Below are 144,179 nucleotides of genomic sequence, written 5' to 3' on the forward strand. Positions count from 1 at the left end.
GATGGTTACATTTAGCCACCAATAAGCAAGCATAACCCAGGTTCTGAACCAGAAATGGTCCGGCTCCTAAGCTTTACATTCCTGCTTTTTTAAAAAAGACAGCAAGAGAACAAAGAAAAATTCATAATAGGAGTAAATTAGAAAGTTGCTTAAAATTGCATGTTCTATCTGAATCATAAAAGTTTAGTGTCCCTTCAAGGCACCCGTGCTAATGTTTTCTCTCTTTTATTTCCCATTTGTCTTATGTGACACAGCACTAACCAATATGCCCACCTGTGTTATCTTTGTCTAAGTGTCTCAATAAGTGCACAACACTTATTTGTGAGTGAAAGACCACATTAGTAAACACTTCTCAGAAAATGGTCATAGCTGTGAGGAGAAATTGAGGCCATAGCTGTGAGGAGAAATTGAAGCCCATATCTGTGGGAGAAATTGAAGCCTTAGAGTGCATCTGAGAGCAGTTTCTTTTTTTGTCTCTCTGTGGATGTGAAAGTGAATATGTTTTTCTCAATGTATTTGAGCAAATTTGAGTGTGAATGAACATTTGTGTTTGTGATAATTCACAAGCGTTTCTAAAGTTAGTGACTGTGATTAAGCATCTCTGAATGAGACTGTGAAAATGAGTGTGAGTGAGCAATTCTGAGTGTTATTATGTCTAAATCAGTATAAGTGTATCTGAATATCTGTATCTAAGTGAGCGTGGGTGACTAAACATGTCTGAATATTTTATTGAACCTTTCCAAATAGTATGACTGAGAAAGCCTATGTGCCCTGAGCATTTGAACATACCTGAATATTTGTACTAACAGCCTACATAAGTAAGGAAATATGTTTGAGTGTAACTGAGGTAACATTGTGTATTTAGAATGTATGATTAAAAATGTCTATATGTGTATATGTCTGAGTGGGCATACTTTAATGTGAATGAAAATTGTGTGTGTAATAATGTGAGGATAACTGAGTATGCAAGTCTGTTTCTGCCTGGTAACTAAATTATCATGTCTGAGTGAGAGAATGTGTTTATACAAATGAATCAGAAAGAACCTGACTGACAGAACTTGTGTTTCTATATTGTAAGTAAGCTAGTGTGAGTGCATGTTATTTGAAATGATGTGTGTGAGTATATCTAAGTAAGCACTCCTGAGTATGAATGTGGTAAGAACATGATTCACATATATGAGTGCTCAAGTGGGTACATAAGTGTGTATGACCAGACCAGCAGTATAAAGTGAGCTGAGTACAACGTTATTAAAGCTCTTGGCTGCTACAGTGCTGCAGTGCTTTACAGTGTAATTACAGCACTCTCCAATGTGTTGGTTACTGTGCAACATGCTGCGGACAAGGACAGTCCACTTTGTGTTACAGCCTCGAAAATCAATGGGTTAATTGTTGAGCAGGGTGTTGTAGCTCTGGCAGCCAAATGGTCCATTGTTGTTCCATACGAAGCAGTCAATACCTGGGCTTAATCTGCCACTCTTCATGCGCTGCCATTCTTTATGCCAGCAAAGAATGTTAAACCTCTGCAAGTCCTTGTTATTAAATGTAGTATTTTTTATTTCACAAATAAATATATGTTTATGTAAACTGTTGTGTATTGCCAGTTCTACGGACAGGTATTGTGAAATGTATTTGCAATAGTAGAGTGCTGATTTAGCAAAGCTAAGCAATCACCAGAAAACTTCAGTCCTACAATATTGCTTCCCAGTCATGTTGTGCGTGCATGCAGCTCCATGTCAGATTTCCATATTAATGTGATGGTGCTGCATGGCCAAGTAAATCATTTTAAATGTAAAATACAAAACACTCCTGTTAACCTCACGTACAGAACAGTATAGCGATTGGATATACTCGGGGCTACTTACGGTTGCTCTTCTACCGAACCTTCCTCGGCAAGGTAATTATGTGGCACATATCCTGGTTTACCGATTTGGTTCCCACTGGCATCTAGCTTAGTCGCCAGCCACCATTCTCCTGTCCTCTCCAAAATCTGGAAGCGCTCTCCTGGTTTAAAACTGATCTCATCAGGAGCTCTAGCATTGAACTCCCATTGACTGATGAACCTCTGTGCCCTGTGATCCATAACAACGTAGCCGTCCATGTTGATAGGAGATTGCTAGGCTGTTCAACACACCTTACACAGAAGTAATTTAATTAACTCATGGAACGAGTGTTTTGCCCATCAGGCTTTTCCAGTTTAGGAGGTAAGACATAGCTGCTGCTAGGAGGGTGTGGGAGTCGAATGTCAGGCATTTAGGTCACGTGGACTGTGAAACTTCACCCCAGTTTAGTCCAAGTGCATAGTTGCCAACAGTCCCTGATTTCCAGGGACAGTCCCTGGATTTTGTTGTATGTCCCTGGATTTTTTTTGTCCCTGGAAATGTCCCTGAAAATCTCCTTTGCACAACATTTGTTGTTTGCATATATATACACACACATACACACATACAGATAGATAGATGATTAATATATATAGTGTATTATTTAAATATAATTCATTCCTAATGGAATATTGTTATTATTATTGAATGGGTTCACATAGTATTTGTCTTTCTAATTTTGATGCTGTGTTGTAAAAATAACCATATGCCCAGAATGTGTTCCAGAGACTGGGTAGGTGTAAGAGCTTGGTGCTGTAATCTGTATAATAAACTATGGATAAGTCTAAATTATACTATTACTTTCAAATGGGTGTGTTTTGATTGCAGAACTGAGTGGGCGGAGCAGTTGAACAGTAGGTCATCAATACTCCAGTAACCCGCTTGCTTGCTCTGCTGCAAAGTGTCCCTGGAAATTTTTTTTAAATGTTGGCAACTATGCAAGTGGTTAGTGTAAATCTGTACACTGCCTGAAATCCTCAGAACTTCCTCATTACTACTATAATAGTATTTTACACCTCACCTTGGAAGAAGGGTCTGTATAAAGATCAAGGGCAGTGGAATACTGGGAGAAAACTTATTAGGCAGAGGGTCTAGGTGAGAGAAGGGGCTGCACAGTAATGTGGACAGGCTGTTAATACTGTATATCACAAATTACTATGGGCCAGATTACAAGTGGCGCATTAACAGTTACGCGCAAGTGAAAAGGGGTTTATCATGGGTGTTTGCGTGTCGGGTTTAGATCTCGTATTACAAGTAGAAAGTAAACACAATCGCTTGAGCGCAATCGTGATTTACGCTAGAATGATTACCGCAAACCTCAGAGCTCTGGTTAGCTGTTTCGTGAAACAAAAAAGTATCACAAAACATATCAAAATATATTTAAAAGTGCAGTTGCAATCATAATAACACAATCTAATAAAAATGATTTTAAAAATATTGCACTAAAAAGTTATAAGGGCTCAAAGATATATCTCAGGTGTCTATATGTGTGTATATACATATTTATATGTGTATATATGTATTCACAGACATAAACACATAAATACATATGTACACATACATATATATATATACACATACATACATACAAAGCAAGATCCACACTCACTGGACTTGTATTAATAATATACCCTCATAAACCCCGCCCCCAACATACAAAATTGCGCCAAAAAGAGTTACCATTTTTGGTGCAGTTTTGTATGTTGGGGCAGGGCTTATGAGGGTATATTATGTTTGTTTTTTCACTTGATATGGTTGGTTAAATAACGCTCCACTTGTAATCTGCCCTATATTAGAAAACAGCACTGGGATAAGTTAGCTAGGAGAAGAAAACTAGGTTAGGGAGAGGAGTGGCAAGGAAAGGAAAGGAAGAAACTGCCTGGGTGAAATCTCTACAGGTTTTAGAAGAAAAAAGTAGAAGACTACTGGAAACATACAATACTTTGATTTTCATCTAAAAGAGAATATATCATTATGTATTGAAGTGAATTTTTCTTTTTAATGGATGTATATTCCTGTGGGAGATGTACCTATCAGACATTGAACAGTATTCCATCAATCAGTTGCACACAAAATCAGGCACTTCCTGTTCCCTTCACTTTAAACAGAGGGATATGAAACCCAAAAAAATGTTTTGTTATTCAGACAAAGCAGACATCCCAACTCTCCCAGAAGTTCAGGGAGTCTCCCTCATTGTAATAGCGGGTCCCTGATGCTCGCAAATGAAATGCAATCTCCCTGAAACCACAAGTACTATGATCCAACGTGGCCCAAATCTGCAAACAGTGTTTCTTTAAGGAATGCCTCTAGTTGCGGTGACGTCATCGAGCAGGAAGGTGTTGTCACAGCAAGTCTGTCTTTACTTTCAGCGTATTGCTTGTCTGCCACCCTCCCTCTTGCTGTTTGGAGGTGGCGATAAGGCTCTTGCGAAAGGAGGAGAATCAGCAGCAGGCAACATCAGCTGCAGCATAGTCTGAGTGAGAACTGAGAAAGTGGGCAAAGAGAGTGCGCCCCTGTAAGGGAGGAGATAGACACCCCTTCTGTCAGGTCCTTATCAAACTGACTGTACTGTAACCAAAAAGCCCCCACTGCCTAGCGTTGCCAGTTGCCACCCACTTGGTATTTTACTAACACAGACAGTTTTTTTATGGTTAAGGTCAATGTAGAAAATAAAGAATAACTATAGAAATAAAGGCCCTATCATGGTGGAACTTCTTTAACGTGTCATGGAATCTAATTATAAACAAATGATCATTTAACATCAGTCCTACTAGCTTTAGTTCCTGAGTTATGCTATATATTTTTTGATGCGTATTTGTGCTAATGTGCACAGCCAGTATTTTTTTTACAAAAAAGGTTGCAACCCTACTGCTGCCATATAATGCTTCAGGCATAAACACTTTCATAAGCTTACAGATTTTCTTTTCAACAAAAGATATCAAGAGAATAAAGAACATTTGATAACATAAGTATATATAAACAAAAAAAAACATTTTATTTGTATTTATTATTTTTTTTTGCCTGAAAAAGGGTTAACTGTTGCTCTTTAATATACCTGATTTTGAGCACCATGTCCCTTTAAGGCCCTATTTGCAAACCCTAAATAGCAATGTTATCTGCTCTTAAACACTTTATTGTGTTAATCTATTTGACCAAGTTGATTAAAGGGGCATGAAACCCACATTTTTTCTTTCATGATTCAGAAAGAGCATGCAATTTTAAACCACTTTCCAATTTACTTATTTTATCTAATTTGCTTCATTCTCTTTATATCCTTTATTGAAAAGTATATATAAATAGTAGCTGCTGATTGGTGGCTGTTCATAGATGCCTTGTGTGATTGGTTTACCCATGTGCATTGCTATTTCTTTAACAAAGGACACTTAAAGAATGAAACAAATTAGATAATAGAAGTAAATTTGAATGTTGTTTAAAATTGTATTCTCTATCTGAATTATGATTTTGGGTTTCATGTCCCTTTAAATCCCCCCTTTTTAACATTCCTTGCAACATACATTACCTAGAAATAAACTGCCTATAATCTACTTTTTCTAGATGCCTCTGCATATTCCCATGGTAAAATGTGTGTAGGAAATGACCTGGCATAACTGTGAAGGGAACAATACCCTATGCTTTCCACTTATATACTGTATAACATACTGTACATACAGTACATACAAAAAGGTGCTAAAGTCTAAGGTCACTATCACAATTCATTTTTATTTCAGCACTTCTAAAAAACTAAATTCACACAATATTCTTTATTTTACAAACCAAAAATGATTTTTCTGCTATTAAATGGACACTAAACCCAATTTTTTTTCTCCATAATTCAGATAGAGCATGCAATTTTAACAACTTTCTAATTTACTCCTATTATCAATTTTTCTTTGTTCTCTTGCTATCTTTATTTAAAAAGCAGGAATGTGATGCATATCAGCCGGCCCATTTTTGGTTGAGAACCTGGGTTATGCTTGCTTATTGGTGGGTCAATGTAAGCCTCCAATAAGCAAGCGCTAAACATGGTGCTGAACCTAAAACGGGCAGGCTGCTAAGATTTACATTTCTGCTTTTAAAATAAAGATAGCAAGAGAACGAAGAAAAATTGATAATAGGAGTAAATTAGAAAGTTGCTTAAAATGTCATGCTCTATTTGAATCTTGAAAGAAAAAAATTGGGTTCAGTGTCTCTTTATAATAATAATAAAAAATTGTTAGCAGATCATTTGCCTTAACCAAAGCTTTAATTCTGCCTCGCTTTGAATTTTCATTTTTTTTTTAGAATTGTGCAATCCACATAATTCCAGCACTCGTTTAGTGAATTCCAGATAATGTTAAGAGCTGTCACAGGTCTTTCACATTTTATCTTTCCAAATGTTCCCAAAGATGGCGAATGGGACTGAGGTCTAATTATTGTGGAGGGAAAGCCATGCAAATGAGTACTCCTTGCTCTTCCTTGGACTTCAGATATGCTTGGTGCAGATAGTGCATGCTTTGTACATCTGAGTCCTGGGACTCTACTGTTCACTGGCTGATAGGAACAACTCCAGGAGCCAGCAGGAGTCTGTAAACGTGTGTATACATCTGACACGTTGGGGCTTGGTTAGGAGTTAGCACAATGTTATTAAAAAATAAGCAAAACTATACATTGTTACAAAAACATTCCCAGATGGGCTATACATTTATGCAAAGAAAAATCTAGTGTATAATGTCCATTTAAAGGGACATAAAAACCCAAATAGTTTTTTTCAGTATTCAGATAAAGAATACAATTGTAAAAAAATATTTCCAATTTACATCTATTATTATTATTATTTGCTTCATTCTTATGTTATGCTTTGTTGAAGAGATACCTAGGTAGGAAGCGTGCACATGTCTGAAGAACTACATGAGAAGAAATAGTGCTGCCATAGGGTGCTGCAGACATGTGCGCACTCCTGATCTTACATCCCTGATTTTCAACAAAAGGATAACAATAAAATGAAGAAAAATTGATAATAGAAGTAAATTGGAAAAGTGTTTAAAATTGTCCCTTACATTCTGATTGCAAGCTCAATCCTATTGGCTGATTGGATCAGCCAATAGGATGAGAGCTCAATCCTATTGGCTGATTGCAACAACCAATAGGATTTTTTACCATTTAATTCCTATTGGTTGATAGAATTCTATCAGCCGATCGGAATGTAAGGAACGCCATCTTGGATGACGTACTTTAAAGGGAAACTTCATTCTTCATTGACCATCAGAAGAAGAGGATGCTCCACGCCAGATGTCTTAAAGATGGACCTGCTCCGCGCCAGATGGATGAAGATAGAAGATTTTGTCTGGATAAAGACTTCTGCCGCCTGGATGAGGATGCATGTCCGGTCTTCGAAAACTAAGTGGATCGTCGGGAGTTAGTGTTAGGTTTTTTTTAAGGGTTTATTGGGTGGGTTTTATTTTTAGCGTAGGGTTTGGGCAGTAAAAGAGCTAAATGCCCTTTTAAGGGCAATGCCCATCCAAATGCCCCAGGGCAATGGTTAACTTAGGTTTATTTAGATAGGTTTTTATTTGGGGGGTTTGGTTGTGTGGGTGGTGGGTTTTACTGTTGGGGGGTGTTTGTATTTTTTTTTTTACAGGTAAAAGATGATTTCTTTGGGGCAATGCCCTGCAAAAGGTCCTTTTAAGGGCCATTGGCAGTTTAGTGTAAGCTAGGGTTTTTTTATTTTGGGGGGCTTTTTTATTTTGATAGGGCTATTAGATTAGAAGTAATTCTTTTTTATTTTTGATAATTTCGTTTTTTTATTTTGTGTAATTTTGTGTTTATTTTTTTGTAATTTAGATAAATGTATTGTATTAATTTAATTTATTTTATTTTATTGTAATGTTAGGTTTTAGTGTAAGGCAAGTTAGGTTTTATTTTACAGGTAAGTTTGTATTTATTTTAGCTAGGTAGTTAGTAAATAGTTAATAACTAGTCTACCTAGTTAAAATAAACACAAACTTACCTGTGAAATAAAACCTAAAATAGATACCATGTAACTAGTAGTTATATTCTAGCAAGCTTAGGTTTTATTTTATAGGTAAGTATGTATTTAGTTTTAAATAGGAATTATTTAGGTAATAATTGTAAGTTTTATTTAGATTTATTTTAATTATATTTAAGATAGGGGGTGTTAGGGTTAGGGTTACGTTAGGGTTAGGTTTAGGGGTTAATAGGTTTTTTATAGCGGCGGTGTGGGCGGACGGCAGATTAGGGGTTAATAATATTTAAATAGTGTTTGTGATGCGGGAGGGCGGCGTTTTAGGGGTTAATAGTGTTATTATAGTGTCGACCATGTCGGGAAGAAGTGGAATAGGGGTTAATACATTTTTTCAGTGGTGGCGATGTCCGGAGTGGCAGATTAGGGGTTAATCATTTTATTATAGTATTTGCTATGCGGGAGGGCCTCGGTTTAGGGGTTAATAGGTAGTTTATGGGTGTTAGTGTACTTTGTAACAGTTTAGTTATGAGTTTTATGTTACAGCTTTGTAGCGCAACACTCATAACTACTGACTTTAGATGGCGGTACAGATCTTGTCATTTTAGGCTGTACCGCTCACTTTTTGGCCTCACAGCAAAACTCGTAATACCGGCGCTATGGAAATCCCATTGAAAAATGGCTTTTCTTAAAGTGCGGTACTGACATTGCGTGACGGCCCAAAAAAGTGTGCGGTACACCTATTCTGACAAGACTTAATAGCGGCATTAGGGAAAAAGCATCGGTATGGGCCATAACGATGCTTTTTCACTCATAACGCCAAACTCGTAATCTAGCTGACTAATATTAATTAACAACTTCACATGCAACATACAGATAATATGTCCTTGGCATAATCAACTATAATTCTCACCAGTCGTAACTGATTTTTTAAAGAATCCATTTATTTATGGCCCTTTTTAAAGGTTTTAGTTCTACCTCACACATTTGTAAAGTATAAATATAATATTCACAACATATATCACTTCACAATAAAATACATTAGTATCGACTGCTGCAGCATGCAGGGAACTGTAGTTCACCAGCTGCAGAGCTGCTTACAGCTACGGATAATGCTTGCCATAGACATAAAAGTAATACCAGCATAAGCGTTGCACATATATATTAAAAAATAAATGAGTAAACCCCTAGTTGCTCATATCAGGCAGAATGCCAATATCAAGGGAGTACCTATTGGAGTTAACAATTATAAGGTAAGTCTATATGCGGACAATGTCCTTCTTTCTCTTATGTCCCTTCCACTTCTCTAGGGCCCCTTGTACAAGAATTTAAAAGATTTGGCAATTGTTCACATTTCCTTATTAATAATCGAAGTCAGTAGTGTTAAATAAACATAAATCCTACCCTATTTAAAGAATTAGCTGCAGTATGTCCCTATAAATTGCAATCTGATTCAATCAAATATTTAGGGACCACCCTCAGCAAATTATTCAATTTAAATTATAAACCCCTCTTATGGAATATACAATCAGATTGTCATAGTTGGTCACATAAGCCTCTCTTATGGTGGGGCCAAATACAAGCAATTAAAATTGTGGTGTTGCCAAGCATTCTTTATGTACGACAAACAATTCCAATAACCCTCCCAACCTTGTACTTACAAAAACTACAATTTACACTAAATTTCTTTATTTGGGGGAAACTAAAACCTAGAATAGCCAGGTCCACTATATACCTCCTGAAGGATATGGGAGGTTTAAGAGTTTCTTCTATCCATAAATATTATCAATCAAACATCTTAAAGAGCGTGTTGGATTGGCATGCTAGGAAAAAAGATAAAGCCTGGGCCTTCCTAGACTCTCAAATTCTCAAAGCCCTCTCATTGGGTCCTCTCTGTTGGCTACCAATATCTCAACCCCCCGAAGCAGCAAGAGCTTCCATGCTCTATAATGATATTTTCTCCACATTCTCCCGGATCTCCCTTGTCACCAGTATACCATAATGCAGTATTCATTGAGTGACTTAATTCTACTGTAAGCTCCCCAAATATCACCGAGCTAGGGTTTTCTACGCCTATGATAGAATTCCTATATCAGGAAAACTAAGACCAAGAATGGAACTTCAAGGTGTTGAAGGCGGATTGTTAACATACTGTTTGAAGTATGCACAACTGCATCTTCATCTCCAAATATCCCCCAACAAACTAGAATTTTTAAGAGACCTCACTCCCTTTAAATGCCTGTGCAGGCTGGATGTCATCTCCAGAGGTACACTAGCGCTGGTTAGAGGGGAAATTAAATGATTGCTTACACAAAACACTACCTAACTACACCCAGAAAAGGAAATAAGAACTGGGCTCTATTATTTCTCCACAAAAATGGGTGAGGTTATTTTATAATACTTGTAAGTCATCTACATCACCACACATATTAGAAATTAATTGGAAAGTACAGTGTATTATCAAGATGGTACTTAACGCCCACATGCCTTAAACTCATGTTTCCCAGATCTTCCCCCTTTTGTTGAAGGAAATGTGGATAAATAGGCATGTCTCATATCTTGTGGTCATGTCCTTCTTTGTGTTGCTTCTGGGATTAATTAAACACAGTCTTAAGGTTCCTCTTTGTAGACTCATTCTCGCTCACACCACTAATTGTGCTGTTCAATGACAAATTTAAACATTCCAGTAAAAAGAGATTGTCCCGCCTCCAAATTGGCTTGAATGGTGCACTCTCTCTGATTGCTAGGGTGCAGCTTAGCAGAATGGAACATGAACTTATTTTACTGATCTAATCAGCAGTACTATTCTAAAGATCAATATTTAATTAGTTGTGCCAGTAAACATCTAGGAGACAAAAAAAAAAACACTAGCAAGAGTTTATAACCATATTTTCCTTTCTTTATATACTTTACTAAATTACTTTTTGTTTCCTTTGTCTCCCAACAGTTCCTTCCTGTTCTGTATATAGCTGGTACAGGTACAAATCCGCTACTCATTTTCCCTTAGGGAAATTCAAAATTAAATTGTTTTTGAGACACATAATATTAATTCTGTATCTGAGAAAAGAATAAGATTTATTTTTTTTCACAAATGGTTACCTACTATTAAAATGTATTCTTCTCAAACCAAAAACAGATTATAGTCTTGTTTCTTAGTTCTAAAAGCTTCTCTGATTTAGCTTTGCTCGGCTGGTTCCCACTTCATTTGATTACAAGTGCCAGAGACTCTAGATATTTAAATAAGGGTTGTTTTTTTTTTTGTTTTGTTTTTTTTGGGGGGGGGGTTGAGGTCATTGCCTCAAGGGTGAAGTTTGAAGGGAGAGACAAGAGGTTTTTCACCCCCCCTTTTTTTTTGGGGGGGGGGGTAGAAAAAGATAAAGTACCCTATTCCCAGTCAGAGTTAATACAGAACATGCGGGATATTTATCAAAGACAGTGCGGATCAGGTCCGCCAGACCTCTCTGAATGTGGAGAGCAAAATGCTCTCCGTATTCAGCATTGGACCAGCAGCTCTTGTGAGCTTCTGGTACAACGGCCGCCCCATGCAGATTCGCGCAGCAAGGGGGTGTCAATCAACCCGATCGTACTCGATTGGGTTGAATTGCGGCTTCATAACTCGATCGGGTTGAGACCGCTGCTTCATAACTGGTGTTTCTGGCGAGCCTGCAGGCTCGCAGAAACAAGGGCCCTCAAGCTCCGTCCGGAGCTTGATAAATGGGCCCCCATGCCTCAAATTAAGGTAATATTTTTAGTTTTGAATTGCAAGAATGTATATTGTTTATACTACGTATGGGAAAATTTGTTGTAGAACTCTGGGATATGATATTTTGCTTCTCACTTTTTTTGTTCTGTTTTATTTTTGAGGATGTATGTTCTTCTTGATTGTTTTTGTTTTTATACCATAAATTAGGTCTGTAAATAAAAAAAAGAACAAAAAAAAAACACAAATCCAAATTTATTCTGAAATCCAAACGTTTTAATTAATATTTTTAAAAAATATATCAAAAATGACTTTTTATTTCCCTGCCTGTAAGTCACAATAGTCTCTGCCTGTCTTTGGTTTGTTTTTTCGTGTTGTAAAATGCAATAGTCTATATTTATTTAAAACAAAAAAATATTACTTTTCTGCTTACAGTACTGTACTATCTTTCTGATGTTACTATTAGGGATGGGTGAATGTGTAAATTTCCGAATTCGAATGTTATTACCGAAATTCGAATTACAAATCCGAATGTTGATATGAACTAATATTCTTAAAAATTCTATAATCGAATGCTATTTACAGTTTTCAAATGTCACTTTCGAATTCGAATGTTTATAATTAGATCAAATGTCCACATTCGAAATTTGGAATATAACATTCTATTTAACAAATACTATTCAGAAGTTCAATAGTTCATGTGGTAGGGAATCTAGTAAATTGATACATTATAGATACAAATATATAAATTTGAATGTTTCTATTTCGATCAAATATTGCATATTTCGAATATTACATTTAAAGAAAGCATTAGAAATACTATTACAAACATATTATTTGAATTTCTCTAATTCGAATATTGCATCATTTTAATATTACATTTAAATAAAGCATTATAGAAATACTATTACAAATATATACATTCTAATTTTTCGAATTCGAATATTGCATAGTTTGAATATTACATTTAAAGAAAGCATTAGCAATACCATTACAAATATATGAATTACATTTTTTCGAAACTAATATTTTTGAATGTAATCATAAAATTCGAAACCGAACATTCAAAAATCAAATGTTAGAATGTTATGTAAACATTCGAAATTTGATTAGAATGAACGAATGTGTTAAAATTAGTTTCATTTTTCGAATGTTGAGAAAAATTCGCCCATCCCTAGTTACTATGTTTACAAAAGTATTACAAATTATATAAAACTACCTTTAGGTTGTATGTATAAGCTGTATCATGACATGTAAATATTGCCTAAATAAAATAAGATATTCTTGTTTACATTTGGTTCCATCCCCTCTCCAAACTGTAACATTTTATAAATGCAAATATTTCAAAATCCAAACTATTCAAAAATCCAAACCTTTTAAAGTCCGAAGTAGCTTGGATAAAACTTTCATAGACCATATCGGGACTGACATCTTCCCTGTGGTTGTATGCATTTAGAAATACAGTAGTCCCTCAACTCTGAAAACCTGTCAGGTTCCTTCCTAGCCAGGAGGGAGTGTGTCCATCTCTGGTCGTCGGGGTGCATGGCTATGCAGGTTCGTGTTAATGTGCAGCGTCTGCGTCAATGTGTTTCCAAGTCTGGCAATGTGGCAGGTGTTCTTTCTTGTTCTCATATTGACTATTCATGTGCATGCGCTTCTCACCTTCCTAGTGATCGCCTAATAGAATACTTTGCGTATGGACTTATACTGGTAACTTTACACCTGTTGTTAGTCATGCCCCTTGGCCCTTATAAGCAGCGTATGTCCATCTTTGCCAGTTTCCAGCAGCCTAGCGCTTATTCCTTTTTCTCCGTCTGTTCGTACCTTTTTTTTTTTCAAAACCCTTACAAAAAATGAGACAGTTTGAAATCCTTATTTAATCCATGGGGGATAAATTAAGTTAAATATCTGACTTGCCCAAAAAATTGACCAAATTCCCACCTCTCCAATGTAGGTCACATGTTTTTATTCCCAGAAATGTAATTATTTCTTTAGGATTCTGATTGTGTCTCCTTTTGAAATGTTGGCGATAGTATTTTTCCTGAAACCAGAAAAAAAATGGTATTCAATATTAGTTCCATACCTCTCAAAATAAATTCTAATTGGACATTAGAAAGGTTTTCATCTTCATCCTGGCAGCAGTCTTCTATCTTTATCCATCTTCTAATCTTTGGATCTACCATCCCTTCGTCCTCTTCATGCGGTCTACCCCATGACACTGAAGTTTGAATGTGAGGTAGCCCCTTTATATAGGAATACCCTTGCATTCAAATGGGCTAATTTTCAAATTTAAATGGCTGATTTTAATTTGAAAATTAAAATCACATTCACATTTCAGTGTGCGGCAAGTGACAGCATAAAGAGGACATCGGGACAGAAGATCTGAAATATGGATGAAGATAGAAGACCACCGCCGGGCTATAAAGGTTCAACTTTAGTGAGTACAATCTTTGGGATTTAGTGATAGAATTTTTTGGGTGTTTTTTTTTTTTTAGGATTGGGTTTTTGTATTTTTTGGATGGCAAAAGAGATAAATGCTGTTCTAAGGGCAATGTTCAACCAATCTTTATATATTTTCTTTTTAGATAGACTTTTTTGGGGGGAGTGGGGGGTTACTTGTAGAATGGGATAGTACTTTTTTTTTTTTTTTTTTTAAAGGGAGCTAAATCACTTTAGGGCAATGCCCTACAAAAAGCCATTAGGGCTATTACTATAGCTTAGTTTAATATTAGTATAGTTTTTCTTATTTTGGGGTAGGTTATTTAAGTGGGGCTTTAGTTTTAGAATAAGCATAACTGTTTTTTAAATTTTGGTAATTTGTTTTTTGTATGTAATGTTAGGAGGCTTTTTTATTTTCAGGTAAGGTTAAAGTTAATGTAAACTTTCATGAATTAGTGCCCGTTTTTTTAAAATACTATTAAAAACAGGGGCCCTTTCATTCATAAAATTTACATTGCAGCGTATTTTTAATAAAACTTACCTTTCTCTTCAGGATCCCCTGCCTGCAGCTCCTCTGTGCCTACATCAGCAATGACGAAACCGGCTTCCTCCAATCATGGTTTCCCCCCCAGAGCGTCCATCTCATGAGGCCATGCCTTGATTGGAGGAAGCCGGTTTCGTCACTGCTGTGTAAGTACAGCATGAGAAGCGGGCGGGGGATCACCGATCCGGCTTTCCTAAAGAGAAAGGTAAGTATTTTTAAAAATATGCTGCAATGTAAACTTTCATGAATGAAAGTGCCCCTGTTTTAATTACTATTTTTAAAAACCGGGCACTAATTCATGAAAGTTTACATTTACTTTAAGTTTGTTTTATTTCAGGTAAGGGTTAGGTTTTTTTTTCAGTTAAGATTAGGGTTTTTTGGGGGCAATTTAGGGATAGTTAGGTTAGGAGTGGTAACTGGTTATGGGGTTTAGATGTTAGTGGTTATTTTGTGGTTGGGGTTGTGGCGGTTTAGGGGTTAATAGTGTAGAGGGGTAGTTTGTGATGTGGGTTCTGGCGGTTTAGGGGTTAATAGTGTAGTGGCGTATTTTGTAATGGGGTTTTGTCGGTTTTGGGATTAATAGTGTAGTGGGTTAGTTTTAGATGGGGTTTGTGGTGGTTTAGTGATTAATAGTAGAGTGGGGTAGTTTGTGATGGTGGTGTGTGATGGTTTAGGGGTTAAATGCAAAAGTTTGAGCGTTAAATGCGATTGCATTTGAAGAAGCATCAAATGGAAGAAGAGGACCACCAGCATGAAGATGAAGAGGTAGGTGTGTGGGTTTTTTGTTTGGGCAAAAGAGCTATGTTCACTTTAGGGTACTACCCTATCAAATGCCTTTCTAAGGGTAATGCCAAACCAAATACCCTTTTATTGCAATCTTTTTTAGGAAAGTTTTTTTTTTAGAATTATTTTAGAATAGTTTTTTTTTTATTTGGACAAAAGTGCTATGTTGACTTTAGGACACGGCCCTACCAAATGCCCTTCTAAGGGCAATGCCCAATCAGATGCACTTTTCAGGACAATTTTTAGAGTAGTTTTTTTTTAGATAGGCCCTACAAAAACCCAAGGGCTATTGCTATAAAATTGTAGTGTTAGTAAAGTTTTTTTTATTTTGGGGTGTTTTTTTTTAAGGGGACTTTAGTTTTAGGATAGGCATAACTGTGGGTTTTTTATTTTTGGTAGTGTTTTTTTTTTTGGCAAAGTATTTTTTTATTTTGTGTAATTTTAGTATTTGTTATTTTGTGTAACTTAGGGGTGTTAAGTTAGGGGTGTTGGGGGGTAGCTGTTAGGTAGTTAAGTAGTGTAGGGCTAGTTTGCGTTGGGGTTGTGGCGGTTAAGAGGTTAATAGGTAAAGGAGTGTTTGCTGTCTGGGGTTGTGGCAGTATATGGGTTAATAGGGGGTGTTTGTGTTTTGGGATTGTGGCGGTATAGGGGTTAATAGGTTAGGGGGTGTTTGCATTGGGGGGTTGTGGTGGTAAAAGGGTTAATAAGTTAGGAAGTTTATTGCAGTGGGCTGTTTGCGGTATAGGGCTTAAGTAGTGTAGGGTTAGCTTGTGGTGGTGGGTTATGTCGGTTTAGGGGTACATAGGTGCCCCAAGGCAGAACATACAGTGATCTGAGATGCCATCGCAGAAAATGCAGCATGTCTGCAGAAAGAACAGAACCCATGCAAGTACTGTTACTGCTTTAAAGTGATGGTAAATTCACTATAATGACAAAGCTATTTTCTAAAGCTTTCATTACAAATATACCTTGTGTACTCTTATTTCTTTACTAAACAATGTTTAAGACAGAGTAAATCAGCTTTTTTATTTGCAGCATTACCTGTCTCTGGCCGCATCCGTGTAAAAAATACTGATTCTGAATTTGATTGACATATGGTGCATCCAATAGCGGATGCACCATACGCCATCTGTATTTGGTCTTCAGCACGCTCTCGCACTGCTCCTTTGAGGACTCTGAATTAACAATGTACACTGCGCAAGTGCAGTTGTCAGACAAGCCGATAGCAGCCTCATGTAAACAGTGAATCTTTTCTTACATTATCGATTCACTGTTTACTGTTGGCGTCTCTGCTGACATGTGCTCATTCTTCTGTTCTTCTGTCATACCCCTAGCCCAAATGAGCATTTGAGGGTGGCTATCGTATATAGTAAGTCAAAAGTAGTACAAAAATCACACTATTTTATTTTCAATAAAACTTGCTCGTTTGGGCTAGGGGTATGACAGAAGATTGAGCACATGTCAGCAGAGACGCCAACAGTAAACAGTGAATCGATAATGTAAGAAAAGATTCACTGTTTACATGAGGCTGCTATCGGCTTGTCTGACAACTGCACTTGCGCAGTGTACATTGTTAATTCAGAGTCCTCAAAGGAGCAGTGCGAGAGCGTGCTGAAGACCAAATACATAGGGCATATGGTGCATCCGCTATTGGATGCGCCATATGTCAATCAAATTCAGAATCAGTATTTTTTACACGGAGGCGGCCAGAGACAGGTAATGCTGCAAATAAAAAAGCTGATTTACTCTGTCTTAAACATTGTTTAGTAAAGAAATAAGAGTACACAAGGTATATTTGTAATGAAAGCTTTAGAAAATAGCTTTGTCATTTATAGTGAATTCACTCTGCTCCACATTAGACAGTTCTCTTCAAACATAGTTGTGCTCTGGTTGAGCTGTGTATGTTTTCCTTAACACAGTGCATCCAAAGCAAAGTGATGTTTGAAGTTAACAGTCATATATTCAGTAGCGCTGCAAAGCGGCAGTGCATTGATTATTTACTGGCTCTTTTTTTCCCCTAGCCTTTCCCAGTCTGCAAAGCTGTTTGTTCTGAATATAAGACGTTCTTATGAGCATTGCACCTTTTTTATAACTACATTTCTATGTTAGACCAAGAGAAAAGGAAACAAATTTATTCAAGAGACATTTTACAGTTTAATTTTTATGTCTGCAGCTAATTTGCAATGTGAAAAAAGGAGAATGATATGGAATCTAAAAAGAAACCATAAAATTCAAACAACACAGGCACTATACAGCTTAAAATAGAAAAATAAAAAATGTGTATGCATATAACGCCAAATATATGTGCGAGTGATACTATTAGGTGCAAACTATATAATCAAAGAAGTGCTAACAACAACAATATTGTAGATAAAATATGTCTTATATTTAATAATAACATTTTAAAACATGTATATAGTGGAATACAAGGTCACAATTGCTCTGATCAGACGCAGGGATAAAGTGTAGTATACAAACAGCAAAAATGTCTCAAAAAATACAACACAAATGTAACAATACAGAGAGCAATAGTGGAATGTGAACGATCTCCTGGTATATCAAGTCATTCGATGTGGCGGTCTTTACTTGAGCCCAGATTGAAGGGGAATTCCAATCTTCAATTGAAGCTGGAACGAGACGAGAAACCGATAAAATGGCAAAAAAGGCAACAGCATAAGGTTATCACTTACACCAAGAGTCGGTGATTCGATCCTTTGAGTTCCTATCAATGGCGTAAATCTCCAAACAGCGGGAAGCAGTAAATTCAGCCCAGCAAGGATATTTGCAAACACCTTTGCATACAGGTAACTGGGAAACTGCACCTACGGAGGCCGAAGAGAGACAAGAAACAAACAAAGCAGACCAACGCGTTTCAACCCGTAAGCAGGGTCTTTTTCAAGCTTGTAACTTCCTAACTTAAAATTTAATTTTACTTAAAATGATCTGCAGAAAAACTTTCACTAAAAAAAATCTCATTGCAGAAAGTGAAAAAAAAGTTCTGCCTCTGGGCATAGGTGTAGTTATTAGGTTGTGTGCTATGCATTTAAAAGGGATCCTTTACATTACCAATGTTGGGGCTGATGCTGTTTGTAATATTTGGCCAGCATCGGCACCCATTGCAATGTTTAGTAAAACGCCCCTCTGCAATGCTACCTTTAAAGAGTAATGTCTGTACTTTTGAATATTTTGTCGCCATTCTCCAGATCAGGTTAGATCCCTTTTACATATATTGCCACCTCGCAGCACTTTTGATCATCAGGGCCTTAGTGTGAATTTTAAATGCGCAGTAATTTTTTTTTTCTGCCATTTTTTTACGTTTTACTTTTTTTACTTTTTGTTATCAATGTGACACCTATCAGCCAATTACAGATGCATATATGTATACACTGCAAACTCTTACACATGCTCAGTAGTAGCTGGCTTCTCAGAAAGTGTGCACATAAAAAGACTGAGCACAATTTGATCATGGAAGTAAATTGGAAAGTATCTTAAATTGGCATGCTCTGTCTGAATCCTAAACGTTTAATTCTGACTTTATTGTCCTTTTAAGGTTTTCTTTTAACTAATAATTGGGTTAATCACAATCTAACTTTTGATAACAATAAGCATGTTAACAGCTGCCAATGAGGGGGATGATAACAATTTTTTAGAAAAGTTTATCTACAAAATTCACTATTAAAGTCTATTGGCTAGATTACGAGATCTGCGTTGTGAGCGGCTCGGTGCTAACTTGCAAGTTATTGTCACTGCTCACCTCCCTATAGCGCTGCTATTACAGGTTTGCAAAAACCCGGCGTTAGCAGGCAATATGTCAGCGTTGAGATTCATTGAGCTCCATACCGCACCCAAATACCAGCTCTGTTACAATTAAACCTAACACTACACTATCAATAAATAAATTAAATAAAATACCTACAATTACCTACAATTAAACCTAACACTACACTATCAATAAATGAATTAAATACAATACCTACAAATAACTACAATTAAATAAACTAACTAAAGTACAAAAAATAAAAAGAACTAAGTTACAAAAAATAAAAAAATATTTACAAACATTAGAAAAATATTACAACAATTTTAAACTAATTACACCTACTCTAAGCCCCCTAATAAAATAACAAAGCCCCCCAAAATAAAAAAATGCCCTACCCTATTCTAAATTAAAAAAGTTCAAAGCTCTTTTACCTTACCAGCCCTGAACAGGGCCCTTTGCGGGGCATGCCCCAAGAAATTCAGCTCTTTTGCCTGTAAAAAAACACATACAATACCCCCCCAACATTACAACCCACCACCCACATACCCCTAATCTAACCCAAACCCCCCTTAAATAAACCTAACACTAAGCCCCTGAAGATCTTCCTACCTTATCTTCACCTCACCAGGTATCACCGATCGGTCCTGGCTCCAAAATCTTCATCCAACCCAAGCGGGGGCTGGCGATCCATAATCCTGCGGCTGAAGAGGTCCAGAAGAGGCTCCAAAGTCTTCATCCTATCCGGGAAGAAGAGGCGATCCAGACCGGCAACCATCTTGATCCAAGCGGCATCTTCTATCTTCATCCAATGAGGAACGGCTCCATCGTGAAGACCTCCAGCGCGGATCAATCTTCTTCCGACGACGTCCAACTGAAGAATGACGGTTCCTTTAAGGGACGTCATCCAAGATGGCGTCCCTCGAATTCCGATTGGCTGATAGGATTCTATCAGCCAATCGGAAATTAAGGTAGGAAAATTCTGATTGGCTGATGGAATCAGCCAATCAGAATCAAGTTCAATCCGATTGGCTGATCCGATCAGCCAATCAGATTGAGCTCGCATTCTATTGGCTGTTCCGATTGGCCAAAAAAGTGTGCAGTACAGATATACCTGCAAAACTCGTAATACCAGCGGTAGTGAAAAAGAGCCATAACGCTGCTTTTTCACTCATAACGCAAAACCCGTGATCTAGCCGTATGAAAATTGTTTTAGATACATTATTTGATAAGCTTTTCTAAAGTCAGCCATTATTATTTATTGGTAGCACTTTGTTTTATTATTAAAACATTACATGGGCCAGTCCTGTTTTTCTGATAATGAGCAACACATTTACGGGACAACTTTTTTTTTTTTTTACTTGACTCCTCCCAAAAATGTGCATATGCAACATACACTGCCATTATGCCATATTAGATGTTAGTAAGCAACTTCACTAATAGATACAAACACTGCCTGCTAAATTAAAGTAAATAAAATAATAAGAACTTTTACATAAAAAAATAGCCATATTGATAACACAACAAGAACACATGCCCACTGTAAACATAATCCCCCTGTTCAAAACTCTTACAGAGATATACACACATATCACTATGGTTTTATAGCACAACAACTTAAAGGGACACTGAACCCAATTTTTGTCTTTCGTGATTCAGATAGAGCATGCAATTTTAAGCAACTTTCTAATTTACTCCTATTATCAAATTTTCTTCATTCTCTTGGTATCTTTATTTGTAAAGCAAGAATGTAAGTTTAGATGCCGGACCATTTTTGGTGAACAACCTGGGTTGTTCTTGCTGATTGGTGGATAAATTCACCTACCAATAAACAAGTGCTGTCTGGTTGAGCTGTGTATGTTTTCCTTAACACAGTGCATCCAAAGCAAAGTGATGTTTGAAGTTAACAGTCATATATTCAGTAGCGCTGCAAAGCGGCAGTGCATTGATTATTTACTGGCTCTTTTTTTCCCCTAGCCTTTCCCAGTCTGCAAAGCTGTTTGTTCTGAATATAAGACGTTCTTATGAGCATTGCACCTTTTTTATAACTACATTTCTATGTTAGACCAAGAGAAAAGGAAACAAATTTATTCAAGAGACATTTTACAGTTTAATTTTTATGTCTGCAGCTAATTTGCAATGTGAAAAAAGGAGAATGATATGGAATCTAAAAAGAAACCATAAAATTCAAACAACACAGGCACTATACAGCTTAAAATAGAAAAATAAAAAATGTGTATGCATATAACGCCAAATATATGTGCGAGTGATACTATTAGGTGCAAACTATATAATCAAAGAAGTGCTAACAACAACAATATTGTAGATAAAATATGTCTTATATTTAATAATAACATTTTAAAACATGTATATAGTGGAATACAAGGTCACAATTGCTCTGATCAGACGCAGGGATAAAGTGTAGTATACAAACAGCAAAAATGTCTCAAAAAATACAACACAAATGTAACAATACAGAGAGCAATAGTGGAATGTGAACGATCTCCTGGTATATCAAGTCATTCGATGTGGCGGTCTTTACTTGAGCCCAGATTGAAGGGGAATTCCAATCTTCAATTGAAGCTGGAACGAGACGAGAAACCGATAAAATGGCAAAAAAGGCAACAGCATAAGGTTATCACTTACACCAAGAGTCGGTGATTCGATCCTTTGAGTTCCTATCAATGGCGTAAATCTCCAAACAGCGGGAAGCAGTAAATTCAGCCCAGCAAGGATATTTGCAAACACCTTTGCATACAGGTAACTGGGAAACTGCACCTACGGAGGCCGAAGAGAGACAAGAAACAAACAAAGCAGACCAACGCGTTTCAACCCGTAAGCAGGATCTTTTTCAAGCTTGTAACTTCCTAACTTAAAATTTAATTTTACTTAAAATGATCTGCAGAAAAACTTTCACTAAAAAAAATCTCATTGCAGAAAGTGAAAAAAAAGTTCTGCCTCTGGGCATAGGTGTAGTTATTAGGTTGTGTGCTATGCATTTAAAAGGGATCCTTTACATTACCAATGTTGGGGCTGATGCTGTTTGTAATATTTGGCCAGCATCGGCACCCATTGCAATGTTTAGTAAAACGCCCCTCTGCAATGCTACCTTTAAAGAGTAATGTCTGTACTTTTGAATATTTTGTCGCCATTCTCCAGATCAGGTTAGATCCCTTTTACATATATTGCCACCTCGCAGCACTTTTGATCATCAGGGCCTTAGTGTGAATTTTAAATGCGCAGTAATTTTTTTTTCTGCCATTTTTTTACGTTTTACTTTTTTTACTTTTTGTTATCAATGTGACACCTATCAGCCAATTACAGATGCATATATGTATACACTGCAAACTCTTACACATGCTCAGTAGTAGCTGGCTTCTCAGAAAGTGTGCACATAAAAAGACTGAGCACAATTTGATCATGGAAGTAAATTGGAAAGTATCTTAAATTGGCATGCTCTGTCTGAATCCTAAACGTTTAATTCTGACTTTATTGTCCTTTTAAGGTTTTCTTTTAACTAATAATTGGGTTAATCACAATCTAACTTTTGATAACAATAAGCATGTTAACAGCTGCCAATGAGGGGGATGATAACAATTTTTTAGAAAAGTTTATCTACAAAATTCACTATTAAAGTCTATTGGCTAGATTACGAGATCTGCGTTATGAGCGGCTCGGTGCTAACTTGCAAGTTATTGTCACTGCTCACCTCCCTATAGCGCTGCTATTACAGGTTTGCAAAAACCCGGCGTTAGCAGGCAATATGTCAGCGTTGAGATTCATTGAGCTCCATACCGCACCCAAATACCAGCTCTGTTACAATTAAACCTAACACTACACTATCAATAAATAAATTAAATAAAATACCTACAATTACCTACAATTAAACCTAACACTACACTATCAATAAATGAATTAAATACAATACCTACAAATAACTACAATTAAATAAACTAACTAAAGTACAAAAAATAAAAAGAACTAAGTTACAAAAAATAAAAAAATATTTACAAACATTAGAAAAATATTACAACAATTTTAAACTAATTACACCTACTCTAAGCCCCCTAATAAAATAACAAAGCCCCCCAAAATAAAAAAATGCCCTACCCTATTCTAAATTAAAAAAGTTCAAAGCTCTTTTACCTTACCAGCCCTGAACAGGGCCCTTTGCGGGGCATGCCCCAAGAAATTCAGCTCTTTTGCCTGTAAAAAAACACATACAATACCCCCCCAACATTACAACCCACCACCCACATACCCCTAATCTAACCCAAACCCCCCTTAAATAAACCTAACACTAAGCCCCTGAAGATCTTCCTACCTTATCTTCACCTCACCAGGTATCACCGATCGGTCCTGGCTCCAAAATCTTCATCCAACCCAAGCGGGGGCTGGCGATCCATAATCCTGTGGCTGAAGAGGTCCAGAAGAGGCTCCAAAGTCTTCATCCTATCCGGGAAGAAGAGGCGATCCAGACCGGCAACCATCTTGATCCAAGCGGCATCTTCTATCTTCATCCAATGAGGAACGGCTCCATCGTGAAGACCTCCAGCGCGGATCAATCTTCTTCCGACGACGTCCAACTGAAGAATGACGGTTCCTTTAAGGGACGTCATCCAAGATGGCGTCCCTCGAATTCCGATTGGCTGATAGGATTCTATCAGCCAATCGGAAATTAAGGTAGGAAAATTCTGATTGGCTGATGGAATCAGCCAATCAGAATCAAGTTCAATCCGATTGGCTGATCCGATCAGCCAATCAGATTGAGCTCGCATTCTATTGGCTGTTCCGATTGGCCAAAAAAGTGTGCAGTACAGATATACCTGCAAAACTCGTAATACCAGCGGTAGTGAAAAAGAGCCATAACGCTGCTTTTTCACTCATAACGCAAAACCCGTGATCTAGCCGTATGAAAATTGTTTTAGATACATTATTTGATAAGCTTTTCTAAAGTCAGCCATTATTATTTATTGGTAGCACTTTGTTTTATTATTAAAACATTACATGGGCCAGTCCTGTTTTTCTGATAATGAGCAACACATTTACGGGACAACTTTTTTTTTTTTTTACTTGACTCCTCCCAAAAATGTGCATATGCAACATACACTGCCATTATGCCATATTAGATGTTAGTAAGCAACTTCACTAATAGATACAAACACTGCCTGCTAAATTAAAGTAAATAAAATAATAAGAACTTTTACATAAAAAAATAGCCATATTGATAACACAACAAGAACACATGCCCACTGTAAACATAATCCCCCTGTTCAAAACTCTTACAGAGATATACACACATATCACTATGGTTTTATAGCACAACAACTTAAAGGGACACTGAACCCAATTTTTGTCTTTCGTGATTCAGATAGAGCATGCAATTTTAAGCAACTTTCTAATTTACTCCTATTATCAAATTTTCTTCATTCTCTTGGTATCTTTATTTGTAAAGCAAGAATGTAAGTTTAGATGCCGGACCATTTTTGGTGAACAACCTGGGTTGTTCTTGCTGATTGGTGGATAAATTCACCTACCAATAAACAAGTGCTGTCAAGGATACCAAAAATTGGCTGGCTCCTTAGCTTAGATGCCTTCTTTCTCCTGTTAAGTGTGGTCAGTCCACGGGTCATCATTACTTCTGGGATATTAACTCCTCCCCAACAGGAAGTGCAAGAGGATTCACCCAGCAGAGCTGCTATATAGCTCCTCCCCTCTACGTCACCCCCAGTCATTCTCTTGCACCCAACGAATTTATCGCTGACATTACAGGAGGTAAAGGCCATGCCCTGCCTCAAGACAGAGCCAAACCTAAGGCTAGACAGTCTAATTTTCGTTCCTTTCGTAATTTCAAAGCAGGAGCAGCATCAACTTCCTCTGCACCAAAACAGGAAGGAGCTGTTGCTCGCTACAGACAAGGCTGGAGACCTAACCAGTCCTGGAACAAGGGCAAGCAGGCCAGGAAACCTGCTGCTGCCCCTAAGACAGCATGAATTGAGGGCCCCCGATCCGGGAACGGATCTAGTGGGGGGCAGACTTTCTCTCTTCGCCCAGGCTTGGGCAAGAGATGTCCAGGATCCCTGGGCGTTAGAGATCATATCTCAGGGATACCTTCTGGACTTCAAATCCTCTCCCCCAAGAGGGAGATTTCATCTGTCAAGGTTGTCAACAAACCAAATAAAGAAAGAGGCGTTTCTACGCTGCGTACAAGATCTTTTATTAATGGGAGTGATCCATCCGGTCGGAACAAGGACAAGGGTTTTACTCAAATCTGTTTGTGGTTCCTAAAAAAGAGGGAACTTTCAGGCCAATCTTGGATTTAAAGATCCTAAACAAATTCCTAAGAGTTCCATCGTTCAAAATGGAAACTATTCGGACAATTTTACCCATGATCCAAAAGGGTCAGTACATGACCACAGTGGATTTAAAGGATGCTTACCTTCACATACCGATTCACAAAGATCATTACCGGTATCTAAGGTTTGCCTTTCTAGACAGGCATTACCAGTTTGTAGCTCTTCCATTCGGATTGGCTACGGCTCCAAGAATCTTCACAAAGGTTCTGGGTGCTCTTCTGGTGGTACTAACACCGCAAGGAATTTCGGTAGCTCTGTACCTAGACGACATTCTGATACAAGCTTCAAGCTTTCAAACTGCCAAGTCTCATACAGAGTTAGTACTGGCATTTCTAAGGTCGCATGGATGGAAGGTGAACGAAAAGAAGAGTTCTCTCTTTCCACTCACAAGAGTTCCCTTCTTGGGGACTCTTATAGATTCTGTAGAAATGAAGATTTACCTGACAGAAGACAGGTTAACAAAGCTTCAAAATGCATGCCGTGTCCTTCATTCCATTCAACACCCGTCAGTAGCTCAATGCATGGAGGTGATCGGCTTAATGGTAGCGGCAATGGACATAGTACCCTTTGCACGCCTACATCTCAGACCGCTGCAATTGTGCATGCTAAGTCAGTGGAATGGGGATTACTCAGACTTGTCCCCTACTCTGAGTCTGGATCAAGAGACCAGAAATTCTCTTCTATGGTGGCTTTCTCGGCCACATCTGTCCAGGGGGATGCCATTCAGCAGGCCGGACTGGACAATTGTAACAACAGACGCCAGCCTACTAGGTTGGGGCGCTGTCTGGAATTCTCTGAAGGCTCAGGGACAATGGAATCAGGAGGAGAGTCTCCTACCAATAAACATTCTGGAATTGAGAGCAGTTCTCAATGCCCTTCTGGCTTGGCCCCAGTTAACAACTCGGGGGTTCATCAGGTTTCAGTCGGACAACATCACGACTGTAGCTTACATCAACCATCAGGGAGGGACAAGAAGCTCCCTAGCAATGATGGAAGTATCAAAGATAATTCGCTGGGCAGAGTCTCACTCTTGCCACCTGTCAGCAATCCACATCCCGGGAGTGGAGAACTGGGAGGCGGATTTCCTAAGTCGTCAGACTTTTCATCCGGGGGAGTGGGAACTTCATCCGGAGGTCTTTGCCCAAATACTTCGACGTTGGGGCAAACCAGAGATAGATCTCATGGCGTCTCGACAGAACGCCAAGCTTCCTCATTACGGGTCCAGATCCAGGGATCCGGGAGCGGTTCTGATAGATGCTTTGACAGCACCTTGGACCTTCGGGATGGCTTATGTGTTTCCACCCTTCCCGATGCTTCCTCGATTGATTGCCAGAATCAAACAGGAGAGAGCATCCGTGATTCTAATAGCGCCTGCATGGCCACGCAGGACTTGGTATGCAGATCTAGTGGACATGTCATCCTGTCCACCTTGGTCTCTACCTCTGAAACAGGATCTTCTGATCCAGGGTCCCTTCAAACATCAAAATCTAATTTCTCTGAAGCTGACTGCTTGGAAATTGAACGCTTGATTTTATCAAAACGTGGTTTTTCTGAGTCAGTTATTGATACCTTAATACAGGCTAGGAAGCCTGTTACCAGAAAGATTTACCATAAGATATGGCGCAAATACTTATATTGGTGCGAATCCAAGAGTTACTCATGGAGTAAGGTTAAGATTCCGAGGATATTGTCTTTTCTACAAGAAGGTTTAGAAAAGGGTTTATCCGCTAGTTCCTTAAAGGGACAGATTTCAGCTCTGTCCATTCTTTTACACAAACGTCTGTCAGAAGTTCCGGACGTTCAAGCTTTTTGTCAGGCTTTAGCTAGGATCAAGCCTGTGTTTAAAACTGTTGCTCCACCATGGAGTTTGAACTTAGTTCTTAATGTTTTACAGGGTGTTCCGTTTGAACCCCTTCATTCCATTGATATCAAGCTGTTATCTTGGAAAGTTCTGTTTTTAATGGCGATTTCCTCGGCTCGAAGAGTCTCTGAGTTATCTGCCTTACATTGTGATTCTCCTTATCTGATTTTTCATTCAGACAAGGTAGTTCTGCGTACTAAACCTGGGTTCCTACCTAAGGTGGTCACTAACAGGAATATCAATCAAGAGATTGTGGTTCCATCTTTGTGTCCTAATCCTTCTTCGAAGAAGGAACGTCTGCTACACAATCTAGATGTAGTCCGTGCCCTGAAATTTTATCTACAGGCAACTAAGGATTTTCGACAAACGTCTTCCCTGTTTGTCGTTTATTCTGGTCAGAGGAGAGGTCAAAAAGCTTCGGCTACCTCTCTCTCTTTTTGGCTTCGTAGCATAATACGGTTAGCCTATGAGACTGCTGGACAGCAGCCTCCTGAAAGAATTACAGCACATTCTACTAGAGCTGTGGCTTCCACTTGGGCCTTTAAGAATGAGGCTTCTGTTGAACAGATTTGCAAGGCTGCAACTTGGTCTTCTCTTCATACTTTTTCCAAATTTTACAAATTTGACACTTTTGCTTCTTCGGAGGCTCTTTTTGGGAGAAAGGTTCTTCAGGCAGTGGTTCCTTCCGTATAAAGAGCCTGCCTGTCCCTCCCGTCATCCGTGTACTTTAGCTTTGGTATTGGTATCCCAGAAGTAATGATGACCCGTGGACTGACCACACTTAACAGGAGAAAACAAAATTTATGCTTACCTGATAAATTCCTTTCTCCTGTAGTGTGGTCAGTCCACGGCCCGCCCTGTTTTTTATGGCAGGTAAAAATTGTTTGAATTATACTCCAGTCACCACTACACCCTTTGGCTTCTCCTTTCTCGTTGGTCCTTGGTCGAATGACTGGAGGTGACGTAGAGGGGAGGAGCTATATAGCAGCTCTGCTGGGTGAATCCTCTTGCACTTCCTGTTGGGGAGGAGTTAATATCCCAGAAGTAATGATGACCCGTGGACTGACCACACTACAGGAGAAAGGAATTTATCAGGTAAGCATAAATTTTGTTTTTTTAAATAAAGATAGCAAGAGAACGAAGAAAAATTGATAATAGGAGTAAATTATAAAGTTGCTTAAAAGTGCATGCTCTATCTGAATCAAGAAAAAAAAAATTGTGTTCAGTGTCCCTGTAATGGCAAATCACCCTTTAATATCACTACACATTATTCAGGGGGATGACTTAACCACTTGACCCAATATGATGTAAATATATACATTGTAGTATGAAGCCCATCATACTGCATAATGTATATATACGTCACAGCTTCAGAAAGCTTCAGCAGCATCGACTGTCAAGTGACAGCCGAGAGCTGATGTTCCTGAGCTGCAGGCACCTGTCTTCATAGGGTAACAGAGCTCAGTAGGAGGGATCAGAGAGGTGGGAGGGTTGAGGAGTGATCACTAGACTGGGAGAAAAAAAACCCTAAGATGGTGGTGACCACCATGTGTGTGTGTGTGTGGGGGGGGGGGGGGTGAGGAAGGGAAGAGAGCTGTTTGGGAGGGATCAGGGAGTGGGAGACTTCAGGTGGGAAGGTAATCTCTACCTTAACCTTACAAGCTTACTGATTAACCCCTTCACTGTAAGGTGCACAGCTGCAATTAGCATCATTCTAATTGCCAAATAGCAATGGGAAAGCCATGCATGTCTGCTATTTCTGGACCTCATATATCACATATGACTGTAGTAGTTGTGTGTAAATAATTTCAGTGAGAAAATTAAAGTTTGCGAAAAAGTTAACATTTTCTTTTTATATGATCGTTTCTGGTGGCCACATATTGGCATCAAACATACCAAAATGAACCTAGATCATTAACTTGGGTTATCTACTTTAAAAATATATATAGCTTTCATAGGTAAATAAATCAAAAGCTATATTTCTGTTTAAACAGAGTTATAGGGAAAAAATGCTTAAAATCCTCCGGTACTTTGGGAAAGTTTCTCTCTGAAATTCCCAGTAGTGAAGGGGTTAACACAGAGACCCTTTAACCTGTGATGTAATTGTAAATAAAAACTAACAAACACAATATTGCCATTTTGTTTGTCTTTAATTATAAGCGTTTGGTTTATGGATTACAAAATAAGGAGATTAATGATGCATATTTCGCTTTGTTTTCTAAAAGTAACAATTCCGAGCTTTATGGTAATAAGAGTTTATGCATTTTACCGTTGTAATCACTGGAAAAAACAGACTGACAAAGTTCTGAACTCCTTTTCTGCTAAAAACAAATGCAGGATGGTGATCAATCAATTTATACTCTCATGCTTTGTTCAATTATCAATGTCATATAATTTGACTCTATTTGAGCGTATTACTGATGATCCGCCTTCATATTCTACTCTATTTGACCCTCTCACCAATTTATCAAACATTCAACATTTACGCTCGCGTCTATTCCGACGTAGCGTACCTATCTTTCAAACTGCCACCTCTGAGGCCACAAATGCCATAGCAATCATTTATAGTCTGAAAAGTTTTTTATGCTGTTTGTCTTTGCAGACATTTAACAATGAACATGCAGAAAAATTCTAGATTTGCAATACTTTTATGACGCGGAAGGAGGATATTAATGAACCATCTGAATCATGAAGTTTAATAAAAATGTCCCTTTTACCTTTTGTGATAACAAAATATATTAAGATCTGCCCTTATTACTAAAAAAATCAAGTAGGGAGATGTTACCCTTATGGGTTATGTTTCATCTCTCTGTCATAAAGTTCATTACAAAGCAAGGGGACAAATTATTTATACAGAAATGAAAGAAAGGAACACAGTCCCTGAGTTTTCAGACGCCGAAGGAGGAGATTAATAAACCAGCAACAGGCTGCACAAGTAGATGTGCGTCAACAAAGACGCATAAGAGTGCCAAGAGTATTTCTCCCAAGAATTGGTCTATATCCTTTGAGTGAAAGGGATGAACTCCTTTCACTAGAAGATGCTGTCAAACATATAGGGATTAAAGAGAACAAAAGAGATATTATATAATATATTTAGATTACCAAAGAGTATAATTAATTTGTTAATACATTTTTTTGTGTTATGTTTAACGCATGGAACAACTACTCCATCGTTGAAAGAACTTTCACAACATTTCTGCTCCTTCTTCCACACAATACTCCAACTTCTAAAAACCATCAAATAAGTCAATTATCAACCATATTTTATTGGGAAATGCATAAACATGTGATAAATTAAATAAACAAATCAAAAGTTAATATACATTTTCTACTCTCTATAACAAATCAAATTGGTCAATACTTGTGGAATTGGTCTTGCTGTAGTAGTTACTGTTAGAGATGACAAAAAAAAGGGATTATAACATCCATGAGATGATGGGACGCACGTACCGCATATCTGGGATAAATATGACACAGGGAATATGTATAAGGCAATATAGTGACCTTTGACTACGCAAAAACTGTCGAAAATTGTAAGTGACATTTTTGAGTATTATAATCAAATAAAATCTGCAAATGATGTTTGATTCAATATACTATTAAGCATAAAGGCATAGGCCCCTACTTATCAAGCCGTCGACTTTCTTGCATTCAACGGCAAGTTCGCCTAAGATCGCTGCCGCGGACCTGAATACGTTCTCCAAAATTATCAAAAAAGCTGTCAAAAAGCTGCGCACCAAGTACGGTGCTATGAGTAGCGGACTGTTGGTAACTAACAGTCATCGATCTCGCTGCTCTTCGGCTTTTTTACAGCTTTCTTGGTACCCTGTCACTAAACACCCACACTATACTATACTGTTTACCCCCTAAACCACCGCTCCCGGACCCCGCCGCACCTAAATAAAAATATTAACCCCTAAACTGCTGCTCCCAGAGCCCACCGCAACTCTAATAAAAGTATTAACCCCTATCCTGCCGCTCCCGGACCCCGCCGCAACTAAATAAAGTGTTTAACCCCTAAACCGCCGCTCCCGGAGCCCGCCACCACCTACATTATATTTATTAACCCCTAATCTGCCCCCCTACACCGCCGCCACCTACATTATATTTATTAACCCCTAATCTGCCCTCCCCTACACCACTGCCACTATATTAAATGTATTAACCCCTAAACCTAAGTCTAACACTAACCCTAACACCCCCTAACTTAAATATAATTTAAATAAATCGAAATAAATTATTCTTTTTTAAAACTAAATACTTACCTATAAAATAAACCCTAAGCTAGCTACAATATAACTAATAGTTACATTATAGCTATCTTAGGATTTATTTTTATTTTACAGGCAACTTTGTATTTATTTTAACTAGGTAGAATAGTTATTAAATAGTTATTAACTATTTAATAACTTCCTAGTTAGAATAAATACAAATATACCTATAAAATAAAACCTAACCTAAGTTACAATTACACCTAACACTACACTATAATTAAATTAATTACCTAAACTAACTACAATTAATTACAATTAAAAACAATTATCTAAAGTACAAAAAAAAACCACTAAATTACAGAAAATAATAAAATAATTACAATTAATCAGCTCTTTTACCTGTAAAAAAAAAGTACAATACCCCCCAACATTAAAACCCACCACCCAAACACCCAACCCTACTCTAAAACCCACCCAATCCCCCCTTAAAAAAAACTAAGTGGTGGAAGTGGTGTTCCAAACTGGCAGAAGTCTTCATCGAAGCCGGGAAGAAGAGGTCTTCCAGACGGGCAGAAGTCTTCATCCAGGCGGCATCTTCTATCTTGATCCATCCACCGCGGAGCATCCTCTTCATCCGGAGTCTTCTTGAACAATGACGGGCCCTTTAAGTGACGTCATCCTAGAATTCTATCAGCCAATCGAAATTAAGGTAGGAAAAATCCTATTGGGTGATGCAATCAGCCAATAGGATTGAACTTCAATCCTATTGGCTGATCCAATCAGCCAATAGGATTGAGCTTGCATTCTATTGGCTGATTGGAACAGCCAATAGAATGCGACCTCAATACTATTGGCTGATTGCATCAGCCAATAGGATTTTTCCTACCTTAATTCAGATTGGCTGATAGAATTCTATCAGCCAATCGGAATTGAAGGGACGCCATCTTGGATGACGTCACTTAAAGGGCCCGTCATTGTTCAATAAGACTCCGGATGAAGAGGATGCTCCGCGTCGGATGTCTTGAAGATGGAGCCGCTCCGTGCTGGATGGATGAAGATAGAAGATGCCGCATGGATGAAGACTTCTGCCAGATGGAGGATCTCTTCTGGCCGGCTTTGTGGAGGACTGCCCAGCTGGGTGAAGACGTCTCAAGGTAGGGTGATCTTCAGGGGGTTAGTGTTAGGTTTTTTTAAAGGGATATTGGGTGGGTTTTAGAGTAGTGTTGGGTGTGTGGGTGGTGGGTTTTAATGTTGGGGGGGGGTATTGTACTTTTTTTTACAGGTAATAGAGCTGATTACTTTTGGGCAATGCCCTGCAAAAGGCCCTTTTAAAGGCTATTTGTAATTTAGTATAGGGTAGGGCTTTTTATTATTTTGGGGGGCTTTTTATTTTATTAGGGGGATTAGATTAGGTGTAATTAGTTTAAAAAAAAATTGTAATTATTGTATTATTTTCTGTAATTTAGTGTTTGTTTTTTTGTACTTTAGATAATTGTTTTTAATTGTATTTAATTGTATTTAGTTTAGGGAATTTATTTAATTATAGTGTAGTGTTAGGTGTAATTGTAACTTAGGTTAGGTTTTATTTTACAGGTAAATTTGTATTTATTTTAACTAGGAAGTTATTAAATAGTTAATAACTATTGTACCTAGTTAAAATATATACAAAGTTGCCTGTAAAATAAAAATAAACCCTAAGCTAGCTAGTTATATTGTAGCTAGCTTATGGTTTATTTTATAGGTAAGTATTTAGTTTTAAATAGGAATAATTTATTTAATGATAGTAATTTTATTTAGATATATTTAAATTATATTTACGTTAGTGGGTGTTAGGGTTAGACTTAGGTTTAGGGGTTAATAAATTTAATATAGTGTCGGCGACGTTGGGGGTGGCAGATTAGGGGTTAATAAATGTAGGTAGGTGGCGGCGGTGTAGGGGGGGGGCAGATTAGGGGTTAAACACTTTATTAGAGTTGTGGTTGGCTCCGGGAGCGGTGGTTTAGGGGTTAATACATTTATTAGAGTTGCGGCTGTATAAGGGGGGGGGGGGCAGATTAACGGTTAATAAGTATAATGTAGGTGACGGTGGGCTCCGGGAGCGGCAGTTTAGGGGTTAAACACTTTATTTAGTTGTGGCGGTGTAGGGGCGGCAGATTAGGGGTTAATAAGTATAATGTAGATGGCGGCGGTGTAGGGGGGGGGCCAGATTAGGGGTGTTTAGACTCGGGGTACATGTTAGGGTGTTAGATGTAGACATTTACCATAGGAATCAATGGGATATCGGGCAGCAGCGAACATGAGCTTTCGCTGCTTTCCAACTTCCATTGATTCCTATGGCATTGAAAACCAGGTACGCAGGGCCGGAAAAGTGCCAAGCGTACCTGGTAGGAATTTGATAACTTCCAAAAGTAGTCAGATTGTGCCGAACTTGCGTTCAGAACATCTGTAGTGATGTAAGCATCGATCTGTGTCGGACTGAGTCCGGCGGATCGTATGTTATGTCACTAAATTCTACTTTTGCCGGTCTGTAGGGTTTGATAACTAAGGCGAATCAGGCTCGCCACAAATACGCTGCGGAATTCCAGCATATTTGCGGTTGACAGCTTGATAAATAGAGGCCATAGGCTACATAAAATTAAACTGGCATGGTTCAGATAAAGCAGTAATGATAATCACTTCTATAATATTTTCCTATTATCATTGTTTGATTCCTTCTCTTGAACTGATTTAGAATTTAAAGGTTTAATCTAAAAGGCCAGCCCATGATTTTAACACACACATATATACACATATATACACACAAGTATGTGCAAAGATAAAGGTACATATTTGAGCATTAAGAATCATAAAATTGAGTATAAAAAGTAAGATAGAAGCTTTTTGCAAAAAATATATATACACGCAGGTACATTTCTATGATATTTATTGTTTGTTAAGGTATAAATATAGCTATTTCAAGGACATAAATAGATGAAAAATAAAAGATTAGCTTTAGAATAATTTGCTTGTTCATGGACAGGAATGAAGTTGAAAGAAGAAGATAAAACTATCTTTATTTCATGGAGGGTAGATCATTTGATACATAAGGATATCCACGACATCAATGACTCTTATTTATCAACAGTCTGTTGCTAATTGCACCGGACTTGCCACGCATATTTTTGACAGACTTGTTGATAAATAAGGCCGTCGAATGTAGATTTGCGCCAGCGATGTATGGCGAGCGTATAGCCCATAGCAAATATGTTGAGATTCACGCCTTGATAAATCGTCCCCTAAAAGTTTATATAAAATCCTAGTAGCAGCAATGAAATATTCAAGTGCCCAAACAATATCCAAAGTAATGCAAAGATCTCTCAGAAGCATACCTAGAAAAAGGACACAAAGAAGGAACAACAATCTCACATCTGAAGTTGTCTGAAGAAATTACCTTTAAAAAGAAATCACAATGAAGACTGAAAAAACAGCCTTATCTTGATGAAACAAGAAACTCTTTGATCAGAAGAAATAGCCAAAAGAAATAACACTTTCCAAGAAAAATTACCAGTCTATGCATAGATTCAGAAAGTAGGAGCCTGAAATACCCTTAACACCAGAAAATGATTCTATGAAGGAGAAATGAGCTTGATAACAGATTAATATGAACCAGAGCCTAAACAAAACATTTAACATCAGGAAGATTAGTACGCTTTCTGTGGAACAAAACTGAAAAAGCAGAAAAACAGCCCCTTAGAATATTGGCAGTTAGAACCTTATCTAGACCATCCTGCCAAAAAAAAAACCTGTAGAATCCTATGAATTCTGAAAGAATGCCATAAAAACCCATGATTAAAACATTGTGAAATAAAAAACCTTCCAGATGTTCTTTGTTACAGGCTTACAAGGCTGAATCAGGGTTTTAATCACAAAATCAGAAAAACCCCTATGCCTAAAGCTCAAGCGACCAAATTTCATGCCATCAAGTTCCAGACTTGAGATCCAGATGGAAAAAACAGACCTTAAGTGGTCTGACCACAGATGATAAGGAGAGTAAGGGAAAGGAAATAGGAGGATTATGGAGGGGGTATAAAGCACTCTTACACCTATTGTTTGTGATAAGCTGTAAAGTTACAGCAAAAATTACCTGCTAGCGAATAATAAGTGGTGATATAAGTAGATTAAAAACTATAATCTTTAATGAATAATTTAAAATAAGTTAGTGACTAAGGTGATAAACATCACCTATCATTACCCACACAAGTAATTTACCAAGAAATATACTACAAATCCTGCACTGCCGCTATCATGACACCCCCCTGTGTTCCTGGCCGATATCAGAAACCGTCGGCTTCAGGTGTCAGGGGTAGCATGAGGCAACAGTTAATGCAGTCAAAAATGGTAGTATAAGCTTAGTAATCAAAATGATATAAAAACAAGTAGAACTACACAAACATGTTTCGGCTGTTACACAGCCTTTCTCAATGTGATTCTGTATGTGAACTGACAAGCCAATTCACTGCCGGATGCTGCCTTTTAAACCCACAGTGAGGAGATGCTAAACCAATCAGCAGAGGACTATTGTGCACACCTCTAGGATAACCTATCTGTGTCCTTTGTTGATCTAAATCCTTATTACCATTTGTAGTAGGCTCTTAATTGGATGAAAGCGTTACAATCTTTTACCTATCACAAATTGCTTTACAGTGCACAACTCCTAGGCGAAAACGGACTGTTAATATATCAGTCTTGACTAGGTTATATGTACATCTGTACAATCTAAACGGTTTTATAACACACAATACAGGGCATCTGAAAAATGGTTATTATTGTAAAATGTACCGTGTCTGCTACTAATGCCAACAGACACTCAGTGGATGTATTACCGTTACTTTTGTGTATGCAAGTTATTAAAATCATGGATTAGTTCCTGATTGGATGGAAACGTTCTTTCAGATGCCTTGTATTGTGTGTTATAAAACCGCAAGTGTTTAGATCGTACAGATTGTCAGTTCACATACAGAATCACATTGAGAAAGGCTATGTAACAGCCGAAACATGTTTGTGTAGTTCTACTTGTTTTTATATCATTTTGATTACTAAGCTTATACTACCATTTTTGACTGCATTAACTGTTGCCTCATGCTACCCCTAACACCTGAAGCCGACGGTTCCTGATATCGGCCAGGAACACAGGGGGGTGTCATGATAGCGGCAGTGCAGGATTTGTAGTATATTTCTTGGTAAATTACTTGTGTGGGTAATGATAGGTGATGTTTATCACCTTAGTCACTAACTTATTTTAAATTATTCATTAAAGATTATAGTTTTTAATCTACTTATATCACCACTTATTATTCGCTAGCAGGTAATTTTTGCTGTAACTTTACAGCTTATCACAAACGATAGGTGTAAGAGTGCTTTATACCCCCTCCATAATCCTCCTATTTCCTTTCCCTTACTCTTGATATCATTTTAAAGGGGCAGCACCGAGGTTACACACATTACCTCCTTAATCCTATCTTAACTCCATGATACTGTGCCTATATTTGACCTTCATCACAGATGATAAGGCCAATGAGGCCTACAAAAAAACACAAAGATAAAACTTTTAAGATGGACAATGATTAAAAAAGCTTGTAGAATCGCACAGTTTCAAACAAAAACTGTTAACTTAGCCTCTAAAGGATACCAGACTCCTTACGCTCTATGAGGAAAAATACAGACAAATAAAGAGAAAACTGCTAAACCAGTTGCAGAAAACCTCTAACCACTGATTGTGCCAAAACAGAAAAATAAGGGTTGCAAATGCAGTGAGCTACTGATGGAAAAGAAGCAGAATTCTAGGACAGACACCCTCTGAAGTATAATTCTGCATGAATCCACCAGGAATAAGCACATTAGGATAGAATCTTAATGTCTCTTAGAAAAGACACCCTCTAAGCTGGATATGGGCATAGTTTTAAGACCATAAATAAAAAAGCCTGATACGGGACAAATAAGAACCCATAAACACTGATTACCGTCAACAATATCCCTAGAACCTTATCAAAAAGAGAAGGAGCCGCATCCAAATGAAACAGAAAGACGACAACAAACAGTGAACGTCTAAGAATGCCAACCAGAGCAAGCATAGGAAATCCTAGTGGATAAGGATCTGGTATAGATCCTAATTCAAAATGCTTACAAATTGAGACCAAGTACCCTTATAATACAGTCTAGAATTCTTAAGCCTAAAATAATAAAGAAAATACCCTTATTTCTTGGCATAAAGATCTGGTTCAGTGTTGAGACAAAAACAGGGACAACCAAAGCAATGTCCTACAGCCCTGGAGACAAACATAAAACCAGTCACTGTAACAGGCGTCTCCTCTCTTTTAAAACAAGCAGCCATAGTTGGATTAAAACGTACAACCTTCAGCTTCCACGCTTACTTAGATAATTCCTGCATCATGGGACTCTTCCCAAAGAGGTTCAGGTTAGCTGATCAATTAGGAGGTATCTGTTTCTTATGAAAAGAAAAACTCCCAATCTCCTGAAAGACAAAGGAATGAATCCGGAAGTCCGGTTTTAATTCATACTGAAATATATAAACTTATGCAAAAAATTATATCAAGTTTATAAAACAAGAATCCATATACACAAAACACCTGTATATTCTATACAATATGTACACATTCAGTATGTTATTTTGGCCTGACTGTTAAACAAGCACTATATAATTAGATATACTGCAGATACGGATAAAAACATGATCAGAAAAGCAGAGACTGCATTTACAAAAACACTTACATAGTGAAAAAACTTATGGCTAGATTACAATTAGAGTGCTAATTTATTGTGCGCCCGCAATCAAAAGGGCAAATTCGCAATAAATAACCAGCCATTACAAGTGGCTGGTTATTGCTACCGCAAGCTTGTGGTAGCAATTAGTGCTCCAAAAATTTAACCAGAGGTCAAACCTCTGGTTAATTTTTTAAATGTCCCCCAATTGCCCCCCAAAAAATGTGTGATGTCCCTAAGTATGTTGCTATTAAAAAAAAACTGCACTAAGCAGTTTTGGGGGGCTAAAGTTGGTGGGAGTGGGGTGTTAGAAAAAAAAACAGCAATGAAAAGGGCCTTTATATTGCGGTCTATGGGAACTGTGTGTTGACAATAAATATATGTATATGTATAAATACATATATATTTATGTGATAATATATGTATATACATATTAACACATAAATATATATGTATATATTCCTATACATATGTGTTTATATTTGCCCCTTCGCTGCGCAAGTTCTGAAGCTTCCATTGGAGCCTATGGAAGTGCACTTTTGTGAGCGCAATGCTTCCGTGCAATGCGAACGTGAGGTTGTGTTCACATTGCACCTCACTTGTAATACCAGCACACATTTGCATGCACTTGTATTACTAAGTTGAGCGCAAATATCGCTTTCGCGGAAGTGATATTGTGCGCTCAACTTCTAAGCGTTGTATGTTACAAAGTGTCCCCTGTCACTGAGGAAGAAGTTTCGGCACTTATACTGCGCTCTCACCTCACTACCTGTCCCCTTGACCCTATCCCCTCACAGCTAGTCCCCTCTCTCTCTGCTACCCTCACCCCTATACTCACACACACTTTCAACCTCTCCCTCAGCACCGGTATATTTCCCTCATTGCTGAAACATGCACTGGTCACACCTATCCTCGAAAAACCTTCCCTTGATCCTACCTCCCCATCCAACTACCGCCCTATTTCCCTCCTCCCTCTTGCATCAAAGCTTCTCGAAAAACTAGTTTATGCACGCCTATCCCATTTCCTTACAATAAACTCCCTCCTTGACCCACTGCAATCTGGATTTCGTCCCCATCACTCCACAGAGCAATTGTTAAGGTTACCAATGACCTACTTACAGCAAAATCAAAAGGCCACTTCTCTCTGTTTATCCTCCTTGATCTGTCCGCAGCCTTTGACACTGTTGACCACCCTCTTTTGCTCCAAACCCTCCAATCCTTCAGCATCTGTGACACAGCCCTCTCGTGGCTCTCTTCCTACCTGTCAATCCGTAACTTTAGTGTAGCCTTCTTTGGGGCCTCCTCTGCCCCCTCACCACTTTCTGTCGGAGTACCGCAAGGCTCTGTCCTCGGTCCACTTCTCTTCTAAATCTACACGTCATCACTAGGTTCCCTAATAAAGTCCCACGGTTTACAATATCATTTGTATGCCAATGACACCCAAATCTACTTCTCTGCACCAGACCTATCTCCTTCCTTGCTAACCCATGTCACTAACTGTCTTTCTCACATCTCTAACTGGATGTCCTCTCACTACCTCAAGCTAAATCTCTCCAAAACTGAGCTCCTTATTTTCCCCCCTTCCTCAAAACTCTCCACCCCCAATCTCTCTATAACTGTCGACAACTCCATCATTACCCCTACCCCGCATGCCCGATGTCTCGGGGTCACATTTGACTCAGATCTTTCTTTCACTCCTCACATTTAGTCCTTGGCTAAAGCTTGCTGCATCCACCTTAAAAACATCTCTAAAATTAGACACTTCCTTACACAAGACACAACTTAGATTTTAATCAACTCTCTCATTCTTTCCCGCCTTGATTACTGCAACTCTGTCCTCTCTGGTCTCCCCACCTGCCGCCTAGCTCCTTTACAATTCATAATGAATGCCTCTGCCAGACTCATCTTCCTTACACGGTGCTCTTCATCTGCTGCGCCTCTCTGCCAATCCCTTCACTGGCTTCCTCTTGCCTCTAGGATCAAACACAAAATTCTCATTCTGACATACAAAGCCCTCAACTGCACTGCTCCCCCCTATATCTCAGACCTTGTCTCCAGATACTCTCCCTCCCGTCCCCTTCACTCTGCTCATGACCTCCTACTCTCCTCCTCTCTTGTCACCTCATCACTCTCCCGTTTACAGGACTTCTCCAGACTGGCTCCCATCTTGTGGAACTCTCTGCCTCGCTCCACAAGACTCTCTTCTAGTTTTAAAAGCTTCAAGTGCTCCCTAAAGACTCTACTGTTCAGGGATGCATACAACCTACGCTAACCTTTCTTTATACCAGTTCCTCTCCTCCATTCCTATCCCCTGAACCCCCTTAGCATGTAAGCCTAAGAGTCCAGCTGTTTGTTGATCACCTTCTCAAGAGCTGACTACAACAGTGCAACTCTTGGCAGGGCCCTCTACCCATTTGATCCCTATAATTGTTTTATTGTACTCCCCCTTTGTTTATAGCGCTGCGGAATCTGTTGGCGCTCTACAAATAACCGATAATAATAATAATAATAATAATGTTACTCTTAAAAATATACATGATAAAAATTCAGTATCTACAAAGAGATTTTCTCTAAAGGATCTTCCTGCTACACTGAGAACTGTAAAATCCTGTAAGAGGTGGTGTAAACATTTCATGATCCCACGCACACATACTTAATCAAACAGTTAATGTATTAGCACTTCATATTAACATTTTGCTTTTAGAGAACACAAATAATTGCAGGCCAGCTAATGCATTGGAAATAAGGCTTTGTTTACATTCCTGCTCAGTGCACACCAGAAACAATATAGGCTTTCAGTATTGCATAGCGCTATGAGAAACTACCTTTATAATGACTAACTAAATAAAGTAGCAATGTCACTGCTTGTTAATATATTGTTTATAGTTCTGTAATAAAAAGTTAATTCTGTGATTCTATGGAAGGGGGGCAGATTGCTTCGGGCAGGTCACAACTGTTTCTCGGACACCATACAAGCAGAGAGATATGTAGAATGAAATTCTGATTCAGTATTACTTTTGGGTATCATCACAGTGTTGAACCTGGACTGTTTCTGTTGAAATGAGACTAGGGAGGCTGATCATCTTCTACAAAGTGTTTGTCCCCTGATGTGATGGAGTTTGTTTGTCCTGTGTGTGATGACTGATATCTTCTTCTCTGCCAGTGTATGATATATTTAGCAACTAACAAGTCATTAACAATGGAAGCTAAATATTTCCTAATGTATAATCAGTGCTTTGTTTAGCATAAGTAGTGTCCTCCCTTTATTCAGTGCTAAGTGTTACCTTTGTGCTATCCCTGGTTAAAACAGGTGCTCACAAAAGTAAAGAAAATAGCACAACAAAATTAAAGTAGAAATACATTTACTTGTTTCAAATAAACAATCAAAAAAGTAACAGAATCCTTGCTAAAATGCAACGATAGACAGAGAAAACACTCAGGGCTAGATTACATGTGGAGTGGTAATTACTGCTCCCCCTTGCACACTAACTCCGCTCCACTTTTGCTCTTTGCGTGCCTTGGGTATTGCACGTATTAAGGTGAAAGTAAATTTATTTTGCTTATGTACTAACCCGATGAGCACCTAACAACCATAATTGCGCTAACGCTAATCGCCATAAATCCCCTACTCTAATAATCCCTAAATCACCACATAGCCCACCACAAAGTCCCTGCTACACTATTAACCCTTAAACCGCCACAATCCCATTGCAAACTACCCTTCTACACTTTTAACCCATAAACTGCCACAACCCCATCACAAACTACCCTGCTACACAATTAAACCCTAAACGGCCACAAAGCCCACTGCAAAGTCCCCGCTACACTATTAACCCATAAGGGCACTTGGTTGGGCATTGCCCTTAGACGGGAATTTAGCTATTTCTTTGCCCCCTCCTCCAACAAAACCCTATTGTAAAAAGAAGTTTGAGCTTTTAATGCAATTGATTGCATGCAAGTAATCTCATTTACTTTTAACTTATAATACAAGCAGACATTGGGGCATATTTATTAAAGGTCGTGCGGATCAGGTCCGCAAGACCTCGCTGAATGCGGAGAGCAATACGCTGCCCCCTGCTGACTCACGGCCAATGGGCCGCCAGCAGGGAGCTGTCAATCAACCCGATCGTACTACCCTTTCTACCCTAACCACTTCACATGCAGTTCCCCGCGGCACAGCTATTTCTCCGTCTGGAGGGGGCCATTTTGCTGTGGACTTTACCGCGCAGTTACAATAGCAAGAGGTATATGCCACAATCACCAGCTAGCCCCTAGAAGTGCATTGCTGCTCTTGAGCCTACCTATGTATGCTTTTCAACAAATTATACCTATAGAACAAAGTAAATTTGATAACAGTAATATATTGAAAAGTATCATGGAGTCATGGAAGTTCAATTTTAACTTTCATGTCCTTTTTAATGAGAGGTCTCAATATACAAGTTTGTTTTGTGTTGCAAAGTAAAGAAAAAATATAAGAAGTGAATTCTAAAGAACTGGGATCACAATGAATCCGTAAAACTTATGTGAACTGCTTCTTGCAGCTCTAACTGGAATGTAATCCAAAGATTGGTTACTAATGATTTGAGTGCAGAATCTTAAGTTTCTTTATTATTTGACCACTATTTTTATTATTTTACCTTGTACAGGGCCTAGTATGACCACTGGTATTACTTGATCCATCTGTGCTTATGTTGCTTTTATTTTAACAGATTTCTGAAACATACCAGTGCTCATCCTTGAAGAATTAAGCATGTGCGCTCACAGTCCTGCTGCCTATAATTTGAGCTTTGTTGTTGGTCGGCACAAGTGACCTCATCTTTTACAGTGTATTGTCACCCTTTCAGCCTCCACTTCTTTTGCCTTTGTACACTGGTCATAATCTGCACATCCTGTGTGTTATATCTAAATCATAATAGTTACATAGGGGCCGATTTATTAAAGTGCGAGCGGACATGATCCACTGTAGCGAATCATGTCCGCAGCACATCAATAAATGCCGTCAGCATGCGCTGGTGAACTGCTTGTGCAATGCCGCTCCCTGCAGATTGGCCGCTAGCAGGTGGATTGCTGTCCGCCGCCTCAGAGCAGGCGGACGAGTTAAGGAATAGCGGTCAAGCTAGCTATTGATCACAAAATCAAAGTTCATATTCATGGTTTCTCACAATTTTCACCACTGGAGCTTTAAGTAAAAAGTAATTAGACATGACAATTAGGCAAAATAATGACTTTTTAACCTTATGCCAACTGATTTGATCACTCACTAACCTGCACACACATTATATACAGTCCAAAATACATTACTTCTTAAGAAGGGTCTATACATACCTTAGTAAAATTACTCATTCGCTGCACAGAATGTAATGTTGTAGGAAGTTTATTTTAACTATTGCACCAAGGAATGTGCCCATCTGAGAAAATACCTCTTGTTGTACAATTACCTTTAATGTGATTGGTCAGTTCCGCATATGTAGTGATGTATAACTCACTTTATGCAGCTTTTATCTTATAGGTACTTACAATAGGTTAAAATAGAGAACCACTGCAAAATAAGATACTTTTCTATAACATAAAATACAAACAATAGACTTTGAATATTTATTTAGTTCACATATTATTTGACAGTTTCTATTGGGCACATCCTTTGTATATGACAGTTTGTTGGTACATGTTTTTAGAAGGCTTTGTCTAGACAGCCTTGTGTTAATTTAATAACAACATGCATAATCATGCACAAGTCAATAAAATTAATAAAAATATGTAGTCAAAACCAATAGCTGTGGGAGGAATGAGGTCCATATTGAAGAAGTACAGTCATTAACACAAATGACCTGATAATCAAAAGGTCACCGGCATGGAGAGAAATTACTCAAAATATTTGGGAATTTTTTTTAGCATTATATTGTAATGTATGTGTGTCTCCTTCAGATCCAGAATCCTGCATATCCAGATAAACAGATCTCAAGCTAGTATTTTCCATTATAAATGTATTAAAGGGACCACATAGTACTTATTAGATAATCTCACCAGAACGGAGAGCTTTAGATCATCATCAGGCCCATTTATTTATTATGGTGCGAGCGGACATGATCCTTCAGATTTTTGGCCAATATGCCACCAGCAGGGGGTGTCAATCAACCCAATGGTATTGAATCGGGTTGATTTTCGGCGATGTCTGTCCACCGCCTCAGAGCAGGCAGACAGGTTATGAAGCAGCGGTCTTCAGACCGCTGCTTCATAACGTGTGTTTCTGCCGAGCCTTAAGGCTCACCAGAAACACGGGGCAATATGTAGCATCTAAATCCATACACTGTTAATGTTCACTTAACGTATTGGACATACATTAAGATTTGTGATAAAATAAATATTAAATAGTGTACTTTAAACTTCCAATTCAAATACAATATGATTATTTTTAATGGAAACCTTAGATGAGAAAATGCATTTAATTATTGCCAGGTCTATACACCATACACTTATTACAGATAATCAAAGTTTTGGTAATGAAAAAGATGCTCTTCTCCAATAGCAACTTATTTATTTATTTTTAAATAGCAATTGCTATTAAAGTTCACTGAAATTTCAACAATCCTCACATTGTTTTGAGGTATAAGAGGGTCTTTAAAATGTATCTTAGGCCTTCCTTCCAATATGAAATACCGAGGCCTTGTACAGGTACAAAAAGTGCATTGTCTTAATTTCAGTTATGTAGTTGAATGGAGACTGCAGAACGCTGTAAATTCCTGTTGAATTTACAAGATAGGTGATCACCGGGTTGACTGTTGAATAATGGAGATCTTCTTCACAAGCTCTTGAAAACTAGGCCTATGTTGAGGTTCATCCAACCAGCAGGATGACATCACGTTGTAAACATCCTTGCTGCAAATTGGGGGACGAGGAAGTCTATACCCACTTGAGATATTTTCTACAGCTTCACGATTAGTCATTCCTGAAAAGAAAAAAGGAAAAGAAAAAATGTAACAATATAAAGCAGGTTCATATTTCATTTTGTCTTACTGGAAGTCACACAAATCCAGAAAAATCTTATTTTAATTAATTTTAAACCTATGCTCACATGCACACACATCCAAAAATGCTCATAGTAAGGATGACATCACACACAGGGCTAGATTACAAGAGGAGCGCTATTTTAAGGTGCGCCCGTAAAAGGGCAAATTACAAGTGGCTGGTTAATGCTCCAACGAGCTCGCTGGAGCATTTTGTGTTTTGCGCACTTAACCAGAGGTCAGACCTCTGGTTAATTAAAAAAAATGTCCCCTAATTGCCCTTAAAATAAAGTGCACAGTTGCTTTTATAAAATAAAAAATAGTAGCATCCATATTTTTCAAAACTGTACAAAGCAGTTATAAGGGGATAAAGTGAGGGCATGTGGGTGTTTTTACTTTAAATATATATGTATCTGCTTATATACATATATATTTATGTGTTAATATGTTTATATACACATCTAAAAACATATGTACATATTCCTATACATATATATTTTTAATTGGCTGCCCAACACTGTGCGACTTACGCCCTGCGTTGCACTAGGTTCTTTGTTGTGTCTGACAGCATGAGAACGAGGCTCTCATTGAAACCTATGAAAGTGCTCTCTCGTGAGCTTAACTTGTAATACCAGTGCACATTTACCCTGGAGCACAAATATTGTGCTTGTGAAAGCGCAATTTTGTGCTCCACTCGTAATCTAGGCCACAATGGGAAAATTAATGACATGTTCTGTGATAACTTTTTTTTTCTATATATCCACTAGTATGCCAGATTACCTGCCTATGCCAGGAAAGCAGTGTGTAAAAAAAAACATTTTGAGAGAACATGATGGTGTTTTTTAATTAAATATTTTTGCAGAGGGCCATAGCAAGAAAATATTTAAGGCAATTTTGAATTGTATGCTACTTTAAATATTCAACATTTTAATCCTATGTGTTTAACCCACAGAACACAAATATTTAGATTGTACGTTAAACTATAAGGGGCCCATTTATCAAGTTATAAATGAGCTCTGAGCAGGTGGACAGGAATCACCAGAATTCAACCCGACACCCCCTGCTGGCGGTGAATCTAAAAAAAAAAGTATGATCTATTGTGAAGTACGGTTACACTTAAATATCAACTAAGTATCAAACAAAGTTGGAGTCAGGGTCTCATTTTCCAGTGTATATAGCAGCAGACAAATAATGCAAATGTTAAACAACGGACACCGGGGAAGAGAGTTTGCTCCCAAACATCCGAGAAAGTAACTAGAAGACCTTTGAAGGGGTACAGTCTTCTTGCAATCCGGGCTCAAGGACGTGCCACAACCAATTCAAAGCTAACAGCGGAAGGGTGTCTCTGCTTGTCTAAAGCTTTTACCGGTAATCGCTAGAAAGTTATAAAGGCTGCATCCTCCTACGGATGCTTTCTCCTTTTGCCTGAAGGTCCTATTTTTACTTATAACTAAGTCTGGGGCATTTTTTTATTGATTATTCCTGTTACTGGCCAGTTAATAAGGAATTATACGTTTTTACTATAAGTTTTACTATATATTACCTGTCTTTTGCTTATAAACATTTGCATTATTTGTCTGCTGCTATATACACTGGAAAATGATACCCTGACTCCAACTTTGTTTGATAGTTGATATTTTAGTGTAACCGTACTTCCCAATAGATCATACTTTTTCTTTATAAGATTTTCTTAGAAGGTTTTTTTATTAATGAAACTTATGTACTTTGTAGCTTTTTAACTATTCAGTTGTTGTGAAAACGAATAAACCCGTTAAGATTTTTTATCTAAATCTTTGTGTGGGATATTTGTTTCAGGTTGTTCCCTATTTATTTATATTTATTTTTTATCTTTTGCTCCCTTGGTGGTGCTATCCATTTTTACAGTTAATCACCCCTGAGGTGGTAGTATAGGCGCATCCAAACATCTTGTGTTTTTAAAGGGATACTAAACCCAAATGTTTTATTTCATGATTCAGATAGATCATGCAATTTTAAGCAACTTTCTAATTTACTCCTATTATCATTTTTTATTTGTTCTCTTTGTATCTTTATTTGAAAAGCAGGAATGAAAGCTTAGGAGCCAGCCCATTTTAGTTTCAGCACCTGGGTAGCGCTTGCTGATTGGTAGCTAAATGTAGCCACCAATCAGCCTGTGCTATCCAGGGTACTGAACAAAAAATGGGCCGCCTCCTATCTTGGAAGTTTGTCATTCGGACAATAGGCCATAAGGTCTATTTCTGGAGTATCCCACAGATTCACAATCTGAAAACCTCCTGATGAAGAGACCATTCCCCTCCCCTCCAATAATCTGCCTCCTAATTGTATACTCCTGGAATGTGGATTGCAGAAATTGTAACAGTAACTTTGCTCTGCCCAAGGTAAAATCTGTGAGTTTCCCCCTTATGATTGATGTACACCACAGCTGTGACATTACCTGATTAAAAAAACGAAGATATTGTCATCTTTTGAGGAGGCCAAGCCTGAAGAGCCAAGAAAATCACATTGAGTTCAAAGACATTGATGAGTAACCTCACCTCCTGAGAGACCAAAGCCCTTGTGCTCTTTGACACTCTCAGACTGTAGCCCAACCCAGTAAAAAGGAAGAGAAAAGCAACACCTCGTAGAGATCATGTCTGCAGACCAAGACTTTAACCATAAAGCTCTTCTGGTCATAACAGTAAGGGGCCGAATCTTGATGCCTCTGTTTCCACGTGAGCCTTCAGGCTAGTCAGAAACAGTAGTTATAAAGCAGCGGTCTAAAGACTGCTGCTCCATAACTTGTCCACTGCATCTGAGGCTGCAGTCTTCAATCTGCCCGATCCTATACGATCGGGCTGATTGACAACCCCTGTTATCGGCCGCAAATCTGCAGGGGGCAGCATTGCACAAGCAGTTCCCCAGAACTGCTTGTGCATTGATAAATGCCGACAGAGTATGCATGCTACATCGTATCATGTCCGTCCGTACTTTGGTAAATTGGCCCCTAAGAGTCAAATTTTTAGCATTGACACAGCTGATATCTACCACAGCATCACAAATAAAGAAATTAGCCATTCTTAATCTTTAACAGTAGATTCCTCAGAATGTTTTTTCTGACACAGACTGGCACCAGAGAGTAGCTGTCTGAAAATGTGCTATTCTCTAAGGCAGGGGTAGCCAACTCCAGTCCGAATGCACCAACAACAGTCCTGGTTTCATGAACCAAACTAGAAATTGTACCATCTATTTCAGGTATTAAATCCCAAAATTCCACAGCAGATTTGGTGTCCTGATCAGAATTAGAATTGTGATCATCAAAAATTAAGTCACCTTCAGAGGACAAATCTAAGCTGTTTTAGAATTAGAGAAACTTTATTAGAATAAGTATCTACTATAGATTGTTTATCAGCAAAAAGACATTTGAATTTAAATGTCTGAGGCATAGTCGCCAAAACCTGGAGCAAATTCAGCTGAATCCTCTTGTGGAACACATAAGGGAGAGACATAGACATCTAGAAGGAAAAGTAGCCATAGATTGACTATGCACAAGCATGTGTTCAATACAAGCATTGCATTGTATGGCTTTCAAATTACACACACTAATGCTCACTATAGACCTATACAATTTGCAGAAGTTTCATGAAAATTTGTAAATGTTTTATTTCACAAAGGCGACTGCGCAGTGTAAATTTTGACTGCAAAATCACACACTGAAACAAGTATGCAAAGCACACAATTTATTTGAACAAATAAACTATCTGTAGATCTGTTCTAAAGGATCTGATTGTAAAGTATTGGGGACAGTTCCACTTTGTTTCATTCTTTACATAAAAGGTAACAGATAAAATTCACACAAAATAACCACCCACAAAGACTGCAATAACTTTAATACATAAAGAAAGTGCAGAAGCACAGTATATTATATAGAAGCACAGCAATATTGCAGTATTGTGCTTAAAGGGACATGAAACCCAATTTTTTTCTTTTCATGATTCATATAGAGAATAACATTTTAAACAACTTTTCAACTTACTTTCCCTTTAAGATAATGCAGAAATATAATATGCATATGGTTGAAAATGAATACAATGTAATAGTAATAATGTAATTATACAAAAAATTAAATAATAACAAACAGAAATGTGTAATTTGCACAAACAAAGGGATTTGTCGATATTGAAAGAATATTCTCTTCTGAAAGTGATACAAAAGCTACAAAGCAAAGTGATAAAGATGCAATGGGCAAGAAAAAAAATACCATAGTAACATAATCTAGAGCTATGACTTAAAGGGACAGTCTACCATAGAATTGTTATTGTTTTAAAAGATAGATAATCCCTTTATTACCCATTCCCTAGTTTTGCATAACCAACACAGTTATATTAATATACTTTTTACCTCTGTGATTACCTTGTATCTAGGAACCTTTTTCCAGCCCCCTGATCACATGACTGTGACTGTTTATTATCTATTGTCTTAAATTTAGCATTGTTTTGTGCTAAATCCTAAATAACCCCCTGTGCCTGAACACAGTGTTATCTATATAGCCCACGTGTACTTTCTGTCTCTTTGTGTTGAAAAGAGATTTAAAAGGCATGTGATAAGAGGCAGCCCCCAAAGGCTTAGAAATTAGCATACAAGCCTACCTAGGTTTAGTTTAAACTAAGAATACCAAGAGAAAAAAAGCAAATTTGATGATAAAAGTAAATTGGAAAGTTGATTAAAATTAAAATTCCTATCTGAATAATGAAAGTTTAATTTATACTAGACTGTCCCTTTAACTCTCAGTATTTCAGACTAAAAACAAATCCTCCATGTAAGAAAAAGACTGAGCGAAACTATAATGAATTTAAAAGCATTTATTAAAAGGGTACAAACAAAAAATAATTTAGGTACAACAGGGAAGTCCACAAGAGAACTAATTGCATGTATGAGACGCTATCATGCTTGGTGTCTCAAGTAAGCAGGCGAATAGTTCTAAGGAAGTCCCCACCCTCCTAGTGATGCATTGTATTAATCCAATGCAACATAAGTTTCATCAAGGTGCGTCTGGCTTTGAAAAAAAATGCTATGTAGAAGTTAAAGAAAAAAAACAAAACGATAGGAAGAAATAAAAAGAATAAATCATACACATAAAAGTCCTTAACTGTCAAAGACATTGTCCCCAGTGCACATTGAATATTATATGGTTCAAAGGTTTGCTACTGTAAATAGCTGGCAAATATAAATGTCCTCTGGCTATGATGTATTGTAAAGGTGTACCTGCTGCAGTGAGTGCTTGTGGTATTTACCTGATGTGCACCCACTCTACTGTGCTTACCCAGCTGCCAAAAGACTGCTTCCAGTAGAGTGCCCATCCAGTGTTTGCAAGCAACAGCATAGGCTATGTCAGTGGAGTATAACAATGACTCGACAGGAGGAGGCTAAGGGACAGGTCCCCGCAACACCAGAGGTAGGCTTGTAAATAACTCCTATATCGATTGATTTTATTACTACTCCATACTCTCCTCTGTCCTATTTCTATTACCAGCACTCTGAGGGGAAAATAGGTCTCAAGTACTGTAGGTCTGAGAACCCTTGTCAATGAAGAATCTGGAGCACCTCAGTTCTCCACCTTCTGAGGCCGATTTATCAATGTCTGGTGGACATGATCCCCTGAAGCCAGACATGGCTCACGTGGAAACAGGGGTATTTGGCTCAATTCAGGCCATGATTTATCGGCCCCTCTATCTTCTGTGGAGACAAATTGATAGACAGGGAAGTGGGAGGAATTAAAAGCTCTTGGTATGTTGGGTATCTTTGCTTCCATGGACTCTCACCATTTATAAAAGATAGGGTATTTTACCTGAAAAGTCACTAGATATAATATGCTAAACAGGTATCTGATTGGAGTCACTTCAAAAAACCTGAGAAAAAGCCACATGGGGTACATTCCAAGGCTTTTCTAACTGATTAGAATAGATCCCATAATTTGACTTATTAACATTTATGCAAATGTTTTTTTCAAGAGATCCTTCCTTACCTTTGTATGGCTGCTGGCCCAATGTGTATACCTCATATAGTAGAATCCCATAGGACCACACATCTGATTTTATAGAGTACTTGTAGAACTTCAAAGCCTCTGGAGCTGTCCATTTTATTGGGATATTTCTGTTACTTTTTGGAGAGTAGAGGTCATCCTGAAAAGTTTTTAGAATAAGTTGCAAAGATGAGTAGATACAATTGTCTTTCATATCTTTGTTTATTTATACCACTATATGTATATAGTGTAAATTTATTATTATTCTGAGCAGAAATAATTGCAAATATAACATGTAATCAGGGTATCATATGTATTTATTTGCAATCAATGGATATTTTAAGAGCTGGGCCAGTTTTCTCTCTGCACCTGTGTAACCTCTCCTGATTGTAGTCTAGTTTTAAACACCACCCCTACACAGGTGTTATAAAATGGGCTGGCATATAAGATGACATTTCTTAATGAAAATTAAATTCAAGAGAAGGAAGAAAAACTCTGAAAATAGCATGACAGTAAAGAGGTGATTTTAATTTCTGCTGTATCGGAATCATGACAGTTTAATGTTAGGTAAACTATCCCTTTGAGCTATCATCTTAAGATGATATTGAATCAAACATCATTCAAATTTTAAAATCATTGTCTTAAATATTACACTGTGTGTCCTAATGTCATCATCAATGTTTAACTTTAATACTAATTTCACATATACATACTTTCAAAGTATAATACACAATGTAACAAATGGCACTTACAAGTTCTGATGAGTGATCAATGACACAAGTATCAAGCAATTTGATTAGTTAGTGATAGTATAAAATGTATATTTAAATCAGATTGGCTGATATCATAAATCATGTGATTATGCTATTGCCAATCAAAAGTGGTGGAAAATTTCACTAGTTTGTGGGTTGTTTATGAGTATTGTATCAAATTTGGTGCGAAAAGTGTTGCATCAAATTTGGTGCAAAGTGGAGAGTGGGACTCATATTACATGCCTTAAACATGGTGCAAATAGATTTTTTTTTTTTTAAAAAAAGGAAGTTAGCTATATTATGTTATGTATTTATTTCATTTTTATCTCTATATCTACTAGTGCACCAAGTTTGGAGCAATAATATTGTCCCCTTGCTTTGTAATGAGAGACAAAGCTGTGACATAATCCATAAGTAGCAATGTATTTCATTTTTATCCCTATATCTACTAGTGCACCAAATTTGGAGTAATACTTTGCACCAAATTTGGAGCAATACTTCGTTCTTCGCACCAAAATTGGAGCAATAATATTGTTTGATTTAGAAAGAGTATACAATTTTCATAAAGTTTCTAATTTACTTTTATTATCTAATATGCTTCATTGTCTTGCAGCATCGAACATAACCTTTCTGTGTTTTCAGACTCCCATTGATTTCTATGGCATTCGCGGCCTCAAGGGTGGTGGTTTGAACGATAAGTACGCTGCGTCGGAATTGACACAAGCGTAACTGTTAAATGTTTGATAAATTGGGAAGAGGGTCAAATAGAGTCGAATTTGAATTAGAAACATCTGGAATGACGCAATCATCGATCTGCGTTGGATTGATATTGTGGGAGCGTATATTACATCACACATTTCAACATTTGACGATCTTAACGCTATGTTAACTATGGGGGATCAATCTCGCGTCGAATTTGATGTGGGATTCCAGCGTATTATCAGTTGAAGCTTTGATAAATCTACCCCACAGTGTGTAAATGCATACACTGTGATCTAGTAGGGATTTGTAGTAAATATGTTTTATTTAACACCCGGAATTGTAATATAATAATGAGAGTCTGTTTTTTTACAATACCCCGTATATGTCTTATAGATATATAAGACAAATACGGGGTATATGCCTTGTATACGGAGTATATGCCTTGTAGATATAATTATATCACTAAGTTAAATAACACCCTTAGAGAATTATCTGTATAAACAGCCAATCGTATGCCTCAGAGGCGGCGGACGAGTTAAGGAGCAGCATTCGGCCTTAATAAATCGCCTTAATAAAATATGCCAATACAACTAGTACCGTAGTGTTTTTAACCTTGTTGGGCAGATAACAGTGTATTTTTTCCATGTTGTCTTTTTAGTAGCATTAATAAAAGTTACATTTTATATACATAATTGGTAAAATTCCTTTCCTTTTACCCTTATTTTGTGCTCAGAGGCATTTCTGTTTTTTCACCCTGCTCTTGGGGTGTGTTAATGTTGAATATAATGTTAAGAATGTAAAAAGTATACTAAAATACAATCTAAGTACCACACAACCAACCTTGAGCAATCTGGCTAATCCAAAATCAGCAATTTTGCAGATGAGGTTGTCTCCCACTAGGACATTGCGAGCAGCCAGATCTCGGTGTACTATGTGTTCGGTTTCTAGATAAGCCATACCATTAGCCACCTGACTAATAATGTGCAGGAAGTCTGCGCTTCTCAACCTGTTGCCTTCATCTGCAAGATCAAAATAATTACACCATAGATCATCTTGCACTGTGATAGGAATGGTGATACAGACTTGGCAAAATAATTGCTTGTTAAGTAACATAAATTGATATTGATAACATAGATGAAGTCTAGTTTAGAAGCTTAGGAAGAAACAAAATAATAAGAAAAGACTAAACAGAATGGCTCACATACACCTAAATTACAAGTTTTGCGGTACGGCTATACTGCTAAAAAATTGACCTTTGAGCACGGAATATGCAGGTCTCCCATATTACAAGTCGCTGCGGTACAGCCTATAACGTAAGCGTTTTAGCCTTTATGCAACTCTCCATTTCGCTATCTGAGACCAGTATTTATGGATTTTGCGAAACAAAAATGTTTCACAAAACTAATAACAAAAATGTTACAAAGTACACTAACACCTATAAACTAACTATTAACCCCTAAACCACCGCTCCCCCACATCGCAACTACTATAATAAACCTATTAACCCCTATTCCACCGGCCCCCCACATCACTAATACTAAACTAAACATATTAACCCCTAAACTGCCGGCCCCCCACATCGTGTATCACTAAATTAAACTATTAACCCCTAAACCTATCCCACTAACTTTAAATTAAATTTGCAACAGAACTATCTTAAAATAAATAAAAACTTACCTGTGAAATTAAAAAAAATTAAGATTAAACTATAAATAAACTTAACATAACTATTTTAAGAAAAGAAAATAACAAAAAAAATACTGCGAAAAAATAAAAAAAATTCTAGCATTACAAAAAAATACACTAAAATTACGAAATATAAAAAAACACTAAGATTACAAAAAATATTAAATGAAATTATCCAAAATAATAAAAATTAAACTTAATCTAATTGCCCTTTAAAAAAAAAGCCACCCCAAAATAAAAACACCCCTAACCTAACAATAAACTACCAATAGCCCTTAAAAGTGCCTTTTGTAGGACATTGCCCTAAATTATACAGCTCTTTTACATTAAAAAATGACAAAGTCCCCCCTAATAGTGAAACCCTCCTCCCCCAACCAACACCCCAAAATAAAAAAACCTAAGTCTAAAAAAAACTAAGCTACCCATTGCCCCTAAAGAGGCATTTGTATGGGTCATTGCCCTTAAAAGGGCATTTAGCTCTTTTACTGCCCATTAAAATAAAAAAGCCCTAATCTAAAAAAAAAAAACACCCCAAAAAATAAAAAATAAACACTTAGTCTATCCCCCAAATAGGTACCCACCATTCCTGAAGTCAGGCGGAGAAGGTCTTCTTCCAGGCGGTGAAGGTCCTCTTCCAGGCCGCGACATCTTCATCCAGCACGGAGACCTCTTTTATCTTCATCCAGGGCAAAGGTGGAGCAGAGCGGAGGTGACCACGGAACAGTACCGGCGACCGCGGAGCCACCCAGCATGGAGGATCCTCTTCATACTATCATCGCCGCACACTGAGGATTGAATGCAAGGTACCCCTTTTATATTGGGGTACCATGGCATTCCTATTGGCAGAGAAACTCAAATCAGCCAATAGGATGAGAGCTGCTTAAATCCTATTGGCTGACTTGAAAGGGCTATTGGTAGTTTATTGTTAGGTTATAGGGGTTTTTTATTTTGGTGTGGCTTTTTTTTTATAGGGCTATTAGATTAGGTTTAATTTTTATTATTTATTACTTTTTGTAATCTTAGTGTGTTTTTTTTTTTTTTTCCCGTAATTTTAGTGTTTGTTATTTTTGGTAATGTTAGGTTTTTTGTTATTTTTCATAATTTTAGAGTATTTTTTGTAGTGTTAGATTTTTTTAATTTTTTTGTAGTGTTAGGATTTTTTCATTTTGTAACTTAGGTTTTTTATTTTTAATTATTTTTATTTTTTTAATATAGTAATATTAAGTTAATTTAAAGTTTAATCTTAGTTTTTTTTTTATTTCACAGGTAAGTTGGTATTTATTTTAAGCTAGTTATATTGTAAATTTAATTTAAAGTATAGGGTATAGTTAGGTTTAGGGGTTAATAGTTTAATTTAGTGTGTTGCGATGTGGAGGGCTGGCATTTTAGGGGTTAATAACTATTATAGTAATAGCGATGTGGGGGGCCAGCGTTTTAGGGGTTAATAACTTTATTATAGTAGTAGTGATGTGGGGGGCCGGCGGTTTAGGGTTTAATAACTATTATAGTAGTAGCAATGTGAGGGCCCAGCGGTTTAGGGGTTAACTGGTTTATTTAGTGTTGGCGATGTCGGGGGCAGCGGTTTATGGTTTAATAACTTTATTTAGTGTCGGTGGGCAGCGGATTAGGAGTATTTAGACTAGGGGTTTATGTTAGAGTGTTAGGTTTTAACATAGCTTTCTTTTCCCCATAGACATCAATGGGGATTGCGTTATGGCGATCGACACTCTGCGATCGCAGGTGTTAGTTTTCTCTCCATTGATGTCTATGGGGTAAAACGTGCATGAGCAGGTCAAGTCAGGCCTTGGGTTTTGTGCGGTATGGAGCATAACGCATCATACCGCACAACAAAAGAAGGTTTTTCAGTAACTTGTAATGGCAGCGCTATAGAGAGTGTGATACTGCTATTTTTTTGTGTTATTTACATACCTGGTTTAGCGCACAACTTGTTATCTTGGTGATAGTGAATATAAGCTTGAAACATAAATAATATGTATAATTTTTAATGTGAGGCCACAGATGTGATACAAAATAACCTTAAATCATTAATCCTGAGGTTATATTTTTTACCATAAGGAATACAAAGATCATACAACATTCTTATGATATATATAAGTAGATCAAAGCCTGACAATGTTTCGATGTTGAATATTACTAGAAGTAACAAAAAAAATAGTGGTTTGAATGGAAGCAACATGACAAATTATATCCCACTGAGGAATTAATTTCTTATTCTGTGGCTCAACTATTTTCATAAAATATATTCTAAATTGACTTATTTCTTTACCTCACTGTACCAATGGGTGCCATTATCTTGGATACCTTCTTCTATAGCGTCTATGGAATTCTGTCTCATTCTTAATATCTTGTTATCAAGAGACTTTTCTCAGTATACACTATCAAGCTGTACTACCTTAAAACACAATGGGGTCCGTTTATTAATGTGCGGATGGACATGATCTGATATAGTGGATCATGTCCGCCGTACATCGATAAATGCTGACAGCATACGCTGTCGGCATTTATCATTGCACCAGCAGTTCTTGTCTTAGGACCGCTGCATCTTAACTTCCGCTTCAGGCGGAACTGAAGTGGAGTGTGTCGGAGGCAGCATCCGCTGCTTCTTAAATAGACCCCAATATGTGTTGCTCTCTGGTGGGTTTATTTTAATACTGTAGTGTAGATTATGTTAAAATGTCATAATGTTTATAGTCCTCTAGTAATTCTGTTATGTATAGTTTTTTTCCCCAGGGTGACTTAAACTGCTTATAGTATAGGACTCAAACTTTACCAGTGGGCCCCACAAAATAGAGCTTGTAGTTTACTACTGTAAACTATAGTATTCTATAAGAGGCATCAATAACTGGGACATCTAAAATATAAAACTCTTATTATAGGGAATGACTTACAAGGAGAAAAATATTGTTTACATATCTATAGTATCCTACCTTCCCTATAGCGGCCAATATGCAAATTATGTAACCTTCAGGCAATGCTTTGAATTGCCTAAATCAGCTATTTGTTTTCCAGTTTTTAATAATTGTAAGATGTTTTACATATATTCTTCCCTTATGGGGGCACATACCTTTAAATTCAACTACAAGAATGGAACTACATGGAGCCCAGTTATAATGGAACGCAGTGGCATCTAAAGATTTTTTTTTAGGAAACTGTATTGAGGAAGGAACGAACCAGAGCAATAAATACACAGATAATAAAAAAGGAAATAAACAGGTCCATAAATAAAGTGGGATATCTCACATCTGTCAAAAGGAGATTTGTATAATTCTCATCTCCTGGTTTTTATTTATTTAATTGAAATCATAAATAGCTGGTGGGACTTTTTAAAACATGAGAATTGGCATGGAAATATTTTCACCTTAAAGGTGGAGCTATTTCACTTGGTGCATTTACATTAATGTTAATCAAAAAATGAAATTGTAAATCTTTCAACACCTCTGTACATTTAATAATAGTAACAACAGAAATATTCACGTGGCCAAATAAGTATAAATGTAATGAGAAGATAAGAAGGGCCATAAAAGGATATAGTAGTGATGCAAAAGATTTAGGGCTCGATTCCAATGTTTCCAAAATTTTCATTTAATATCGGAAAAACTTGATTGGATATTTTGGGCTAGATTATGAGTGGAGCGCAAATGTTTGCTCGCAAGCGATAAGGGGTTTATTGTGTGTGTTTGCCCTCGTTGGGTTTACCTCATATTATGAGTTGAAAGTAAATGCAATCACTTGAGATTTACTCTAGAATGATTACTGTGTCCTCAGAGCTGTGTTCTAGCTAAGTAGAAACCACCCAAGTGCTGTATGGACGAGATAAGAAGACCACGAGTTGCCTATGTGTGAAGATTCTGGATTGGCTCAAAGCACAGCACATGGGATAATTTGAGGCTATAAAGAGACACTGTTCTTATCTGATTTTGCATGCCAGCTTGTGTTACTCATGTAGTTTCGCAAAACTACAAAGTGTCACAAAACACACCAAAAATACATTACAAAGTAATGTAATAAGTTATATACAAAAGCTTTTTAAAATTTGCTGCTAGGATAAAGGGTATATCTGGTTTATCCTATTCCTTAGAAATTATTTCAGTTATCAATGAAGGAGCTAAAAAGGTTTCAGGTGAACAAGACTTAGGTCTGGAAATAAGATCTATGTATTTTTGTATATAATTTACTGGACAGCCTGCTAAAATACTAGACTGTCAGGATGAATACCGGTCACCTGGAAACCCTGCTTACTAAAGATACTTTTTTTTAGATGCCACTGTGTTCTGTTATTGAGCTTCATGTTACGCCCATGAGGGGAGATGAAAATGCAAAATATATGTAAGACCACTTCCCATTAGTAAAGGGTTAAACACATTGCAAAACAAATAGCTGGCTTAGATAATTTGCAGAATTTTGACCTAGGCAGCAGAATTTGTTTTTGGCTTCTCAAGAGACAGTGAGATGACCACAAAAGCAAGAGGTGTTTAATATTCCTTTCATATGAAACTAGCATTTATACATGTCACGAGTACCTCATGATATAGCTGCCAAGGGGTTAAATCTCTTTAGCCTGTGAGCTAAAAAAAAATTTGTTTTTTCAAGAATAACTGTGTCCTGTGTTTATGTTGTTTGTTTTTTTGTGATAAAACCAGACCCCATTATAAATTGTTTCAGAGTTCCACTTGAATAACTGTTATTGTATAGTCATTAAGGCAGCAAGCCCATAAAAGTATTGGTTCCAGAGACAATAAGCAGTGCCCTCTCCCCAGATCCTGATGAGCTCAATAAAAGGACATTGGTATAATGCAGATATTTGTTTAAAACATGTTATGACATTAGATGAAGGTAAATATGACAACCATGTCATATTTGGTATCAAATTGATTCCCACAGTGTAAATAAGAGATTGCCTTTCTGTCTATATGAAAATGGATGGATTTATCTAGCAGAAATTATGACGTGTTCTAATATTTCAGGCATAGACTTAGAGTTTATTGGTGGTCGTAAAAGATAAGGGGCTTCTCAGCCCCTTCAAAGAGGGTGGGGTCAGACAACTTGATCTCTGGAGAATATGTATAAGAATCCTTTGTTTTAACAATGTATTTGTCATTCTTACAAGGGAAGCTGTTCTACAGAGTAAGGACACATTGCTTCATGCCATCTCCCTGGCGCACAGATTCCAAAGACTAGTACAGTATGAGGTTTCTATTTTCTTCTTTTTATTTTGAAAAACTGTTTGCTGTGTGTAATTTTACTTGTAACAACTTTTTCTTATTAATAATGCATAGTGCATAATATTTTTGGCATAATAAATAATTAATTTATTAAGCTTTGGCCTTTGTCTAATAATTGAACCGCGTTACTGAAAGAGACTGGAGTATTAGAACTGTATATTTTACGTTATTTTCTGCTAAATTGTATTCTGAGAGTTAAGGTGTAAGTCTGGGTTTTTCCTTAGTATTTTCCCTTTAATAAATCATAAGTGGTGGCAGCATAGTTAGTTTAGTGTGGGTGGTATTAAAGGGGAGTTTTGGGCATTTCTTTTAAGTCTAGTACAGACTAGAGAGTGTTGTTAACCCTTGCACCCACTGAACTAAGTCATAAGGTTGCCTGACGTGGCTAGATTGTGACATATTAGTGACTGTAGAAGGGATCTGATAACCCTTTCTGTGCCAAGTTACTGGATCAGGGTTGGTTAACCTTGGTCATCACAATACAAATGATTAATTTGTATTATTATTCACAGTGTAGAGCGAATCAGAGGCTGTATCAAGTTGTTCATGTCTGCAAAGGGACATTGTACACTAGATTTTTCGTTGCATAAATGTTTTGTAGATGATCCATTTATATAGCCTATATGTTGGTGTTTTTGTAACCATGTATAGTTTTGCTTATTTTTAAAAAAACAGTGTGCTGATTTTCAGACTCCTAACCAAGCCCCAAAGTTTTAGATGTATACTGATGTATACAGACTTCAAATTGCTTCAGCTTGTATAATCAGTCTTTTCATATGCAGGGGTAGGGGGGAGGTTCTGCTATCAGCCCCTTTCAGTGGGTGTTCCAAACTAATCTTATCAACAGTGCTAAATTGGGAGCTTCAAATTAAGTTTCTAAAAGGTTTTAGACTGGATCTGTGCATATTATTCGTTATAGGAGTGTCTATTACATGCAGTTATATGAAAATTGGTGTATACTGTCCCTTTAAATAACATGCAGGGGGGCGGAGCCTGGAGCCGCACTAAGATGGAGCTGTAATCTCAGAGCTCCGTTACATACTGCTCAAATTAACTACTATAGAGGGCAAATTGAACTTTCCTGCTATAGGAATCACTCAGTGAAGGAGAGGTGAACACGGACAATGAAGGCTGGAGGGTGAATCAGACACTCACAAGCTGTACGGCACCTAAACTTAATCGCAACGGAGCGGTGTGAGCCACCATCTTCGCCACGTGGCGCAACTCCCGACACAGCAGGGACACCGGCAGACAAGCAGATTAAGCAACAGGAGACACTAAAGCATAAGATGCATCGGACACAGATACATGATCCGACAGACAAGTAAGCAAAACTGGGTCACCCTGGTCACGACTACATGAATATAAAAATATTAAGAGGCGAATGAAACAGCAAGAGGGAAAGTAATCTAACAGGGATGTGTATAATACTATGCTACAAATAAATGTGGAGTCCCGTATCACAGCATGATAATAAATGTACAGCACACAATGCAGATCTCAAGTAACTGATAGTAGATGACCCACTTTATAAGAAAACAAACTACCTTCTTTTTTTCAAAAAAAAAGGGGGAAAAAACGGCACTGTTGACTCTTGTTCCTATCTCATCTGTAATTGATTCAAACAACAGACTGATGAAACACTACGGCCTAGATTTGGAGTTCGGCGGTAGCCGTCAAAACCAGCGTTAGAGGCTCCTAACCCTGGTTTTGGCCGCCCGCTGGTATTTGGAGTCAGTGATTAAAGGGTCTAACGCTCACTTTTCAGCCGCGACTTTTCCATACCGCAGATCCCCCTACGCCATTTGCGTATCCTATCTTTTCAATGGGATCTTTCTAACGCCGGTATTTAGAGTCGTTTCTGAAGTGAGCGTTAGAGCTCTAACGACAAAACTCCAGCCGCCTGAAAATAGCAGGAGTTAAGAGCTTTCTGGCTAACGCCGGTTCATAAAGCTCTTAACTACTGTACTCTAAAGTACACTAACACCCATAAACTACCTATGTACCCCTAAACCGAGGTCCCCCCACATCGCCGCCACTCGATTAAAATTTTTAACCCCTAATCTGCCGACCGCCACCTACGTTATACTTATGTACCCCTAATCTGCTGCCCCTAACCCCGCCGACCCCTGTATTATATTTATTAACCCCTAACCTGCCCCCCACAACGTCGCCGCCAGCTACTTAAAATAATTAACCCCTAATCTTCCGACCGCAAAGCGCCGCCACCTACGTTATCCCTATGTACCCCTAATCTGCTGCCCCTAACACCGCCGACCCCTATATTATATTTATTAACCCCTAATCTGCCCCCCTCAACGTCGCCGACACCTGCCTACACTTATTAACCCCTAATCTGCCGAGCGGACCTGAGCGCTACTATAATAAAGTTATTAACCCCTAACCCGCCTCACTAACCCTATAATAAATAGTATTAACCCCCTAATCTGCCCTCCCTAACATCGCCGACACCTAACTTCAATTATTAACCCCTAATCTGACGACCGGAGCTCACCGCTATTCTAATAAATGTATTAACCCCTAAAGCTAAGTCTAACCCTAACACTAACACCCCCCTAACTTAAATATAATTTACATCTAACGAAATAAATTAACTCTTATTAAATAACTTATTCCTATTTAAAGCTAAATACTTACCTGTAAAATAAATCCTAATATAGCTACAATATAAATTATAATTATATTATAGCTATTTTAGGATTAATATTTATTTTACAGGCAACTTTGTAATTATTTTAACCAGGTACAATAGCTATTAAATAGTTAAGAACTATTTAATAGTTACCTAGTTAAAATAATAACAAATTTACCTGTAAAATAAATCCTAACCTAAGATATAATTAAACCTAACACTACCCTATCAATAAAATAATTAAATAAACTACCTACAATTACCTACAATTAACCTAACACTACACTATCAATAAATTAATTAAACACAATTCCTACAAATAAATACAATTAAATAAACTAGCTAAAGTACAAAAAATAAAAAAGAACTAAGTTACAAAAAATAAAAAAATATTTACAAACATAAGAAAAATATTACAACAATTTTAAACGAATTACACCTACTCTAAGCCCCCTAATAAAACAACAAAGCCCCCCAAAATAAAAAATTCCCTACCCTATTCTAAATTAAAAAAGTTACAAGCTCTTTTACCTTACCAGCCCTGAACAGGGCCCTTTGCGGGGCATGCCCCAAGAATTTCAGCTCTTTTGCCTATAAAAGAATAAATACAATACCCCCCCCCCAACATTACAACCCACCACCCACATACCCCTAATCTAACCCAAACCCCCCTTAAATAAACCTAACACTAAGCCCCTGAAGATCTTCCTACCTTGTCTTCACCATCCAGGTTCACCGATCCGTCCTGAAGAGCTCCTCCGATGTCCTGATCCAAGCCCAAGCGGGGGGCTGAAGAGGTCCATGATCCGGTCAAAGTCTTCATCCAAGCGGGGCAGAAGAGGATCTTCCATCCGATTGAAGTCATCATCCAGGCGGCATCTTCTATGGTCTTCCATCCGGAGCGAAGCGGCAGGATCCTGAAGACCTCCAGCGCGGAACATCCATCCGGACCGACGACTGAACGACGAATGACTGTTCCTTTAAGGGACGTCATCCAAGATGGCGTCCCTCGAATTCCGATTGGCTGATAGGATTCTATCAGCCAATCGGAATTAAGGTATGAATTTTCTGATTGGCTGATGGAATCAGCCAATCAGAATCATGTTCAATCCGATTGGCTGATCCAATCAGCCAATCAGATTGAGCTCGCATTCTATTGGCTGATCGGAACTGATCGGAAGGTAGGTGTCGGCGATGTTAGGGAGGGCAGATTAGGGGTTAATACTATTTATGATAGGGTTAGTGAGGCGGGTTAGGGGTTAATAACTTTATTATGGTAGCGGTGCGGTCCGCTCGGCAGATTAGGGGTTAATAAGTGTAGGCAGGTGTCGGCGACGTTGAGGGGGGCAGATTAGGGGTTAATAAATATAATATAGGGGTCGGCGATGTTAGGGCAGCAGATTAGGGGTACATAGTGATAACGTAGGTTGCGGCGGTTTACGGAGCGGCAGATTAGGGGTTAAAAAAAATATGCAGGGGTCAGCGATAGCGGGGGCGGCAGAATAGGGGTTAATAAGTGTAAGGTTAGGGGTTTTTAGACTCGGGGTACATGTTAGAGTGTTAGGTGCAGACGTAGGAAGTGTTTCCCCATAGGAAACAATGGGGCTGCGTTAGGAGCTGAACGCTGCTTTTTTGCAGGTGTTAGGTTTTTTTTCAGCTCAAACAGCCCCATTGTTTCCTATGGGAGAATCGTGCACGAGCACGTTTTTGAGGCTGGCCGCGTCCGTAAGCAACTCTGGTATCGAGAGTTGCATTTGCGGAAAAAATGCTCTACGCTCCTTTTTTGGAGCCTAACGCAGCATTTGTTTGAACTCTCGATACCAGAGTTAAATTTATGGTGCGGCCAGAAAAAAGCCTGCGGAGCGTTAACCCTTTTACCGCCAAACTCCAAATCTCGGCCTAAGATAATATGACTCCCTTAGCAAAAATTAAGACAGCATAAGAAATATTATGAGAAAATTAAACTGCAATACTACAAAGACACATAATAAGGAAGGCAGGGAGAGAGACACACTGCTGGAAATACAATATAAATAAAAGTACTAAACTACACTGATTTCCAACGCTACTATCCAAAAGGCCTGATTTATTGGGAAGACAAATAAAAAATAAAAAATATAAACAGATTCTACTACTACCATTCACATTACTAAGATATCTCTAGATTGAATGTTAATTGGGATACTGAACTACTACTTATAGGAGTGCATGTAAACAGAGAACCCAGGAGCTATACTAAACCTGGTAGTGAATATATTATTAAAGAAGCTACTGTCTGGAAGCTTAAGTACATCGCTACAGCAAGGCAATATTTGTACACCAAATCCTTGTATGCAACATACACACCCCTTAACACGCACGGGTTTAAAAGCAAAACCCACAAACCAACATATACCTCAAAATCTACATAGCAAAGCCGTAACTTGCCACACAACAACCGACTTCAAATATGTCAGCCAGGAAGCAATATAAATCCTCACAAGGGCCCAAAACACCGGCAGCTGCCTTATTTTTTAAACCAGTAAGGGGAGAAAAAATGACAGAAAACGCAAGCAATATCATAGAGAAAGATGTAGAATCAGAAACAGACTCCCAGATTAATGAAGATGAAACTACCCCAGTCACAAGAGCTGATCTAAAGACGCTAGTGTCCAAATAGGACATCAACAAGAACTTTGACAAGCTATGGGACAAATTTGATTCTTTTCAAAATATGGTCACCAATAGTCTCACAGAAATTAAGCAGGACATCACAGAACTAGGATCCAGAGTGGCGGCGTTAGAGGAAACAGAAAGCACCACCACAGAAGATTTAACTACCCTTAATCACACTCTAACTACACAACAACATGAACGACATCCAAGACAAGTTGGAAGATCTTGAAAATAGAAGCCGACGGTGCAATTTACGACTAAAAGGGATCCCAGAAGCGGTGTCTGCAGATGAATTACCCATCTATCTACAACAACTTTTTCAAGCAATCACAGGAGAGGTAGATGATGGAAAATTTCAATTAGAAAGAGCACACAGGGCTTTAAGGGCCAAACCAAAAGAAGATGCACCACCAAGAGATGTGATTATCAAGTTCTTTAGATTCCCAGAAAAGGAAGCAATCCTTGCAGCTGCGAGGAAAAACCCAACATTTAAATTTCAGGGGACAGTAATTCAATTTTTTCAGGACCTATGTGTCAAAACTCTCCAGAGAAGAAGCCAACTGAAACCACTCACTACACTCCTGAGGAAACACCAAATAGTGTACCGATGGGGATTCCCCTTCAATCTGCATATCCTACACAAAGGCAGAACGCTAAGCCTAAAAGACCCAACAGAGATTCCAGCAATCTGCAACATTATCCAAATAGAAGCGCCAGAAATACCGCAGATAACAAATGAGACAGAGGCACCACAGCACTCTTTGGAAGCAGGACAGCCTCAGAGGCAAAAATGGATGAAAGTGTCAAAAAGAAAAGCCAAGACATGAGGAACAACAACATACAGCTCATCACAAGAGGTGTTGTATAACTTTTGTAACTGATAAAGGAGATAAAGTGGGATACCACTTTTTAATATCTCTCCGCTTTCATAAGCTGGAAGGTAGAGATACATTGATATCTATTGGTGTCACTCTTAGCTTCACTTATTAGAGACTAAGATAAGGGATTATCTAGGTAAAAACACAGAACACAAGACTGATGGTCCAGATAAAAGTAACTGAATACTGATAGCTCAAAGACATGGCCAAATAGACCTAGATAACTGAAAATGTTTAATATGTTTATTTAAAATATTATTCTTTGCTAGTTATAAGCTACCTAGCAGTAAGGGCATAAAGTACTCACTTGTTGTTTATAGGTGAAGGGGGGAGGGGGGGGAGGGGATTCTCTTTTTTGTTATGTTGAAAAAGTTTTTGTCTATTGACAAGTTTGTTTTTATTTTTCATGCCTGTTCTCTAATACTACTAAGCCTGCCCATCCGGGTAAGACGGATATTGAAACACCTATGTATAATGTCTCCAGTCCGAAGTAATGAAAAAGACGGCAGAGCCGGGGGGGAAGCCCTCACTTCAGTAATGTAAGTCATGACAGGTGACATTAGACTTATTTCACACAATGTACGGGGCCTTAACACAGACCTGAAACTCAGGATGGCTTTGAATCAATACTCTAAGTTAAGGGCAAATGTTATTTACTTACAAGAAACACACTTTACTAAGGAAGTAGTACCGAAGTATTGGTCAAAGAGCTATACCCAACACTATCACTCCACCACAGATACAAAAAAAGAGGGGTGTCAATTCTATTGCATCACTCCTTGGGTTTTGTAATGGAACAGTCAATTGTAGACCCAGAGGGAAGGTTCCTAATTCTGAGAGGAAGACTAAGGGATAAACAAATAATTTTTTGCAATATATATGCCCCAAATGAGACACAAATCTCCTTCTTTTACCACATCGCTTACCTATTGACTCAATGGTCACAAGCCAGGATCATATTAGGGGGTGATTTTAATATATCAATGTATACATTTCAGGGCACAGAAAAACTGAAACTAACTCAGAAGCAGATGAGACACAACTCACTGGTTAAAAAGATTAAGGAGACCATTTTATCACATAACTTAATAGATTCCTGGGACACTTTATACGGTAAAACCACAGATTACACCTACTACTCTCATGCACACAAGACCTATTCTAAATTAGACTATGTATATTTGAGTCAGATATGGATCCCAGACTTGACAGCCTCTTCCATACATGCATGCGCTTGGTCGGACCACTCCATAATCCATGTACACATCAAAGAGACATTCCAAGTTAGCTCGGCTCGCTCCTGGACCTATGACCCTTACGTACTACAAAACCCAACTGTACATGATTCCATAACTTCAGCTCTATCTGAATATTGGAAATTAAATGTAGGATCTACTACCAACCCAATTAACACCTGGACAGCACACAAACCCTTTATTCAGGGATTACTCATTAAAGAGAAATCAGCCATTACCAAAGCAAATAGACAGCAAATTGACTCACTTCAGTCCCAGATAGACACACTCACCAAACTCCATCAACAGAACTTAGCGACAGAAGTTCTTCAGGAACTACAGACTAAAAGATCAGAATTAGCAAACATTATGAACAAAGCAGCGGTTAGAGCAGCGCATAGGCTGAAAGCACAATACTTCCTCTACTCTAATAAACCTGACAGATTCTTGGCGCATAGACTTAGAGAAAAGACTAAATCTTTTACAATTCCACACCTTCTAAAAAGGGATGGCACATGTACCTCGAATCCTCAGGAAAGAGCGGATAGTTTTGCTCTGTATTACGCACAATTATATGACAGAGAAAAAACGGCACATACTGATCATACTAAGCAAATGACAGGCAAATTTTTAGATAATGCGAAACTCAAACCCATAGATGACAAGGTTAGGGATGAATTGAATGCGAAGGTGTCTACCAGGGAGGTACTTAATGCTATCAGGGAACTGAAACCTGGGAAGGCAGCTGGCCCAGATGGCTTCCCAGGAGAATATTACCAGCTTTCTAAAACAACATTAATCCCACATATAGTGACACTTTGCAACGACATATTACAAGGCAAAGAAATCCCAGATGAAATTCTTCAAGCTAAGATAGTAGTGATTCCCAAACCGGGAAGAAACCCGAAATTGTGCCAAAATTATAGACCCATATCACTAATCAACCAAGATATAAAAATATTCACGAAAATCTTAGCAAACCGACTTAAGATACACCTACCTGGCCTGGTTCATCCAGATCAGGTGGGATTCATTCTAGATAGGGAAGCCCCGGACAATACTAGACGTATGATCTCCCTGGTGGAATACCTGAACAAAACACGGACGCCTTCTCTGGTCCTGTCTTTGGACGCGGAGAAGGCGTTCGATAGGATAGATTGGGACTTTATGTTTGGAGTTTTGGATCGACTGGGATTCAGGGGTCCATTTATGCAGGCTATTAGAAGTTTATATTCACATCCCACAGCACACATCAGAGCAGCAGGCTACCAATCCAAACGTATTAACATTCGGAATGGGACAAGACAAGGCTGCCCGCTGTCACCACTCCTGTTTGCACTCTGTATAGAGCCGTTGGCAGCAACAATCCGTTTGGCTCCAGAGGTACATGGCATCAAGATAGGGGGGGAAGAATTTAAAATATCTCTGTTTGCTGACGATGTCCTCCTCACCCTGACCAGACCGTTAACATCTCTCCCTCATTTATATCAAATTATCCAAGACTACTCAGACATTTCAGGATACAAAATCAACTTAGACAAGAGCGAAGCGCTGCCTATCGCACTTCCAAATCACACTAAAAAGTTAATTGACACTAACTTTCCACTTAAATGGGTAAAAGAGGCATTGAAATACCTAGGTATTAAACTATCAAGTGATATGACAGAACTATATAAATTGAATTATGTTCCACTATACAAAACAATCAGGCGGGAGATAAAAACATGGAAAGCCTGTGGCTTCTCGTGGTATGGTCGATTATCGACTGTTAAAATGAACACTCTCCCAAGACTTCTATACCTATTTAGGACCTTACCAATCAAAATCCCTTTAGTAGACCTTAACAGACTCCAAACGGACTTGATTGGCTTTATAAGGGGCAGTAAGAAAGCTAGAATCCCATCCCATACACTACTTCGCCACAGGCAACTAGGAGGGGTAGGAGTTCCCAATCTCATAAACTACTACCAGGCGGCAAGACTAGCACAAACCACTTTACTAGGTAAAAGACCAAACGACCTTAGATGGGTAAAAGTGGAGACATTGATGGCAGGTTACAAACACTCAGATGATATTCTTTGGGAAAAACCGGGACATATCTCTAACAAATCGCAAGCTTCTAAACTAACAGGGGAGATGATGGCACTATGGAATTCACTGTCTTCTTCTCTAAATTTATTACCTACAGACTCACTAAAAAAACCAACTAGGACTCTTATGCACCAGGACTTTCACAGTCAGATAGGAAAATGGGAAAACAAAGGACTTTATAGAGTTGCGGACTTCTTACATAACGGTAAACTAGCAACATTCCAACAACTACAAGACAAATTACAACCAGAAAAGCTACATTGGTTTTTATACTTACAGATGGCATCAGCCGTATCAAGCACTATAACTCGCAACCCCAGACAACATCTGACCACACTAGAACGATACACCAGTTCAAGTACTAGACACAAAAAAATTATTTCTCACATATACATCTCAATACAAATGGCCAAAAACATCTCTAAGACACCGTTAATGGAAAAATGGGAATCAGACACAAATAAAATCCAATCAAAAGAGGATTGGGAAGAAATCTTCTATACGGCAGGGAGGGGTCTGATCAGTGCAGACTTTAAAGAGAATTGTATTAAGACCACCTTCAGATGGTATCTCACGCCAGTAATTGCATCACACTATAACCAGAAGGGCGACAAAAATTGCTATAGAGGATGTATTGAGACGGGGAACTACATACACATGTGGTGGGAATGCCCCCAGATACAACGGATATGGTCTAGGCTATCTGCACTACTAAATGATGTCCTAGATGAACGTATAACTTTAACAATGTCCCAAGCGTTATTAAACGAACATGTTAAACCCTTTAACAAAGCCATCAACACATTTATACGTACACTATGCACAGCTACTAGGATATGTGTGGCCAGACACTGGAAGATAGGGGCCCCCACATGGGAAGAAATAATAGAGAAGATCAAAGCTACATATAAGTTGTCCGAATCAGCCTCCTTTATACAAGCAACTCATGACCAATTTCTAAAGATATGGAGTTACTGGATCCTGAAGGGATATTGAAACATTACTGTTAAAGAACTAGAACACACAAGCACTACAAGACACAGACATTAATTTAAAGTTACAAGGGGACATAGGACACTGACTGTTTATGAGAAACCCTTGTAGAATAAGCAGAGGGGCTTCCTCCCTGGATCTCCGAAAGAAGATTGATTGAGACAGGCAAGTTACAGTTAAAGTTTATGTTTTGTTTTATTGTTTAATGTTTATTGTTATTATCTACACATTTATGTATTTGAAAGCTATAGAGGGAGGAAAACGGTTGTACTGTTACACAGACTTTTCTGCATCTTGGATGATGTACACCCCTCTCGCTTTTAGAGGTTATAATAATATATGCAGATGCATGGACATACAGAATATTCTGGTTGAAGCTACGCTAAAATCTTATTTCCACAATTTTGACATCACATAAACTCATGCCTACTAGACAAGAAACTGAAGATTTCTCTTTGAAAGGTGGGAAGGGCAGGGGATCTTACCTGAACAAATAATATGTGATGTAAGTTTTATATGTTCTGCAATAATAATAATAAAAATAATTTCAACTAAATAACATGCAGGAGAGTCTGAAGCATTATTGTTCCTCATGATTGTACGCAAATACAAACTGTGTTCAGTTTTACAGATGGGATACTAATAATCAGGGACATTTATCTCTTATATCTTATAAAATAGCATAACAGTGATTTAACACAGCATGGCATTGTAGCCAAAGTAACCTCCCACATATATGACCTAGAAAAATTATGAATATAATAGTGCAAAAATAAAAACATCTGGAAAGTATATGACTGTTAATCCAGTACAGTAAATACAAGAACCATGGTAAATGATAAAATGATTGATTTCCTCTATCACAATCATAAAGTCTAAATTGTGTGTGTCTGTAACTGACTTGATTGTGTTTGAAAAAGATATAAAAAATAAAAACCAAAAATATAAATAAGGCACAGTACCACAATGGTGAGTTTAAGAGTCAAACACTATTTAGTATAAGGGATGCGAAGGGGCAGCATAACCTTCATAGGACAAATGTACCCGTTTGCGGGAGCTCAATAATTTAGTGCTCCACTTGTAATCTAGCCCTTTGTGTGTAGATTATTTGGTCCTAGCAGGTACCTTAGGCATAAACCAAAAATACTATCACTGACAAAAATAAGTCAATATAAAATAATAACTAATGTAAATGAAATAAAAAAAACCAATTATTGTTTAGATACTGGGACATAGTGTGTGTGCTGAAACTCACCAATCAAATAATGTTGGAGATTCCCATTGGTCATCAGCTCAGTAACTATATAGATGGGTTCCCCGATGGAGCAAACAGCAAACAACTGGATTAGGTTAGGATGATGTAAATTTTTCAGTGCGTTAATCTCCAACTCAAAGTCATTTGTGTTCATATCATCTGTAAAATCAACATGAAAACTCACTGTTCATCTTTCACATTCTATTACTTAGAAGCCTAGAAATGCTTACAGCACACACCTTGTTTGAAGGTCTTTATGGCTACTCTTTCTCGGCCTACCCAGGTACCTTCCCAAACCTCTCCAAAGAAGCCTTCACCAAGCTTTTTAATCAGTGTGAACTCAGACCGTGGCCTTTCCCAGCTATCACATATCACCTATAAAAAAAACAAAAAACATATGTTCATTTAGAGTTGTGTCTCTATTTACAAAGAAAGATTTGAGCTCTTTAAAGTCCACTAGACATGTTGACATTCAAGCTTACGGTGGATATAAAAAGCTTACACACTCTTTATGAAGTTGCAGATTTTTGAAAGACAAAAAACAACAATGTAAATGTCAGACTTTTTCCATCTGTATTGTGATCTTCCAACAAACCAAAATCCAGAGGAAAAACAAATAGTTAATTATTAGGAGCATTTAAATAATAATAAAAAACTTCTTCTATGCAGATAAAAATGTTGTGTACCTATGTCCAATACTCTGGCACAAGTGCAAAGCCACGCATCTATGTTGTTTCTGAACAAATGGGACCCCAGAGAAACTTTTAAAACCATTTGTCTTATGACTGCAGTAGTTATGTGTAAATCTTTTCAGTGAGAAACCCAAAGTTTGCGAAAAAGTTAATAAGATTGCATCTGGTGGTCAAATAGTGGCATCAAATATACCAAAAAGGACCTAGATCAATACCTTGGGTTTTCTACTTTAAATATATATATTTAATTTCTGTTTAAGTGGGCTGATAGCAAGAATAAAATAAAATCTCCAGTATTTTGAGCACGTTTTTCTCTGCAAAGGGGTTAAACAATGAACAAAGGGGTTAATTCAGGAGCACTGTGCTGTAACTTTAAGAGGCGTGAAAGGGCTATTGTAAATGTCAATTTCTATCCTGTACATAACACACAAAAAGCCTTTTTGAAAACTTTACTGTTGAAAATGAGATTGCAGCTGCAGGATTTTAATGCCCAGATACATTTTACATGGTGATCACTTGGTAACCACGCTGAACAATTTAGCCGGAAAGCAAAAAAAAAACATTTTAGGTGCAATCGCTGGCCGAAAGATTCTGATCGAAACCTATGTATTAAACCCCCGGAACTCCAGAGCAACATTGCACTATAAGAGACATATGTGCATAGCCACCAATCACCAGCTAGCTCTTAACATTTCAGCTCCTGTGCCTACGTAAGTTTGCTACTCAACAAAGGATACTGAGAGAACAAGTTAAATTTGACTATAGAAGTTTCTTAAAAGGACATGTTCTACCTGAACCATGAAAGATTAATTTTTTTTTTTTTTTTTTTTTTTTATTTAATTTTTATTGAGGTTTTTGGTCACAAATAAAAAAGAAAACATTTGGTGGTAGTCAATATACAATGTAAAAGACAACAGAAGAATACCACAAGGTAAGCTGCAAACGTATGAAAAAACAAGTAAACCAAATGATTGGTGGGCACAACTTGGAGAGGGTCGCTCATGGACCCTTTTGAAATACCTCATTTTTTTATTTTCTAGAGTAATATAATGTCGAGCTCCCTTACTGAGAGATAGATTTGTAATTAAACAATGGAACACCTCCATAAAGTTAACTACCAGCTATGTTAGAATTGCATGCGTAGGCGATACGTAATAGTGATCAGTCCTGCTGATCTAGACAGGGCATATAAACGCATTGCTATTGAGTTATGGAGGGTTGGGTACTTAGGGAGCAAATAGGTGCTATAATTTAGGTGCGGTATAAACGAGATAAACCGCTTTGTTAGTTCCCCTATAGTAGGGGATACATTATTGTTGGGGGGGGGGGAGGTGGTGGTTTTCATATTTTTAGCATAATCTCCCTATTTAGGAGCACCGAAACATAATGGAATGGACTTAGAACTTTCCTTGTCATAAAAAGCATGAATTGGGAGAATTTAAACACATACTGATAAGCTATGCAAATGCAATATAATGGGATATAATACGTTATATGTGCTAATAGTGAAGTAGTTATACTTCTGGTTATGCAACAGGGCATATTAAGAAATGCGGTGTAGGAAGGGGAGTTAGATTTAACTAAGTGAAATCGGGGACAAGAATTCCCTCACTATATGACATTAGCTAGTAGGATCAGTCATAAGAATTATATGCATTGGTAGACCAGGCTTGATAGATATCCCAACCTCTACAGGAAGTACCGTCCCTGCAGTGATATGTGGGAGACTGTAGAACATAACATAAACCAAGGGTTAGCAGACTTTATGAAGGGCATTATAATAAGAATAGGGAATACGGCTGTTTTACAAGCTTGTGGCTGTTATGCACTGTCGCCCAGGCACGGGCCCTATGCCCAGACAACAGGCACAACTCTTATATGTATAGATGAATTATTCCCACAAGTTGCTCACTCGCCCGCCTCAACTTGGTCAAATGATATATTCAATACCCTTTGTATTAATTATAATGTAGTGCAGTTAAAATCTGGGTGGTCTTTATGTCTCTGCGGGGATGGCGGCTGTTGCTGAGGGGTCTATAAGAAATCGATTAGTGATCTTGGTTATAGGGGTAGTTAAACTGTAGGTTTTAGCACGCACTATATAAAGGGGGGTTAGCTATAATTTTACAGGGTCTACGGCAAAAAATTATTGGCACCTGGTATAGTCAGCATTCATACGCAAATATGAGTGCTGTAACAGTTACATGTCAGATGACTATGAACATTAAACATAATAATAGTCAACCTTTCAAACCATACAATAAATGGGAAGTAGTATACTATTAATAACACATTGAAGAGTACAATAGTTTGCTCATGTCTAATAGAAACTAACAAAGCTCAACTAGAAAAATCATCCTAATATATTGTAAACTTCGTATGATGACATATATGCCAACTGTAAGTATTATTTACGGTATATCTAAGTTTCAGTTGCTACCATTCAGTTCCCTCATGGTAATAGCCTAATAGGGGTCCATAGACGGCAAGATAATGGGGTACAAAGAACATATACATAACTGTAAAAAACATAATAATACAAGCTTAATCATATGATTTGCAGATAACTCTAGGAACAATCTCAAGCCATATAAAATATTGAGTCTGGTAGACCTAGAGATGTAAGAGAGAGCTGTATCTGTACTAACATAAAAACAACAATATTTGTCAGGCTTCACCTCGGTCGCTGGCAGCGCCCACATAGTAAGAGTAGAAGGTTCATCTTTTAAAGTATGCATTCTCCATCAAAATTCTAATAAGCAATAAACATGGTACATGTATATATATATATAGACACAACAGGTAAGTGAGAGGCTGGATTCTCAAGCAGGGGGAAATTACACAGTGCTAAAAACATTCATACCTATATCCCAATACAATACAATTGAATAAAACCTCTATATGGGTATATGAGATACAAGTATGTTTAAATCTAAACACAACATACACATTAAACAGTGGATATTATGTAAGGTGGTGGTATAGTGGTACATCCAAGTCGCATACCAGTCCAAAGAAGCTCAGAGTGTAGAAAAACTGAAACTTTAGCTATCGAAAAGAAAATGTCCTATGCAGCACAGGCAAAGATTGAAAACAGAACTTAAGGTTACGTCCATCTAGGTTTGACCTATTAAACTTACACAAACAAATATAACCAAGTCCTGTATTGAGCCGCATATATATGCATATATAAGAGTAGGTCACTTCCATAATATGGGAGTAAACATATTTACAGGCATCTAGAGGGATATGAACAGCAAACAGTTTAATGTGGTAATGTTAATGCCCAGTATATTGTGAAAATTAACCGGGCGCAAAGCCATTAAGAGCAAGTTTATCCCGCTTCATAATAAGTCAAACTTACAGCCAAGCCGGTATTGAGACCTTCATATAAGCGAACTGCTAGAAAAGCAGAGCTACGAGTGTGACTAGATGACAGCCCCAGTTGTACTGCTAGAAAAGAGGTCTCCGTACTAACACAGATGCTCCGGCGGTCACACAAAGCCTCCTCCCCGGTGCTTGCGCTCCGCTGCTGAGGGTCGCCCAAAAGGTGAGATGCCAGTGCAGGTCCGGGGTCCCAACCGGCCTCAAGTGAGTAAGAATTTTCGGAGACATCTGTGAGATGAGGTTTACGCTGGTCAGCTCTCCCCCCGATGTGGGCTTGAGATTGTGGATGCAGCATTGCGATGCAGAGCGGGGCCTCCGCTCCAAAGCAAAATGTGTCGGCAGTTAAATGCAGGTCATCGTCTCCCATATTGCACAGTGCTTGTTCTTGTGCCATCTGAATTGTTAGGCTGCAGCCGTTGGAAGCGAAAAGCTTGGCCATTTGCTCCTCTAAGAACCGGAAGGCCGACCTGATACAGCCCTGTGCTGTCGACTCCCAGTCTACGGTCTCCGCCATCTTGTCTGTTATGTAATTCACTAATAGGACTGGAATAGCTGTGAAAACTGCTCCGGTACCCTAGATCAATAGGTTGGGTACAGATAGAGGATGAGAATCGCTATGTTGGTACTGTGGTCCAATATTCATACTGCAGCCGACTCTAAGCCTCCATGGTTATGCTTTCAGTAATGCGTGGCAGTGTCCATATTAGGCTGGAATAAGATGCAGAGGTGCCCACCTTAGGGTGGTAGTAATCAAGAGGATGGAGTCTCTAGTAGTAGTGCAAATACCTGTATAAAGTCATAGTTTTTCCCCAAATATCAGGCTCCAGAGCCGGAGCTCATGCAGTGTGCGTCCGGCTGGTTAGGCAGTTGGCTCCGCCCCCCTGAAAGATTAATTTTGAATCACATGGACCATACAATTTTCTACTAAAGTAGAAGTGTGCCATATGTTTTATTGCACACACATTGGATTAATTAAATGAAAATCATAAAATAAAATGTACTAGTTTGTCACTTTGCATAATCTTGTAATTTATGCAGAAAATAGGTAGATATGAAATACTTAGCTATAACAGATATTAGAGTCATTCACAGGGGTTGAAAAAATTGCCCAAGAGCTAGTGGTCCCATGAAATTTCTCAGTGGTCCCACTTTTTCAACTACACATTTTCACAATGTCATACGTAAACTTGTATTAAGCGGTTATCCGCTTCTAATATACATTTGTATTAAGAATAAAACACTCTTTGTATATAATTATATTAATAAATATTTTAAACTTTTTCTCATACTTAAAAAGAGAATATTCTTGTTCACATGGCAGCAAGCTGAGGCAGGAATAATTGCACACATACATATATAGCCAGGGATAAACACACTCAGCATACACACAAACATTCTCACACACACAAACACTCTCACACACACAAACACTCTCACACACACAAACACTCTCTCACACAAGCTCTCTCTTACACACTCACACAAAATAATCTCTCTCACAAACTCTTACAAATAAGACTCACACACAGTTTTAAACACTCTGTTACACAGTTTCTCTCACAGCTAGGGGCATATTTATGATTGTGCGAGCGGACATGATCCGATATAGCAGATCATGTCCGCTGCACATCGATAAATGCCGATAGCATACGCTCTCGGCATTTACCATTGCACCAGCAGATTTGGGGCTAATTCACCACTAGTAGGGGGTGTCAATCAACCCGATCGTATTCGATCGGGTTGATTTCTGGCGATTTCTGTCCACCGCCTCAGAGCAGGCGGACAGGTTATGGAGCAACGGTCTTTAGACCGATGCCTCATATCTTCTGTTTCCGGCGAGCCTTCAGGAGCTTGATAAATATGCCCCATATTCTCACTTTCTCACACACACATTCTATTTATCACTCTCTCATATTATCATTCTCTCTCTCACTCTCTCATACTATCTAACACACACAAACTCTCTTACACACAATTGTTTTGCAGTTACTATGGAGGTGGCACATTTATTACTGTAGCACCCCTACTTCTTAAAGGCACTTACAGCCATACTTTTACAAGGTAGTTATTGTTACATATCAGACAAGGAGAATGATAAATAAGAAAAGTAGGAATAAGTAAATATGATAACCTCTGCCATCTCCACTATGCAGCCATTGATAGGGAACAAGATAAGGTTGCTAAAAAAAACCCCTGAGACATTAAAGTGTAGAACGACCTCTACTATAGACAAACTTTTAACCATCATCTTTTTCAGACAAGGCATATTTTATACTGACCAGATTAGGGGATTAATTCTTCATGTATTATAGACATCTTGTTTTCTGTTATATATCCCCCTATCATTTGAGAATATTGACCTGAGAAGTGCAGTGTTACTGTGAGTAAACTGCAACAGCCCCTACAATGACTTTATTTGTTATTTGAAAATTGTTGTTTAGGACAATATTAGAAAAAGTAGTACTAACCTAATATGAGAAATCTTTATAAAAATGAAAGTTTATATGACAGATACATGTTAAAAATAGCAGAGCATTTTTCTAAGTCGTCCCAAAAAATTTCAAAGTCGTCCTGGACCACTGGACGACTGGGTTTTTTAACCCCTGGTCATTCACCTGCATCATACATTGATATGAGTACCCTCATTTGAAAGACGTCTCCCTTCATTGAAAGGCATTGCCTTTCAACGTAGGTAAACTATTTAAAATGCCTTTATACACATTTTCTAATTTGTTTGTAACCACCTAAAAACAAGTAAACACCACTCTACTGACCTTACAGATCAGAGGGCACCAAATCACGGAATGTAAAAGGTATATTCAAATTACCGTACACACACACAGACATACGCACACACTCAAAATACAAACATGAGCAAACACAAATATACACGTTGAAACACATACACGTGCACAAAAATTCAAACACAAATACGCTACACATGCACACAAATATATGCACACAAATACACACATGCTCAAAAATACACACAAACACACACTGAGGGATCGATTTATGAAGCAGCGAATGCTGCTTTCGACCCACTCCGCTTCAGGCAGACTAAATCATAAGACCGCTGCTCCTTAACTCGTCCACCACCTCTGAGGCGGCAGACAGCAATCAGCCCGATCAGATACGATCGGGTTGATTGACACCCCCTGCTAGCGTCTGATTGGCTGCAAATGTTGTTGGCATTTATCGACGTGCAGCTGACATGATCCGCTACAGGGGATCATGTCCGCCCGCACATTAGTAAATCGGCCTCATACTCTACACACAACTCTACACACATGAACAAACACATAAATATGCATACAAGTACAAACATGCACATACTTGCACACAAATACATACATGAACAAACACATGCATACAAATACACACATGCACACAAATATGTACAGAAATACGCACATACAAATACTCACATGCTGTTACACATGCACACAAATATGTACACAAATACGCACATAAAGATGCACACAAATACACACATGCTGATACACATGCACACAAATATGTACACAAATACGCACATACACATGCATACAAATACACACATGCTAAAACACATACACGTGCACACAAAAATATACACACATACAAACATGCACACAGATAAACACATGCACAAACACATAAAAATGTACACAAATATACTAATACACATAGAGTAAGGGAGTTTCTTTTCCACTTTTGGCTTCATTGACGTCTATGGGGTGATAGTCCGGTTAGTGGTTGTGCAAAAACTTTCAACTTGTGCTTTACCCAACGTGCCCTACCCAACGCGCACAAAAAGCTTACTTCTAGCGGACTTAACTCACAAGTGGGAGCACAAGCTACCGCTCCACTCATAATCTATTCCTTACTTTTCCTACTGCTGGAAATACTATTCTCAAATATGATTCTTGTCATCCCAGGCATGTAGTCAGGGGTATCCCCAAAGGAGAATATACTAGGATAAAAAGGAACTGTACAACAGATCTTGATTATCAGGAACATTCAAATGAGGCTACAAAAAGACTTCTGGATAGAGGCTACACTGAGAAAGTATTGACTAAAGCTAAAAGAAGTGTATACAACACTAAGAGGGAAGATCTACTACAATATAAAAATACACGCAAATACATTAATAGACAGGAAAATCAAAAAATAAAATTCAGTACAACATATAGCTTGGAATTTAATAAAGTATGTAATATTGTGAGGGAATCCATACCTATCCTTTTTTCTGACCCAACATTGAAAGATATAATGCAGAATGGCTGTGATTTTATATCCAAGAAAGGTAAAACGTTGGCAAATTATCTTTCGCCTTCTGATCTTAAACCACAAAGTAATAGATGTTGGTTACAACAGAAAAAAAGGCTTCTACAAATGCAGGCGACCTATTTGCAGAACCTGTGACTTTGTATGTGAGGGAGATAAATTTGTATCCTCTGTCACTAAGAAGGATTATAAAATCAATTACTATATTAATTGTGCAACTACAAATGTTGTTTATCTCATCACATGCAAACTTTGTTCTAAGCAATTTACCGGGAAAACAAAGAGACCACTGAAAGAGAGGTTTCTGGAACACCTGCGTTCTATTGAAGATTCATTCTCAGATACTCCAATAGCTAGACATTTCAAGTTACTACACAATTCAGATACCTCAGCACTTATGATTCAAGGTATAGATTTTGTCCATCTCTGGAGAAGAGGAGGCAATAGAGAGATGACACTTGACAAAAGAGAAATATTCTGGATGTTTAATTTACAAACCAGTCATCCTTTGGGTATTAACATGAGAAGGGATCTAGACTTATTTGCCCAATAGCCCAGTATTTATGAATGTATTCATTCAAATTAAAAACAATAGTCCGTAAACATTCATATTCTTTTCCTTATGATAATCCTTATTTTTCACATATAATAAGTGTCTATCATTTTGATCAAACAGTATTAAGGCAGTATATATTCATCTGCCAAACTACACATTTTTTTGCTCGCTACAGGTTGTTACAATTGTGAGAGAGCTGTATCTCTTTAAGAACCGTTGTTTTAAATAGGATTATGAACAGGTGCAAAGGCAAGCAGTGACCAAGTGCGCATATGCACGAAACGCGTATGCTGTCTGCACCTGTTCATTCACCTATACTCTGCACTTTTTTGTGCTGACCGCTTTATAAATTTCTCTTGTTAAGTGTAGTCAGTCCACGGGTCATCCATTACTTATGGAATATATCTCTTCCTAACAGGAAGCTGCAAGAGGATCACCCAAGCAGAGCTGCTATATAGCTCCTCCCCTCACATGTCATATTCAGTCATTCTCTTGCAGCCTAACTAAAGATAGGTCGCTGTGAGAGGTCTGTGGTGTTTTTTAACTTAGTTTATTTCTTCAATCAAAAGTTTGTTATTTTAAATGGCACCGGAGTGTGCTGTTTGTTCTCAGGCAGCATTAGAAGAAGAATCTGCCTGCGTTTTCTATGATCTTAGCAGACGTAACTAAGATCCACTGGCTGTTCTCATCTGAGGAGTGAGGTAACTTCAGAAAAGGGGAATAGCATGCAGGGCCCCCCTGCAAATGAGGTATGTGCAGTAAATTATTTTTCTGAGGAATGGAATTGACTGAGAAAATACTGCTGATACCAATGTAACGTAAGTTCAGCCTTAAATGCAGTGATAGCGACTGGTATTAGGCAGATGAGTGTGTGTACACTGAATGTATTTTTCTAAGGAATGGAATTGACTCTGAAAATACTGAAATAATGTATGAGCCTTAACTGCAGTAAAAGCGACTGGTAGCAGGCTTATTAATAACACTTCATAACTTTTAAAATGTATGTTTAAAACGTTTACTGGCATGTTAATCGTTTTTTGTGAGGTACTTGGTGATAAAACTTATTGGGGCATGATTTTTACCACATGGCCATCTTTGTTTTCTGCATAGAAACAGTTATCTGAGCTTCCCCACTGTTGTAATATGAGTGGGAGGGGCCTATTTTAGCGCTTTTTTGCGCAGTAAAAATTCAGTCACAATCTGTCTACTTCATCCTCCATGATCCAGATCGTCTCTAGAGAGCTCAGGGGTCTTCAAAATTCATTTTGAGGGAGGTAATCAGTCACAGCAGACCTGTGACAGTGTGTTTTGACTGTGAGAAAAACGTTAATTATTAAATTGTTATCCGTTTTTGGGTATTAAGGGGTTAATCATCCATTTGCTGGTGGGTGTAATCCTTTGCTAACTAAATACATTTACTGTGAAAAATTGGTTGCTATAACTATTTTGGTTCATTGTTATTTCAACTGTGACAGCTTTTTGTGCTTCTTAAAGGCACAGTAGCGTTTTTTATATTGCTTGTAAATTTATTTAGAAAAGTATTTCCAAGCTTGCTAGTCTCATTGCTAGTCTGTTTAAACATGTCTGACTCAGATGAATCTCTTTGTTCACTATGTTTAAAGGCCAATGTGGAGCCCAATAGAAATTTGTGTACTAATTGCATTGATGTTACTTTAAATAAAAGTCAATCTTTACATGCAAAGAAATTATCACCAGACAACGAGGGGGAAGTTATGCCGACTAACTCTCCTCACGTGTCAGTACCTTCGCCTCCCGCTCAGGAGGTGCGTGATTTCGTGGCGCCAAGTACATCAGGGAGGCCCTTACAAATCACTTTGCAAGACATGGCTACTGTTATGACAGAAGTATTATCTAAATTGCCAGAATTAAGAGGCAAGCGCGATAGCTCTGGGTTAAGGACAGAGCGCGCGGATGAGGTGAGAGCCATGTCAGATACTGCGTCACAGTTTGCAGAACATGAAGACGGAGAGCTTCATTCTGTGGGTGACGGATCTGATCCAGGGAGACTGGATTCAGAGATTTCTAATTTTAAATTTAAGCTTGAGAACCTCCGTATATTGCTAGGGGAGGTATTAGCGGCTCTGAATGATTGTAACACGGTTGCAATTCCAGAAAAATTATGTAGGTTGGATAGATACTATGCGGTACCGGTGTGTACTGACGTGTTTCCTATACCTAAAAGGCTTACAGAGATTATTAGCAAGGAGTGGGATAGACCTGGTGAGCCTTTTTCCCCTCCTCCCATATTTAGGAAAATGTTTCCTATAGACGCCACCACACGAGACTTATGGCAGACGGTCCCTAAGGTGGAGCCGTTGTACATTTAACCAAACTTACGGCTAAGAACTCCGGATTCGCCATCCAAGCGCGCAGAGCGCTATGGCTTAAATCCTGGTCAGCTGGCGTGACTTCTAAATCAAAATTGCTTAATATTCCTTTCAAAGGGCAGACCTTATTCGAGCCCGGCTTGAAAGAAATTATAGCTGACATTACGGGAGGTAAGGGCCATGCTCTACCTCAGGACAGGGCCAAATCAAAGGCCAAACAGTCTAATTTTCGTGCCTTTCGTAACTTCAAGGCAGGAGCAGCATCAACTTCCTCCGCTCCAAAACAGGAAGGAGCTGTTGCTCGTTACAGGCAGGGCTGGAAAGTTAACCAGTCCTGGAACAAGGGCAAGCAGGCCAAGAAACCTGCTGCTGCCCCTAAGACAGCATGAAGAGCAGGCCCCCTATCCGGAAACGGATCTAGTGGGGGGCAGACTTTCTCTCTTCACCCAGGCTTGGGCAAGAGATGTCCAGGATCCCTGGGCATTGGAGATAATATCTCAGGGATATCTACTGGACTTCAAAACTTCTCCTCCATGAGGGAGATTTCATCTTTCAAGGTTATCAGCAAACCAAATAAAGAAAGAGGCGTTTCTACGCTGTGTACAAGACCTCTTACTAATGGGGGTGATCCACCCAGTTCCGCGGACGGAACACGGGCAAGGATTCTATTCAAATCTATTTGTGGTTCCCAAGAAAGAGGGAACCTTCAGACCAATCTTGGACATAAAAATCCTAAACAAATTCCTAAGAGTTCCATCATTCAAAATGGAAACTATTCGTACCATCCTTCCCATGATCCAAGAGGGTCAATACATGACCACAGTGGACTTAAAGGATGCCTACCTTCACATACCGATTCACAAGGATCATTATCGGTACCTAAGATTTGCTTTCCTAGACAGGCATTACCAGTTTGTAGCTCTTCCCTTCGGATTAGCTACAGCTCCAAGAATCTTTACAAAAGTTCTGGCGGTACTAAGACCGCGAGGCATAGCGGTGACTCCGTACCTAGATGACATTCTGATACAAGCGTCAAGTTTTCAAACTGCCAAGTCTCATACAGAGATAGTTCTGGCATTTCTGAGGTCGCATGGGTGGAAGGTGAACGTGGAAAAGAGTTCTCTATTACCACTTACAAGGGTTCCCTTTCTAGGGACTCTTATAGATCTGTAGAGATGAAAATTTACCTGACAGAGGCCAGGTTATCAAAGCTTCTAAATGCTTGCCGTGTCCTTCATTCCATTTCACACCCGTCAGTAGCTCAGTGCATGGAAGTAATCGGCTTAATGGTAGCGGCAATGGACATAGTACCATTTGCGCGCCTGCATCTCAGACCGCTGCAATTGTGCATGCTAAGTCAGTGGAACGGGGATTACTCAGATTTGTCCCCTCTACTAAATCTGGATCAAGAGACCAGAGATTCTCTTCTATGGTGGCTTTCTCGGCCACATCTGTCCAAGGGGATGACCTTTCGCAGGCCAGATTGGATGATTGTAACAACAGACGCCAGCCTTCTAGGCTGGGGCGCTGTCTGGAACTCCCTGAAGGCTCAGGGACTATGGACTCAGGGACTATGGACTCAGGAGGAGAAACTCCTCCCAATAAATATTCTGGAATTAAGAGCAATATTCAATGCTCTCCTAGCTTGGCCTCAGTTAGCAACTCTGAGGTTCATCAGATTTCAGTCGGACAACATCACGACTGTGGCTTACATCAACCATCAAGGGGGAACCAGAAGTTCCCTAGCGATGTTGGAAGTCTCAAAGATAATTCGCTGGGCAGAGTCTCACTCTTGCCACCTGTCAGCGATTTACATCCCAGGCGTGGAGAACTGGGAGGCGGATTTTCTAAGTCGCCAGACTTTTCATCCGGGGGAGTGGGAACTTCATCCGGAGGTCTTTGCTCAACTGATTCATCGTTGGGGCAAACCAGATCTGGATCTCATGGCGTCTCGCCAGAACGCCAAGCTTCCTTGTTACAGATCCAGGTCCAAGGACCCGGGAGCGGTGCTGATAGATGCTCTGACAGCCCCTTGGGTCTTCAACATGGCTTATGTGTTTTCAAACAGGAGAGAGCTTTGGTGATTCTGATAGCGCCTGCGTGGCCACGCAGGACCTGGTATGCAGACCTAGTGGACATGTCGTCCTGTCCACCGTGGTCTCTGCCTCTGAGACAGGACCTTCTAATTCAGGGTCCTTTCAACCATCCAAATCTAATTTCTCTGAGGCTGACTGCATGGAGATTGAACGCTTGATTCTATCAAAGCGTGGCTTCTCGGAGTCGGTTATTGATACCTTAATACAGGCTAGGAAGCCTGTTACCAGAAAAATTTACCATAAGATATGGCGTAAAAATTTATTTTGGTGCGAATCCAAGAGTTACTCATGGAGTAAGGTTAGGATTCCTAGGATATTGTCCTTTCTACAAGACGGTTTAGAAAAGGGCTTATCTGCTAGTTCATTAAAGGGACAGATTTCTGCTCTGTCTATTCTTCTACACAAACGTCTGGCTGAAGTTCCAGACGTTCAGGCTTTTTGTCAGGCTTTAGCTAGGATTAAGCCTGTGTTTAAGACCGTTGCTCCGCCGTGGAGCTTAAACTTAGTTCTTAACGTTCTTCAAGGCGTTCCATTTGAACCCCTTCATTCCATTGATATCAAGCTGTTATCCTGGAAGGTTCTGTTTTTGATGACTATTTCCTCGGCTCGAAGAGTCTCTGAGTTATCTGCCTTACATTGTGATTCTCCTTATCTGATTTTTCATTCAGACAAGGTAGTTCTGCGTACTAAACCTGGGTTCTTACCTAAGGTAGTTACTAACAGGAATATCAATCAAGAGATTGTTGTTCCATCACTGTGTCCTAACCCTTCTTCAAAGAAGGAACGACTTTTGCATAATCTGGACGTAGTCCGTGCCCTGAAGTTCTATTTGCAGGCAACTAAAGATTTTCGTCAAACTTCTTCCCTGTTTGTCGTTTACTCTGGACAGAGAAGAGGTCAAAAGGCTTCGGCTACCTCTCTCTCTTTTTGGCTTCGTAGCATAATACGTTTAGCCTATGAGACTGCTGGACAGCAGCCTCCTGAAAGGATTACAGCTCATTCTACTAGAGCTGTGGCTTCCACCTGGGCCTTTAAAAATCAGGCCTCTGTTGAATAGATTTGCAAGGCTGCAACTTGGTCTTCACTTCACACTTTTTCAAAATTTTACAAATTTGACACTTTTGCTTCTTCGGAGGCTATTTTTGGGAGAAAGGTACTTCAGGCAGTGGTTCCTTCTGTTTAATGTTCCTGCCTTGTCCCTCCCTTCATCCGTGTACTTTAGCTTTGGTATTGGTATTCCATAAGTAATGGATGACCCGTGGACTGACTACACTTAACAAGAGAAAACATAATTTATGCTTACCTGATAAATTTATTTCTCTTGTAGTGTATCCAGTCCACGGCCCGCCCTGTCTTTAAGACAGATCTAAATTTTAATTAAACTCCAGTCACCACTGCACCCTATGGTTTCTCCTTTCTCGTCTGGTTTTGGTCGAATGACTGAATATGACATGTGAGGGGAGGAGCTATATAGCAGCTCTGCTTGGGTGATCCTCTTGCAGCTTCCTGTTAGGAAGAGATATATTCCATAAGTAATGGATGACCCGTGGACTGACTACACTACAAGAGAAATAAATTTATCAGGTAAGCATAAATTATGTTTTTTCATGTTTTTACATGGTTTTACATGGATTTAATAAAGACTTTTATATTTTATTAAATGGGCTTTGAGCGCACTCTTTTCACCCTTTGGATCTCTGTTACTTTTGTGTAGCGTGTATGCAGACACGCTGGGAAGAGTCGCTGCTGCCTATTTTTTCTGGGACAGGAGTCCCTTGCCCTCTCTCTATTGAGCCTACGGAACTTTCTTTTAAATTTGGTAATAGGATTCCAGATTAAGGTCGTTGTGCAGGTTTGTATCCCGTTTCTGTTTTTCTGCTTCACCTGCCTAGGAGATCGGGGATCCGCCGGAAGTGTCCTCTAAGCCTCGCTACGAAGTTAAGTTTTCTATACAGTGGCAACAAGCACGGATCTTACAAGGCAACAGAGCGGACTACCGGAACCAATATAATTATCAGACGCTGAACTGGATGAAGGAAAGTAAAATTGTCCGACTGCATCTGATCTGAAGTCAAGGTACAATTATCCTGTGTCTTTCCTTTTTCAACACATGTTTTGTTTGGCTAAAACAATAGAGCCATAATATAACAACATTATTCATTGGGTATAACGTTAGGCGTTACAAGATAAATATAAGTATGTGTTGGGCAATCTGATAAGTTGCCCATTATGCACACTATAAAGTAATAATTGTTACAAAACGATTATCAAAGAACAATAAGGGATATTTATAGGCTGAAAACGAGGAGGGCATTTTTCTATTAGAATCTATACTAAAGCGGTCAGCACATTTTTTGTACACATAGGAGCTATAAAATGGATAACGCAACTGAGAACTCATATGTATTGGGAGATTTTAGAGAGGATTCATCTGAAATGTTTAACGATGTGTAGTATACACATTGGACAGTTTATTTTTTGAGATTGATGCATTACGCACGAAGGATATTAAATTAGACTTGGATATAAAATCTTTTTTTATTATATACTCACGAAAAACGCATACCTAGAGGGCTATGTATATGCAAGTTTCCCTAATTTGTAGTCAATAATCCTGAGTTCATATTAAAGTGGAATGCAATATTGGACACTTGTTCTTTTGCTCTCATTGATCTACTTATTCAGTACAAAAAAGATCAACGAAAAGACATCATGATAGAACTAAAAGATATACAAGACAAATTGAGGTGTCACCAACGTAATGAGGATTTTAAAAAATATGATAAGCAATTTGAGAAAAACATGATTACTTTTAAACAAGAGTTGTGGCAGTTTAAATCCAGAAAGATGATGAGAGACAAAAAGGACTATGATTCTAAACAAGTATATCGCTGGAGCCAGGGTGATCAGATTAAACCTAGGTCTAATCGAAGATATAATAAAAATAAAAATACTAATTCCAATATGAATTTGATTTTTCTGATGGTGAGGTAGCAGAGGATTCATACGGGCCAGATAGTAGAAGAAGAAACAGGGAATTCGGTCTCAAAAAACGAGACGCATTTGACTGTATCCTCAGCAAGAAGAAAAAAACACATTGAGGCAGAAGGGGGAAAAGGAGGAGGAAAACCAAATCATGCTATGAGAGGGGAAGAAATCCCCAAAAAGGGAGCCACATACAAGACATATCTAACGAGGTCCCAGAACACACAAAAGAAATATGCTTGAACACTGATGTAATCAATCTGTCATATAAAGATCTAAATGACATTGAAATTCAAGTTCTTTCAAAGGTTCTTAATTTTGTTCCTGATAATCACTTTAATATTTTTGAAACAATACTTGATGTTAACAGGTTTGTTCGTAAAATAACTTTACGCAAACACTATTTTGGAAATAGTGATGAACAGGAATAAAATATAACCCAATTGGATATTGACCATGTGGAAACTCATGTAACTGATCAGAAAAAATCTTTGGAATTTTCAGATTGGTGTAGCATAAGAGATTTTGAACAATTACAACAGGAAGGGGTTAAGGATACTCAAGGTTTAATACAGGAGTCTGATATTTGTCTCAAACATATAAAAAACAAAAGTCACTTCTATCCTGTACAAGACCCAAAGTTCTGGATATTTTTTTCAGAAAACAATAGAAGAAAAATTGAGACACTTACACACTATTGAGATGCAAAAACACAAAAAAACAACATTTAAACTTTACTGCTAAAGAAAAGGAGACATTAAAAACTCTTGCGAAGATAACAATTTAGTTATTAGGCAGTCGGATAAGGGAGGCAACATAGTTGTCCTTAACAAAGAGGACTATGTTGCTGAATTACTTAGACAGCTAAATGACACAGCATTACATACTAAACTTAAAGAGAATCCCACTAACAGATATAGGAATGAATTAAATTAACTAATCTATGGCTAGATTACGAGTTTTGTGTTAGGGTTAAAAAGCAGCATTGAGAGGTCCCAACGCTGCTTTTTAACGCCCGCTGGTATTACGAGTCTTGCAGGTACAGGCGTACCGCTCACTCTTTTGGCCAGACTCGGAAATACCGCAAATCCACTTATGTCAATTGCGTATCCTATATTTTCAATATATTTGCATAAAGCCGGTATTACGAGTCTTCCAAAAAGTGAGCAGTACAGCCTCTCCTGTCAAGACTGACACCGCATTTTAAAGTCCGTAGTTAAGAGTTTTACACTAAAACGCCATAGCATAAAACTCTTAATTAAAGTGCTAAAAAGTGCACTAACACCCATAAACTACCTATTAACCCCTAAACCGAGGCCCCCCACATCGCAAACAATAAAATAAATATTTGAACCCCTAATCTGCCAAACCGGACATCGCCGCCACTATAATCAACATATTAACCCCTAAACCGCTGCACTCCCGCATCGCAAACACAAGTTAAATATTATTAACCCCTAATCTGCCGGCCCTAACTTCGACGACACCTACCTACATTTATTAACCCCTAATCTGCCGCCCCCAACGTCGCCGCCACTATAATAAAGTTATTAACCCCTAAACCTAAGTCTAACCCTAACACCCCCTAACTTAAATATAATTTAAATAAATCTAAATAAAATTACTACAATTAACTAAATTATTCCTATTTAAAACTAAATACCGATAAAATAAACCCTAAGATAACTACAATATAACTAATAGTTACATTGTAGCTAGCTTAGGGTTTATTTTTATTTTACTGGCAACTTTGTATTTATTTTAACTAGGTACAATAGTTATTAAATAGTTATTAACTATTTAATAACTACCTAGTTAAAATAAATACAAATATACCTGTAAAATAAAACCTAACCTAAGTTACAATTACACCTAACACTACACTATAATTAAATAAATTAAATACAATTAATTACAATTAAATAAAATTATCTAAAGTACGAAAAAAATACTAAATTACAGAAAATAATAAAATAATTACAAGATTTTAAAACTAATTACACCTACTCTAATCCCCCTAACAAAATAAAAAGCCCCCAAAATAAAACAAAGCCCTACCCTACACTAAATTACAAATAGCCCTTAAAAGGGCCTTTTGCGGGGCATTGCCCCAAAGTAATCAGCTCTTTTACCTGTAAAAAAAAAAAAGTACAAACACCCCCCCAACATTAAAACCCACCACCCACACAACCAACCCTTACTCTAAAATCCACCTAATACCCCCTTAAAAAAAACCTAACACTAACCCCTTGAAGATCACCCTACTGTGAGACATCTTCACCCAACTGGGCAGAAGTGGACCTCCAGACGGGCAGAAGTCTTCACCCAACTGGGTAGAAGTGGACCTCCAGACGGGCAGAAGTCTTCATCCAGATGGCATCTTCTATCTTCATCCATCTGGCGCGGAGCCAATAGGATTGAGCTCGCATTCTATTGGCTGATTCGATCAGCCAATAGGATTGAAGTTCAATCCTATTGGCTGATTGCATCAGCCAATAATATTTTTTCTACTTTAATTCCGATTGGCTGATAGAATTCTACCAGCCAATCGGAATTGAAGGGACGCCATCTTGGATGACGTCATTTAAAGGAACCTTCATTCAGTCGTCGGCCGTCATTTGAAGAGGATGCTCTGGGTCGAATGTCTTGAAGATGGACCCGCTCCGCGCCGGATGGATGAAGATAGAAGATGCCGTCTGGATGAAGACTTCTGCCCGTCTGGAGGACCACTTCTGCCCGGTTGGATGAAGACTTCTGCCCGTCTGGAGGACCACTTCTGCCGGATTCGTTGAGGACTTCTGCCCGGTTGGGTAGACTTCTCAAGGTAGGGCGATCTTCAAGGGGTTAGTGTTAGGTTTTTTAAGGGGGGATTGGGTGGGTTTTAGAGTAGGGTTGGTTGTGTGGGTGGTGGGTTTTAATGTTGGGAGGGTATTTGTACTTTTTTTTTACAGGTATAAGAGCTGATTACTTTGGGGCAATGCCCCGCAAAAGGCCCTTTTAAGGGCTATTTGTAATTTAGTGTAGGGTAGGGCTTTTTTATTTTGGGGGGCTTTTTTATTTTGTCTGGGGGATTAGAGTAGGTGTAATTAGTTTAAAAATCTTTTAATTATTTTAATATTTTCTGTAATTTAGTGTTTTTTTTTTGTACTTTAGATAATTTTATTTAATTGTTATGAATTGTATTTAGTTTAGGTAATTAATTTAATTATAGTGTAGTGTTAAGTGTAATTGTAACTTAGGTTAGGTTTTTTTTACAGGTACTTTTGTCTTTATTTTAACTAGGTAGTTATTAAATAGTTAATAACTATTTAATAACTATTGTACCTAGTTAAAATAAATACAAAGTTGCCTGTAAAATAAAAATAAACCCTAAGCTAGCTACAATGTAACTATTAGTTATATTGTAGCTATCTTAGGGTTTATTTTATATGTAAGTATTTAGTTTTAAATAGGAATTATTTAGTTAATTGTAATAATTTTATTTAGATTGATTTAAATTATATTTAAGTTAGGGGGGGTGTTAGGGTTAGGGTTAGACTTGGGTTTAGGGGTTAATAACTTTATTATAGTGGCGGCGACGTTGGGGGCGGCAGATTAGGGGTTAATAAATGTAGGTAGGTGTCGGTGCTGTTAAGGCCGGCAGATTAAGGGTTAATAATATTTAACTAGTGTTTGCAATGCGGGAGTGCGGCGGTTTAGGGGTTAATATATTTATTATAGTGGTGGCTATGTCCAGTTCGGCAGATTAGGGGTTAAAGTATTTATTTTATTGTTTGCGATGTGGGGGGGCCTCGGTTTAGGGGTTAATAGGTAGTTTATGGGTGTTAGTGTACTTTTTAGCACTTTAGTGATTAGGGGTTAATAATATAATGCAGGTGGCGGCGATGTCGGGACGGCAGATTAGGGGTTAATAAGTGAAAGATTAGGGGTGTTTAGACTTGGGGTTCATGTTAGGGTGTTAGGTGTAGACATAAATTTTATTTCCCCATAGGAATCAATGGGGCTGCGTTAGGAGCTTTACGCTGCTTTTTTGCAGGTGTTTGGGTTTTTTTCAGCTGGCTCTCCCCCATTGATTCCTATGGGGAAATCGTGCACGAGTACGTTTTACCTGCTTACCGCTAACGTAAGCAGCGCTGGTATTGAGGTGAGATGTGGAGCAAAATTTTTCTCTTCGCTCACTTTTTTGCGGCTAACGCCGGGTTTGTAAAAACCTGTAATACCAGCACTGTCTGTAAGTGAGCGGTGAGCATAAACTGCTCGTTAGCACCGCACCCCTGTTGACGCAAAACTCATAATGTAGGTGTTAGTTCTTTATGCTAGACATAATGTCATCATAAATAAATCGATACAAGAAAGGATTATTCCACAATTACCTGTCATTCCTATATTTCATTACTTTCCCAAAATCCACAAGAATGCTAAATCTCCACCAGGAAGGCTCATTATAGCGGGCATTGATTCTTTGAATGAACCAATGTCAGAATTGGTTGACTCTTTTCTTCAACCCTTTGTTAAAGATCTGCCAAGTTATATTCAAGATACTACGGCTCTTTTAAATAAAATAAAGGATATACAGTGGAAACCAACATTTAGATTTATTGTTGTAGATGTATCTTCATTGTATACCTCTATACAACATGAAAAAGGTCTTACAGCTATAGAATATTTCTTGGAACACTGTAGTGACTTTGAACCTCCTACTACAATTTTTCTTTTGAGGGCCACTGAATATCTTCTAACTCATAATTTTTTTATGTTTCAAAACAATTTTTATCTCCAGAGACGTGGGACAGCCATGGGGGCGAAGTTTGCCCCCTCATACACCAACCTTTTCATGGGTTGGTGGGAGCTGTCCCACGTCTATGGAGAGAAAAATCCATATAGGGAAAGAATTGTTAAATTTTTCAGATATATTGATGCACCTGTGTGTGAGCCTGTATTTGTGTGGCTGTATTAGGGTCCCAGGTTTTGGAAGAGACCTTGACGTGGTACCTGGGCTTGTCCCATTTGGCCAAATGCGGTAACTGACTCTTTCAGTTTCTTTTAAACTTAGCTGAGAGCTTGTGAGCGAGTGCTAGACTTTATTTGTGTTTGTATTGTAATGTCTGTTTAGTAATTTACCCTAGGGACTTGCTCCCAGGCTGGTCTGGGCCAAGACTGCATGTGACTCTAGAAATAGTGCAGCTTTTTGAGAGTGCTATAGCACCATAGCTGAGCAGTGTTTCAGGGTCATGTGATGTGTCCCTGGTCCAGTCTGGGAGTACTGTTCCACTTTCCTTATATATATATATATAGGTAGCAAAAACTTGCACTCACTGGACTTTTTAACACCAAAAATTTAATGTGACGTTTCGGAGACAAAGTATCCCCTTCCTCAGACAACAGTGAAATGGCAATACAAGCAGTGTTTGTACTGCATTCATATGCGGGTTTTAGCGCTAGTTATTCATTAGTTTATATTTTCACTTCCCCATTGGTTACATTGTACTCAGGACCTCTTGTTCCCGTTTATTTATGAGTCCCATGACACAGGTTATATAGATGTGCGGATTTTTGCACTTTGGCTCTCAACCCACATATGTTACTGTTTCCCGCGGTCTGAGTATGCGCTATGTGTGCGCTACGCTTCAGTGGTTGCCTAGGCGACGTGACGTTACGACACGCCCCCTCCATTTCCGGTTTTCGGTATGACTGGTCCTGGATGATTACACGTCCTCAGTGTTCTGATCACACAGTGAGTGAGCAAAAGTGTTTTTATCTGGCGTTGTGTAGTGGTTGATAGTATTATAATCACCGGTTACTGTACTTTCCCCTCATCTTACAATACCACTGTGTTGTGTACGCATCTGGTCTCTGACATTTGAACGATTTGACTGTGAGCTTTTTCTGCGTGTGTGAGTATGTGCTTCCCACTCTCTTTATTATGCAGTTTTCCCTATTAAGCAGTCTATAATGGGATATGCTTGTAAAATACTGGTGTATATGTGAGTATCACATTCAAATTTAGAATTTATTATTCCATATAAGTTGGATATAGGTATATACATGTTTAATACGTATTTCTCATTGTTTCACATCTATTTAGTGCTTTACACTTCAATATCCAACCACTTGATCACTCAATTTTATCACTTTGTTTGCCTTTTTAAACTGCTTGTATTGCCATTTCACTGTTGTCTGAGGAAGGGGATACTTTGTCTCCGAAACGTCACATTAAATTTTTGGTGTTAAAAAGTCCAGTGAGTGCAAGTTTTTGCTACCCATATCTATTACCTACTAGCACCCTGGCTGCTGAAGTTTGAAGTGAGAGTGCTCATCCTGGTTCTATATATACTGTATATATATATATATATATATATATATATATATATATATATATATATATATATATAAAAATATAAATATACATACATATTTACAAAAGTATGTATGTACAATATTAAAAATAATTTGAATACTTCACTCTCCACTTCGCACCAAATTTGTTGCAACTTGGTTGTTCATATTTGACACAATACTCAAACTCATAAAGAAGTCACAAAGTAGTAGAGTTTTCCACAACTTATTGGTAAATGCATAATCACATGATTATTGACATCAGCCAATCTGATTGAAATATACGTTTTATATTATTACATGATAATTTTGGCATCCAGTATTTTTGTGAAGCACAACTGGCATATGTAGGCATGGAATTTATAATACCCTTGTATTATACACACCAAGCCACATATTTATTATTCTGTTGTAACAGTCAAACGCTGCCCCCATCATAATATACCATACATTCTGCCATTGCAGTTTATATCTCTCTCACATTCATACTACCCGACCCATTGTTTTGTATTACACACAGATAGTTATTTTTTTTTATCATATTCCTATATCATACAAATACAGGGAGTGCAGAATTATTAGGCAAATGAGTATTTTGACCACATCATCCTCTTTATGCATGTTGTCTTACTCCAAGCTGTATAGGCTCGAAAGCCTACTACCAATTAAGCATATTAGGTGATGTGCATCTCTGTAATGAGAAGGGGTGTGGTCTAATAACATCAACACCCTATATCAGGTGTGCATAATTATTAGGCAACTTCCTTTCCTTTGGCAAAATGGGTCAAAAGAAGGACTTGACAGGCTCAGAAAAGTCAAAAATAGTGAGATATCTTGCAGAGGGATGCAGCACTCTTAAAATTGCAAAGCTTCTGAAGCGTGATCATCGAACAATCAAGCGTTTCATTAAAAATAGTCAACAGGGTCGCAAGAAGCGTGTGGAAAAACCAAGGCGCAAAATAACTGCCCATGAACTGAGAAAAGTCAAGCGTGCAGCTGCCAAGATGCCACTTGCCACCAGTTTGGCCATATTTCAGAGCTGCAACATCACTGGAGTGCCCAAAAGCACAAGGTGTGCAATACTCAGAGACATGGCCAAGGTAAGAAAGGCTGAAAGACGACCACCACTGAACAAGACAACAAGCTGAAACGTCAAGACTGGGCCAAGAAATATCTCAAGACTGATTTTTCTAAGGTTTTATGGACTGATGAAATGAGAGTGAGTCTTGATGGGCCAGATGGATGGGCCCGTGGCTGGATTGGTAAAGGGTAGAGAGCTCCAGTCCGACTCAGACGCCAGCAAGGTGGAGGTGGAGTACTGGTTTGGGCTGGTATCATCAAAGATGAGCTTGTGGGGCCTTTTCGGGTTGAGGATGGAGTCAAGCTCAACTCCCAGTCCTACTGCCAGTTTCTGGAAGACACCTTCTTCAAGCAGTGGTACAGGAAGAAGTCTGCATCCTTCAAGAAAAACATGATTTTCATGCAGGACAATGCTCCATCACACGCGTCCAAGTACTCCACAGCGTGGCTGGCAAGAAAGGGTATAAAAGAAGAAAATCTAATGACATGGCCTCCTTGTTCACCTGATCTGAACCCCATTGAGAACCTGTGGTCCATCATCAAATGTGAGATTTACAAGGAGGGAAAACAGTACACCTCTCTGAACAGTGTCTGGGAGGCTGTGGTTGCTGCTGCACGCAATGTTGATGGTGAACAGATCAAAACACTGACAGAATCCATGGATGGCAGGCTTTTGAGTGTCCTTGCAAAGAAAGGTGGCTATATTGGTCACTGATTTGTTTTTGTTTTGTTTTTGAATGTCAGAAATGTATATTTGTGAATGTTGAGATGTTATATTGGTTTCACTTGTAAAAATAAATAATTGAAATGGGTATATATTTGTTTTTTGTTAAGTTGCCTAATAATTATGCACAGTAATAGTCACCTGCACACACAGATATCCCCCTAAAATAGCTAAAACTAAAAACAAACTAAAAACTACTTCCAAAACTATTCAGCTTTGATATTAATGAGTTTTTTGGGTTCATTGAGAACATGGTTGTTGTTCAATAATAAAATTAATCCTCAAAAATACAACTTGCCTAATAATTCTGCACTCCCTGTAAAGCTCCAAACATTTGAATTTTTAAATCTGGATTAAGAGTAAAGTGACAGACATAGGCCTCTATTTATGAAAGGTCTTGCGGACCTGATCCGACAGTGCGGATCAGGTCCGCAAGACCTCGCTGAATGCGGAGAGCAATACGCTCTCCGTATTCAGCATTGCACCAGCAGCTCACAAGAGCTGCTGGTGCAACGCCGCCCCCTGCTGACTCGTGGCCAATTGGCCGCCAGCAGGGAGGTGTCAATCAACCCGATCGTATTGAATTGCGGCGATTCCTGTCTGCCTGCTCAGAGCAGACGGACAGGGTTATGGAGCAGCAGTCTTTAGACCGCTGCTTCATAACTGCTGTTTCTGGCGAGTCTGAAGACTCGCCAGAAACACGGGCCATCAAGCTCCATTCAGAGCTTGATAGATAGGCCCCATAGTGTATTGCTCTCTCACTGATTGCACAGTTTATCACACTATTTCATTAACCTATGGTTTACAACACACCTGTTGGACACACGGCTGCAGCAATTGGCTATTTAGCAACCTCCAGTTGGTTCTATGAAATACAATCAGGTCTTGAATGGTGGAAAAGCACCTTCCAGTCTGGAGGTAATACTCCCCTTTGTCATTCATTTGGATGCGGAAATGTGTGATTTGGTCTCTAGAGCGCACTGTAACAAACAGAATATCAGTTTTAGTATATGTTCAAGTTTTGGGGGACATTAAATTCAAAATTGAATCCCCTATAAAATAGTCAAGCACTGAAAAACTATGCAAAGTACTTTCATAATTTATTTTGTTACTTTTAAATTCAATTTACTTTTAAATATTATTTGCCCAGAAAGGCCAGCGTGCATTCCTGTAGGATTAAAAACACTGGGCCAGTTACATGCTATACATTGAATGGGGCCGATTTATCATGGCCCGTGTTGTGCCTAATGCACCTGTTTCCGCACGAGCCTTCAGGATCACCGGAAACAGGAGTTAAGAAGCAGCTGAGACTGCGGACATCAATCCGCCCAATCTCATATGATCGAGTTGATTGACACCCACTGCTAGCGGCCGATTGGTTGCGAATCTGCAGGGGCGCACAAGCAGTTCACCAGAACTGCTTGTGCAATGATAAATGCTGGCAGTGTATGCTGTCAGCATTTATCGATGACTGGCGGACATGATCGCTACAGCGGATCATGTCCCCCAGACACTTGATAAATCGGCCCCAATGTGTGTTCAGAGCAGGAACTTATATATATCTTAGAGGAGATAAGATAAATATTCCAAATATGCTTTTTAAAGGGGTAAAAGCTTTTAAATGATGCTAACAAAAGAGACATTACTACTCACCATGCTATTTTTTTCCTCCTGTGCCAATCACTCTTTTCAAAGCCATTCTCTTATTTTAACCCTTTACAAGTGCCAGTTGGCAAAGCTCCAGATCCGCATTTCATATAGAGCAATGCCATCTTGGAGCTCATGTATTCTTGTACCCTGTGGTATAGATGGTGAACATACACAGATCAGCGGTGTTGTCAGATTCTTTATAGCTGGATTGTGTGCCTCAGGTTACCACACACAATACAGAGCAGAAGGTTTACGTTTTTTGCCGTTTTTAGACACAGTTTAAAAGTTACATAACATTTCTAGAAATAGATCACATGTATAATATAGAGCAATGCAGACACTACACAAATGTAGAGCTCCTGCACTGTATCATACACACAGCTGTAACAAATGTGCATCATTTCTCACAGAATACAAGAATAGTTAAGCTCTAAGAAGTATGAATATGTAGAGCTTGACCAACTGGTACCAGTTGGTTAAAATAAGGCAATTATGGTGAGTAATAATAACCATACTATGGCAGTTATGCATAGCAGTTTAATATATTATAAAACCTTTATTTCACATGTAGATTTGTCCAATGCAGTACTTAATTTTAGCTATACTGTGTACTCTGGGTCCGATTTATTAATCCTTGAATGCAGCCAAATGCATCTGTTTAAGCAGGAGTTAAGAAGCAGCGGTCTTAAGACCGCTGCTCCTTAACTTGTTCTCCACCTCTGAGGTGGCGGACAGCAATCCGCCCGATCGCATATGATCAGGTTGCTTGATGCCCCCTGCTAGGGGGCAGCATTGCACAAACATTTATAGTGAATTTATTCACATTTACGAATCATGTCCGTCCGCACAATGATAATTCGGCCCCTATGAATGTATAAAATGACTTTAATGTCCCTTTAAAGTGCACAAATCAGTGACTAAGGGGGATATTTATCAAGCCGTCAACCGCAAATACGCTGGAATTCTGCAGCGTAATTGTGGCGAGCTTGATTCGACCTAGTTATCAAAGCCTACAGGCCGGCAAAATTTTAAATTTGTGACGTAACATACGATCCGCCGGTCTCAATCCGACACAGATCGATGCTTACGTCATTACAGATGTTCCGAATACACATTCGGCACTATTTGACAACTTTTTAAAAGTTATCAAATAGTTAACTGGTACACTCGCAGCTATTCCGGCCCAGCGTACCTGGTTTTCAATTCGCCACACTGGAGGCCACGGATGCCATAGGAATCAATGGGAGTCTGAAAGCAGCGAAAGCTTATGTTCGATGCTGTCAGATATCCTATTGATTTCTATGGTAGAAAACCAGTTACGTTTACACCTAACACCCTAACATAAACCCTAAATCTAAAGACCCCTAATCTGCCGCCAGACATCGCCGCAACCTACATAAAATGATTGATCCCTATTCCGCCACTCCCCGACACCTCCGCAACTAAATAAAGTTATTAACCCCTATCCCGCCGCTCCCGGACCCCGCCGCAACTAAATAAAGTTATTAACCCCTATCCCGCTGCTCCTGGTCCCCGCCGCCACTAAATAAATGTATTAACCCCTAAACCCCTGGCCTCCCACATCACTACCATTAACTAAACCTATTAACCCCTAAAGCACCAGCCCCCCACATTGCCATAAACTAAATTAAGCTATTAACCTCTAAACCTAACTAACCGCTAACTTATATTAAAATTACAAAATCCCTATCTTATAATAAATTAAAACTTTCCTTTAGAATTAAAATAAACTATATTAAACTATTAATTAACCTACTCTAACTATTATACTACAATTACATTAAACTAGCAATTAAATTAAATATATTACATATTAAAAAACCCTAATTCTACTCAAATTATTTAAATATACTATTAAAAATTACTAAGTAAAAAAACAAACAAACAATAAGTTACAAAACAAATAAACACTAAGTTACAAAAAAAACCACAGTATCAAAAATAAAAACGAATTACACCTAATCTAATAGCCCTATCAAAATAAAAAAGCCCCACAAAATAAACCCCCCAGCCTACAATAAACTAGTAAAAGGATAAATGGACCTTTTGCGGGGCATTGCCCTAAAGAAATCAGCTCTTTTACCTGTAAAAAAAAATACAAACACTCCCCAACAGTTAAAGCACTCCAATACCAGCGCTGCTTAAGTCAGCGGTGAACTGGTCGTACGTGCTCGTGCACGATTTCCCCATAGACATCAATGGGAAGAGCCGGCTCAGAAAAAGTCTAACACCTGCAAAAAAGCAGCATAAAGCTCAGTAACGCAGCCCCATTGATTCCTATGGGGAAACACATTTTATGTTTACACCTAACACCCTAACATGAACCCCGAGTCTAAACACTCAATCTTACACTTACTAACCCTTAATCTGCCGCCCCCGACATCGCCGACACCTGCATTATATTTATTAACCCCTAATCTGCCGCTCCGGACTTCGTCGCCACCTACATTATACTTATGAACCCCTAATCTGCTGCCCCCAACATCGCTGATACCTACATTAAATTTATTAAACCCTAATCTCCCTCCCCCAATGTTGCCGCAACCTACCTACATTTATTAACCCCTAATCTGCCGCCCCCAACGTCGCCGCCACTATATTAAATGTATTAACCCCTAAATCTAAGTCTAACCCTAACTCCCCCTAACTTAAATATAATTTAAATAAATATAAATAAAAATTACTATCATTAACTAAATTATTCCTATTTAAAACTAAATATTTACCTATAAAATAAACCCTAAGTTAGCTACAATACAACTAATAGTTACATTGTAGCTAGCTTAGGGTTTATTTTTATTTTACAGGCAAGTTTGTATTTATTTTAACTAGATAGAATAGTTACTAAATAGTTATTAACTATTTAATAACTACCTAGCTAAAATAAATACAAATGTACCTGTAAAATAAAACCTAACCTATGTTACAATAACACCTAACACTACACTACAATTAAATAAATTACCTTCATTAAATACAATTAAATAAATTAAATTAGCTAAATCACACAAAAAAACACTAAATTACAGAAAATAAAAAACAAATTACAAATCTTTAAACTAATTACACCTAATCTAAGAGCCCTTTCAAAATAAACCCCCCCCCCCCCAAAAAAATAAAAAAAAACCCTAGCCTAAACTAAACTTCCAATAGCCCTTAAAAGGGCCTTTTGCGGGGCATTGCCCCAAAGAATTCAGCTCTTTTACCTGTAAAAAATAATACAAACAACCCCCCCAACAGTAAAACCCACCACCCACACAACCAACCCCCCAAATAAAAGCCTAACTAAAAAAACCTAAGCTCCCCATTGCCCTGAAAAGGGCATTTAGATGGGCATTGCCCTTAAAATGGCATTTAGCTCTATTGCTGCCCAAAGCCCTAACCTAAAAAATCAACCCAACCAATACACCCTTAAAAAATCCTAACACTTACCAGGAGAAGTCTTCATCCAAGCGGCAAGATGTCCTCAATGAAGCAGGCAGAAGTGGTCCTCCAGACGGGCAGAAGTCTTCATCCAGACAGCATCTTCTATCTTCATCCTTCCAACGCGGAGTGGCTCCATCTTCAAGACATCTGGCGCAGAGCATCCTCTTCAAATAACGTCTTCTTTGGAATGAATATCACTTTAAGTGACGTCATCCAAGATGGGGTCCCTTAGATTCCGATTGGCTGATAGAATTCTATCAGCCAATCGGAATTAAGGTAAAAAAATCCTATTGGCTGATGCAATCAGCCAATAGGATTGAGCTGGCATTCTATTGGCTGTTCCAATCAGCCAATAGAATGCAAGCTCAATCCTATTGGCTGATTGGATCAGCCAATCGGATTGAAGTTCAATCCTATTGGCTAATTGCATCAGCCAATAGGATTTTTTCTACCTTAATTCTGATTGGCTGATAGAATTCTATCAGCCAATCGGAATCTAAGGGACGCTATCTTGGATGACGTCACTTAAAGTGATATTCATTCCGAAGAAGACGTCGTTTGAAGAGGATGCTCCGCGCCGGATGTCTTGAAGATGGAGCCGCTCCGCGTCGGATGGATGAAAATAGAAGATGCCGTCTGGATGAAGACTTCTGCCCGTCTGGAGGACCACTTCTGCCCGTCTGGAGGGCCACTTCTGCCGGCTTCGTTGAGGACATTTTGCCGCTTGGATGAAGACTTCTCCCGGTAAGTGAATCTTCAGGGGTTAGTGTTAGGATTTTTTAAGGGTGTATTGGGTGGGTTTATTTTTTAGGTTAGGGCTTTTCTTTTTCTGATTTCTTTGGGGCAATGCCCAGCAAAAGGCCCTTTTAAGGGCTATTGGTAGTTTAGTTTAGGCTAGGGTTTTTTTTTATTTTGGGAGGGCTTTTTTATTTTGATAGGGCTCTTAGATTAGGTGTAATTAGTTTAAATATCTTGTAATTTGTTTTTTATTTTCTGTAATTTAGTGTTTTTTTTGTGATTTAGCTAATTTAATTTAATTTATTTAATTGTATTTAATGTAGGTAATTTATTTAATTGTAGTGTAGTGTTAGGTGTTATTGTAACATAGGTTAGGTTTTATTTTACAGGTAAATTTGTATTTATTTTAACTAGGTAGTTATTAAATAGTTAATAACTATTTAGTAACTATTCTACCTAGTTAAAATAATTACAAACTTGCCTGTAAAATAAAAATAAACCCTAAGCTAGCTACAATGTAACTATTAGTTATATTGTAGCTAGCTTAGGGTTTATTTTATAGGTAAGTAGTTTTAAATAGGAATAATTTAGTTAATGATAGTAATATTTAATTAGATTTTTTTAAATTATATTTAAGTTAGGGGGTGTTAGGGTTAGACTTAAGTTTAAAGGCTTAATAAATTTAGAATAGTGGTGGTGACGTTGGGGACGGCAGATTAGGGGTTAATAAATGTAGGTAGGTGGCAGCGATGTTGGGGGCAGCAGATTAGGGGTTAATAAATATAATGTACATTGCGGCGATGTCCGGAGCGGAAGATTAGGGGTTAATAATTATAATGTAGGTGGCGGCGATGTTAGGGGCGGCAGATTAGGGGTTAATAATATTTAACTAGCGTTTGCGAGGCGGGAGTGCGGCGGTTTAGGGGTTAATATGTTTATTATAGTGGCGGCGATGTCCGGAGCGGCAGATTAGGGGGTTAATAATTTTATTTTAGTGTTTGCGATGCGGGAGGGCCTCGGTTTAGGGGTTAATAGGTAGTTTATGGGTGTTAGTGTACTTTTTAGCACTTTAGTTATGAGTTTTATGCTACAGCGTTGTAGTGTAAAACTCATAACTACTGACTTTAGAATGCGTTTTTGGCCTTCCAGGACAGACTCGTAATACCGGCGCTATTGAAGTCCCATAGAAAAAAGGATTTACGAACTTTACGTAAGTCGGTTTGCGGTAAGGCCAACAAAGTGTGCGGTACACCTATACCTGCAAGACTAGTAATAGCAGCGGGCATAAAAAAGCAGCGTTAGGACCTAACGCTGCTTTTTTACCTTAACGCACAACTCGTAATCTAGCCGATAGTTAATTTTATTGCTAGTTTAATGTAATTGTAGTATAATAGTTAGGGTAGGTTAATTAATAGTTTAATATAGTTTATTTTAATTCTAAAGGTACGTTTTAATTTATTATAAGATAGGGATGTTGTAATTTTAATGTAAAGTTAGCGGGTTGTTAGGTTTAGGGGTTAATAGCTTAATTTAGCTTATGGCAATGTGGGGGCTGGTGCTTTAGGGGTTAATAGGTTTAGTTAATGGTAGTGATGTGGTAGGCCAGAGGTTTAGGGGTTAATACGTTTATTTAGGTACCGGCGGGGTCCGGGAGTGGCGGGATAGGGGTTAATACGTTTATTTAGGTGGTGGCGGGGTCCGGGAGCGGCGGAATAGGGGTTAATAACTTTATTAAAGTTGCGGCGGGGTCCGGGAGTGGCGGAATAAGGGTTAATAACTTTATTAAAGTTTTGGCGGGGTCTGGGAGCGGCGGGATAGGGGTTAAACATTTTAGTATAGTGGCGGCGTTTAGTGACAGGATATAAATAAAGTTGGGAAAAAGCCGAATAGTAGCGAGATCGATGACTGTTAGTTAACAACAGTCCAATGCTCATCGCCCCGTACTTGGTGCACAGCATTTTGACGGCTTTTTTTATAAATATGGAGAGCGTATTCAGGTCCGCGGACGCGATGTTAGGCGAGCATATTGGTGCCGGCGAATGCAGCATAGTTGAGGCTTTGATAAATATCCCCCTTATTTAATTTTATTAAACTGACATTTCTCTATTTATAAATATATTATTATATTACATCATTTATTATTAAATAAAACATATTTAAAATAGGTTAATGTTTTTAATATCAAAAACATTTTATTTACATTAAAATTACATTTTAAAAATAGAGTGCTGGCAAAGCCAATTGCCTCATACAAGATGAATGCTCCAAGTTTACATAAACTGATATAATAAAAATGCTCAAGAAAAGTGCAAGTTTAAACAAATGATCACATTTTGATTAGGGGGAAGTATAGATTTTAAGTTTTAAATTTCCATTTGGAGAAAGCTGAAACAAGGAATTTGCCTGATTTTTCTTCTTCTTTTTTTTTTTTTTGAGACGATCAAAAACTTGCTGGAGAGCATAGATAGAAATCATGCAAAAATAATGTTTTTTTAGCATTGTATTGTAATGTAGGTGTCTTTCCTGCATAGTGACAGCTCTCAAGATAAAATTTACCTTTCTAAAAGTATTTAAGGGGCCTCTGCTCTCACTAGACCAGAGAGCTGTAGAAAATCAGGCCCTGAGTGATTTCCGTAAAGGGACATTAAACATTAAATAACTGCTCGATAAAATGATGTGCTCAAGGAAAAGATTAGTCTGAGAATACCATGTAGATGTATTTACCGTTACCGTTTTAGGACTCCATTACATATGCTGCGTCACCAGAACTGCTTGTGCAATGTTAAATGCCGACAGCGTATGCTGTCGGCATTCAGCGATGTCTGTCGTACATGATACGCTACAGTGTATCATGTCAGACAGACATTGATAAATCGGCCCCATTGATTCTACTTTTAGCTATTCTGATTCTCAAGATTATACATTCCTTTTTTTAGTAAGTTTTTTTTACTCTTCTTTAGTAACTCAGATCCAAAATACGACCACAGCTTATAAAACTAAACCAAATAAGTATAATTTTTAAATGAACGTAACTTTTTAAAACGTGATAACAATTCCACAATTAAATAACACTACTGAAATCAAAATTCAACTTTTATGTTGATCTGCATTTGAAAATGACTTCGGGCCAGATTTCAAATGGAGCATAAACATAGCGCTGGTATTACGAGTTGAGTAAAGTAAAGTAAACGCGATCACTTGAGCACAATCGTGATTTATGCTAGAATGATTACCATAACTTCAGAGCTATATTTAACTGTTTCACAAAATAAAAAAGTGTCACAAAACACATCTAAAATACATTACAAAGTACACTAACACTCATAATAACACCATCTAATAAATATTATTAATAAAAAATATTGCACAAAAAAGTGCTCAAAGATGTGAAATCTCAGGTGTTAGAAAAAAAGGCAGGCAAAGGACTCTAACAATGAGATACATACATATACATCTCTAAAGATATATATATATATATATATATATATATATATATATGTGTGTGTGTGTGTGTGTTTATATATGTATACATATGTATTTATGTATTTATATGTGTATAAATGTATTTGCAGTCATATATACCCATATAAACACATACATACCATACATACATATGAATACATATATAAACACACACACACACACATATATATATATATATATATATATATATATATATATATATATATATATATGTGTGTGTGCATTGGAGCCTTTTGCAGTTAAGTCGATGAAAACATGCAAAAACATATTTATGCAATATTCATTTTTAATAAAGGTTTTAACTATGCATTTACTGTAAATATTTCACATTCCAATGTTCTGCACATTTTGGAATACGTTCTAAGAATTTTTAACTAGATATTCCTATATATATATATATATATATATGAATATATCTATACCTATATATAATCATGTATATATATATATATATATATATATATATATATATATATACTGTATATATATATATAGGTCTAGTTATATAGTGTACCAAAAATCCATCAGAAATATGTAGAAATATTTATTTAGGAATAAATAGAACATATTCTTCCATGTAAAGAACAGTGTACTTGTAATCTGGCCCTTTAATTTTTATTTATTACTATTCATCAGTCAGCAAAATGTAAAGCTTTCTATTGCTTAAGCTAGAATGGCTACACCATGACAAATCTCATAAAATTGGTACAGTAGTTTTTGCTGAATCTTTGTCTAAAATTCCTTATATTGTTGCATTGAAATTTATTTTTTTCATATCTTAATAATACAAAAAGCATTGAACCAATTTCAGCATTTGTAGTGACTGCTAGTATTAGGTCATTTGCTGCATTTTAGCCATTCCAAAGCTTTTGAAAAATACCATTTAAGATGTAATGCTTGTTTAAACTTTACCCTCCAGCAATCCTATTTTACACTGATGAGTTCCAGGAACTTGAATGTATACTTTAAATATCAGCCATTAACCCCTTAAGAGATATTGCTGCAATGTGCTCTATATTCAAGGGGTTAAAAACCTACATTAGGGGCCATATGAGCTTAGAGACACAGGGGCCTATCTATCAAGCTCTGAACGGAGCAGCAGTCACAAAGACCACTGCTCCATAACCCTGTCCGTCTGCTCTAAGCAGGCGGACAGACATTGCCGGAATTCAACCCGATCGAGTACGATCTGGTTGATTGACACCCCCTGCTGGCGGCCCATTGGCCGCGAGTCTGCAGGGGGCGGCGTTGCACCAGCAGCTCTTGTGAGCTGCTGGCGCAATGCTGAATACGGAGAGCGTATTGCTCTCCGCATTCAGCGATGTCTTGCGGACCTGATCCGCACTGTCGGATCAGGTCCGCAAGACATTTGATAAATAGGCCCCACATTGTATGCTTAAGATTGAGGCTTATTAGTTTCAAATGGCTAAAGTACATTATCTTGTTTATTGCCATTTTAATTAATGTGAAGTATTGCTTTTAAAGTCTTTGTTTTAGTCTTATATATAGTATATACTGTATATCTATCTATCTATCTATCTATCTATCTATATATTACTTAAATTCACAAAATTACTTAATGTGGAACTCAGTTTGGAACTGATTTTTGGAGAACAATCTACTGTTGGCTGTTCTTTCTTTCTTAGTGGTTGTGAGGGTCGGACATAGTCGCTAGAAGGGTCAGATTTGGCCTCTCTGCAATAGTTTGGGCAGCCCTGTTCTAAAGCAAAAATGACATGCTCAAATTTGTTAGAGAATGTCATTTTTTTACATTACTGACCCTAGCTTACAACATATTTAACTCATAGACTGGGATTAACCAAAAAGGTTAAATTCCAGCCGAGTTACATTTGTAGGGAAGTAATGACTTTAACTCCCACTTCTTCGGTATGTTAACTTTTGTTTGGTTTCAGTGTTTCATTGTTACGATGTTTTTATTGTACCCTGTTCTGCTTTTTATGATACTTTTAATGTTCCTAATACATCACTTCATAAAACTGATTTTCTATACTTAAAGGGATAGGAAAGTCAAAATTAAACTTGCATGATTCAGATAGAGCGCGTAATTTTAAGACACTTTTAAATTCACTTCTATTTTCAAATGTGCTTCGTTCTCTTAGTATCCCTTGTTAAAAAATGAATACGCACATATCATACACTAGTGGGAGCTGCTGCTAATTGGTGCCTGCACACATTTGTCTCTTGTGATTGGCTAATTAGATATTTTCAGCTTCCTGTCAGTAGTGCAATGCTGTCCCTTCAGCAATGGATAACAAGAGAATGAAAAACATTTGATAATAGAATTAAATTGGAAAGTTGTTTAAAATTGTATGTTCTATCTGAATCATAAAATACATTTTGGGGTTTACTACTATCCCTTTAAATAATCATAATTACCTCAGTTTTAAAGGTTAAAAACAGGTCAGTATTCACAGAGGAATAATCACAGGAGATATGACATATTTTTTTGTCGCAATGAGAGCTAAAATTACACTTAGTACACTTCCCCCTCTATCTAATAAGGAAACTGACCTTTAGTTGTGTTGATTTTCATGTATCAGTGGAATTTATTGCTTGTGGCTTGGCATTACTTTAAAACAGTTTAAATAATATTATCTCTTAGATAACAATTAGGTTTGCCACTTCAGTCATGTTAAACCTTAACAGTTATGAGTTACACATGCTGCAGGGTGTTCATGAAGGAACATGTATTATGTTCCTGGATAGCACATTAATAGTACTGCTGGAGAGCACTAGTTATGTTCCTCCCTGCACACCCTGCAGCATGTGTAACTCATAACTGCCCAGATTAACATTGCTGAGGTGGCAATCCTAATCACAATATCAACTCGATTAACTTTGTTCCCTATTCTAAAAATGCAGCGTGTGAATGTGCACAGCTAACACTCAGTGTATTTATTAATTCAGCTTGCAGCACATATTTTTGTATTATGCCGTAACTGGAGTGAGGTGTAACTGAACTTTTAAGCCTCACCTGAAAGTGAGTACTGTCCAGTTTTGCTGTCACTGGGTCGTACAAGATAAGAACCGTCAGTATTTGGTGGGGACAACAGAAGCCTCTCAGCCTCATACCGGTTTGTAACATCCACGTACCAGCTGAAACAGAATAAAGAGTGGGGTTGCAGAGACCTGGCAGAACATCAAACTACTTATGTTACAATCAATGTATAGACTATTGTTTGTGTGCTTTATTTTCTAAACAATAAACAGACAGAACAGACAGCATTTGGGATTGGTGGTTACACTTGTGACTATATCAAATTTAGCTGTTAAGATTAACAGTTACTGTGTAGAGAAGTATAAGGTGTATGAAATCAGTATGAAAGGTGCTGATCATATATATATATATATATATATATATATATATATATATATATATATAGATATATATCACACATTAAGCATCATATATAGTACCAAGTACTGGGGTATTTTACCCAGATAACAACATTAAGGGACAGACCAAAAAACTGACCTTAACAAAAAGTGTTGTGGGTAAGAGCAGTCAGAGGTTGTACTCACGGTTCTTGGATGGTAGGTGGATTTATAACGAAGGTAGATTGGGAAATATAGTTCAGAGGAACCAGGCCCGCCTCCATAGAATCCTGAATTTTTCTGGCCATGACATAATCCCCTTCATCACTTATCTTACAGAGCTGTTCCCCTTGTTTCACACTGAGCTCCTCAGGACCTCTGCTTTCAAAGTCATACAGCACAGTGATTGTCTCTGAAGTAGGGATATATGAACTAACTTGGGTAGCAGAGGACACAGTGACTACAGATGGTACAAACTGGCTCTCTCTCTGAGGCCAGATCTTTTCCCATAGGCAGCCAAGCCAGCTGAAGTGTTTCTTTAGGAAGGTTTCCATCCTGCTATCAATAAGAGGAGCTTTGGCAAAAAGCACTCATTGAAACCCCCATGAGCTTTACATTCCAACTGCCTGTTCTCTCGCTGGCAGTTACACACTAGTGTCTAAATGTGAAACAGCTGAGAGTGAAAAGAACACAGGTATTTTTCACCTTTTGACTTCCTTATTCTCCACAAACAAAAAGTAAAAGGTTTCAATAGCTTATCCAGGAAGCTGTGGCAGGAATGTGACTAAACCTGCCAGTCTGCACTACTGTATAAATGAGGTATAAGAAATCAGCATCTTTCCAAACATAGGGTTTTCTTTTACAGTGATTACCCCTTTCAGACAAGAGTTACACTTGTTATTAATTGTCACCTCATTTTTTTCCTGAAATAAAAGTCCCTGGAGTAAAATTAATACTGCAAATGATGATACAGAACAGAGCTGAAAGACTTACGACATCCAGTACTGTTTGTTAACTTATAAAGCATCATTTTGAAGAAATACTATTTTCCATATATGCTCTGTCAGAAATATGATCCTTTTATAGACACTACCAGCTAAGTTGCTCCTTATATCCTTGCAAACAGCAGACAGACCGCAGGTTTAATTAGTTAAAGGGACAGTCTACACCAGATTTTTTTTTATTGTTTTTAAAGATAGATAATCCTTTTATTTATTGCATAACCAACACAGTTATATAAATACACTTTTTACCTCTGTGATTATCTTGTATCTAAGCCTCTGCAAACTACCCCCTTATTTCAGTTCTTTTGACAGACATGGATTTTATCCAATCAGTGCTGGCTCATAGGAACTCCACGTGCGTGAACACAGTGTTATCTATATGACACACATGAACTAACACCCTCTAGTGGTGAAAAACTGTCAAAATGCCCTGAGAGAATCGGAGAGTCGGCCTTCAAGGGCTTAGAAATTAACATATGAACCTCCTAGATTTAGCTTTCAACTAAGAATACCACAAGAACAAAGCAAAATTGGTGAAAAAAAAAGTAAATTGGAAAATAGTTAAAAATTACATACCAAATAGACTTTATTCAATATAACATATTTCCCTATAGGTTTAAATAGACTTTATTCAATATAACATATTTCCCTATAGGGTTAATCTAAAGAGGCTGGTGTGTTTTGTATACATCACTCACACTAGGGGGCCCATTTATCAAAGGGCTTGCGGACCTGATCCGACACTGCGGATCAGGTCCGCAAGACCTCGCTAAATGCGGAGAGCAATACGCTCTCCGCATTTAACATTGCACCAGCAGCTCACAAGAGCTGCTGGTGAAACGCCGCCCCCTGCTGACTCGCGGCCAATCGGCCGCCAGCAGGGAGGTGTCAATCAACCCGATCGTATTCGATCGGGTTGATTTCCGGCGATTTCTGTCCGCCTGCTCAGAGCAGGCGGACAGGGTTATGGAGCAGCGGTCTTTAGACCGCTGCTTCATAACTTGTGTTTCTGGCGAGTCTGAAGACTCGCCAGAAACACGGCCCTTCAAGCTCCATACGGAGCTTGATAAATGGGCCTGTAGGTGTATAATACTTACAGGCCGATTAGCCAGGTGTAGCACGGTCTATGAGTAAGGCAGAAGCTGAAACGTTTAGACTGCTGCTACATGATGATGAGCTTTTTAGTTTTCGTGTTACAATAAAGGCTATGTTTTAACTTTTCCTAAGTCCCCTGAAGCGCTTTATTTTGGACTTTTGCTGACTTATTTGGGAAAAACTTTTTCTAGCAGTTTGCAGGGGGACTATTTTTAAGGAGCTTACCAAAGAGGCTTGTGAGGTCTGTGAGGACGCTGAAATGGAGTCAGATGTGGGATCTTCCTAGAACGTGACACTGGTGAAGAGGTACAAGCTTACATCAAATGTTATCCAACCTGCTAAATGTATACAGCTTTATGATTGCTGACTAGCACTGGGTATAGGATTGCTGTTGAAATAGCTGTGCCAGTTTCGTGTGTGTCTGTATTACGACGAATACCTTGGGACACTCTGCACTGTATGGGTTCTCTCTTCTGTTTGATCTTAAAAATTACATGCCCTATCTGAACCATGAAAGTTTGTTTTGGACTAGACTATTTCTTTAAGAATACTCCTATAATTTTAGGATCACACCCGTTAATAGGTTACTACCTGTGCCACGTAGGACCAAAATGTCACAGTGTAGAAATATTATCTGTAATTTAAGAGTAGTTCTAGATCATAAAATGTGGGGATGCTAACATTGGTTATGACAAATATTTGTAACAAGGACTACCTATTCCACCTGCTTTTTAGTTAAATAGAGATTTTGCCAAATTATATGTAAAAAAGGATCTGTGTCCCAAATGTATTGCTGTTGACATCTTTGAGAATTTGGAGTGCCACAACAATGATAGGGGCTGTCTGAAATCCCCTGCACTAACCTAGAATCACCAGTGATGTCACTTAAAGCGCTCTCTCTCCAGTCCGGATGTTAAATATAATCAGATGGTGGAAATGTTTATAGCCGATAGGAAAGGAAGAAAACGATTGTGGTCATTACTAAATTTCCCAAACCATACAGGGATGAATACAAATTTAAAGAGGCTGAACTTCAATATACCAAAAAAACTGGAAACTATAATGTGACTCTGGAATGTTAGGTGGGGTCATGCAATGGCCCATACCAAATCTTTACCTTAGGTTCCACCATTACCTGATATCACTGTTGTCTTATACAAAAACATTTGAGATACTGGAAATCTTGAAAAGTTTACTTTTTTTTTGTTAGGAGTTGAGTCAATTCTTACTTTCTTAAAGTGCAAGGTGTGACTGTTATTTACATGGATGTTGTAGGGTTTTCTTGGCTCGCAAGAGAAGTACTGTGTTGAGTCGTTTTTAATGTGGAGAACATATGCCACAGTGATCATGCAAGTATGAGGTGTGCCCTAATGCAGAGGTTAATTTTCTGTGAGCTTGCGGTAGCAATAACCAGCCACTTGTAATGGCAATTTACCCATTTGTGGGCGCGTGATAATTAAGAGCTTCACTTGTAATCTAGCCGTAAATGAGATAAACTGTAATAAAAAAGGAATTTAATAAACACCATCAACTAAGCCGTAGCATAAAAAAAACATGTTCCTCCTTTAGATCTAGATTTAAATATTAAGAAGTCATAGCGTCTTTGACTAAATATTTAATGAAATAAAGTACAATATCATTAGAAATTGTCCAACAAAATGTAAAGGATAACAAAAAGTTACTGTAAAAAATGCTCCTATTAGAACTAGAATTAATTTTATTTTAGAATCTTAGAATCTAAAGCAGTGGTCTCAAAGTACAGGCCCTGGGGCCAAATGCGGCCCTCAAGATAGTGTAATCTGGCACTCCCTTGTTTATTAGGTAAATTATTAATTTGACCCCATCTTTTTTTAGGGTTTTAAGAGGTGTAACAAGCTGATGTTCCAAATAGACAAACACATGATAAATATAAAGACAAGCATTGCATTGTCCAGTGTAGACTCCCATTATGCACTGCTTGGTCACTTTTTATTCAGTTCCGGAATGATTACTTCACTTGGCTCTCAGAAGATAAATATACACTGTGTATGTCTATTGTGGACTACAGATCCTACCATGCACTACAACTTGGGAAAATGTCACTTCCAGTTCCTAGTATATCTAGTTCCAAAGCTCTCACTCTGTTCAAGTGGCCCCCATGTGGGAAGAACACTTGGTCAGTGGCCCCCCAGATACAATGAGTTTGATACCCCTGATCTAAGGGATCAGAGGGACCCTAAGCCTCCCTTGTGTCAACTCTTTAAACCAATCCCAGCAGGCTGTTTTCAATCTTTAACATCCTCCTATGTCCACCTGCACCGCCTCTCACTACCAAACTAATTGCTCAGATTGTTGATGATCACTTGAAAAATAAATATAATTAGAAAAAAATCTCTCCCTCCCACAGCTCAACGCCAACCCTTTACCCATTTATAACCATAAAAAAAATAAACTGTGTTTTTTTTTACCTAAAATTATCCCACTCCAGTGTATCCGCCACACTTTGCTGGGACACCCTACTCCTGACACCCCCCCCCCCAATCCAATCAGATGTTTTATGCAGAAGATCAGGGGACGCCTACATGTAGAGAAAGCGCATGTGTGCTACTACCGAGAGCGTGTGCTGGTCTCATAAGAGCTTGAGTGTGAGTTCATGCTCATTCCAGTGATCATATGCCTATAAGCAAGTGCAAGCACAAAATCCCAGCTTTAAGACAAAATCATTCCAACAACAATAATGAACAGCAAGGTTACAAGTCGTGCGGCAAATCAAATGCGAAAACGCTGCGCGCTTTTAGGATTTTGCAAATTTTTGGTTGCGCAGGTATTACAAGTTGCAAAATAAACACGGATTTCCCATAGAAGTCAATGGAGAAGAAAAATAGAAATAAAAACACAAAAACCCTAATCTGTTGCGCAAAGCCAATGAGGTATTGTCCTTGAAAAGTGTTCATGAAAATACGAATATTTCATATTGCGAAAATGTTTTCGTAATGGAATATGTTCTTTATATTTCGAAATAAATATTTCTATATATATATATATATATGATGATTTTTAGACTGATATATCTATTTATAGAGAGATATGTATAGGAATATACGTATATATGTCTAAAAATTTGGACATCTATATGAGATTATCTCTTTGAAAATCCCACTGAAATATTGTTTAATGTGCATAAGATTGTAATGTAAAATCATTTCATTATCTCCATAGTTAAACATATCTCTATACATATAAACCCATGTTTCTCTATGTATGTGTATGTATGTCAATGTAAAATCCCTTTGTCTGCTTTTTTTTCTAATACCCGAAATTGCATATCTTTGATCCCTTATAACTTTTGTGTGCAATACAATATTTTTTTATTAGACAGTGTTAACATGAGTGTAACTGTACTTTGTCAAACGTTTTTGTTGCGGAAAACCGTTAACTACAGCTCTTTGAGCGCGGAAAGGATTGTTGCGTAAAAGGCGAAAGTGGGCATGCAATCGCGATTTTTTAGAGCAATGAAAATTTCTTGCAAAAAGATAGCGCACAGTAAATACATGATTTGTAATCTTGCTGGAAGAGTTTAATTTTGCAGTGCTGCTAACACCTGCTTTCAATGGCTTGTAAGATTCCAGTGTTCAAACTTGTACTTACATCTGTAGGGAAACCTGCAGATGCACACCACTATAAAAATAAGGGAGTGAGCAGGGCTATATAAGAAAGCATACTTACAAATGTATGCTTTATAGACTATAGGGTTTGGTAAGGGGGCTAAAAATTGGTAATTGTTACCATCAAACGGTCTTCTTACATCCCCTTTGCCTACAAATTATCTGAATGTTTAGTCTATAATTGCATAACTCAGTTTCTCACAACTAACATTTTACTTGATCTCTCCAATCGGGTTTCCTCCCTAAACACTCAACAGTAACTAGTTATCTGCCATCAGCTTAATCAAAGGGCTACTACTACTTACTTATTCTTCTGGATCTATCTGCTGCAGGGACAGCTCAAGAAATTGTGCTGCCTTGGTCCAATAATGCTATGACACCCCCAAATGGTAACATTACTGATTAGCATATCAACTACTAGCCTAGCTGCTGACTTTACAAAGCCCGTCTGCATGTAACCAATGCTTATGCGCAATACATGGGAAGATAGTTAGGGACAAGATGCACTTTCCCACCTTGAATGTTGCCCCTGACTGGTTCTGTGTATTTGTGCATGATGAGGTTATGCTGCTAGGTGCCTGCATGGTCTGGATCTGACAGTGATAGACTGTCATTGAAGTGCTGCACCTTGTCAAGTGCTGCCTGGGTCCATTGGACCACCTTGGTCAAATGGTTGAGCCGGCCCTGATCTGCTGCTTTCAACATAGTCGACTACTGTTTCCTCTTATAAACTCTACATTCTTTTGGCAAACAAGACATAACCTCCTCTCCTGGCTCCCTTCCTATCTCTAAACTGCTTGTTTAGAGTTTCCTTCCAGCATATCTCTGATCCTTTGCCTTTCAGTAGGAGTACCATAAGGCTCAATCTTGGGTCCCTTACTTTTTTCTATGTTTACATACTCTCTATGAAAACTTGTAATGATACCTAAATATATCTTTCCTTTCCTAAAATCTCTTTACTCAACCAGATTACCAACTGTCTCTCTGTAATTTCCCACACCTGAAATTTCTCTTATTGGAGAAGACTCTATTATCCACATCTCATCCCAGATCTGCTGTCCTGGTGTCACTTGACTCTGAAGTCACATTCACTCCACTATATACAAGTGCTTGCCAGATCTTGACGTACACACCTACGCAATATTTTCAGAATTTGTCCTTTCCTTACCCAAGAAACTACAAAAATACTAATTAATACTAATTAATTCCCTCATTTTGCCAAGTAATTACTACTGTAATTACTACTGCAAACTAATTTAAATGGATAATCCAATTCCCACCTTTTCCCCTCCAATCTATCATGAATGCTTCAGCTAGACTCATCCTCGTAAATTGCCAAGCTACATTAGCTTTATGTTGTTATGCACAAGCAAAACATGGTGGCAAAACTAGTTGTGCGTATATAATTTTGTTTTTCTAATAGTTTGAATTGTATATGAGAATCCAAAGTTAACTATAATATGGATATTTGTCCTATTGAATCATGTTCGGAAGCTCTGAACTGGAGACAGTTTGATTTTTATTTTATAATTTGATTGTTTTCCTCTTTATTAAACATTTCACAATCAATTAATTATTGTAGAACTACAAAGTTGATGTCTTAATTAAACAGAATAATTGACAAAGAGATCATTTTTAATGGTCACTGTGTTCATCAGGCAATTAAAGCAGTTTGTATTATGAACCCCATATGCATTTCCCAAGCAACATAGAGTGTACAGACATAAAGTTTTGTGGAGTTATTGGGCTCTTCCTGAAGTTGGATATAATCTGAAAGAGAAGATTAGTTTGTAATGAGATTTATAACTCATCTCTGCTGGAAAAATATCAGTAAGCAAATTTAATACCCTGTGTTTATGTTTAAGCAATACATGAAATCCATTTTAAATAAGGTACTTACTTCTACCATCAACAGGGGTGATGCTGAAATGGTTAGTCTTCTAAAGATTTCCTATTCCTGCTCTTCATCTGAACCTCAAGCTCGCTCACCTGCAAGGACACAAGTATTTACACGAGTAATGAATAACCAGGGTCAAGTCCAAAAGAGAGCTACATGGTACTTTTAAACCTAATATTGGTCCTACAGCGAAAGAGTTAAATGGCACAATACATGGGGAATACTGGGTACCGTTAAAGGGACATTACATTCAGCTCTCTTTATGAAGAGCTAGATTACAAGTCTACAGTGCATGGTGTGGTATCTATTGTGTGACCTTGCGCAAAGAATAGAGCATAATCTGGTATTACAATGGTATTGTGAGTATTTTACATAAAAAAGTAAATTCAAGAACTAGGGGTCATGATCTCAAGCTGAAGGGTAGTATATTCAGGAGTAAATTGCAGAAACACTTCTTTACAGAAAGGGTGACTGATTCATGGAATAAACTTCCACAAGAGATGGTAATGACAAACACTGTGGGGAACTTTAAGAATACCTGGGTTATGCATAGGGTTATCATACAAACTAGATTCATTTATACTTTTAGGAAATATTGTGCAGAGTTGCTGGGCCTATCGCTCTTATCTGCTGTCAAAAACAGAATTTATGCTTACCTGATAAATTACTTTCTCCAACGGTGTGTCCGGTCCACGGCGTCATCCTTACTTGTGGGATATTCTCTTCCCCAACAGGAAATGGCAAAGAGTCCCAGCAAAGCTGGTCACATGGTCCCTCCTAGGCTCCGCCCACCCCAGTCATTCGACCGACGGACAGGAGGAATATATATAGGAGAAACCATATGGTACCGTGGTGACTGTAGTTAGAGAAAATAATTCATCAGACCTGATTAAAAAACCAGGGCGGGCCATGGACCGGACACACCGTTGGAGAAAGTAATTTATCAGGTAAGCATAAATTCTGTTTTCTCCAACATTCGTGTGTCCGGTCCACGGCGTCATCCTTACTTGTGGGAACCAATACCAAAGCTTTAGGACACGGATGAAGGGAGGGAGCAAATCAGGTTACCTAAACGGAAGGCACCACAGCTTGCAAAACCTTTCTCCCAAAAATAGCCTCCGAAGAAGCAAAAGTATCAAATTTGTAAAATTTGGCAAAAGTGTGCAGTGAAGACCAAGTCGCTGCCTTACATATCTGGTCAACAGAAGCCTCGTTCTTGAAGGCCCATGTGGAAGCCACAGCCCTAGTGGAGTGAGCTGTGATTCTTTCAGGAGGCTGCCGTCCGGCAGTCTCATAAGCCAATCGGATAATGCTTTTAAGCCAAAAGGAAAGAGAGGTAGAAGTCGCTTTTTGACCTCTCCTTTTACCAGAATAAACAACAAACAAGGAAGATGTTTGTCTGAAATCTTTAGTAGCCTCTAAATAGAACTTTAGAGCACGGACAACGTCCAAATTGTGTAACAAACGTTCCTTCTTTGAAACTGGATTCGGACACAAAGAAGGTACAACTATCTCCTGGTTAATATTTTTGTTAGAAACAACTTTAGGAAGAAAACCAGGCTTAGTACGTAAAACCACCTTATCTGCATGGAACACCAGATAAGGAGGAGAACACTGCAGAGCAGATAACTCTGAAACTCTTCTAGCATAAGAAATTGCAACCAAAAACAAAACTTTCCAAGATAGTAACTTAATATCAAACGGAACCCCTTGAAGAACTGAAATAACTAGATTTAGACTCCAGGGAGGAGTCAAAGGTCTGTAAACAGGCTTGATCCTAACCAGAGCCTGAACAAATGCTTGAACATCTGGCACAGCTGCCAGTCTTTTGTGTAGTAAGACAGATAAAGCAGAGATCTGTCCCTTTAGAGAACTTGCAGATAATCCTTTCTCCAAACCTTCTTGTAGAAAGGAGAGAATCTTAGGAATTTTTATCTTATTCCATGGGAATCCTTTGGATTCACACCAACAGATATATTTTTTCCATATTTTATGGTAAATCTTTCTAGTTACAGGTTTTCTGGCCTGAACCAGAGTATCTATCACAGAATCTGAAAACCCACGCTTTGATAGAATCAAGCGTTCAATCTCCAAGCCGTCAGTTGGAGGGAAACCAGATTTGGATGTTCGAATGGACCCTGAACAAGAAGGTCCTGTCTCAAAGGTAGCTTCCATGGTGGAGCCGATGACATATTCACCAGGTCTGCATACCAAGTCCTGCGTGGCCACGCAGGAGCTATCAAGATCACCGAGGCCCTCTCCTGATTGATCCTGGCTACCAGCCTGGGAATGAGAGGAAACGGTGGGAATACGTAAGCTAGGTTGAAAGTCCAAGGTGCTACTAGTGCATCTACTAGAGTCGCCTTGGAATCCCTGGATCTGGACCCGTAGCAAGGAACCTTGAAGTTCTGACGAGACGCCATCAGATCTATGTCTGGAATGCCCCATAATTGAGTTATTTGGGCAAAGATTTCCGGATGGAGTTCCCACTCCCCCGGATGAAATGTCTGACGACTCAGAAAATCCGCTTCCCAATTTTCCACTCCTGGGATGTGGATCGCAGACAAGTGGCAGGAGTGATCCTCCGCCCATTGAATTATTTTGGTCACTTCTTTCATCGCCAGGGAACTCTTTGTTCCCCCCTGATGATTTATATATGCAACAGTCGTCATGTTGTCTGATTGGAACCTTATGAATTTGGCCTTTGCTAGTTGAGGCCAAGCTCTGAGAGCATTGAATATCGCTCTCAGTTCCAGAATGTTTATCGGGAGAAGAGACTCTTCCCGAGACCATAGACCCTGAGCTTTCAGGGATTCCCAGACCGCACCCCAGCCCACTAGACTGGCGTCGGTCGTGACAATGACCCACTCTGGCCTGCGGAAGCTCATTCCCTGGGACAGATGGTCCAGGGTCAGCCACCAACGGAGTGAATCTCTGGTCTTTTGATCTACTTGAATCATTGGAGACAAGTCTGTATAATCCCCATTCCACTGTTTGAGCATGCACAGTTGTAATGGTCTTAGATGAATTCGTGCAAAAGGAACTATGTCCATTGTTGCAACCATCAATCCTACTACTTCCATGCACTGCGCTATGGAAGGACAAGGAACAGAATGAAGCACTTGACAAGAGCTTAGAAGTTTTGATTTTCTGACCTCTGTCAGAAAAATCCTCATTTCTAAGGAATCTATTATTGTTCCCAAGAAGGGAACTCTTGTTGACGGGGACAGAGAACTCTTTTCTTTGTTCACCTTCCATCCGTGAGATGTGAGAAAGGCTAGAACGATGTCCGTATGAGCCTTTGCTTTTGACAGGGACGACGCTTGTATTAGAATGTTGTCCAATTAAGGTACTACTGCAATGCCCCTTGGTCTTAGAACCGCTAGAAGGGACCCTAGCACCTTTGTGAAAATCCTTGGACAGTGGCTAATCCGAATGGGAGAGCCACAAACTGGTAATGTTTGTCCAGAAAAGCGAACCTTAGGAACTGATGATGTTCTTTGTGGATAGGAATATGTAGGTATGCATCCTTTAGGTCCACGGTAGTCATAAATTGACTTTCCTGGATGGTAGGTAGAATCGTTCGAATAGTTTCCATTTTGAACGATGGTACCCTGAGAAATTTGTTTAGGATCTTCAAATCCAAAATTGGTCTGAACGTTCCCTCTTTTTTGGGAACTACGAACAGATTGGAATAAAATCCCATTCCTTGTTCCTTTATTGGAACTGGGTGTATCACTCCCATCTTTAACAGGTCTTCTACACAATGTAAGAATGCCTGTCTCTTTATTTGGTTTGAGGATAAGTGAGACTTGTGGAACCTTCCCCTTGGGGGTAGTTCCTTGAATTCCAGGAGATAACCTTGAGAAACTATTTCTAGCGCCCAAGGATCCTGAACATCTCTTGCCCAAGCCTGAGCAAAGAGAGAGAGTCTGCCCCCCACCAGATCCGGTCCCGGATCGGGGGCTACTCCTTCATGCTGTTTTGTTAGCAGTAGCAGGCTTCTTGGCCTGCTTACCCTTGTTCCAGCCTTGCATTGGTTTTCAGGCTGGTTTGGGTTGTGAGGCATTACCCTCTTGCTTAGAGGATGCAGAATTAGAGACTGGTCCATTTCTGCGAAAGGGACGAAAATTAGGCTTATTTTTAGCCTTAAAAGACCTATCCTGTGGAAGGGCGTGGCCCTTTCCCCCAGTGATGTCTGAAATAATCTCTTTCAAATCAGGTCCAAATAAAGTTTTACCTTTGAAAGGGATGTTAAGCAATTTTGTCTTGGATGACACATCCGCTGACCAAGACTTTAGCCAAAGCGCTCTGCGCGCCACGATAGCAAACCCTGAATTTGTCGCCGCTAATCTTGCTAATTGCAAAGCGGCATCTAAAATAAAAGAGTTAGCCAATTTAAGTGCGTGAACTCTGTCCATAACCTCCTCATATGGAGTTTCTCTACTGAGCGACTTTTCTAGTTCCTCGAACCAGAACCACGCTGCTGTAGTGACAGGAACAATGCATGAAATTGGTTGTAGAAGGTAGCCTTGCTGTACAAAAATCCTTTTAAGCAAACCTTCCAATTTTTTATCCATAGGATCTTTGAAAGCACAACTATCTTCAATAGGAATAGTAGTGCGTTTGTTTAGAGTAGAAACTGCCCCCTCGACCTTGGGGACTGTCTGCCATAAGTCCTTTCTGGGGTCGACCATAGGAAATAATTTCTTAAATATAGGGGGAGGAACAAAAGGTATGCCGGGTTTTTCCCACTCCTTATTTACTATGTCCGCCACCCGCTTGGGTATAGGAAAAGCGTCGGGGGGCACCGGAACCTCTAGGAACCTGTCCATCTTGCATAATTTCTCTGGAATGACCAAATTGTCACAATCATCCAGAGTAGATAACACCTCCTTAAGCAGTGCACGGAGATGTTCTAATTTAAATTTAAATGTCACAACATCAGGTTCAGTTTGATGAGAAATTTTTCCTGAATCTGAAATTTCTCCATCAGACAAAACCTCCCTCATGGCCCCTTCAGATTGGTGTGAGGGTATGACAGAACAATTATCATCAGCGTCCTCTTGCTCTTCAGTGTTTAAAACAGAGCAATCGCGCTTTCTCTGATAAGTAGGCATTTTGGATAAAAGATTTGCTATGGAGTTATCCATTACAGCCGTTAATTGTTGCATGGTAATAAGTATTGGCGCACTAGATGTACTAGGGGCCTCCTGCATGGGCAAAACTGGTGTAGACACAGTAGGAGATGATGTAGTATCATGTTTACTCCCCTCATTTGAGGAATCATCTTGGGCAATATCATTATCTGTGGCAGTACTGTCCTTACTTTGTTTGGACGCTATGGCACAATTATCACATAAATTTAAATGGGGAGACACATTGGCTTTCATACATATAGTACATAGCTTATCTGAAGGTACAGACATGTTAAACAGGCTTAAACTTGTCAACAAAGCACAAAAAACGTTTTAAAATAAAACCGTTATTGTCACTTTAAATTTCAAACAGAAAACACTTTATTACTGAATATGTGAAAAAGTATGAAGGAATTGTTCAAAAATTACCAAAATTTCACCACATTGTCTTAAAGCCTTAAAAGTATTGCACACCAAATTTCAGGGCTTTAACCCTTAAAATAACGGAACCGGAGCCGTTTTTCAATTTAACCCCTATACAGTCCCAGCTATAGTCTTTGCTAAGACCCAACCAAGCCCTGAGGGGAATACGATACCAAATGACGCCTTCTAAAAGCTTTTTCAGAGATTCTTAGATCCTCACACATGCATCTGCATGCCCTGCTCTCAAAAAACAACTGCGCATTAATGGCGCGAAAATGAGGCTCAGTCTATAACTAGAAAGGCCCCCTGACTGAAAAAGGTGTCCAATACAGTGCCTGCCGTTTTATAAGCGTTCCCCAAGATTATAAATGTCAAATGTTAGCCTAAATCTGAATAATATGCACAAATAAAGCAATCGATTTAGCCCATAAAAATGTCTACCAGTTTTTTAGCCCATAATAAGCCCTTTATTCTGTTTGTTTGACTAAGAAAATGGCTTACCGGTCCCCATGAGGGGAAATGACAGCCTTCCAGCATTACACAGTCTTGTTAGAAATATGGCTAGTCATACCTTAAGCAGAAAAGTCTGCTGTTTCCCCCAACTGAAGTTACTTCATCTCAACAGTCCTATGTGGAAACAGCAATCGATTTTAGTTACTGTCTGCTAAAATCATCTTCCTCTTACAAACAGAAATCTTCATCCTTTCCTGTTTCAGAGTAAATAGTACATACCAGCACTATTTTTAAAATAACAAACACTTGATAGAAGAATAAAAACTACATTTAAACACCAAAAAAACTCTTAACCATCTCCGTGGAGATGTTGCCTGTGCAACGGCAAAGAGAATGACTGGGGTGGGCGGAGCCTAGGAGGGACCATGTGACCAGCTTTGCTGGGACTCTTTGCCATTTCCTGTTGGGGAAGAGAATATCCCACAAGTAAGGATGACGCCGTGGACCGGACACACCAATGTTGGAGAAATCAATGTTTCTTTGTTACAAGTAGATGGTTAAATATTTTTGCCAAAGCATCTTAACGTGGCTAACACTTTTGTAGCACACGCTACACTTTTAATGGATAGCTCATGGAGCGCTATTAGCGTGCTCATTGCTCTTGTGTTGCAAGTGATGATTTAAGTGTTGCTCTCTAGAGCAAACCAAAATACTGCTGTGAAATGTAGCACTTTTTAAAGGGACAGTCTACTTGATTTTTTTATTGTTTAAAAAGAAAGACAACGCCTTTACTACCGACTCCCCAGCTTTGCATAACCAACATTGTTACAATATATTAATGTACTTCATAACCTCTAAGTTTGCCTGTCTCTAAGCCCCTGCAGGCCATCTCTCATCGGAGTGTTTTTTATTAGCTTATTAAATCTTGCACAACAGCCAGACAGTGCTAGTACATGTGTGCCATATAGATAACATTTTGCTCACAGTTGATAACAGTTATACAAGAACCAGCACTGATTGGCTAAAATGCAAGTTTGTAAAATGCACTGAGATAAGGGGCAGTCTGCAGGGGCTTAGGTACAGGTAATCATAGAGGTAAAAAGTATATTAATATAACAGTGTTGGTTATACAAAACTGAGGAAGGGTAATAAAGGGATTACCTATTTTTTTAAACAATAACAATTTTCAAGTAGACTGTCCCTTTAAAACCACTCTACTACTTGTGTACTATTGGCTTAGATAACTGTGCGCCCTAATTCAAGTCTATTATGTGAAGAATTTGGCATACCCAAGCACTCTGAAATGCAAATGTTAGCACAGCCTAGTAGCTTGAACAATAAAATTAATATGAGTGCAAAAATAGAAGCACTATTGATTGTGCTCTAGCAATGTTAATGCATAATAGAGCTAATATTTTTGAGCTCCACTTGTAAACTAGGCCGTTTATTATTTTTTTGTCTGCTTTTGCTGTACAATTCCTCTGAAAAGTGTACGTAACCTTATTCGGTTTACAAAAAGGAATTTCATGGTTTTACAGGTTAAAGTGATGGTAAGCTCTCCCCTGGAATGTAAGTAATGTTTAAGATGGAGTTTAATTCATTAGTTGTGATGAAGATGCGCTATAACTTAATTTTTAATACAGATATGAAATTAAAATACCCCAAGTTCCGCCGCCCACTTCAAAAGTCAATTTTTCGGTAAGCTAATGGTCTGAATTGTTCTCCAATCAGTGCTCTAGCTACAACAAAAGTGCTATATGGGGAGAGTGCTTTACAATTTACTTCTGTTATATCATTTGCTTAGTTCTCTTAATATTCTTTTTTATAACTCATACCTAGGTAGGCTCAGGTGCTATTAGCTAGCTTCTGATTGGTGGCTGCACATATATGCCTTTTGTCATTAGCTTACCAATGTGTTTAGCTAGCTCCCAGTAGTGCATTGCTTCTTCAACAAAGAATACCAAAAGAATACATCAAAATTCATAATAGAAGTAAATTGGAAAGTTGTTTAAAAATGTATGCTCTATCTGAATTAATAAATATTTTTTTGTGGTTTCATGTCCCTTTAATATACACAGGGCTAGATTACAGTTGGAGTGTAGAATTGCGTTTACCCAAAGCCATAAATTGCGTTGCCAAGATTTTTCTATCACAAACCTTGCACATGTGGTGTTTTGGTGTCGGATTACAAGTTGAAAGTAGAAATATCTCTTGCATGCACCATTTATGGGTTGACGTATGTTATTGCTAGGGGATTTTCTACTATATTGTGTTCGCGCTATACCACTTACGCCTGCTTGGGTTGTGATGTCATTAATTGAGGGGATAAATACAATTAAAACAGACTAATTGATTAAAATAGTGACAACCATTAATGTGTTGGAAAACCACTTAGAACATCTCCTCACCCGGGAAAGTTGTTTAAAAATGTATGCTCTATCTGAATTAAAGATTTTTTTGTGGTTTCATGTCCCTTTAATATACACAGGGCTAGAATACAGTTGGAGCATAGAATCGCGTTTACCCAAAGCCATAAATTGCGTTGCCAAGATTTTTCTATCACAAACCTTGCACATGTGGTGTTTTGGTGTCGGATTACAAGTTGAAAGTAGAAATATCTCTTGCATGCGCCACTTATTGGTTTACGTAATGTTATTGCTAGGGGATTTTCTACTATATTGTGTTCGCGCTACACCACTTATGCCTGCTTGGGTTGTGATGTCATTAATTGAGAGGATAAATACAATTAAAACAGACTAATTGATTAAAATAGTGACAACCATTAATGTGTTGGAAAACCACTTAGAACATCTCCTCACCTGGGTTAGCCCCCCCCATATTCAAAATTTGAACAAACAATCTTTCCATTTGTTAGATCAGGTTAGATCAACTGTTTTTTCTCGTTAGATCTACTCTAAAATATTAAAAATTAGCACTCTTTTTCAGGGGGGCTAACCCGTAGCCAGCCCCCCTCAACAAAAATTTTGACAAAATGTTATTGATTATGATAGCTCCACGTTAGATCAGGTTTGATCAGCCAAAAGTTTTGTTAGATCTAGTCTAATTCCTGATATATTGCATTTTTAATGAGGGGGCTAGCCCCCCTCAAATGAAATCTGGACCAAATGTTATTGATTTTGATAGATATACTTTAGATCAGGTTAGATCAACAGTTTTTTTTCATTAGATCTATCACGCAAGAGGCGGTATGCACAATCCTAGTTTGTGTGCGGGGGAGGGGTGATCACTGGGCTAGCCCCCGTCAACTGAAATCTGGACCAAATGTTATTGATTTTGATAGATATACGTTAGATCAGGTTAGACAAACAGTTTTTTCCATTAAATCTATCACGCAAGAGGCGGTATTCACAATCCTGAGGTGTTAATATGAAGTAAATGTGCTAATATGAGGTAAATTAGATGTTAATATGGAGGTATATGAGGTGTATATATGAGGTAAATGTGCTAATATGAAGTAAATTAGATGTTAATATGGAGGTATATGAGGTGTGTGTATATGGAGATAATATAATATGAGGTGAATTTGATGTTAACTTGAGGTAAATGTGCTAATATCAGGTGAATTAGATGTTAACATGAGATATATGAGGTGTTTGTATATAGAGATAATATAATATTATTATTATTATTATCATACTATTATACTTTATTTATAAAGCTCCAAAATATTCTGCAGCGCTGTCCATGGCTACAATTCATTTAAATAAAACAATGATATAAAACTTGTAAGAGAAAAGACAACATTTTACAAACACATACAGGAGGAATTAAGGGCCCTATTCCCGTGAGAACTTACAATAAAATATGAGGTGAATTTGATGTTAATTTGAGGTAAATGTGCTAATATGAGGTGAATTAGATGTTAATATGAGGTGTGTGTATATAGAGATAATATAATATGAGGTGAATTAGATGTTAGTATGGAGGTATTTGAGGGGTTGAGGTGTATATATGAGGTGAATGTGCTAATATGAGGTGAATTAGATGTTAATATGGAGGTATATGAGGTGTGTGTATATGGAGATAATATAATATGAGGTGAATTCGATATTAATTTGAAGTAAATGTGCTAATATGAGGTGAATTAAATGTTAATATGAGGTATATGAGGTGTATATATGAGGTAAATGTGCTAATATGAGGTGAATTAGATGTTAATATGAGGTGAATTAGATGTTAATTTGAGGTAAATGTGCTAATATGAGGTGAATTAGATGCTAATATGAGGTTTATGAGGTGTGTGTATATAGAGATAATATAATATAAGGTGAATTAGATGTTAATATGAGGTATACAAGGTGTCTATATAAGGTAAATGTGCTAATATGAACTCTCCCCCTCACACAAACTAGGATTGTGAATACTGCAATGGGGGGGGGGGGGGAGGGAGGAGGAGGGGGTGGGGGAAGGGGTGGAAGGGGAGATAACAGCTCTGTCCATAATCATTAAACCAAAACTCCTTGTAATCATCAACAGTGTTGCATGGCCATATGGGCCTTAAGGGGCTATTGGGGGTACATGCACAAATGAAACATCAATAGAGCAGTCCCATGCATAGAGTTCAGAAAAAGTTTATCAGGCTGTAGGCCCATCTTTAATGGCTATTAGATAAAGGATACATTGTCAATTCGTGGTAGGGCCTCAGGAGTCCATCTTTCTTGTTCCCTTGTCTCAGGTTAGCTGTGGATAATTGATACAGTCCGGTTAGCAGGTCAGCCTGATCCAGACGTAGCTGCACTTTTATTATTTTCCTATGAGGTGGGGGGGCTTTCTTCCGTTGTGATTGATAGGGCCGAATAAAAGGCCTGCAGGTCTCCACCAGGTCTGTACACTGCATTTCTGTTGTTGTGTGTTGCAACAAGCAATACCGGGAAGCCCCAGCGGTATTATGCTTTATGGTCCCTCAGTTTCAGGGTATTATGACTTCCCTTCTTTTTGGAGTGTTACTGGAGATATATCTGAGAACAGTTGGATTTCTACCCCCACGTGGAATACTGGTTGTTTGGCTCTTGCGCACCTAAGGATTTCTTCTTTATCCTTAAAGTTCAGGAATTTGATGATAATACCCCTGGGCGGGCCTTTTGGTGGTGGTTTGGGCCGCAGGGCCCTATGAGCCCGTTCCATTAAATCTCCGGAGAGCTAGGGGTACCCTTTATGGTTCGAAACAGACTTTGCAGGTATCCCTCTATTGCAGGAGGATGTATTGATTCAGAGACTCCCCGAACCCTGATGTTATTCCTGCGGCAACGATTTTCAAGGTCCTCCAGTTTGGGCCTGCACAGTGTCCTGTTGGTGTTGTATATCCATACTGTTTCATTGGGCAGTGTTACTTGTTGAGGCTTGGGCTATTTCCACCTGTGCCACCCTGGTTTCTCACGTGGTAATGTCATTTCTGAGGTCGCCAAAGAGGCTGTGCATTTCTTACAGCACCCCCTTTATATCATCTTTTGACGATAAATATTGCAGGTCATCCTTAGTTAGGGGCTGGGATTGTCTGTCTGCCTGTGGTATCTGTGCTGGGGCAGTCTGGGACTGTTGGCTGTGTGGCAAGTCTTCTGACTGTTTGTTAGTGCTAGGTTCAAGCTGTTTGAGGTATTTGCTTAGAGGCCTAACAGGTGTGCTCTTCTCTGATCTGTTAGACTTTTTATTAGGCATTACCTCTGGGAGAGCTTTTTTCGATTCAGGGAGCAGTAGTATTATGGCTACCTTTGTAGTTAATGTCCCCTGTGAGTGGTAGCTCTTACTTAGCTAAACAGTCAAATGTGTCTCCATGCACCGTGTTTGTGCGTGCATAAAATCAGATGCAGGGTTAAGAGCCACGCACTACTAGGCAGGTTTTAAGTACTTAGGGGTGTGCTACAAAGATAATGAAACTTTTTAGTCTTCCTTGCTGTGCAAATACTGCTTTTAGGCACGGTGCTATGTTTTGTTATATGTGCAGCTAGTTTCTTCAATTTAGTTACGTGAGGGGGGGTGTCATTCCTTATTAGACTAAAGGAAAGGAAAATGGCGCTATGTGCAATAGTTGCGCAGTTGTTAAAGTGACAGTGACTGTGTGGCCCCTTACTCCCCACCACCCTGAGCCACTGTGACTCCTCTCCAATGCTTTAAGCTGCCTTGCTGAGTTCAATTCCCTTTTCAGGAGACCCACATGGCCGTCCGACACAACCTATATGCCCCTTTCTGTGTGCTGGGTTTATAATACACTCACAGTTGGTTGGTCTCCAGCGGTACTTGAATAAGGTGCCCCGCTCTGTTAACTTTGCCACTCTGTTCGTCTGCTATTCGTGCCTGCTCTCCGCCGCAATAAAGCTCTGTCTGATGAGCGCAGCTGCACTTCCAGTTTTTTATAGCGGTTAAGAAAGGTCTCTCTTCGACACAGGTGCTATGATTTAGAACTCTTATTTCAGCCCCATGTAGTGCAGTGCTTTTTCCTACTGTGTTCTGAGGATCTTGAAGAATGTTGGGGTATGGGTTATGCCATTTTGATAGCGTTATTCTGCTGTTAAGATTAGGAGCTCCTCTAGTGCACAGCCATCCGTCTGCGTGGCCAAGCTCCGCCCCCAAAAAGGAAGATATTTTACCTCACAATTTCCTCAGCTCACCAGAGTAAGTTCTATGTAAAAAGTTATACGTTAGCTGCTGTCCAGCTGCAGGTAAAAGAAAATTTTAAAAAATGAAGAAATTAACTGCCACCAATCAGCATCAACAGTGCTGAGATCATGAACTCTTTTACTGTGATCTCATGAGATTTGACTTAACTCTCATGAGATTTCATAGTAAACTTCCTTAAAATGAATATGGAAATAACATGTGTGTGGATGAGGCACGCTCCCTTTCCTGTCCCGGGACAGACATACTGATTTGCTGCTTAAAATCCTTTGCAATGGGGCATGAATAATTAGGACATTTTGAGGTAAAATATCTTTCTTTTTTAAATAGAGATGTTCAGGTGATATTTTCTAATCAGCTTTTTATAGTTATGCTGCATAACTTTCAAGTATTTCAACATTTGGGTATCATGGCCCTTTAATTATAGGGTCATCACAAGAAAGGGCAACGGTCACTTTAATTGGATTTACATGTTTAGCACTCTAGTTTGCGGTGGCAATTAATGCTCAAAAAATTAACCAGAGGTCAGTATTTTTAATTTATTTTTTAATGCACTAAGCAGTTTTTAGGGGTTAAAAGCGACGGGTGTGGGGTGTTAGAGAAAAAAAAACGGCACTATAAATTGCCTTTACATTGCGTTCTATGGGGACTGTGTGTTCCCAGTAAATATATATGTACAGTATCTCACAAAAGTGAGTACACCCCTCACATTTTTGTAAATATTTTATTATATCTTTTCATGTGACACTTTGCTACAATGTAAAGTAGTGAGTGTACAGCCTGTATAACGGTGTAAATTTGCTGTCTCCTCAAAATAACTCAACACACAGCCAATAATATTTAAACCGTTGGAAACAAATGTGAGTACATTCCTAAGTGGAAATGTCCAAAATGTGACTCGTTAGTGTTACAAGGTCTCAGGTGTGAATGGGAAGCAGCTGTGTTAAATTTGGTTTTATCGCTCTTACACTCTCTCATACTGGTCACTGGAAGTTCAACATGGCACCTCATGGCAAAGAACTCTCTGAGGATCTGAAAAAAAGAATTGTTCATCTACATAAAGATGACTTAGGCTATAAGAAGTTTGCCAAGACCCTGAAACTGAGGTGCAGCACGGTGGGCAAGACCATACAGCAGTTTCACAGGACAGGTTCCACTCAGAACAGGTCTCACCATGGTCGACCAAAGAAGTTGAGTGCACGTGCTTAGCGTCATATCCAGAGGTTGTCTTTGGGAAATAGACGTATGAGAGCTGCCAGCATTGCTGCAGAGGTTGAAGGGGTGGGGGGTCAGCCTGCTGAGGGCTCAGACCATATGACGCACACTGCATCAAATTGGTCTGCATGGCTATCATCCCAGAAGGAAGCCTTTTCTAAAGATGATGCACAAAAAAGCCTGCAAACAGTTTGCTGAAGACAAGCAGACTAAGGACATGGATTACTGGCACCATGTCCTGTGGTCCGATGAGACCAAGATAAACTTATTTGGTTTAGATGGTGTCAAGCGTGTGTCGCGGCAACCAGGTTAGGAGTACAAAGACAAGTGTGTCTTGCCTACAGTCAAGCATGGTGATGGGAGTGTCATGGTCTGGGCCTTCATGAGTGCTGCCGGCACTGGGGAGCTACAGTTCATTGAGGGAACCATGAATGGCAACATGTACTGTAACATACTGAAGCAGAGCACAATCTCCTCCCTTCGGAGACTGGACCGCAGGGCAGTATTCCAACATGATAACGACCCCAAACACACCTCCAAGATGACCACTGCCTTGCTAAAGAAGCTCGGGGTAAAGGTGATGGACTGGCCAAGCATGTCTCCAGACCTAAACTCTATTGAGCATCTGTGGGGCATCCTTAAACGGAAGGTGGGGGAGCGGAAGGTCTCTAACATCCACCAGCTCCGTGATGTCATCATGGAGGAGTGGAAGAGGACTCCAGTGGCAACCTGTGAAGCTCGGGTAAACTCCATGTCCAAGAGGGTTAAGGCAGTGCTGGAAAATAATGGTGGCCACACAAAATATTGACACTTTGGGTCCAATTTTGTTGCCAACGGTTTAGACATTAATGGCTGTGTGTTGAGTTATTTTGAGGGGACTGCAAATTTACACTGTTATACAGGCTGTACACTCACTACTTTACATTGTAGCAAAGTGTCATTTCTTCAGTGTTGTCACATGAAAAAATATGATAAAATATTTACAAAAATGTGAGGGCTGTACTCACTTTTTTGAGATACTGTATATGCTTATATACATATATATGTATGTGTTAATATGTGTATATACACATATAAACACATAAATATATATGTATATATTCATATACAAATATATTTATATTCACTGCCCATCGCTGTGAGACTTACCCCTCTGCTGCGCTAGTGAGACATGGCATGAGAACGAGGCTCCCGTTGGAGCCTATGGAAGTGTGCTCTTGTGAGCGCAAAGCTTCCATGCTATGCGAAGGTGAGATCACGTTTGCATTGCACCTAACTTGTAATACCAGCACACATTTGTGTGCGCTGGTATTGCTAAGTTGAGCGCAAATATCACTTTTGTAGAAGCAATATTTTGTGCCCAACTAGTAATATGGCCCAAAGAGGGTCGCGCTTTCAGTGGTTAACTATAGCATTGCTCAATGGACATCTTTTAATCTATAATGCTTGTGTTAATACATTCAACATACAGTTAAAGGGATAGCAAACCACAACATTTTATTTTATGATTCAGATAGAACATACAATTTTAAACAAATTTGTAATTTACTTCTATTAAATTTGCTTCATTCTCTTGTTATCCATTGCTGAAGGGACAGCATTGCACTACTGACAGGAAGCTGAACACATCTATTTAGCCAATCACAAGAGACAAATGTGTGCAGGCACCAATTAGCAGCAGCTCCCACTAGTGTATGATATGTGCATATTCATTTTTTAACAAGGGATACAAAGAGAACGAAGCACATTTGAAAATAGAAGTGAATTTAAAAGTGTCTTAAAATTACATGCTCTATCTGAATCATGCAAGTTTAATTTTGACTTTCCTATCCCTTTAAAAGTACACAGTGCGTCCTCAATGTTGCAAACACCATATTTATGCGCGCACACAAGTGTCAATCACTGTCGGACATTGGAGACACGCTTTGTAGTTTCAACTGTATTGTGGAAATAAAAAGAAAACAAAGGAAAAGTGGATTGAAATTTTTGAAAGAAATCAAACTACAAGTACACATGCAAAAGGGGACAAACTCAGTTCAATCTTAGTAACTCTTGGGAAATGTAAACACTGCTACTGAAACTAGTACACTGAGCAAACGTCATGCTGGAGATTACAACATAAACGTGTGCACGCCACACATTATGATTATGTGTTAAACATGGCGGCTTTATGTAGTTTGCAAACAAAAAACTGATTAGACAGCAACTACAAGTGCAATACTTTAGAACGATTGCATTAAGGATGCGAATATTAAAAAAAATTACATTTAAATGCAGAAATAGCTTAAAGCGCACATGAAAAATAAATATTACAACCCATTTATAGAGATTCCTAGAATCATTGGCCCAGATTACGAGTTTTGCATTAGAGGCTGTGCGGTGCTAACAAGCAGTTTTCCCTCACCGCTCACTTACATGCAGTGCTGGTATTACGAGATTTCAGAAACCCGTCGTTAAAAGACAAGAAGTGAGCGTTGAGCAAAATTTTGCTCATTACCGCACTCCAATACCAGCGCTGCTTAAGTCAGCAGTGAGCTGGTCGTACGTGCTCGTGCACGATTTCCCCATAGGAATCAACGGGGAGAGCCGGCTGAAAAAAAGTCTTACACCTGCAAAAAAGCAGCGTAAAACTCCTTAATGCAGCCCCATTGATTCCTATGGGGAAATAAAATATATGTCTACACCTAACACCCTAACATGAACCCCAAGTCTAAACACCCCTAATCTTAACCCCTAATCTGCCGCCCCCGACATCGCAGACACCTGCATTATATTATTAACCCTTAATCTGCCGCCCCCAATGTTGCTGCAACCTACCTACATTTATTAACCCCTAATCTGTCGCCCCCAACGTCGCCGCCACTATATTAAAGTTATTAACCCCTAAACCTAAGTCTAACCCTAACACTCCCTAACTTAAATATAATTACAATAAATCTAAATAAATATTCCTATCATTAAATAAATTATTGCTATTTAAAACTAAATACTTACCTGTAAAATAAACCCTAAGCTAGCTACAATATAACTAATAGTTACATTGTAGTTAGCTTAGGGTTTATTTTTATTTTACAGGCAAGTTTGTATTTATTTTAACTAGGTAGAATAGTTATTAAATAGTTATTAACTATTTAATAACTACCTAGCTAAGATAAATACAAAAGTACCTGTAAAATAAAACCTAACCTAAGTTACACTACCACCTAACACTACACTATAATTACATAAATTAACTAAATTAAATACAATTACCTAAATTAAATTAGCTAAAGTACAAAAAAAAACACTAAATTACAGAAAATAATAAACAAATTACAGATATTTAAACTAATTACACCTAATCTAATAGCCCTATTAAAATAAAAAAGCCCCCCCAAAATAAAAAAACCCTAGCGTAAACTAAACTACCAATAGCCCTTAAAAGGGCCTTTTGTGGGGCATTGCCCCAAAGTAATCAGCTCTTTTACCTGTAAAAAAAAATACAAACAACCCCCCCAACAGTAAAACCCACCACCCACACAACCATCCCCCCAAATAAAATACTATCTAAAAAAACCTAAGCTCCCAATTGCCATGAAAAGGGCATTTGGATGGGCATTGCCCTTAAAAGGGCAGTTAGCTCTTTTGCAGGCCCAAAGTCCCTAACCTAAAAATAAAACCCACTCAATATGCTCTTAAAAAAAACTAACACTAACCCCCTGAAGATCGACTTACCGGGAGAAGTCTTCATCCAAGCCGGGTCGAAGTCCTCAACGAAGCCGGGAAGTCTTCATCCAAGCCAGGCGAAGTGGTCCTCCAGACGGGCAGAAGTCTTCATCCAGACGGCATCATCTATCTTCATCCATCTGGCGCGGAGAGGGTCCATCTTCAAGACATCCGACGCGGAGCATCCTCTTCATCCGATGACTAAAGCTGAATGAAGGTACCTTTAAGTGACATCATCCAAGATGGCTTCCCTTAGATTCCGATTGGCTGATAGAATTATATCAGCCAATCGGAATTAAGGTTGAAAAAAGTTCAATCCTATTGGCTGATCCAATCAGCCAATAGGATTGAGCTCGCATTCTATTGGCTGTTCCAATCATGAAGAGGATGCTCAGCGTCGGATGCCTAGAAGATGGACCCGCTCCACGCTGGATGGATGAAGATAGAAGATGCCGTCTGGATGAAGACTTCTGCCTGTCTGGAGGACCACTTCGCCCGGCTTGGATGAAGACTTCTCCCGGCTTCATTGAGGACTTTGGCCCGGCTTGGATTAAGACTTTTCCCGGTAAGTCGATCTTCAGGGGGTTAGTGTTAGGTTTTTTTAAGGGTGTATTGGGTGGGTTTTATTTTTAGGTTAGGGACTTTGGGCCTGCAAAAGAGCTAACTGCCCTTTTAAGGGCAATGCCCATCCAAATGCCCTTTTCAGAGCAATGGGGAGCTTAGTTTTTTTTAGATAGTATTTTATTTGGGGGTTTTTACTGTTGGGGGTTTGTTTGTATTTTTTTTTTTACAGGTAAAAGAGCTGATTACTTTGGGGCAATGCCCCGCAAAAGGCCCTTTTAAGGGCTATTGGTAGTTTAGTTTGGGCCAGAAATTTACCAGTGGGCGTAAAAAGCAGCTTTTTTACCCTAACGCACAACTCGTAATCTAGCCAATTGAATGTAAGGATGTCATAAGATAGTCCCAATAATGCTATTGTTCATGATTTAATTAAGCATATGTTTTCCTTATGCAAAATATTAATTATTAACTACTATATCCTACTAGCTGTGAACTACTTGATAGTTATTAGGTTAGATTTGTAAATAGTTAATAGTAACTATTTCTTATTAACTATGAACTACTTACTTTTAACTTTTAACTATTTACTAGTATCTATGGACTACTAGCTAATCTATACTACCTATATTATTTGAATAACAAGTATGTCCTGGGTCCACAAAACATTGCATTGATACAATTGGGTACAATAAAATACAAAAACAATCACCTAGATTACGAGTTTTGCGTTAACAGGGGTGCGATGCTAATGAGCAGTTTATGCTCACCGCTCACATACAGACAGCGCTGGTATTACGGGTTTTTACAAACCCGGCGTTAGCAGCCACAAAGTGAGCGTAGAGCAAAATTTTGCTTCACATCTCACCTCAATACCAGCGCTGCTTTTGTTAGCGGTGCACGATTTCCCCATAGGAATCAATGGGGGAGAGCCGGCTGAAAAAAAAAACTAACACATGCAAAAAAGCAGCGTTTAGCTCCTAACGCAGCCCCATTGATTCCAATGGGGAAGTACATTTATGTCTACACCTAACACCCTAACATGAACCCCGAGTCTAAACACCCCTAATCTTACACTTATTAACCCCTAATCTGCTGCCCCCGACATCGCTGACACCTGCATAATGTTATTAACCCCTAATCTGCCGCTCTGGACACCGCCGCCACCTACATTATACTTATGAACCCCTAATCTGCCGCCCCCAACATCGCAGACACCTACATTATATTTATTAACCACTACTCTGCCGCCCCCAATGTCGCCGCAACCTACCTACATTTATTAACCCCTAATCTGCCGCCCCAATGACGTTGCCACTATAATAAAGTTATTAACCCCTAAACCTAAGTCTAACCCTAACCCTAACACCCCCTAACTTAAATATAATTACAATAAATCTAAATAAAATTACTACAATTAACTAAATAATTCCTATTTAAAACTAAATACTTACCTGTAAAATAAACCCTTAGCTAGCTACAATATAACTAATAGTTACATTGTAGCTAGCTTAGGGTTTATTTTTATTTTACAGGCAACTTTGTATTTATTTTAACTAGGTAGAATAGTTATTAAATAGTTATTAACTATTTAATAACTACATAGTTAAAATAAATACAAATTTACCTGTAAAATAAAACCTAACCTAAGTTACAATTACACCTAACACTACACTACAATTAAATTAATTACCTAAATTAAATACAATTAAATAAAATTATCTAAAGTACAAAAAAACAAACACTAAATTACAGAAAATAATAAAATTACAAGATTTTTAAACTAATTACACCTAATCTAATCCCCCTAACAAAATAAAAAGAGCCCCCCAAAATAAAAAAAAGTCCTACCCTACACTAAATTACAAATAGCCCTTAAAAGGGCCTTTTGCGGGGCATTGCCCCAAAGTAATCAGCTCTTTTACCTGAAAAAAAGTACAATCCCCAACATTAAAACCCACCACCCACACAACCAACCCTACTCTAAAACCCACCCAATCCCCCTTAAGTAGGTTTTAGTGGGTTTTAGAGTAGGGTTGGTTGTGTGGGTGGTGGGTTTTAATGTTGGCGGGGGATTGTAGGTTTTTTTTTCAGGTAAAAGAGCGGATTACTTTGGGGCAATGCCCCGCAAAAGACCCTTTTAAGGGCTATTTGTAATTTAGTGTAGGGTAGGGCTTTTTTTTTATTTTGGAGGGGCTTTTTTATTTTGTTAGGGGGATTAGATTAGGTGTAATTAGTTTAAAAATCTTGTAATTTCTTTATTATTTTCTGTAATTTAGTGGGTTTTTTTGTACTTTAGATAATTTTATTTAATTGTAATTAATTGTATTTAATTTAGGTAATTAATTTAATTATAGTGTAGTGTTAGGTGTAATTGTAACTTAGGTTAGGTTTTATTTTACAGGTCAATTTGTCTTTATTTTAACTAGGTAGTTATGAAATAGTTAATAAGTATTTAATAATTATTGTACCTAGTTAAAATAAAACAGAATTTATGCTTACCTGATAAATTACTTTCTCCAACGGTGTGTCCGGTCCACGGCGTCATCCTTACTTGTGGGATATCTCTTCCCCAACAGGAAATGGCAAAGAGTCCCAGCAAAGCTGGCCATATAGTCCCTCCTAGGCTCCGCCCACCCCAGTCATTCGACCGACGGACAGGAGGAAATATATATAGGAGAAACCATATGGTACCGTGGTGACTGTAGTTAGAGAAAATAATTCATCAGACCTGATTAAAAAACCAGGGCGGGCCGTGGACCGGACACACCGTTGGAGAAAGTAATTTATCAGGTAAGCATAAATTCTGTTTTCTCCAACATTGGTGTGTCCGGTCCACGGCGTCATCCTTACTTGTGGGAACCAATACCAAAGCTTTAGGACACGGATGAAGGGAGGGAGCAAATCAGGTTACCTAAACGGAAGGCACCACAGCTTGCAAAACCTTTCTCCCAAAAATAGCCTCCAAAGAAGCAAAAGTATCAAATTTGTAAAATTTGGCAAAAGTGTGCAGTGAAGACCAAGTCGCTGCCTTACATATCTGGTCAACAGAAGCCTCGTTCTTGAAGGCCCATGTGGAAGCCACAGCCCTAGTGGAGTGAGCTGTGATTCTTTCAGGAGGCTGCCGTCCGGCAGTCTCATAAGCCAATCGGATGATGCTTTTAAGCCAAAAGGAAAGAGAGGTAGAAGTCGCTTTTTGACCTCTCCTTTTACCAGAATAAACAACAAACAAGGAAGATGTTTGTCTGAAATCTTTTGTAGCCTCTAAATAGAATTTTAGAGCACGGACTACGTCCAAATTGTGTAACAAACGTTCCTTCTTTGAAACTGGATTCAGACATAAAGAAGGTACAACTATCTCCTGGTTAATATTTTTGTTAGAAACAACCTTAGGAAGAAAACCAGGCTTAGTACGCAAAACCACCTTATCTGCATGGAACACCAGATAGGGCGGAGAACACTGCAGAGCAGATAACTCTGAAACTCTTCTAGCAGAAGAAATTGCAACCAAAAACAAAACTTTCCAAGATAGTAACTTAATATCTATGGAATGTAAAGCTTCAAACGGAACCCCTTGAAGAACTGAAAGAACTAGATTTAGACTCCAGGGAGGAGTCAAAGGTCTGTAAACAGGCTTGATCCTAACCAGAGCCTGAACAAATGCTTGAACATCTGGTACAGCTGCCAGTCTTTTATGTAGTAAGACAGATAAAGCAGAGATTTGTCCCTTTAGAGAACTTGCAGATAATCCTTTCTCCAAACCTTCTTGTAGAAAGGAGAGAATCTTAGGAATTTTTATCTTATTCCATGGGAATCCTTTGGATTCACACCAACAGATATATCTTTTCCATATTTTATGGTAAATCTTTCTAGTTACCGGTTTTCTGGCCTGAACCAGAGTATCTACAACAGAATCTGAAAACCCACGCTTCGATAGAATCAAGCGTTCAATCTCCAAGCCGTCAGCTGGAGGGAGACCAGATTTGGATGTTCGAATGGACCCTGAACAAGAAGGTCCTGTCTCAAAGGTAGCTTCCATGGTGGAACTGATGACATATTCACCAGGTCTGCATACCAAGTCCTGCGTGGCCACGCAGGAGCTATCAAGATCACCGAGGCCCTCTCCTGATTGATCCTGGCTACCAGCCTGGGAATGAGAGGAAACGGTGGAAATACATAAGCTAGGTTGAAGGTCCAAGGTGCTACTAGTGCATCTACTAGAGTCACCTTGGGATCCCTGGATCTGGACCCGTAGCAAGGAACCTTGAAGTTCTGACGAGACGCCATCAGATCCATGTCTGGAATGCCCCATAATTGAGTTATTTGGGCAAAGATCTCCGGATGGAGTTCCCACTCCCCCGGATGGAATGTCTGACGACACCTGGGATGTGGATCGCAGACAGGTGGCAGGAGTGATCCTCCGCCCATTGAATTATTTTGGTCACTTCTTTCATCGCCAGGGAACTCCTTGTTCCCCCCTGATGATTGATATACGCAACGGTCGTCATGTTGTCTGATTGGAACCTTATGAATCTGGCCTTTGCTAGTTGAGGCCAAGCCCTGAGAGCATTGAATATCGCTCTCAGTTCCAGAATGTTTATCGGGAGAAGAGACTCTTCCCGAGACCATAGACCCTGAGCTTTCAGGGATTCCCAGACCGCGCCCCAGCCCACTAGACTGGCGTCGGTCGTGACAATGACCCACTCTGGTCTGCGGAAGCTCATTCCCTGGGACAGATGGTCCAGGGTCAGCCACCAACGGAGTGAATCTCTGGTCTTCTGATCTACTTGAATCATTGGAGACAAGTCTGTATAGTCCCCATTCCACTGTTTGAGCATGCACAGTTGTAATGGTCTTAGATGAATTTGTGCAAAAGGAACTATGTCCATTGCTGCAACCATCAACCCTACTACTTCCATGCACTGCGCTATGGAAGGACGAGGAACAGAATGAAGAACTTGACAAGAGCTTAGAAGTTTTGAGTTTCTGACCTCTGTCAGAAAAATCCTCATTTCTAAGGAATCTATTATTGTTCCCAAGAAGGGAACTCTTGTCGACGGAGACAGAGAACTTTTTTCTATGTTCACCTTCCATCCGTGTGATCTGAAAAAGGCCAGAACAATGTCTGTATGAGCCTTTGCTTTTGACAGGGACGACGCTTGTATTAGAATGTCGTCCAAGTAAGGTACTACTGCAATGCCCCTCGGTCTTAGAACCGCTAGAAGGGACCCTAGTACCTTTGTGAAAATCCTTGGAGCAGTGGCTAACCCGAATGGGAGGGCCACAAACTGGTAATGCTTGTCCAGAAAAGCGAACCTTAGGAACTGATGATGTTCTTTGTGGATAGGAATATGTAGGTACGCATCCTTTAGATCCACGGTAGTCATAAATTGACTTTCCTGGATAGTGGGTAGAATCGTTCGAATGGTTTCCATCTTGAACGATGGTACCCTGAGAAATTTGTTTAGGATCTTCAAATCCAAAATTGGTCTGAAAGTTCCCTCTTTTTTGGGAACTACGAACAGATTGGAATAAAATCCCATTCCTTGTTCCTTTATTGGAACTGGGTGTATCACTCCCATCTTTAACAGGTCTTCTACACAATGTAAGAACGCCTGTCTCTTTATTTGGTTTGAGGATAAGTGAGACATGTGGAACCTTCCCCTTGGGGGTAGTTCCCTGAATTCCAGGAGATAACCCTGAGAAACTATTTCTAGCACCCAGGGATCCTGAACATCTCTTGCCCAAGCCTGAGCAAAGAGAGAGAGTCTGCCCCCCACTAGATCCGGTCCCGGATCGGGGGCTACTCCTTCATGCTGTTTTGTTAGCAGCGGCAGGCTTCTTGGCCTGCTTACCCTTGTTCCAGCCTTGCATCGGTTTCCAGGCTGGTTTGGGTTGTGAGGCATTACCCTCTTGCTTAGAGGATGCAGAATTAGAGGCCGGTCCGTTCCTGAAATTGCGAAAGGAACGAAAATTAGACTTATTTTTGGCCTTGAAAGGCCTATCTTGTGGAAGGGCGTGGCCCTTTCCCCCAGTGATGTCTGAAATAATCTCTTTCAATTCTGGTCCAAATAGAGTTTTACCTTTGAAAGGGATGTTAAGCAATTTTGTCTTGGATGACACATCCGCTGACCAAGACTTTAGCCAAAGCGCTCTGCGCGCCACGATAGCAAACCCTGAATTTTTCGCCGCTAATCTAGCTAATTGCAAAGTGGCATCTAAAATAAAAGAGTTAGCCAACTTAAGTGCGTGAACTCTGTCCATAACCTCCTCATATGGAGTCTCTCCACTAAGCGAGTTTTCTAGTTCCTCGAACCAGAACCACGCTGCTGTAGTGACAGGAACAATGCACGAAATGGGTTGTAGAAGGTAACCTTGCTGTACAAAAATCTTTTTAAGCAAACCCTCCAATTTTTTATCCATAGGATCTTTGAAAGCACAACTATCTTCGATAGGAATAGTAGTGCGTTTGTTTAGAGTAGAAACTGCCCCCTCGACCTTAGGGACTGTCTGCCATAAGTCCTTTCTGGGGTCGACCATAGGAAATAATTTCTTAAATATAGGGGGGGGAACAAAAGGTATGCCGGGCTTTTCCCACTCCTTATTTACTATGTCCGCCACCCGCTTGGGTATAGGAAAAGCGTCGGGGAGCACCGGAACCTCTAGGAACTTGTCCATCTTGCATAATTTCTCTGGAATGACCAAGTTGTCACAATCATCCAGAGTAGATAACACCTCCTTAAGCAGTGCGCGGAGATGTTCTAATTTAAATTTAAATGTCACAACATCAGGTTCAGCTTGTTGAGAAATTTTTCCTGAATCTGAAATTTCTCCATCTGACAAAACCTCCCTCATGGCCCCTTCAGATTGGTGTGAGGGTATGACAGAACAATTATCATCAGCGCCCTCCTGCTCTTCAGTGTTTAAAACAGAGCAATCGCGCTTTCTCTGATAAGTAGGCATTTTGGATAAAATATTTGCTATGGAGTTATCCATTACAGCCGTTAATTGTTGCATGGTAATAAGCATTGGTGCACTAGATGTACTAGGGGCCTCCTGTGTGGGCGAAACTGGTGTAGACACAGTAGGAGATGATGTAGTATCATGTTTACTCCCCTCATCTGAGGAATCATCTTGGGCAATTTCATTATCTGTGGCAGTACTGTCCTTACTTTGTTTGGACGCTATGGCACAATTATCACATAAATTTAAATGGGGAAACACATTGGCTTTCATACATATAGAACATAGCTTATCCGAAGGCACAGACATGTTAAACAGGCTTAAACTTGTCAACAAAGCACAAAAAACATTTTAAAACAAAACCGTTACTGTCTCTTTAAATTTTAAACAGAAAACACTTTATTACTGAATATGTGAAAAAGTATGAAGGAGTTGTTTTTGTACCAAAATTTCACCACAGTGTCTTAAAGCATTAAGAGTATTGCACACCAAATTTCAGAGCTTTAACCCTTAAAATAACGGAACCGGAGCCGTTTACAAATTTAACCCCTATACAGTCCCAGCTATAGCCTTTGCTGAGACCCAACCAAGCCCAGAGGGGAATACGATACCAATTGACGCCTTCTAGAAGCTTTTCCAGCAAATTTCAGATCCTCACACATGCATCTGCATGCCCTGCTCTCAAAAAACAACTGCGCAGTAATGGCGCGAAAATGAGGCTCAGTCTACAACTAGGAAGGCCCCCTGACTGGAAAAGGTGTCTAACATAGTGCCTGCCGTTTAATAAACGTTCCCCAAGTTTATAAATGCAAATTGTCAGCATAAATATGAATAAAATGCCCAAATAAAGCAATCGATTTAGCCCATAAAAATGTCTACCAGTTTTTTAGCCCATATTAAGCCCTTTATTCTGTTTGTTTGACTAAGAAAATGGCTTACCGGTCCCCATGAGGGGAAATGACAGCCTTCCAGCATTACATGGTCTTGTTAGAAATATGGCTAGTCATACCTTAAGCAGAAAATTCTGCTAACTGTTTCCCCCAACTGAAGTTACTTCATCTCAACAGTCCTATGTGGAAACAGCAATCGATTTTAGTTACTGTCTGCTAAAATCATCTTCCTCTCACAAACAGAAATCTTCATCCTTTTCTGTTTCAGAGTAAATAGTACATACCAGCACTATTTTAAAATAACAAACACTTGATAGAAGAATAAAAACTACATTTAAACACCAAAAAACTCTTAACCATCTCCGTGGAGATGTTGCCTGTGCAACGGCAAAGAGAATGACTGGGGTGGGCGGATCCTAGGAGGGACTATATGGCCAGCTTTGCTGGGACTCTTTGCCATTTCCTGTTGGGGAAGAGATATCCCACAAGTAAGGATGACGCCGTGGACCGGACACACCAATGTTGGAGAAATACAAATTTGCCTGTAAAATAAAAATAAACCCTAAGCTAGCTACAATGTAACTATTAGTTATATTGAAGCTATCTTAGGGTTTATTTTATAGGTAAGTATTTAGTTTTAAATAGGAATCATTTAGTTAATTGTAGTAATTTTATTTAGATTTATTTAAATTATATTTAAGTTAGGGGTGTTAGGGTTAAGGTTAGACTTAGGTTTAGGGGTTAATAACTTTATTATAGTGGCGGCGACGTTGGGGGCAGCAGATTAGGGGTTAATAAATGTAGGTAGGTGGCGGCGATGTTAGGGCCGGCAGATTAGGGGTTAATAATATTTAACTAATGTTTGCGATGCGGGAGTGCGGCGGTTTAGGGGTTAATATATTTATTATAGTGGCGGCGATGTCTGGTTCGGCAGATTAGTGGTTACAAATTTTATTTTAGTGTTTGCGATGTGGGGGGGGCCTCGGTTTAGGGGTTAATAGGTAGATTATGGGTGTTAGTGTACTTTTTAGCACTTTAGTTAAGAGTTTTATGCTACAGCGTTGTAGTGTAAAACTCTTAACTACTGACTTTAAAATGCGGTACCAGTCTTGACAAGAGAGGGTTTACCGCTCACTTTTTGTCAGACTCATAATACCGGCGCTATGCAAGTCCCATTGAAAATATAGGATACGCAATTGACGTAAGTGGATTTGCGGTATTTCCGAGTCTGGCCAAAAAAGTGAGCGGTACACCTGTACCTGCAAGACTCGTAATACCAGCGGGCATTAAAAAGCAGCGTTGGGACCAGCCAACGCTGCTTTTTAAACCTAACGCAAGACTCGTAATCTAGCCGAATATTAGTACACAATATATACAAAATTTAACATAGAACAGGTAGGAAATATATAATAAACCATGACAGGTGCATACTGTTTTGAGATATGTAGAGAGGGATCTCTTAAAGGATTTTAGGCTTGGGGAAGGTTTGAAAGTGGGTGGGAGGTCGTTCCATAATTGTGATGCTCTGTAGGAAAAGGAGGATCGAGCTGCTTTCTCTTTGTATTGAGGCAAACTGTAATGTCTCTTTAAGACATTCCACACCCACTATCTACCTGCCTATAAAACCTCACTTCCTGAACAGAACTTTGCTTGATTATTTTGTTTGTCCTTATGGAAATCTGTTCATTACAATCAAGTCACTATTGCTTATTATATTTCTCATTCATCTGAGGAAATACTGAACTTTGCTCTACAGAATTTCTAGATAAAGTTACTATTGCCAAGTGTTGCTAACGCTTCATTACACCTATTCAGCGGTTCTAAGATCCTCACTGCAAAATTTACCTGTCAGTCTCTCTCATTCTGTGCCGTTCCGCTTACCACCACATCTCCACGGAGGATGGTCTGATGAGCCTGGTCATAGCCGTTACAACATCTCCACAGACCTCACAGAGCCACACAAGGAAGGTACAATTCCGCTAACACCTAATCCTCTAAACGCCCTGCACTGCCTGGACAGAAGCGCTACTTTGCCTCACA

The 144,179-nt window shown here is 38.7% G+C and overlaps 3 protein-coding genes across 3 annotated transcripts in view; all 3 read right to left on the reverse strand.

Annotated features, from left to right (window-relative positions):
• PTK6 (protein tyrosine kinase 6) overlaps positions 1-2,202 on the reverse strand; it is a 179,928-nt gene extending 177,726 nt beyond the window's left edge. Inside the window, exon 1 of the mRNA XM_053709691.1 lies at positions 1,863-2,202. Coding sequence (XP_053565666.1) covers positions 1,863-2,098 — 236 coding nt within the window. The 5' untranslated portion in view covers positions 2,099-2,202. The remainder of the gene's footprint in view (positions 1-1,862) is intronic.
• Positions 2,203-43,830: 41,628 nt separating this feature from the next.
• On the reverse strand, positions 43,831-109,224 carry SRMS (src-related kinase lacking C-terminal regulatory tyrosine and N-terminal myristylation sites). Its single transcript, XM_053693135.1, has 8 exons — positions 108,729-109,224; positions 108,181-108,302; positions 96,681-96,847; positions 71,634-71,769; positions 71,395-71,553; positions 53,546-53,724; positions 51,255-51,411; positions 43,831-45,195 (listed from the first exon to the last, which is right to left on the reverse strand). Exons 1-8 carry the CDS (start codon positions 109,073-109,075, stop codon positions 45,014-45,016), a joined length of 1,449 nt encoding a protein of 482 aa, XP_053549110.1. The 5' UTR covers positions 109,076-109,224; the 3' UTR covers positions 43,831-45,013.
• Positions 109,225-115,765: 6,541 nt separating this feature from the next.
• The window catches only part of LOC128656086 (peroxidasin homolog), a 334,999-nt gene continuing 306,585 nt past the window's right edge, over positions 115,766-144,179 (reverse strand). The window contains exons 20-21 of the mRNA XM_053709815.1: positions 116,165-116,253; positions 115,766-116,034 (exon numbers count right to left, since the gene is read on the reverse strand). Of these exons, the coding sequence (XP_053565790.1) occupies positions 116,197-116,253 (57 nt within the window). The 3' untranslated portion in view covers positions 115,766-116,034; positions 116,165-116,196. The remainder of the gene's footprint in view (positions 116,035-116,164; positions 116,254-144,179) is intronic.

The sequence above is a fragment of the Bombina bombina genome, chromosome 1, assembly GCF_027579735.1.
Source record: "Bombina bombina isolate aBomBom1 chromosome 1, aBomBom1.pri, whole genome shotgun sequence".
Classification (NCBI taxonomy): domain Eukaryota; kingdom Metazoa; phylum Chordata; class Amphibia; order Anura; family Bombinatoridae; genus Bombina; species Bombina bombina.

What these genes read in the sequence shown, in the direction of transcription:
- SRMS (XM_053693135.1), bottom strand. Translation starts at nt 109,075, where the DNA reads ATGGAAACCTTCCTAAAGAAACACTTCAGCTGGCTTGGCTGCCTATGG. An exon ending in CCACCTACCATCCAAGAACC is followed by an intron (nt 108,303 to 108,728) that starts GTGAGTACAACC and finishes ATTCTGTTTCAG; the next exon opens with CTGGTACGTGGATGTTACAA. An exon ending in GGGCCAGCAGCCATACAAAG is followed by an intron (nt 45,196 to 51,254) that starts GTAAGGAAGGAT and finishes TTTTCTTTTCAG; the next exon opens with GAATGACTAATCGTGAAGCT.